Here is a 144,179-nt window from a genome sequence, read left to right on the forward strand (position 1 = left end):
GTCAGCGGTGGTGGGCGTGAGTTGGAATCGAACTGGGGTCGCTCAAGCAGCTTAATGACTGTTTGTACAAAGAACATATAAAGAATCGATTATAATAACCAGGCAAGAGTCCACATTATAGACTGCCAGTACACGCACTCAGCTTCATAAGCAGGCTAGAGTGTACATGATAGAGTGGCAGTACGCTCACCGAGCTTAATAAGCAGGCTACAGTGTACATGATAGACTGGCAGTACGCTCACCCAGCTTAATGAGTATTTGTACAGTGAACATTAAAGTAATCGATTGTTGGCGCGTTGGGTTTAAAAGTAATATTAATAGCACACATTGTGGTGGGGGTGTAGTGAAGAGTAGGAAAAACTTTGATGAATTTACCTCAGAGTGGCGTGGTGGGTGTCGAGGCCTAGTAGCGTGCAAAGCCTGCGGCCTCGCCTAAAATTGTCGGCTTGGAAAAGGCAGGGTACGGGTGGCGTTCCTTCCCCCCCCCCCCCTAGCGCTCCAACAATACTGTGTAATGGATATTATTTAATTAAATACGGAGCTTATGAAAGTGGCGAAGGCGTGGCTAGCCGTTGGCAGGGGCAACCGCCGTCCAATGAAACTGCAGCCCTTGGCGAAGGCGTGGCTAGCCGTTGCCAGGTCCAATGAAAGCGGCGAAGGCGTGGCTAGCCGTTGCCAGGGGCAACCGCCGTCCAATGAAAGTGCGTATGGGCCAAAGTCCACACACACACACAGACAGACAGACATGAACGATTTTATATATATAGATAGCCCTGTGAGCCATTCGGCTCTTGAATCGCGTGCAGCGGCAACAAACAAAAACATGAACAAGAAAACATCTTAAAGTGACGACGCGCAAACAGAAAAATCCAGGGAAAAAACAGCAAACTCACGGCCACCGAACGAGATGAGCACCACAGGCCCCTTAACGCAGCGTCACTCGGTGTTGTCACGGTCGCACAGGAGGCCGGAGTCGGTGGCACGTGAGCGGGTCACCCATCGGGACAAACGCGGCTTGAAACTAAAGCCCCCCCCCCTCCCCCCAGGTCCCCGTGTGTTTGTTGAGCGGAAGAGCCCGAGGAGTCAAAGTTTTTGATGCGTCCGTGCGCGCGCGCGCGTGCATACAGAAGAGAATGAACTGGGACACTTTTTGTTGTTATTGCCAGTATCAACGTATGAAAAAATAAGAATGTTTTTACCAGAGTGTGTGATTTTTGTTTGCATTCTGACCACAAGTATTGTGGTTAATGCAGACGTGATTCCTTGTAAAAAAAAGTTTCAGTTTTGTTGCCAGAAAAAGGGGGAAAAAATCTATTCTCATATTTTGGATCTGGCAAAGGAGGTCTCATGATGTAGATGCTCACCCCGAGCCCTCATTACTCTGATCGTGCATTGTCTTTGAGCTGTTCGCCTTTTGGCGTCCTCTGGTCTGACACTGGTGAGACTCGGCCTTAAAGAAGGCTGTCTCTGGTGTAGGCCAATCAGTTTCAAAGACAATGCACACATATTACAGTGTAACAAAAACATATTTTTGTTCGTGGGTAGTAAGTGTTATTTTCTAATTGCTAATGCCTCAAAAGTATAGAAAATGGATATTATTCCCCACAAAAACCTCGCTGAGGCTCTTGATTATTTGTTACGGATATTTGGTCAATACTTTGAATGCGTTGTTTTACAACAAATAAAAACTTCACGTGAGTGTAAATCAGAGTGCCCGGAAAAAACCCTCGCATGCAAGGAAGGTAACACGCAAACAGGTTCCCGAACTCTCTTGCTGGACTGCGGTCCCGTGGATTCCTTCTCTCTGTGTCTCTGTGTCTCTCTCTCTGTCTCTCTCTCTGTGTTTCTCTGTGTCTCTCTCTGTGTCTCTCTCTGTGTCTCTCTCTGTGTCTCTCTCTGTGTCTCTCTCTGTGTCTCTCTCTGTGTCTCCCTGTGTGTTTCTCTGTGTCTCTCTCTGTGTCTCTCTCTGTGTCTCCCTGTGTCTCTCTCTATGTCTCTCTCTGTGTCTCTCTCTGTGTCTCTCTCTGTGTCTCTCTCTGTGTCTCTCTCTGTGTCTCTGTGTCTCTCTCTGTGTCTCTCTCTGTGTCTCTCTGTGTCTCTCTCTGTGTCTCTCTGTGTCTCTGTGTCTCTCTGTGTCTCTCTCTGTGTCTCTCTGTGTCTCTCTGTGTCTCTCTCTGCGTCTCTCTGTGTCTCTCTCTGTCTCTCTCTGTGTCTCTCTCTCTCTGTGTCTCTCTCTCTGTGTCTCTCTCTGTGTCTCTGTGTCTCTCTCTGTGTCTCTGTGTCTCTCTCTGTGTCTCTCTGTGTCTCTCTGTGTCTCTCTGTGTCTCTCTCTGTGTCTCTCTGTGTCTCTCTGTGTTTCTCTGTGTCTCTCGGTGTGTCTCTCTGTATGTCTCTCTGTGTGTCTCTCGGTGTCTCTCTGTGTGTGTCTCTCTGTGTGTGTCTCTCTGTGTGTGTCTCTCTGTGTCTCTCTCTCTGTGTCTCTCTGTGTCTCTCTCTGTGTCTCTCTGTGTCTCTCTCTGTGTCTGTGTCTCTCTCTGTGTCTCTGTGTCTCTCTGTGTGTCTCTCTGTGTCTCTCTGTGTGTGTCTCTCTGTGTCTCTCTCTGTGTCTCTCTCTGTGTCTCTCTGTGTCTCTCTGTGTCTCTCTGTGTGTGTCTCTCTGTGTCTCTCTCTGTGTCTCTGTGTGAGTGTCTCTCTGTGTGTGTCTCTGTGTGTGTGTCTCTCTGTGTCTCTCTGTGTCTCTCTGTGTGTGTGTCTCTGTGTCCCTGTGTCTCTCTCTCTGTGTCTCTCTCTCTCTGTGTCTCTCTGTGTCTCTGTGTCTCTCTGTGTCTCTGCACGATCCACCAACCTTTGCCTTCAAAGCCCTCGATCGTAGGCGTGCACCAACCCACGCCCAGGAGGTTCAGAATCATAATATTAAATTATCGTGGAGCAATCCGATGAGCTATGAAGCTCTTTTTTCACAGATTTCCAGTAGGGGCAGATAAGAACATCACAACAACAAACACTACAACAATACGATAGTATTTTTTTATTTAAAGCTTTCGTGACTGCAGGGATTCATATTATTGTTTTTTTCGGTAAAGTCACGTAGAAGGGAAATAATAAAATAAGAAAAATTTACAATTAAATTCTCACGACGTTTCGACTGCAACACAAGCAATCATCATCAGGTGCGAAATCCACAGCAAGAAAATAAAAAAATGTCGTGAGAATATTATTGTTTTCAATGTTTATTATTTTATTATTTCCCTTCTACGTGACTTTACCGGAAAGAACCAAGAATATGAACACGATAGTAGTAGTGCAAAATACAAGAAAGGTAAACAAATCACCCAGACACAAACAAATATAAACTCAACCATCCCCATCCTACCTGGCAAAGCCCACCGAGGTATTAACTTATTTTTCAAAATCGACCTGGCCACAAATGATAGCTCAACAAAGTGGCTCATCATTTGGGTAATTAATGCAGCAAAATAGTCGAAGCAGATGTTTCTACGTGTGGAAGGAAAACCCGGAGAAAAAATATCCATGCGACCACAGGGAGAGAGACACGCAAACTCCAAATATATAACAGGCGTCAGGGTCGGGATCGAACTCCGGCCTGAATACCAGGCGAGGAAGATAATAACATCACGCCACCGTGATGTTATTGTATACGACTCCAAATTGCATCATCAATTCCTAAGCTTCGGAAAGGCAGCAAAACAACAGCAAAAAACAGTCCCAGACCACACCAACAACACACGGAATGGCTGTCCACGTGGCACGACTCCGATGCCGTGTCATTCTAAAATCAGAAGTGACCAATCAACTGCTGGACGAAGTCCTCGGCATGTGGACGCCGTCACTCACGCTCCACGCAATGGCCCGCTACAGCCTGCTCCTGCGAATTCGCTCGTCCCGTCACTCCGTCTCCATGGCGGACGTCCTCCCGTGGCTCGCTCACTCCACTGGGAAGCCGTTGCAACAGAGCGCTCACAGATGCCAATCATCGGATTGTTTTTGCCGAAATGGAATTTCCACGCGATTGGCCACTTGGTTGAGCTAATCGTTTGTGGCCAGGTCGCTTTTGCAAAACAAGAAGATGATAGCTCAGGAGGCCTTTACCTGGTCAAATAAAAGTGTAGTTTTATTTATACATATATGTAGCGATTTGCTTACTTTCATATACGTTGCACTCCTATCGTGCTGTTGTTATTGTGTTTGTTGTTGTAACTTTCTCACCCCATGCCCCGACTGGACATCTGTGACACAAGAGCTTTACAGCTCATCGGATTCCTCCTGCAGTCTAAATAAAGATTCTGATTATGAGGAGCAGAGTGGATGGTAATCAAGACCCCCTCCCCCCCTCCTCTTGCTGTTCTGTAGCCGTCAACACGACGACGCTGCGATGCACGATCCGATTCCCTTTCTCCCTCCCCGTGTCTCTCGGTGCGAGTGTCAGGGAGGGACTCTCCACGCTTCTTGGTGCACTCTTTGCGCAGCAATCAGCAGCAGCAGCAGCAGAAATCAGTAGCAGCAAGCAGAAATCAGTAGCAGCAATCAGTATCAGCAATCAGTATCAGCAATCAGTAGCCGCAATCAGCAATCAGTAGCAGCAATCAGCAATCAGTAGTAGCAATCAGCAGTAGCACTCAGCAGTAGCAAGCAGCAATCAGCAGTAGCAATCAGCAATCAGTAGCAGTAGCAATCAACAGTAGCAAGCAGTAGCAGCAGTAGCAGCAATCAGCAGCAGCAATCAGCAATCAGTAGCAGCAATCAGCAATCAGGAGTAGCAATCAGCAATCAGCAGCAGCAATCAGCAATCAGTAGCAGCAATCAGTAGCAGCAATCAGCAATAGCAGCAAGCAGCAATCAGCAATCAGCAGGTAAGTCCCGCCGACTGACGTGCCGATTCGCCAAATGCAATTGCGCTCAACGCGCTCCCGTCCCGCGCGTGTTCGGTCTTCACGTGCGGCGGTGACGTCACCTGCAACCCAGAGCGTAGAGAGTGCAGTACAACGATGGGTTTTGTTGGGGACGTTGCCGACGATGACGAATTTTTTTTTTTTTGTGGGGGGAAATGTCGCTTCATGTGTGTTCTATGTGCGTGGAACTTCTTTAGCGCCGTACGTAGCCAACCGTGCTAACCGGAGGTGTCCATCTCTTGGTTGTGTTCCACCCTCGGTAGATGGTCGCCACGCTCCGCTCTGTTTCCCAGCCGTGTCCCTCCTGACGAGGTATTTGTCGAGCCACGCAAACACATTCCTGCGAAGGGAGCTGGTAGGAACGTTGGGTTGCTCGGTCAATGGCCTGCAGGGTCAACGGCGGCGTGGTGTATTCCGCAAATATGCCCGACTGTGAGGGCGGGCACAAGCCGGCGTGAGTCGGTTAAACGTTGAGTTTTATAAGGGCACCACGGGGTGACCAGCCCCTCCCCACTCAGCCCCTCCCCACCCAGCCCCTCCCCTCCCTCCCCACCCAGCCCCTCGCCTCCCTCCCCACCCAGCCCCTCTCTGCACAACGGACGGATGGACACAATCATCTCCTGTGGGCTGATGTAACCAGGAGGTTCCTACCAGTCACATATCATCTCGGCATTGTACGATGTTAAATTGCGAGATTACGTGTACAAGAATGTGAAGAAGGTGGGAATAGCAGAGGAGGAATTGGTTCTCTTCTCGAATTGATAAACATTTTTGTTAAATAAAGTTTGTCTTTGTCTTGAATTAAAACTTTCGCGACTTCAGGAAATAATATCCTTTGGTTCTTTCTTTGGTTCTTTCGGTAAGGTCACCGTCTACATTATAGACTGCCAGTACACTCACTCCGATTAAGAACCAGGCTAAATTCTACATTAATGTTTTTTTAGTTTTTCAATATTTTTTATTTTATTTGTATCATTTTTTATTCACTTGATTTTTAAAAATAATTTTTCTATCTACGTGACTTTACCGAAAGAACTAAAGAATTTTGTCTTTGTCATTGACAATCTCCCACCACCCTACCGAGCCTCTGCCGTCACCCCTCCGAGCGTGGTGAAGTATAGTCAAGTAACCCTCTCGTTTGGCCAGCGGGTTGACCAAAGCGGAGCTGCGAGCGTGCCGTAGATTACCAACGAGGGCGGATGGCTCTGAGATCCGAGGAATAGCTAAACGTAGCCCCGGGGTGACCATAAAAATCTCATCACATTTGTCATTAACGCTGCCTCGTGACAGAACAAAAAAATAAAATAAATATATAATAAAACAGGCTCAACGTATGGTGTGCATCGTCCTGCTCATACGAGAGTCTCTTGCACAGCCACGCGAGGCATCTCCGGTGCCCAGCGGCCCTCTCGTGCCACAGCTGCCTGCCCCGTGTCTACACACACGGGGCCCCAGACGTCCCAAACGCAGCGGGTGGCCCTCCTACAGGACAAGCGTTGACACTCAGCGAGGCTTCCCGAGGTGAATTGCGACTTTCATTTTTAATAATGCTTTCATTTTATACAGCAGCGTCATTCATGCCAACGGCATCCCACCAACCGCTGTACATTAGTTATATATACGGATCAAGTCCCATGTACACGATTGGCTAGGCACAGCATGAAAGCAGCCCAACACACACGCAAAGACAAAGATCCCCCGTATAGCCTTAACAGACTGTAGGGGCAAGTGTTATGAAGGCCGTAACGGTACACGAGGGGGTGGGTGGCCAGCATCACGCCCGACCGCCTTTGTCTCCCCAGAGGCGATGTTTACACAGCGCACCAGGTACTCATTTCAGGCTGAGTCGACCTAGGAGAGGACCAGGAGCGGTTCAGATAATCGTCACTGGTGTTGGCCGTGAGCGGGAATCGAACCCGGGTTGCCGGGTTCGTAGCGCAGCACGCTGACCACTACACCACACACCGAGTAAAATATAACCTACTTCTTAGTTCTTTCGGTAAAGTCACGTAGAAGGGAAGTAATACAATAATAAAAACAAAACATAATAAAATAATTCTCACGACGTTTCGGCCACAACGCAAGCAGCCGTCCTCAGGTGAAACCAGGTCAGCTGCTTGCGTTATGGTCGAAACGTCGTGAGAATTATTTTATTATGTTTTGTTTTTATTATTTTATTACTTCCCTTCTACGTGACTTTACCGAAAGAACCAAGAAGATGAATCCCTGCAGTCACGAAAGCTTTAAATCGAAAATAAAACCTACTACTACTGATACCAAGCACAATCTAAAATGAACAAACAAATTAAGTAATGGCAACAAAACGAAAAGCACAAACAGCAAAAACGTTATAACGACAACTAAGTCCATTCGGTCTACACATCCCAATGTTGTTGTTATGACTACTACGACAACTACTACTACCCGGGTTTACGTGTGGGGTGGGGGTGCATTTTTGAAAAGTGAGACGGCGGATATCAAGAACGACGTAGATGTGCCACGATAGAGGTTTTTTTGGGTGAGATCGCGTAAATATATAAATGTGTCGTTAAACCCGCCACCACCCGACACAGACAACTAGTAAGGGTTGTCACGTGAACAGAACGTGGCCAATTCGTCACTAGTACAGCACTAACCGGTGTGTTGGAGAGCAAAGCCACAACATTTACAATCCAATATTCTTTGGGTCTTTCGGTAAAGCCACGTAGATAGAAAAAAAAAATATTACAACGTTTCGATCGCAACACAAGCAATCGTCATCAGGTGAAAAAATAAAAATATAACCATATTTTTTTCCACTTTTTTCCACCTGATGACGATTGTGATCGAAACGTCGTGATGTTTATAGTATTTTTCTATCTACGTGGCTTTAGCGAAAGACCCAAAGAATATGAATTCCTGCTGTGACGAAAGCTTTAAGTCAAGATTTACAATCTGAGTACGACGTTTCGCCAGTAATTACAACTAGCTTTATCAGGCGTCAGACAGATTTGCGGAGAAGTGCTGCGTGGAAGCGAATCATCAAACTGGAAATAAAACATTATTTAAATGCACCCCATTAAAGGACATCATACTTCAATAGGGATTAGCGTTGGTACGGCTATTTTAATACGCACAATGGACAGGAAGTACAAGATCAAAGGGCTCGCATAATGCGCATGCATAATGCACGTTGACTCATTAATCCCCCCCCGCCCCCTCCACTTTACGCAAGAGCGCAGAAGCGTGGTCACCACATCTACGCCTCTATATAAGGAGCGAAACAGGTGGACTTCTCCACAAATCTGTCTGTCGCCTGATGAAGCTGGTTGTAATTACTGGCGAAACGTCGTACTAAGATTGTAAATATTGTGGCTTGGCTCTCCAACACACCGGTGTGCTGTACTAATATACTACACTATACACTACACTATACACTACACTATACACTACATTCCACACTCGTGCTGTGCTAGTCACGAATTGGCCACGTTCTGTTCACGTGACAACCCTTACTGGTTGGCTGTGTCGGGTGGTGGCGGGTTTTTACGACACATTTATATATTTACTCAATCTAACCCAAACCCCCCCCCCCCCTCTATTATGGATGATATTGGTCGCGAAAGCCTCCTCCTAACCACGTGTTAAACTGACGTCGACGTGGATCAAAGCGAATGACGCAGCGGACACTGCCAGAGCCGGAAGTGCCGCGGGTTGAGTCGACGCCAAGTCGAGGTCGCGGTGGTGGCGTCAATCGCGAAGGTGGCGACGTAAAACGGGGGGGGGGAAGACGTAAAGCGGGGTAGTGCAGTGCTGCTCTCTTCCGCAGAGACGTCGTGGCGAACGTGTGAATACGAGGCCAAGAATGCCGTCTGGAGGGGCCTCTCTCTCCAGTGGGATGCCCCTTCCGCCAACAAGGTCCCTGGCTCAGCAATTGCGGGGCCGCGCCTTCACCACATGACGATCGCTTTGAGAGTCGCGCGGTACATTGCGACTCAATTGTCATTTTTAAAGCAGATTGGCTGGCTGGCTGGCGGGTGGCCGGGCGGGCGGCCCGGTGACGTCACCGCGCACAAGCTGCCCGATGACGTCACCCGGCATGGCAAAGCGTCAACTTGGGAACGTAGAAGGTGCAGTACAACGATGGATTTTGTTGGGTGACGTTGCCGACGACGACGATGATGACGATGATGATAAATGTTTGGGGGGCAATGTCGCTTCATGTACGTACGTGTGTTGAACTTCTTTCGCACCGCACGCGGCCAACCGTGCACAACTCGGAGGAGCGAAAAGCCTTCCGGCCTCCAACAAAGCGACGAAAAATCTCCAGTCCTGCAGCGAAGAGCGCCCGCGTGGGATCCGAGCGAGAGAGGGAGTCCTAATTTATGTTGTTTACCTCTGCTGTGAATGAGAATTTTTTTTTTTGCCAAGCTGCAGCGTGGGCTGCCAACCCGTTCTAAGCGGCGCACGTAATTCTCTTCACCTGCGAGATGGTGTCATTCGTCATCGACATCTCACGGGCTGCTGCGACCGAGCAGTCCGCTCATTTCTCCCCGTTAGGGCTGCGATCTTAAGGATGGCGCGGCGGCTCTAACGGAGACATTTTACCGCTGACCATTACGGGGGAGCGTTGTCAAAAGAGCGTGGGGTGAGAGCGCAAAAAACGGCACGACAAAAGGTGATAAACGCCGATAATAATGCGTCCGACACAGCGGGGCGGGATAGTGTCCACACACCGACACTGTTCATGTGCTACACGCCTGAGGGTTTGTGCGCGTGTGTGTGTGTGCGACAGGCCCACTCTAATCGTCTACAGCATCCCACGTCAGAGAATGAGGAGGCTTACCGCAGCCTTCGCTCGGAGGTTTGGAGAGCCGTGAGGTGCTGCAAGGATGGGTGGTGGTCACGGGTTGCTGAGGAGAAGGAGTCTGCCTCAATGGTACGCGATCACAAATCCCTTTTTAACTCCATCAAAAAAGTAACCTGCAGCGCCACACCTATTACCATCATCAGGGGAAAGAACGGTGATCCAATCTCCGACCCCCAAGTACAGGTTTGTAGATTTGCTGAACATTTCTGTGAGGTCCTGGGGGAACGGAAATCCCTCAGCCTGGAAAACATCATGGGACAAAGTGGGGATGACCCTGCTGAGGCTGCGATGCCTCAAATATTGGAGGAGGAAGTCACCCCCTGTGAGTGGCTGGCTGAGGTGCCGTCTGTTGAGGAAGTACTGAAGGCGATCCAGAGTCTGAGACCAGGAAAGTCACCAAGCAGAGATGATCTCCCAAGCGTTATGCTGAGGAAGGGTGGCGTTTGTGCGCAGACTGCCCTACATGACATCATAACAACATTCTGGGCCATTGGATGGGTTCCGCAGGATTGGAAGGATGCCCTGGTGGTCCCCCTTTTTAAGAAGGGGGACCGCACAGACTGTAACAACTACAGAGGCATCTCACTCCTCAGTGTGCCGGGAAAGGTCCTGGCAAGAATTATTCAACATTTCCTTGCTAGGCACGCTGAGGAGAGGCTTGCGGAGCCCCAATGCGGTTTCAGGAAAGGGCGGTCCTGCACAGATGCCATATTTTCTGTCCGTCTGCTACAGCAGAGGTGTAGGGAATTCCAACAAAACCTACATCTCTGCTTTATTGACCCGGTCAAGGCCTATGATACCATCAGTAGGCCTGGGCTCTGGGTTGATCTTCATGCTTTCGGAGTCCCTGACCCTTTGCTAACGCTCATTAAGGACCTTCATGATGGTGAGCAGGCCCGGGTAATACTATGTTGCCAGGTGTCAGAGCCATTTCCTGTACACCTTGGGGTGTGACAGTGATGTCCTCTGGCTCCCACATTATTTAACATCTATTTTGACCACGTAGTTCGTGAAGCCTTCAATAGCTGTATCGGAGGAATTTCCATTTGGTGCAGATTTAATTGGAGGCTGATCGATGCCCGGGTGCGGTCAAGGGATGACTCCCTATTGCTCAACCACGTTATGTATGCCGATGATCTGGTAATTGCTGCTCACTCAGAGGAAGAGTTGGAGGCACTGCTGCTGAACCTGGAGCTAGCCACCAAGAGGTGGGGCTTTACCATCAGCCCCACCAAAACTAAGCACCTGCCTGGGTATTTTGTACCATCGGACACTCCACCCCCATAACTCCCAATTGGTGATAGGGCAGTTGTGGAGAGAGTGGAGAGTTTCCCATACCTTGGCAGTGTGCTCATGACCGGCTCTGGTTTAGCAGCAGATGTATCACTCCGGATCATTCGAGCAGCATTATCTTTTCATCGGTTGCGTAACGCTGTGTGGAAGCTACCTGGTCTATCACTCCGCACGAAGCTTCAGGTCTTCTCGGCCACGGTCATTCCCTCCCTTCTCTATGCTTGCGAAACGTGGACCCCCGTAATGGAACATCTTCACCGGTGAGAAACATTTCGGCTGGCCTGCCTACGATCCATTCTGGGTTTAACCAGGCTGGATTGTGTGAGGAGCTCACAAATCCTTGAAATATGTGGACAAAGTCCCATCGGTGAGCTCCTCCGGCAGGCAAGGCTGCGTTGGCTGGGTCATGTAGCCCGCATGTCCAGCCACCGTATGCCTAAACAGCTTTTGTTCGGCTGGATCGATGGGGCTAAACGAACGCGGCACGGGCTAGAGAAGAGATGGAGTGATGTGGTACAGGAGGACGTGGAGCTGAGTGGACATGCAGATTACTGGTACCAGCGGTGTCAAGATCGGCCTCTGTGGAGGAGGCTCGTGAAGGATGCTACGGGGCAGTTAGAGGCAGTCGCCCTCCAGCAACAACGGAGGGTGTAGGAGCGACGCTCACAACAACGAGCGGAGCGCCGGGTGGATAAAGCACAGAAAGTTGGCACAGTAGGGGGCACAGGTGGTACATCAGCCAGTCGTCTCAGTCAGTCAACCCGTGGCACCTGGGTCTGCCCCGTGACCTCCAGCCAGCGGGCGTTCGACACTTTACGTGACCTCAAGTTGCACATTGCCTGGCACAAGCGTCGTGGTGACGTCACTGCCACTTAGTGGTTAATGGCGGTTGTTGTTGTTGTGTGTGTGTTAGGGAGCGGTGTTGTAGTGGTTAGCGCTACGCTGCGCTACGAACTCGGCGACCCAAGTTCGATTCCCACTCACGGCCAACAACACCACGTCGCGATTATCTGAACCACTCCCGGGCCTCCCCTAGTTCGACTCAGCCTCAAATGAGTACCTGGTGCGGTTTGTAAATATCGCCACTGGGGAGACAAAGGCGGCCACACAACTCCTCGCATAACGTTCCGGCCTTCATAGGTGCTCGTTAACAGCACTTGTCCTTACAGTCTGTTAGGTTTATAGGGGGATCTTTGTCTTTGTGTGTGGAGAGCGGTAGTGCAACGATTAGCGCTCTGCGCTACGAACTCGGCGACCCGAGTTTGATTCTGGCTCACGACTAACACCAGTGACGATTATCTGAACCGGTACTGGGCCTCTTCTAGGTCGACTCAGCCTCAAATGAGTATCTGGCGCATTGTGTAACCGTCGCGACTGGGGAGACAAAGGCGGCGGGAGTAGTGCCGCTCCGGCCTGCATAAGTTCTCGCTAACAGCACTTGCCCAACCAGTCTAGTAAGGTCAATCTTAATTTTGGAGCTTTCGTGACTGCAGGAATTATTCTTTGGTTCTTTCGGTAAAGTCGCGTATGAAGATAAAATAATAAATTAAATAATAGCATACTACGACGTTTCGATTGCAACACAAGCAATCATCATCAGGTATAAAAGAAATAGCAACAAAAATCTAACCAGAAAACCATAGACAGACATATAAGCAGACAGATATCACAAAGATACACAGAGAGAGAACACGTATCGGCACAAAGAGAGAGGTCGTCTCTGTGACGGGGCCTTATATGTCTGGCTATAGTTTTCTGGTTAGAGTTTTGTTGCTATTTCTTTTATACCTGATGATGATTGCTTGTGTTACATTCGAAACGTCGTAGTATGCTATTATTTAATTTATTCTTTTATCTTCATACGTGACTTTACCGAAAGAACCAAAGAATAGTCTGGTAAGGCTACACGGGGGATCTTTGTTTTTGTGCTCGTGTATTACAAGGGGGGTGGGACGGACAGCGGTTATGAGCATGCTGCTATACAAGCCCCGTGACGTAAATTACAGGGCTTGTAACCTACGTCACAATCTTGTGACGTATGAGATGGAGTCATCTGTTTGGATGTCTCGCAGAGTGTCGCATCCTTTGCTGGGAGACAGTGGCCCACAGAGCGACCTCCGGGACGCCTTCAGATGACCTCTGCCAGTGACCTAGGCTTCATTGGCTATGGGCATTATTTGTGTAGGGGGAGCGGTGGTGCAATGGCTAGCGCAGCACATTGCAATTCTGGTGGACCCAGGTCAATTCCTAGTCGGTCGTGGCTAGTGTGAGTGGCAAGCGAAATTTAATATGGTTCAGGGTGCATCCATTCACCAAACTCTCAGTAACCATAATGGTGAAGTATAGGCCAACGATTCCAATGACGGGTATATTATGGGGAGGCATTCATCAAGCAGTGGAGTGAAATTAAGCACTATTCTTTTATTTTTTATTTTAGCAGGTAAGGCCCACTGAGCTATATAACTGGCCAAGTTTAAATTTATCGCAGCTAAATACTCTAAACGCGTAATGTTGATTCTAAATGTTGATGGGAAAAACCGGAGGACCTGGAGAAAAATCAACGTCACCACGGGGATCGAGAGAGACATGGAAACTCCAAATATATAGGGCATCAGGGTCAGGGTCAAACCCACGACCTCCGGCATACCAGGCGAGGGAGTTAACATCTCACCACCGTGCTGGTGCGCCTAACATTCATGGATTTGGCCAAACATCTCGATGCAGGAACCTTCTGCTCACGTCTGAACAGAAGTGTGTTGGTTTTCTGCGGTTGGGCTGTAAATCTCACGGACGTGTTCCTGGATAATCGAGAGAGGAAGGATCTGCTCGGCTCAGTCGCTGGAGAAGCTCTCCCACTACCTGGAGCGAAACGTTGGACATCGTGCACAACAACACGTGGTACAAACAACACGTGGTACAAACAACACGTGGTACAAACAACACGTGGTACAAACAACACGTGGTACAAACAACACGTGGTATAAAGATCACGTGGTACAAACAACACGTGGTACAAACAACACGTGGTATAAAGATCACGTGGTACAAACAACACGTGGTACAAACAAACAACACGTGGTATAAAGATCACGTGGTACAAACAACACGTGGTACAAACAACACGTGGTACAAACAACACGTGGTACAAACAACACGTGGTACAAACAACACGTGGTATAAAGATCACGTGGTACAAACAACACGTGGTACAAACAACACGTGGTATAAAGATCACGTGGTACAAACAACACGTGGTACAAACAAACAACACGTGGTATAAAGATCACGTGGTACAAACAACACGTGGTAAAAACAAACAACACGTGGTATAAAGATCACGTGGTACAAACAACACGTGGTACAAACAACACGTGGTACAAACAACACGTGGTATAAAGATCACGTGGTACAAACGACACGTGGTACAAACAAACAACACGTGGTATAAAGATCACGTGGTACAAACGACACACGGTATAAACAACACGCGGTATAAAGATCACGTGGTATAAAGATCACGTGGTACAAACAACACGTGGTACAAACAACACGCGGTCCAAACAACACGTGGTACAAACAACACGCGGTATAAACAACACGTGGTACAAACAACACGTGGTACAAACAACACGTGGTACAAACAACACGTGGTACAAACAACACGTGGTATAAACAACACGCAGTATAAAGATCACGTGGTATAAACAACACGCGGTATAAAGATCACGTGGTACAAACAACACCTGGTACAAACAACACGTGGTACAAACAACACGTGGTACAAACAACACGTGGTACAAACAACACGTGGTACAAACAACACGTGGTACAAACAACACGTGGTACAAACAACACGTGGTACAAACAACACGTGGTACAAACAACACGTGGTACAAACAACACGTGGTACAAACAACACGTGGTACAAACAACACGTGGTACAAACAACACGTGGTACAAACAACACGTGGTACAAACAACACGTGGTACAAACAACACGTGGTACAAACAACACGTGGTATAAACAACACGTGGTACAAACAACACGTGGTACAAACAACACCTGGTACAAACAACACGTGGTACAAACAACACGTGGTATAAACAACACGTGGTATAAACAACACGTGGTATAAACAACACGTGGTACAAACAACACGTGGTACAAACAACACCTGGTACAAACAACACGTGGTACAAACAACACGTGGTATAAACAACACGTGGTACAAACAACACGTGGTACAAACAACACCTGGTACAAACAACACGTGGTACAAACAACACGTGGTACAAACAACACGTGGTACAAACAACACGTGGTACAAACAACACGTGGTATAAACAACACGTGGTACAAACAACACGTGGTACAAACAACGTGGTACAAACAAACAACACGTGGTATAAAGATCACGTGGTACAAACGACACACGGTATAAACAACACGTGGTATAAAGATCACGTGGTACAAACAACACGTGGTGCAAACAACACGTGGTACAAACAACACGTGGTATAAAGATCACGTGGTACAAACAACACGCGATTCGGCCCGAAAAAAACATCGTGCATTTAGTCTCATTGCGGCCGTCATAGATACATAAAGGGCATTATTATTATTATTTACGTAATTCACTCTCCCAGAGTAACTATGATCCACTTACGCTCGATTGTAAAATAAACAAGAGAGGCGCAATGGGCTCTCGTGCGGATAAATAAAATACATTAATTGATCGTGCATAATTATAACGTGTAACATCACGTTTAATTACACACACACACACCACACACACAGACGCTGGCAATGTACACAGCACAAAGGGGATAGCCCGGGAATTATTTAGCTTCGGAAAAACGGAGCCAGTAGCGATGAGAACCTGAGTTTAATACTGGTAGGAACCTCCTGGTTACACCAGCCCACAGGGGATTATTGTGTCCGTCGTGCAGGGAGGGGCTGGGTGGGGAGAGAGAGGCTGGGTGAGGAAGGGAGGGTGGGGAGGGGCTGGGTGGGGAGGGGCTGGGTGGGGAGGGGCTGGGTGGGGAGGGTGGGGCTGGGTGGGGAGGGGCTGGGTGGGGAGAGTGGGGCTGGGTGGGGCTGGGTGGGGGGTGGGAGGGGTGTGGCTGGGTGATGAGGGGCTGGTCACCCCGTGGTGCCCTTATGAAACTCAACGTTTAACCTACTCACGCCGGCTTGTGCCCGCCCTCACAGTCGGCCATTGTTGCGGAATACACCACGCCGCCGTTGACCCTGGCCATTGACCCTGGCATTGACCGAGCAACCCAACGTTCCTATCAGCTCCCTCCGCAGGAATGTGTTTCCAGGTTTTAGCTGCACGCAGTTAAACCGGCTGCTCCGGTCGAGTGAGCTTGATGGTCCCAGTCCGATCAACAAAATTAATTTTCACGAGCAACAAGAAACATCACGGGAAAATGTGCGGTTTCCACTTCATTCGACGAGTTGCTTGCGGGAGGTTTAAAAATAAACCGCACGCAAGGAACGCACCTGGGCCTTGCACCTGCACCTGCACCTTGCATCTGCACCTTGCACCTGCGCCTTGCACCTGCGCGGCCTCACGCAGAAGAGCAGCTTCAACTCGAGGATAATCAGAGGATGGGGTGGTGGTGGTCGGTGAGGATGGGGTGGTGGTGGAAAACAAAAAATAAAAAAAAGATTATTCTCAATTTATTTTTATTTTTTATTTTATTTTACTCTTTTTTTTGCTTTTATTATTTTCTATTTTATTTTAGTTTTAATAATTTTTTTTTACATTTTATTCTTTTTATTTTATATTTTGGGGTTTCTACCAACTTGACTTTACCGACAGAACCAAAAAATATTAATTCCTGCAGTCACGAAAGTTTTAAGTCAAAATTTAGGGGTGGTGGTGTTGAGAGGTTGGGGTGGTGGTGAAGATGAGGTGGTGGTGAATATGGGGCGGTGGTGGTGAGGATGAAGCGGTTGTGGTGAGCGGTGAGAGTGGTTGGTTCAAGGGTGAGGGTGGCGTTACATCTTGGGGTAGGCTTAGGTTGAGTGAACTGCAGCTGAATAACACTGAAGCCACCTTTTTACTGGACGTAGCGAAAAGGGACAACATATATTTAAACACAATTACAAAGTAATGGGAAAGTGATATTGCCATAATTGTCTTCTTGTGAAATTCATCATCGTATCGTGAGAATTATATAGATACCGCGGCTACCCATCACAGATGCGGAACACTCATTAATATATCGTGCAACCGATCCCTCTCAAACTGTATTTTTTAATCAAGCCGCGAAAAAATTCTGCGTAAGATTTGTTATATTTTCTCATCTAAAATAAATCCGATTTTCTTGCTATATTTATAAATTTTCCCCAGCATACAAATCGCAACTCTAAACCGCCAAGACACGGCTTATACCGGTTGCCAGAATGGGAAAAGATTTACGGCCGCGTTTTATTGATGGGTTTATTTGACTATAATAAGAAACAATCAGTTCACAAATTGAGTTTATGGATTTTTGGCACAGAGCGGTGGGGGAGAGGAATGGCAAAAATGGTATCACTTTGGAAATGGTATCACTTTGGAAATGGTATCACTTTGAAAATGGTATCACTTTGGAAATGGTATCACTTTGGAAATGGTATCACTTTGGAAATGGTATCATTTAAAAATGGTATCACTTTGGAAATGGTATCACTTTGAAAATGGTATCACTTTGGAAATGGTATCACTTTGAAAATGGTATCACTTTCGAAATGGTATCATTTAAAAATGGTATCACTTTAAAATAGAATCGCTTTATAAAAATTGTATCACTTTCAAAATGGTATCGCTTTAAAAATTACATCGCTTTGAAAATGGTATGACTTTAAAAATGGTATCACTTTAAAAATGGGAATACTTTAAACATTATATCACATTAAAAATAATATAACTTTCAAAATGAAATCATTCGGAAAATGGTATCACTTTCAAAATGATATCACTATGAAAATGGTATCAATTTCAAAATGATATCACTATGAAAATGGTATCAATTTCAAACGCAGTCGTGAAGGCCAGGATCGAACCCACGACCTCCTCTATACCTCAAAAGTGATAACCTACCAACACGCACTGACCAGCGTGGTGAAGTATGGTCAAATACTCCCACCCCCCTGCCCATGACTGCCACATCACAGGGAGGTATTTACCCGGCAGTGGATTAACAAAGGGATGGGAATTAGTCATTCATAGCAATGTGGATTCCAAGCAGGTTGTTAAGCAATGTGGTACTTTGTACTTATGGCATCCAAAATGTTTTTCTACTAAGTTTTACCAATAAATTCCGCGCTAAGACATGTTTTATGCCAGCATTTAAAAAAAAAAACCCAGATATTATTTACGTAAGAACGTCCCGAAAGAAATATATGAAAACCTATTTTGCACGGTAGATTTAGTTCCTAATTTTACTTGGATTTGACCTTTCAAGTTGTGCCAAGGACATGAATGTGAACAGTTCTGCTGTGAAATTAGTTTTTTTTTTAAACAGATTTCAGTGACGCCTCGCACCTGGTGCCATGTGTTTTTGTCCGTGTCTGTGTGTCCGTCGGCGTGTGTCCATGCGTGTGTCCGACCGTCTGAAGACACTTCAGTTATTTTTACGAAAGCTACAAACCCACAGGCACAATAATGTATGCACACGTACCAAACAGCTCGCCAATACCAATGGGCAGATATGTCATATTGTTTCGGCAAGATTGGATTTTTATTGAAACGCAACGTTTAGGGAGGTTGCCGGGCGGCTCATGGGGTAGAGCGGTGAGGTTTGGGTTTGAATTCAAGGAAGCCGCCTGAGATTAAACTGGGTTCTCGAGTGTAGGAAGGTGATGGACTCAATTGCTGCATGAAAAGCCACCTCATTCAATGTGGCTCTGCACTTAATTTTGATAAAATTCCAGCTCTGAGAAAAAAACAACGAAACATACGCAGCAGACTGTCTTGACATGAACATGATGTACGTACGTTGACATTGTTTCGCACCGTACGTAGCCGACCACATTCATCGGAGGTACGGGGGAAGGACAATAAACTAAACACAAAACGCAGCTCAGTATATTTAAATATGCAGAGCGGGGATTTTCGTGGTAGCTCTGTGAAATCCACTTCTGCGGGGTGATCTTGTAATGATTGCGCTGCTATTCGAGAGGTCCGAACGGTCACTTGATGTCGTCACGTACCTCCTCCTCGAGCACATGGTGGTGTAGCCATGAACAACATCAGGACATCAACAGGCCCGTGCTCACATCTCCCTCATGAATGGAACAAACACTAAAGACACATATTCTTGGTTCTTTCGGTAAAGTCACGTAGAAAGGAAATAATAAAACAAATGATCAATTCTGTGAGGAATTTTTATTGTTTTATATTTATATTATTGTATTATTTCTCTTCTACGTGACTTTACCGAAAGAACCAAGAATACGAATCCCTGCAGTCACGAAGGCTTTAAATAAAAACTAAAGACACAAGCAAACGGTAGTGCGACTTAGCCACGCAACCCAAACTATGGACCACTTAGTAAACCTAGATTTGAAGTTTTCGTGACTGCAAGGATTCATATGCTTGGGTTTTTTTCGGTAAAGTCACGTAGGTATTGTTTACCCACGTGACTTTACCGAAAAAACTATTTTTTACCTACGTGACTTTACCGAAAAAACCCAAGAATATGAATCCTTGCAGTCACGAAAGCTTCAAATCTAGAATTAATACCCCCTACGGGGAGGAATTCCACCTATCTGTTAGAGTTTTTAACAGACAACGAGACATGAAGTCACAGCTTCTCGAGACGCTGGCCTTCCACCTGAAGACGGAGGCTTGTGTTGCCTCCGAAACGTCGTGATTTTTTTTTATTTAAATTTTTTACCTACGTGACTTTACCGAAAAAACCCAAGCATACTTAGTAAACCGCTGGAGTCTGCGCTCCCACAACAGAGGGGGAACAGCAAAACGACGCGAACTCTCTCCCCTGAAGTCCTCTCTTGGTTGTCAGACCTCGACATTGCTCCTGAACATATTGCTGCCGACAGACACAATTGTAGAATAGAGTAGAATCTCGGGACATGACAGCCACGATGATAATTATTCTTGGACCCATGCGATAAGAGGAGAGTTAGATATACATTTTAACACCAAATCCAGGCAAGCAGCATTATGGATAAAAAAAACTTTTAGCTGTGAGTCCATAATCGGCTGTAAGTCCGTAATCCCCGTCCTTGTCATTGTGAATCTTTATATAAGCTAAATACACATTTGGGATTAAAATCACTTCCAAGGGAGTTCTAGGAACCGAGCAGTGATTGATCAGTTCCACATTTAGTCGTGGTAGTAGTAAAAATAATGATGATTTGTTTTTTGGCAGAGTGCCTGTTATGACTAGGAATCTCAGAGCGCTTTACACACAACATCGTTGGTCCCCTATTAGGTCCTCCGGGGTAAATTAAATAAGCACCACTTTGGGGGAATTCAACAATTGGGTGGCTTGCGGAATCACTGGCCCTCAACATAGGAATGTGCAATTTACACAAACGTCTCAAGGTCACTGGATGAGGGACACCCCATGCCTTGCGGTAAAAGGAGATCAATTGCCCATAGTACACCACGTTTAAGTTCAAGTTTATTTATTAGGTACAGCCCTGTGAGCCATTCGGCTCTTGAATCGGGTGCAAACGCAACAAACAAAAAACAAAAACATGAACAAGAATGCATCTTAAAGTGACTATGTGCAGACAAAAAATCCAAGAAAAGACAGCAAAATATTGCAGGAAAAGCACCGTACACCAACGCTGTGTGCAAAAATCCCAGTGGGATGCAAGTCAAACAACAACAACAATCACAAGACAACTTAGATTAAGGCCATCAGTCTAACTCTGTACTACAACAAACAAACATGGCCAAACCAAAAAACGTACGAGCACAGTGCAGCCATGGCAGCATAGAAGTACAGGACAACAATGGATATTGCTGCAACGCCCTCTACCGTACAACAAGCAGACATGCAGCTGCTTAGGCCACAACCCGTGGCGCGCAGTGATCGCCCATTCAATCACGATTCAGGATCAACGCTTGCGTAGATTCCGAGATCTGCGGCGCATTACAGCCTATGTGGCCATGGACAAGCGCCAGGGGGTTCATTTCAGCAGGAGCCGTTTGGGGTCTGAATTCCAGAATGTATTTGTTTTTAGCCCTGGGCACTATTTTATTAACGCTGAAGTTTTGTCAACTATAGATGAGTTGTTTTTTTGTTTTACAGAGAGGATGGGTTGTCACATAAACGTGGCAAAATATTTGCCGGCAGGGAAAAAAAACGAGTTTGACATCGAGCGGCATTATCGAGATTGCGCCCCAAACGCTGCATCACACCGCATTCGATGCGATCGCGCGCGTCACGAACGCACCTTTAAAAAACGACAATTCCGAAGGTATAGATTTATCCCCCACCCCCCGCCACCCCTCCCTATAAATGTTATTTGCCAACCATAAACCGAACTACGCACGGACAAAATACTTCTACCAGGCCAGGAGAAAGCTTTCCCTGCGATCTTAAAAAGGATTCATACTCTTAGTTCGTTCGGTAAAGTCAAAAGAAATAAAAATAAAAATAAAACAATAAAAATCACGACGTTTCGGAGGCAACACAAGCTTCCGTCTTCAGGTGCAACCGTCCTTGCAGTCACGAAAGCTTCAAATCTAGAATTAATACCCTCTACGGGGAGGAATTTCACCTATCTGTTAGAATTTTTAACAGACAACGAGACAAGAAGTCACAGCTTCTCGACAGATATTTTGCTGTGACGGTTTCACCTGAAGACGGAAGCTTGTGTTGCCTCCGGAACGTCGTGATTTTTATTGTTTTATTTTTATTAATTTTAATTTCATTTTTTACCTACGTGACTTTACCGAAAGAACTAAGAGTATGAATCCTTGCAGTCACGAAAGCTTCAAATCTAGACTTAAAAAGGATGCCGATGCCTCGGGACGTGAGCGTTGTCCAGATGCGCGCTCCGACAGTAACGGAATGACGACAGCACGTGCCGCTTTGTGATGTCACAGCGTGGAGAGCCATCAACACACGACGCAAATCGGGATTTGTAAAGCGTCGAAATGTGGTGATCGCAAAACCAAGATAGAAGTTGACCTGACAACGCCTGCAGAGCTATGGAGGTGCTCAAAGAGAACAGTGTGGTTTGGTTTTATTAAAAAAAAGAAACGTAACTACAGAACCTTCTCTTCTTGGTTCTTTCGGTAAAGTCACGTAGAATGGAAATAATAAAATAATAAAAATAAAACATAATAAAATAATATAATATAATTTTATTTTATTAAAAATAAAACATAATAAAATTATATTATTATATTTTATTATATATGATATAATAATTCTATTATATATTATATAATAATATTATATTATATAATAAAAATATATTATTTAATTGTATTATGTTTTATTTTTATTATTTTATTATTTCCATTCTACGTGACTTTACCGAAAGAACCAAGAAAATGAATCCCTGCAGTCACGAAAGCTTTAAATCGATACAGAACTTCCCTTACACCCAATACACTGCCAGACTATTGTTTCGTCTCGTTGTGTGAAGTCATTGTGTGCCGATCTGAGCCTGGAGGATGGGTGAGATGAAGGGCGCTGATTCGCGTGTCGAGGTGCCGTCTTCCATGCCAGGGTTTGGTGGTACATGTTGTTTATGTCGTTTATTGTGAAATTTCGGTCGCAGTTCCTATGATCACTGTTACATTGCTTTTATGGCTTTCTTTTGGTGATTTAGAAAAGTTTTTTTGGTTTGCCCATGTGTGTTTGTTGTAGTACGGAGTTAGACTGATGGCTTTAATCTAAGTTGTCTTGTGGTTGTTGTTGTTTTTGATTTAAAGCTTTCGTGACTGTAGGGATTCATATTCTTGGTTCTTTCGGTAAAGTCACGTAGAAGGGAAATAATAAAATAATATTAAAAAATATATATCTTTCTATTTTATTATTTCCCTTCTACGTGACTTTACCGAAAGAACCAATAATAATATGTTGTTGTTGTTGTTTGACTTGCATCCCACTGGGATTTTTGCACACAGCGTTGGTGTACGGTGCTTTTTCTGGAAGATTTTGCTCTTTTTTCCTGGATTTTTCTGTTTGCGCTTAGTCACATAGTCACATTAAGATGTTTTCTTGTTCATGTTTTTTTTTTTATTGCGGTTGCACCCGATTCAAGAGCCGAATGGCTCACAGGGCTATACCTAATAAATGAAACTGAAAAACTGAAACCGTTGTGCCTCAACCTGTAGCGGCACCTTCCTGATTAAGAGTATCGAGTCTCGGTATGAACACTCGTTAATTGACCGATAACACCTGCACATACAGAGGACCACAGAGCTTGGAGGAGAGGTGGGGGAGGGATTGTCATCCCCGTTCACCACGCGACTGCTGCTGCCTTTCTCGCTCGTCTGTGCTTCCTCCTCCTCACAACTTAAAGTCGTTCAGCCCCAAGTTAAACTGCATTATTACTGCATTATTAACATGATTATTACTTCATAGCACACTTGCCATATAAGACAAGGTCATCTTTGATGTGTTCAAGAGTTATTATGCTCAGTTACCCGTCAATCTTGCAGACAGGCTGGCCCCAACGGTAGAGCGAGCGGCTTGAAATCAGAAGGTCAAATCATGAAAGGGGGTTGACTCAGCGCATCATCCGTCAAGGGTCACTAAAATAAGTATCTGTTTGTGGGGGAAGTCAATGCCGGTTGTGCCGTGGATAGCCCCGCCACCTCTTTCGCTGCTGGATGAGTTGGGCCTGTGCAGAGGCGACAACTACCGGCGCATTGCACGTTCGAGCAAAAAATCACTTTGACTCTTCCTCGGTCTATGACTGGACGTGGGGTGTGACAAGCCACACCCTGCTTATAACGTACGAACAAAAACATATCGTAGCATCTGTGTCTCGTGTCGAACCGTGGTGTGAACGTGCGACACCGCCGCTGCAAGACTCGATGTAGATCTGCAGCTCTCCCCTGCGCTCCTCCTTGTCTCTGTCAGACGTTTAATTGTATTCATATTTTTCGATTTAAAGCTTTCGTGACTGCAGGGATTCATCTTCTTGGTTCTTTCGGTAAAGTCACGTAGAAGGGAAGTAATAAAATAATAATGTTTTATTTTTATTATTTTATTACTTCCCTTCTACGTGACTTTACCGAAAGAACCAAGAATACGTATTCATATTCTTAGGTTTTTTTCGGTAAAGTCACGTAGGTAAAAAAATTAAAATTAATAAAAGTAAAATAAACCGGTTCGACTTTTCATTCGCGGTGGCTGCCGCATAAAACAGCGGTGGCACGCGCAGGGTTGAAACGGGTTTTAAAAAGCAATCTGAATCTATCAAAACGAAACCTGTTTTTGTTTTTTGCGGCTCGTATTTATCACGACGAATTAAAAATGGATGAATGTTTGTTAATCGTATTATATTTGTTTTCTCCTCCACCTCCTCCTCCACCACGCCTCGCACGGCAGCGCCGCGCCCCATCGCTCTGCAGAAACCACGGTGGCATGGCCTGAAACTTCCTGACATGACACACGCACAGTCGCTGATTTGATGATGCGCGAACCGCGGGCAAGCGGTCGTTCAGGCCTCCTTCATGTGATCTGAATCCAATTTTTCGTCTCTCTTTCTCGCTCTTCTTTGTTTTGAGGTTTTACACTCAAAGAGGTGAACGAACGAGACCAACGGGAAGTCCGTGGAAATAGGTGGGAAGATGATTTTGTGGGAGGTCTTTGGGGAATACACGGTAGGCGAGGATCTCCAGATGGGGGCAGAGAGCAGATGGGGAGAGAAAGAATCAGAGTATATTTATTTATCCTGTAGGAGGAATCTGATGAGCTATGAAGCTCAAAAAAACGCCACTTAATAAGTATAACCCGTAAAAACAAAGTTTTTCACTATAAATCCTTTATATGCGTGGCGGCTAGAGTCCTCTCGTCCTCTGGCTTGAGATGGCTGCCACCTATGGGTCAGATGATTGTCTGCCAGTATTAAGCAATTGGTAATTAAATATTTAATTTGTTTTCCCTAAACAGTGTAAAATTTTGGAAAAAAAATTTCACGAACATTAATTGTCTCGCACAACGAGTCTGTGTGCAAAATGTCAGCTCGATTGGATCACGGGAAGTGGGTTAAAAGACGACCGAAAGATTTGCACGGTCGTAAGCAAGCAAGCAAGCACGCAAGCACGCAAGCAAGCGAACTTAATATAAAGAATTTAAAAAAAAACATTCTTGCCGTGGTTTTCACACCTGATGATGATTGCTTGTGTTGCAATCGAAACGTCGTGATAATTTTATTGTTTTATTTTTATTATTTTATTATTTCCCTTCTACGTGACTTTACCGAAAGAACCAATAATAGTAATACTAAATCATGATAAATAATAATGTAAAAATAAATTATCATATAATAAATGAGAATATAATAATGAAAAATTACGTAATATTATAAATAGCAATAATTAAATTATAAATAGTAATAATAAATCATGATAAATAATAATATATGAATAAATGATCCAGTAGGGGCGGGTCAGCGAGTTACATCAACAAACGAGATAAAAAGAATACGATACAAGACCAAGATAGAGAAAAGATAAGGGGCCGTCCATAAATGACGTCACGCGATTTTGGACGATTTTGACCCCCTCCCCTCATCACAAAAAGTCAGAGCCCCCTCCCATCAAATATGACGTCACAAAGCTCTGCCCCCCCCCCCCCAAAAAAAAAATATGCTTTAAATCGCTTTAAACTATTGTCATTGTAGTGCGTATTTAATGTGGTGCTGCACTCTGATGTTGTAGGAGAAACATGTATTAAAAAGTCTATTTAATTAAGTAGAACGTGTTGTCTATATTTATTTAAAATGGCGCATTTTGATGTGACGTCACATTTCTCAACCCCCCCCTCCCTCGTCACACATCGTCACAAATGTCTGACCATCCCCCCCCCCCCCAGGTGCGTGACGTCATTTATGGACGGCCCCGAAGCAAGTCTATACAAAATAAATATAAACTAAATATGTACAAATTGCACAGGTACATACATTCTTGCTGAGTTGTCAACACCATATGCAAGCTTAGGGCATGGCAGCAACACAACAACAACAACAGCCCCAGACGACACCAAGACACCACAGCCCCAGTGCCGGATAATACGACAAATCGCTAACCTGAAACGCCCAGTGGTTCATAAAAGTTGAAGGCGGTATAGTACTATAGTAATAGAGCAAGTGCAGAATCACTAAACCGGAATTGATAGCTTGAAAGCGTTTAGCGCGGGACCCTTGCAAGTGTGGAGCCCGTAGCTGCTACTTGTGTAGTAGCTGCTACTTGTGTAGTAGCTGCTACTTGTGTAGTAGCTGCTACTTGTGTAGTAGCTGCTACTTGTGTAGTTGTATCTACGAGGATCGTCCGGCACTGCACAGCCCCTCAATGAAGGCGCACATTGTGATTGAAGCGAGGCGTGGAGTGATCGTGTTTCACAGGGGTGGAAGATGCCTGCGCTGCTGCCTCGACGAATTGATGAATGGGGGTCATTCACTGCCACAATTCGAAATACAGTACACCGATCTGTTATTTCTTCATTGTGGTAGCGCCTCTAGTAAAGCAGAGTGAGTTTAGTTTAACACGTAGACTTTCGCGACCAACATTTATCCACAACTCTGGCCGTCCGCCTGATGGTGCTCGTTGTAATTGCTGGCGAAGCGTCGAATTGTCAATGTTGTGGGTTTTACTCTCCGACGCGCAGCCGGTGGTGCTGAGCTAGTAACTAATTGGCACGCTTTGTTCACGTGACAAAGCTTACTAATTGACCGTGTCACCTGGTGGCGGGTTTAACGACACATTTGCGTATTTACGCGATCTAACCCAAACAACTCTGTTATGGATAGTACGTACACAGCACTAGCCGTACACCTGCGGATGTGGGCCTCTCTTTACTCTGCTGGTCGTGGGTTTGCTTTGTATCCACACTTCACCACGCTGGTGAAGCATACTCGCTGAGCTGTTACTCATCATGGGTAGGAATCACTGTCGGGTCCCTGGTGCTGCACGAGCGACTGTTAATTGGCAAACATCGATTCTTACACACACGATTCACTGCAAGACCCACAAGCTTTAAGCATCAATAGGAATCAATGAATCAATGCATCACTCCAGCCTCTGTGTTCTACCGTCTTACACACTGCGTGGAGATTGAAAGCAATGATGATGATGACGACGACGACGTGCTTGAGATGATTGATGATGGTCACGCCTTATGTTCTGTTTCCTTCACATAATATGGACTCCCCCCCCCCCCCCCCAGCTTCCCGTGCTGTTGACTCCCTGCCTCGAATCTGGATCCTTCCAATTATCTTCTGCTTTGACTGACTATCTCTTCTCTCGTGTGTATTCATTTACTACAACTGTTAATTATCAAAGGTCGTTTTTTTACGCACGCGATTCAATGCAAGACTCACAAGCTTTACATAAATTCTTACACGCGATTATATAGATAGTTTTTTGTGTATATATTATCATTTATATGACACTCATATGACACGATTTTTTTCATCTTGAGATGCATTTGTAGGTGCTCTGTAAATCTAAATCGTATTGTCTTGTTACGGTGAGTGGGTGCGTTTTGAATGATGATGATACCGCTTCAGATGATCGAGATTGAAAATGAATTTCTTCATAATAGATTTTTGTGTTTAGTCAGCTATCCTTCCCCGGCACCTTCGATTAGGACGGTTGTCTATGTACGGTGCGAAAGAAGTTCAACATGCATACACGATGATGATGATGATGATGTGAAGGTAATGTTTTAAACCGTGATGATGATAACGACAACAATGACAATTTAAGGATGCATTTGGCCAAGGCCACGGCCAGCGTGCACGCGACACTCCCAGCAGAAATCACAATCCCGGAACGAGGTCGCATGAAGAGAGAAACAAACAAACCGTGGCAAGAAAAAAAACCACGAGCGGCATTTACCCCACGCCGAGCAGTGGCGCGGTCAGACGTGAGCAGCATGCAGTGCTCGAAGCAACGGGGCAGTAGGGGGAGGGGTGAGAGGGTCTGGCTCAGGGCAGTGGTTCAGACCAGGCCAAGGGAATATCAACCGCCAGAGGTCCCTTTCTCATCTCAATTATGAAGAGCGGCCAGACCCAATTTACAAAGGACTGGAAACGATCCACGCTGTGGCAGTTGGTGGTGTCACGCTGTGAGCAGTTGGCGGTGGCACGCTGTGGCAGTTGGTGGTGGCACGCTATGGCAGTTGGTGGTGGCACGCTATGGCAGTTGGTGGTGGCACACTGTGGCAGTTGGTGGTGGCACGCTGTGGCAGTTGGTGGTGGCACGCTGTGGCAGTTGGTGGTGGCACGCTGTGGCAGTTGGTGGTGGCATGCTGTGGCAGTTGGTGGTGGCACGCTGTGGCAGTTGGTGGTGGCACGCTATGGCAGTTGGTGGTGTCACGTTGTGGCAGTTGGTGGTGTAACGCTATAGCAGTTGGTGGTGTCACACTGTGGCAGTTGGTGGTGTAACGCTGTGGCAGTTGGTAGTGTCACACTGTGGCAGTTGGTGATTGCACGCTATGGTAGTTAGTGGTGGCACGCTGTGGCAGTTGGTTGTGGCATGTTATGGCAATTGGTGGTGTCACACTATGGCAGTTGGTGGTGTCACGGTAGGCAGTTGGTGGTGTCACACTGTGGCGGTTGGTGGTGTCACACTGTGGCAGTTGGTGGTGGCACACTGTGGCAGTTGGAGGTGGTACGCAGTGGCAGTTGGTGGTGTCACACTGTGGCAGTTGGTGGTGGCACGCTGTGGCAGTTGGTGGTGTCACACTGTGGCAGTTGGTGGTGTCACGGTGGGGAGTTGGTGGTGTCACGGTGGGCAGTTGGTGGTGTCACGGTGGGGTGCCTTAAGCAGTCAGCTGAGGCAGCCTCACTCGATTTCAACGAGGTAATTACCTAGTGGTGCTCAAGGCAGTTTGAGAGAAATGTCGCCGGACGTTGGTGTTGAATTCCATCGTGAACATTCTTGAGGAGGAGGAAGGGCTTTGTTGTTATGAATTTGATCGGTTTATCGATATGTATAAATCATATTAATACTTTATTTGTAAAGGTGATAATCTCGTTGGGTGGTGGAGGGTTCATGACGATAATTTTGGTATAAAACCCCTGCCACGTGGGCCTAACCCCCAAAACAAACGTGGATCAAAACAGAGCTAGTCCTGGATTTCGCGCATGAGACCGCGAGACTGAATATGAATGCGGTTTTTGAGTGGGGAAGTATGGGTGCAAGAAGCCGGGGATGATATTAATATTCAGTGACACCACAAACAATTCGGACAATTGGACGCAACTGGGAAGAGTATCTCATGCAACGTTCTTGAGTGAATGTGCCGTGTTATGGAATGGAAGGCCATGATCGCTGACGAATTTGAGAAAGGACACGGCTCACGGAGAGAGAGTGATGGAGGGTCCTCGTATCCACGCTCGGGGCGATGCACTATCCCACAATGCCCTGCGCTGCTCCAAAGGCATCCATTGCACGCAAGTCAACTCAACATCTGCACCCCATTAATTTTCAGAGTTGCACATTTCAATAAATAAATGCACATGTCATCAAAATGTTCATAATCTGAATGGGAAATGTACCTTCCGTACTGCTCATGCAGATCGATGGCGTTCGAGTCTCGCTTTTAAATTAATAAAAAATATTTCCTCTTGGAATTCAGTTGGTGGTCAGGGTGTTTTAATTTAAACAATTATAGCGTGGCTGGGCACTAGGACATGAGGAACATTGATGAGCTTTTAAGTTTTAAAATATGTAATTTAAATGATTTATAATAGTAAATATGTTGTTTGTTTCTTAACTGTGAACGTCAAATTAATTATTCATAGTTGTAATGTAAGGTTATAAACACTGTGCTGCTCTTCCAGTTGCCTGCGTGAAAAGGAGTGGGCTGAATTATGCCCAATCCTAGCCAGCTGGCTAAACAAACTTCATAAACTAAATTAACATAGAGACTCATAGATATAGAGACTCTTACATATACATATAGACTAATAGAGATACCTAGATACTCATATCGATAAATAGAGACTTCATAGAGATAAGTAGAGACTCATACATATAAGTAGAGGCTTATAGAGATACATCGAGACTCAAAGAGATAAGTAAAAATTGGGTGAAAGTGGGCTAAGTTTTCCCCAATCCTGGCCAGCTGGTAAAAAAATTAAGAAGAAAATATTTGGTAATTGGGCTGCACCCATCAACCCGCTACCCTTCAACCCCAGATTTAAACTCAAGATCTCAGTGGTGGCAGCTCAAGAATAATAATAATTTACAATTGTAAGGGGCATTTCATCCGATACGAGCTAAAAGTCTCTGATCCATGAGACCTATCCACCTCGTGTTCACTTTTAACTTTAAATAGAAATTGCCCCGCTGAGTAATTTCCTGCGTTTTTCACCTCCTTCCAATTCTACAGGCTGGGGACAGAGAGAGATTATTTCTATTTAAATGTAATAATTACAATATTCGTCAGCAGACTACAAAACCAAAGTATGAATCTACACACGAACAAGCTATAAAGCTATAATTACGCATTCGTTACTTGTGGTGGTCTATGAGGTGTAGTGGCGGTGCAGATGGTTAGCGTGGTGCGCCATGAACCCAAGTTCAATTCCCGGCCACGACTAACATCAGTGGCTGAAGCGTGATAACCAAACCGTGTCTTGTGTCCCCCCACCCCCCCTGCGTCACCAACCGGCAAAGCCATTCGTGGTGAAGTATAGCGAAACGACACTTGATTTATTTAAAGAAGGGCTGAAAGTAATCCATCACGAAATCATTGCATCTCAGGCTCCCGCATTTTAATTGTACGGCCAAAGTTTTCAGGATAGAGCCATTCGCCCCCCCCCCGCCCCCCACCAAACTGTCTTCCGCGAATCCCGTTCATCTCGAACTTCCGTGACAAGTCGGTGCCGTTGATCAATGGGCGGGGAGGGATCGAGCGTAAGTGCGCGGGAGCTTAGGGGGCCCCATTCATGAAAGATGCTCCCTTCCCCACACCATTTTTTTGTGTTAAGTCAAAATCCGTCTATAGCCCCGGCCGCCGTCGTCCGAGTCGGTTTGACACCGCCCTGACAAATGGATGAGCGCCGCGTTTGACGTTCAACTCTGTCACCGTGCCTCTCCCCACAGCAGCAGCAGCAGCACTGTCCCAAATTAAGACGGAATTAGATTAGACGCACGCGCGCACGCCACAAAGACAAAGATTCCCCGGATAGTCTTTAACAGAGTGTTGGGGCAGGTGCTGTTGGCGAGCAGCACCTATGATAGGCCGGCACGACACGCGATGTGGTGGGCGGCCAGCACCACGCCCGGCCGCCTTTGTCTCCCTAGTGGCAATGTTTACTACACACAGCGCCAGGTACTCATTTGAGGCTGAGTCGACCTAGGGGAAGCCCAAGACCGGTTCAGATAATCGTCACCGGTGTTGGCCGTGAGAGGCACTCGAACTCGCAGAGTTTGTAGCGCAGCGCGCGAACCGCTACCCTACCGCTCCCCACTACGCACACACATGTATATACAAAGGCAAAGATCCCCCATATAGCCTTCACCAGACATTTGGGGCAAGTGCTGTTAGCGAACACCGTATGTAGGCCGACAAGGTTCACACCACGCCTGGCTGCATTTATCTCCCCAGAGCCGATGTTTAAATACTTGAAAAGGCACACATTTAAAGCTGAGTCGACCTAGGGGAGGCCCAGCACCGGTTTAGATATCCATCAACGATGATGGTTTGTAGAGCAGTGCGCTAACCGCTGCGCCTCCACTCCCCAAATTTGATTAGAAGCACACGCACTCACTATTGTGTGTATGTACACACACCTACCCATCTACGTGCGTGCGTACAGATACATACAGATGCACATGTACACATAAAATATCCATGCACATATATATACATTACATATACATGACACACACAATGATACAATGCACACAGACACACGTATGCACACACTAATATACAAATACACATAGACTCACATACACAAATGAACAAAGATAAAGACAAAGATCCCCCGTGTAGCCTTAACAGACTGTAGGGGCAAGTGCTGTTAGCGAGGACATATGAAGGCCGGAACGGTACACGAGGGGGTGGGTGGCCAGCACCACGCCCGACCGCCTTTGTCTCCCCAGTGGTGATGTTTACACACCGCACCAGGTACTCAGTTGAGGCTGAGTCGACCTAGATGAGGCCCGGGACCGGTTCAGATAATCGTCACTGGTGTTGGCTGTGAGCGGGAATCGAAACCGTGTCGCCGGGTTAACACACACATATACAAAAACAAAGATCCCCATATAGCCATGAACCGTTGGAGCAAGTGTTGTTAGCAAGCACCTATTAAGAACTGCAGGAGGTTAAATGTCCGTGTGTCTTCTTGCTTAATTAGCGTGGTTCTCATATCAGCTCGCATCATTGAGCCATTGGTGGTAAAATCCACATTGTAATGGTTGGGGGCCAGTGAGTCTACAGAACAGCCGCGGTGAGCGTCACGGAGAGAAGCACTTAAATGGAAATCGAATCCCAACAAAAGGCGAGAGACGCTCTGCGTTAAAAGGCAGCGAACATAATTATGAATGTGAAACTCTGGCATGACGTGAACTTTAACGAGCGGCTGACACCCAAGGGACATTCAAGCTAATTCAGCGAGAAAAGAAGCGAAATAATGAAAAGGTCTCAAAAATGTTCGTGTAAAAAAAAGAAAACCCAGCCCAACCCTCTCTTTCCCTCTCCCTGCCCCGATCCAAAATCAGAATCTTTATTTATCCTGGAGAAATCCGATGAGCTATGAAGTTCTTCGTTCATCACCATCATCAGCCAAGGTCAATCCACGCTCACCATCTCATTTTCCCCTGTGTAGAGCAAACAGCGCTTGCCCCATAATATAGGTTACGAATAATATTGGTCGCGAAAGGCTACGTGTTAAATTAGCGCTTGCCCCAACCGCCAGGGTTGGGCCAAGCGCTGTTGGCGAGTGGCACCTATGAAGGCCGGCACGGCACACGAGGAGCGTGGGTGTCCAGCACCAGCTGTTTCGTGCCAGTTCCATTCCTTGGCTGCCACTCTGTAATTAGTCTCAACCCGTCCGCCATGGTCTCCTCGAAGCGATTTGTTCTTGTAAAATCCACTCGCTTTTCTCAACAATCTGAATGTTATTAACCTGTGTCATGTTCTCTAACAATAAGTGTTCCTAAATATCTGCCTCTCAATATAATATCCCAGCATGTATCCCTCCATGTATTTTTGCACAGTTTTTTTATTCCATATTTTTAATGTATATATATATTTTGCTAATGACCATGTTTCTCTCCAGACGCCAGGAGGGTTTACCAAGTGTCCTGGGCTTCCCATGAGTTCTATTTTTGCGGTAACCATCTTGGAAAATCTGTACATTTCCCTCGGGTTCATTTATATATATATAACAAAACACCACCCCGGTTATTGTCAGTTACATGATAATTATAATAATAACAACAATAATACGTAGGCCACTCAAGACGATGCATTGACACGCAGTTCTCTCTTCCGCGGGCTTGCTTTGGCCAGCTCTTCTTTTTATTCTTCCCAGCAATTGTCCCTGGGGGTATTATTATGTTTTAGTCCGCCCCACTCCCCTCCACCACCCCGTGGCTCAGAGGTGGAATCCGAAGCCACATGGCGAGTCACGAGCTGCCCGCGCTGTTGATTACGCGAGGCCCCTTCAGCACGCCGATTCGATTTCCCCAGCGAGCCACTCGACTCGGATTGGCCATGGGGGGGGGGGGGAGGGTCAGTCGGGGCGAAGGGCGACAAATCCGTGACTTAGCAACCGCTGTCAGTCCACTGCTGGATGACGGTCTCATCCAGCAGTGGAATGGCACGAACAATATTTCTCCACAGCATGCCTCGTGGCTGTAAACGAATGCAGTACAATACATGAATTAATTGCTGTACATCGGTGGATTAGAAGTGCGGCTTTGGGTGAAGGCCTCCATAGGCAATGTGGGTCACATAGGGGTTGTTTGATCATACTTCACCATGCCGGTCTGTATGGGCTTGTGAAGGCGGCGCGCAGATGTTTGACAGCACAGTACACAGCCACTGCCTCCGGCCCACAACTCAGCCCCAAAGCGAGCCTATAGCACCTGTTATGCACACGGAGGGCGCCCATCCAAGCATTGTCCAGGCTCTATTCGGCTTAGCTTCCGAGACCAGGCGTGATCGGACGCCAGTCACGTGATGTTTTCTCACAGGCAATAAAGACACACACGTGGGATGTCATTGTTTTTGGGGAGGAAATGATCATACTGCGCATGGAATAAGACGAGGAGAACATTTTAAATCCGCCCTTGCGATGCCACAATCCATTGTAATGCAACGAATTCATAACTATATTCTGGTAGACGGCTTTGCACAGCGGCATCGCATTCTCCAGATTATAAAACACAGCGCCTTTTTCTTTAAGCGTCACCCAGGTTTCGCGGTGCGTCTAACTATCCGAAGCATCTCGTAGTCCGGAGAATGTGACAGGCGCGTGTTGAAACACGGCATGTCCAGCATTCGTGTCTTACACTGCTTTTCGTGTTTAGTCTGTTGTCCATCCCCCGCGCAATTCGATTAGCACGGTTGGCTACGTACGGTGCGAAATAAGTTCAACGTTTTCTTGGTTCTTTCGGTAAAGTCACGTAGAAGGGAAGTAATAAAATCATGAAAATAAAACATAATAAAATAATTCTCACGACGTTTCGGCCACAACGCAAGCAGCCGTCCTCAGGTGAAGACCAGGTCTGTCGGGGAGACAGCGACAGACCTGGTCTTCACCTGAGGACGGCTGCTTGCGTTGTGGCCGAAACGTCGTGAGAATTATTTTATCTGTCGGGGAGACAGCGACAGACCTGGTCTTCACCTGAGGACGGCTGCTTGCGTTGTGGCCGAAACGTCGTGAGAATTATTTTATTATGTTTTATTTTTATTATTTTATTATCTCCCTTCTACGTGACTTTACCGAAAGAACCAAGAAGATGAATCCCTGCAGTCACGAAAGCTTTACATCGAAGTTCAACGTTGCGTACGTGCCTCCTCCTCGTTGTCTCTCTGTGCATAAAAACGTCAATCGCCTTCACCGTCCGGGTGCTGATAAAAAGGCAACGTCAGTAGCTCCGAGTACGTCCCGGAACCGTGGTGATTTTATTCACGAACATTTAGCCCTCATTACGTATCCGTCACAATAACAGTCGTAATTGGTTGGCGTAGCTTGGCCCAAACGAACAGCCAATTCATTCACACAACCAATGGCTACGCACATATTGAACGTGACGGAAATGTTCAGCCAATATTGTGGAAATTCCCGAATGCTGTTTTGTAACGAGTAATTTCGATCCGATTACCAATTACTCTTCGGCAGGGGTAATAGCTTACGTAATCTCTTACACCAATTTCCCAGAGTGCTGTTTGCGTTACGATATTTTAATGATTTTACATGTTAATGCGTTTGCTTCACTGTGCAGTGTTTAAAATCAAAAGTAATCATGCCATGCTTAAGCGAGTGCATTGCAATATCATACTTACAGATGATGATGATGACTAAACGAGCGACGATTGATGCATTTTTGGGAGAACAAGAACGTTACAATTTGGCACAACCTTAGTTGAGGCTATACTTATAATAAGAACAATAGAAGAGGCAAAATATAATAATTTTAGCCCCACGAAAATGACATCCCAGAGGTTGATTGGCTTCACTCTGAAGGCAGAATCAGCATAAAGTAATACTGGTAGGAACCTCCTGGTTACACCAGCCCACAGGGGATTATTATGTCCGTCCGTCGTGCAGGGAGGGGCTGGGTGGGGAGGGAGGGGCTGGGTGGGAAGGGGAGGGTGAGGAGGGGTTGGGTGGGGGAGGTGTGGCTGGGTCGGGAGGGGAGGGTGGGGAGGGGCTGGGTGGGGAGGGGCTGGGTGGGGAGGGTGGGGCTGGGTGGGGGGTCGGAGGGGTGGGGCTGGGTGGGGAGGGACTGGTCACCCCGTGGTGCCCTTATAAAACTCAACGTTTAACCTACTCACGCCGGCTTGTGCCCGTCCTCACAGTCGGCCATATTTGCGGAATACACCACGCCGCCGTTGACCCTGGCCATTGACCGAGCGACCCGACGTTCCTACCAGCTCCCTCCGCAGGAGGAATGTGTTCCGGTGCTCTATGCCTCAATATACGTGAACTCCGTGAGCAGTGAACCAAGTAACATGCCTCCCGTGGCACGTGATTATCTATTTATTCTAGATTTGAAGCTTTCGTGACTGCAAGAATTCATACTCTTAGGTTTTTTCGGTAAAGTCACGTAGGTAAAAAAAGAATAATAAGAATAAATAATAAATATTTTATTTATTTTTATTATTTATTCTCTATTTATTATTTCTGTGCCAGCATCTTTACAGTCGCATCATCATTGCCATAGGTCAATATCGATCCACTGCTGGATGAAAGCCCGCAAGGGGCCGTCCTTAAATGACGTCACGCACCTAGGGGGGGGGGGGGTCAGACATTTGTGACGATGCGTGACGAGGGGGGGGGGTTGAGAAATATGACGTCACATCAAATGCGCAACTTTAAATGAATATAGACAACATATTCTACTTAATTAAATACGCACTACAATGACAATAGTTTTAGTTTAAAGCGATTTGAAGCATTTTATTTTCAAAATAGAAATATGGTTTTGGGGGGGGGGCAGAGCTTTGTGACGTCATATTTGAGGGGGGGCGGTCTGACTTTTTGCGACGCCGTGTGACGAGGGGGGGGGGGGGGTAAAAAATCGTCCATAATCGCGTGACGTCATTTATGGACGGCCCCAAAGGCCCCGCGCTGCTGCGAACCTTCTCGCTCCGTCACGCCGCAGGTGGGCGTAGATGCGAACTGCCTCGCCTGGTGCACACGAGGTCGTGGGTTCGTTTCCGACCCCTGACGATGCCCTGCCATGTTTGTAGTTTGCGTGCCTCGCTCTCCGCGGTGGCGTGGATCTACCCTCCGGGTTCCTCCGCTTTCTTTCTCCTCCACATTCATAACGAACGTCACGCGTTCAGAGTATCTGGCTGCTATAACTTGCCGCACACGATGAGCCACTTCGTTGCGCTATCATACGTGGCCGGGTCGCATCTGAAAAGGAGCTATTAACTGGGCCTTACCTGTTCAAATGAAATAAAAAAACATTGTCTAGTTTTAGTTTAGCTTTGCACGTGAGCCTCTATCATCGCTCTATCTCCGCGGTGGCGAGCCTCTATGGTGTGATCCGTCCTTTGGCCGGCATTCCATCGCCCGGCTTGGCCATTCTGCTATCACCCCCTCCCAGAGATGCGTCCTTCTAAACAAACCAACTCACGTCTATACCATGGGAACCTCATTTGCCAGTTAAAATATGATAATTGGTTTTTTACCCTTCTATCTGGCAACAAAACTGTCACCTTTTTACAAGAGCCTAGTCTCACATGGGTTGGACCAGATGACGCCTAAAGGTGCCTTTTGGCGTCATCTGAGGAAAGCTGTCTCGGGTGTGGACCAATCAACTTCAAGGACAGTGCACATTATCAAAGTTATTTTTTTGTTTGCATTATGATTGCAGGTATTGTGGTCTATGCAAACATGACTCCTTGTAAAAAGGTGTCAGTTTTGTTGCCAGATAAAAGGGTCAAAAAACAATTATCAACTCACGTCTCTTAACGCAGTGCGACGGGCCTCTGAGTTGGATGTGGTCCCTGATCCACGTGGTTTTGTCTCTTTGCCTCTAAATGCGATTCCAAGCATGCAACCTATTCACGCTTCTCTGCGCACTTTGCAGCTTTTGTTCAATTCCAACGTCCCCATGTATGATCTGTGCGTCACGCTGGGCAATGCGCTGATTATATACCTTCCTTAGTCACACGGGGACGTTACTTTTCATGATAACATTCTATTATATTTTTTGTGAAAGGCACTCCAATCTGCTCTCGTTATATATTTGTTTATGCAAACAACACGAACAAGGAAAATGTAATTGCAAAAGGGTCAAGGCGCAGCCCTGCAATTGCTCGCTCACGCCACTGCCGGCGGAAGGTCCTCCGCGAGAGGGAGCTCTCGAGATCCGAGGGTATTTTTTTTATTTCTGCTCTTCCAGGCTGGCCAGACGTCTCGGTAGAGGTGGCAGTAACCACACTTGACCGCACCACCGGTGACCTGCCGATGGACTCGCTGTGGTGTAACTCATTCACACCGCCGGGTGGAGAGGGGTGGTGGTGGTGGTGGTGGAGGGTCGTCGGGGATTTAAGAAATTGGGTGCTGTTGAATTTCGATTTAAAGCTTTCGTGACTGCAGGGATTCATCTTCTTGGTTCTTTCGGTAAAGTCACGTATAAGGAAAATAATAAAATAATAAAAATAAAACATAATAAAATACAATTCTGTTCTTCACCTGAGGACGGCTGCTTGCGTTGTGGCCGAAACGTCGCGAGAATTGTATTTTATTATGTTTTATTTATATTATTTTATTATTTCCCTTCTACGTGACTTTACCGAAAGAACCAAGCAGATGGGTGCCGTTGTTTCAACTTGCCACGCCGGGAGATCGAAGCGGCGACCTCTGGATCACAAGTCCAGTATGCCAACCGTTTCAGTGTGACAGCATCCTGGTTTTTAAAATAATGGTTCTAATAAAGTCTGGGGGAAAAAGCCACTAAAAAAAAACAACTAATCCATAAAGCAGGACTCTCGTGAAAACGAATATTAGACTCAGTGAGGCTTTCCTGGATAAATGAAAGACACGAGTAATATGAAAGTCATAAAAAAAAAAGCAGGACTCTCGTGAAAACGAATATTAGACTCAGTGAGGCTTTCCTGGATAAATGAAAGACACGAGTAATATGAAAGTCATAAAAAAAAACCAACGATTAGAACGGCTAAATACATGTTTGATGCTTTTAGACGTTTATTTGTGTGTTGTCTAGCCGCTGATGCGTATCCAATTGAGAGTGTATATGTGTATTTGCTGAGTGCGTGTACATATGTGAGAATGAATGCGTGTATGTGTGTGTGTGTGGGACGCGGTAGTCTAGTAGTTAGCATGCTGCGCTACCCGAGATCGATTCCCACTCACAGCCACCAACACCGGTGACGATTATCTGAACTGGGTCTCCCCTAGGTCGACTCAGACTTAAATGTGTACCTGGTGCTGTGTGTATACATCGCCACGAGGGAGACAAAGGCGGCCAGGCGTGGATGTGCCGTGCCGGTCATCATAGGAGCTCGTGAACAGCACTTGCCCAAACAGTCTGTGCAATGCTAGACGGGGGGACCTTTGCGTGCGGAAGAGCGTGCATGCGCGTGCGAGAGTAGATGTGTACGCGAGCGTGCATGCGCGTGCGACTGTGCACGCGTTCGTGTCAATTTGAGTGCGTGCGAGTACGTGCAAGGGCGTTCCTCTACGTGCGTGTGCGCGTGTGTGCGCGTGTGTGCGTGCGTGTGTGCGTGAGGATGGGCAAAAACCCAGCGGTTGCCATAGCTACAGGAGCTGGCAGCGAATGTGGGGGGGGAGGGGGACGAGAGGATGGAAGGGAGAGATTTACAGAAAAGCCACATTGAGAGAGAGAGAGACGCGCAGCCACAGAGACGCTGCTCACAGGGAGCAGGGGAGGCAGAGAGAGAGAGAGAGAGCTCGCCAGAGAGACGGGAGGAAGGGAGGGAGGGAGGGGAGAATCACTCGAGACGAGACAGAGGACATCGGAGGAGCCAGAGGGTAAACTGCAGGCAGGGAAGAGATCGCGAGGAGACGCGGGTGGGGCGAGCGAGCGAGCGAGCTGGAGGGCGGGCGGGCGCGGTTCTGTGAGCGAGGCCGATCGAAAGCAGCATGAACCTCGAATGCCCATGGACATGCGCACAGGTCGGTCCTGGCGTTGACTTCAGTTCCGCCGGCTTTGTGCGAACGCACGGCACGAGCGAGCGTGTGCACGAGTGAGTGAACGCGAGGGAGAAGACGAAGGGAGAAGAGGAGGAAGGAGGAAGGAGGAGGAGGTGGAGTACACGAAGAATATATTTTTAAGGGAAATTCGATTCGTGCAGTTTTGCTCGTTTTTTTTTGTCATTCCTCGGGAAGAATCCGCGATGCCGCGCGCGTCAAAGGAGGGCAGAGGGTTCGAGGTGTCGTCTGGCGCGGCTCCCCTGCCCGTGCGCTCGTGAAGAGGAGCCTCCCCGCCGGAGTTTGGGGGACCTGACGCCGGGCATCTCACGCGACAGGTAACACGCCCGACACAAAGACACAGATCCCCCGTGAAGCCATTAACAGAGTGTTGGGGCAAGTGCAGTAACGATGCTGGCAGGCACGGCACGCGACGGGGTGGGTGGTCAGCTCCACGCCCGGCCGCCTTTGTCTCCCCAGTGGCGATGTTCTTACGCAACGCAAAAGGTACTCATTTGAGGCTGAGTCGACCTAGAGGAGGACCAGGACCGGTTCAGATAATCGTCAGTGGTGTTGGCCGTGAGCCGGAATCGAACTCGGGTCGCCAGGTTTGCAGCGCAGCGCGCTAACCGCTTCGCCACCGCTCCCACACACACGCAAGGACACACGCACTGACACACGCACTGACACACGCACTGACACACGCACTGACACATGCACTCACGCATACACGCACTCACGAATGCACAAGCAAGCACACGTTTTCACACATACACATGCAAACATGTGCACACACACACGTACATGTACTCAGGCCATGAACATATATGCACTCACAAGGTCACATAAATGCAATGGACAAACGTACACACTCACTCAGGCTGTTGGGGCAAGGGCTGTTAGCGAGCACTTGTGATGGTCAGCACGCCACGCGTACATACACACACACACAAACATGCAGACACATACAATAACGTGTACGCACACGGACGGGTACGCACAAATACGTGCATACGTACACATGCCCCTGCAGATGCACACATACATACGTACACACGTACACACACACACGCGTGTACACAGATGAACACAGCGGACAGCAAGCATGTACTCATGGATACTTGTTTGAACGATAAACTCACGCGCACACACGACCGCACGTACATACACACGCGAACTCACGCATATACTTGCACGTACACAAATGCACTCGTACATTCACACGGACTAAGACAAAGATCCCCCGTATAGCCTTCGACAACAGACTGTTGGGGCAAGTGCTGTTAGTGAGCACCTATGAAGGCCGGCACTGTGCAAACATGGGTGGGTGGTCAGCACCACGCCCGGCCGCCTTTGTATCTCCAGGTGCTTATGTTTACACCAGGTACTCATTTAAGGCTAAGGCAACCTAGGGGAGGCGAAAGTCCGGTTCCAATATTCGCCACTGTTATTGGTCATGAACGCAGTGGACTGATTCCAAAGAACACAGGATGACTAACCACTATCCTACCGCTCACCACATACTCACACACACAAACATATATACAACAACAACAACACCTCTACATATTAATTAATAACACTGCCTTAAAATTAAAAAAATAAATAGAAATAGGCTACGTTTCGGGAAATGACCCCTTTCATCCGTGGCCTGACATGCGAGTTTATTTATTTGAAGGCCACGGTGTTATTGACGAATGCCAAGACTGTCAACAGAGCAGCAGCAGCAGCATTACCAAATAGTGCGTTCACTCACACGTATACAAAGACAAAGAACCCCCGTATATAGCCTCAACAGACTGTTGGGGCAAGTGCTGTTAGCGTTCAGCGATGAAGGCCGGCACGGCACAAGAAGGGCGTGTGGGTGGCCACCACCGTTCCCAACCGTGCTTATCTCCTCAATGCTGCACCGATGTTTAAAACCCGTACAGAGTACTCATTTAAGGCTGAGTCGACCTAGGGGAGGCCCGGTACCGGTTCAGATATTTGTCACCGACGTTGGCCAAGCGCAGTGCGCTAACCAGTACGCCACCGCTCCCCCCGCCCCACTGCAGAAAGACAAAGATCCCCCGTGTAGCCTTAACATGCGGTTGGAGCAAGTGCTGTTAGCGAGCACCTATAAAGGCCGGCAACACGCCCGGTCGCCTTTGTCTTCCGATTGGCGATGTTTTTGTACCCCACCAGGTTCTCAATTGAGGCTGAGTCGACCTAGGGGAGGCCCAGCACCCGTCTAAATAATCGACACACGTGTACAGAGACACACACACGTGAACACGCGGACCCTGCAAGTGTGTTAACGCTGAAGCGTAGAGACATTGCGATTACGCGGCGCGAATGACCGTGCGTGTGTTTGATACGAGCAGCTGTTGCAGTGTGTAAGCATCAGCGCTGGGGAGACAAAGGCGGTCGGGCGTGGTGCTAGCCACCCACCCCCCTCGTGTACCGTCCCGGCTCTTTCAAAGCTGCTCCGCTAACAGCACTTGCCCCAACAGTCCGTTGAGGCTACACGGGTGGATCTTTGTCTTTGTTGTGCACATGCGTGCTCACTCACGGCAGACACACCGCTCCCCCAATGGCACACGAACGAGACAATCACTATCACAGCCGCGCCGAGCCATCCATTCACGGGCGCTGGTAATGACTGCACACGCGGGCGCGCGCATGCACGCGCGCTCTTGGGAGATAAAAGCTGATAGGCCATTGTAAGTCGTATTAGCTAGTATCAATGCAGAATTGGCATTGACTTTGTGTGTGCTGTTGTGTTGCGTACACGTGCATTCATGGTACGCGCGTGTATACCGTTGATGTCTGGTGTGGTTTTGTGCATTTATAGTCATATAAATGGAATTAAGATGATGATTATTAAGTTGATGTTAATGATGATGATTATTATAATATTAATTATGATAGCAATGATGGTGCCATAACGATGATGAGTATTATTCATGTGATCACGAATTCATAATTACGACGAAGATGACATCATGAAGACAACAATGACGATCAGGATTACGATGATGGCGGTGACGCAAACGACGATGATCGTGAACAATTTAATGCTGGTAACGAGACAGCGATGGTGATGAATGCGAGGATGCTCGTGGTGATGCCAATGACGATACATGCGACGATACAAATGATGGCAACGATGAAGGCAGCGACGATTTATAGCGACGATGACGACGACGTTGATGCAACGGCACCGATTTGCTGATAAGAGATCCCCTTCAATCCAATGAACCATCATCTCAGTTTCAACCACGGGAGAGAAAAAAATACCACGAAGCAAATTGGGCTCCTCTTTATATCCATTCCCATTGTTAAAAGCGGCACAAATATGCTCGACTGTGGCGTTTCACAGTAAATGGAGCCACTGCGCTCTTAATAATTCAAGACTCTAAATGCATTCATTTTTTCCTGACACGGGGGAGATTGATTTGGGATTGTGGTGGTGGTGGTGGTGTGTGGCGGTGGTCGACTGCCTTTTGTAATTGGATTATCGAACACGGGGTTGGTGGCTGTGTTTTATTTCACGATGTATTGATGGACAGGGGGAAATAGAAGTAAGCGGTGGTGTTGGGTCTAGGGATGGAAACGGCGCCCTCACTGCAGAAGGGAAGGACGGGGCGATGAAATCGGCTCGCGTTGCATGCGCCAGGCGGAGCATTTGCATGGCAGGATCGTGAGAAATGATGGCAAAGGGCTTTCGGGTAGACGCTCATCCAGCAGTGGATTAATAATGGCTGATGAAATTACCCAAGCACGCATGAGTACGTGGCCTTGAATAAATGTCGTCTCGTTGTTACGTATCGACAGCTGTGCGATCCACTTCCCACACCCCCCCCCCCCCCATCGGACTTGCCATTTGAAACTTTCACGGAAAATCTTGCATCATTGTCAGCGTTGCCATCTATTATTCTCGTTCTGTAAGAGCAGAGATCGGTGTTTGGAATGAGCAATGCGAACTACCTTGCGATGCACGTGTGTATGCAGCACGATCATAAATGCTGGCGAGCCACGGTTACGGTGTTCACGTATAGTAGTAGTGGCATTATTGTGTCCATGTGCATTGGCGGAACGGTGGTGCAGCGGTAAGCGCGCGGCGCTATAAACAGGCAAATACCTCAGTTCGATTCCCAACCAGGAATGATGACAGTGAGCCTAATCCTAACCCAACCTTCACCAACCAGCTAAAGGCCAGCGTGGTGAAGTATGGTCAAACAATCCCTTGATCCGGCTGTGAATTGGCGAATGGGAGCTGTACATTACAAGACAAGACTCCCCCGTGTAGCCTTTAAGAGGATGTTGAAGTGCGGTTAGCAAGCACATACAAAGGTCACGCGGGGCTAACGGCCGCCTTTGTCTCCCCAGTACTGATGTTTACACACTGCACGAGGTACACATTTGAGGCTGAGTCGACCTAGGGGAGGACCAGCACCGATTACAATATTATTCTGTTAATGGCAGTGGGCGGGGATTGAACTGAGGTCGTCAGGTTTGTAGCACAGTGCGCTCAACACTGCACTACCACTCCCCACTACACAATACCATACATATTACATACAGCGCACACGTGTGCAGTATGAGTATGTGTATTGTGTCGACAAGGATGTGAGTGTGTGTGTCTTGGTGCGCTACGGACCCGGCAACCCGAGTTCGATTCCCGCTCGCGGCCACCAACAGCAGTGACGACTATCTGAACCGGTCCCGGGCCTCCCCTAGGTTGACTCAGCCTCAAATGATTACCTGGTGCGGTGTGTAAGTCGCCACTAGGGAGACAAAGGCGGCCGGGCGTGTTGCTGACCACCCAACCCCTCGTGTGCCGTACCGACCTTCATAGTTGCTCGCTAACAGCACTTGCCCCCAAGTCTGTTAAGGCTATACGGGAGATCTTTGTTTGTTTTGTTTGTGTACACTGCATCACGACACCGGGGGGAGCGCTCGTGTAGTGGTTTAGCGCACTGTCGCCACGGACCCAGCCACCCGAATTCGTCTTCTGGTGCGTTGTGCAAACATCGCCATGAGGGAGACAAAGGCGGCCGGGCGTGGTTCTGGCCGTACCACCCCCTCGTGTGCCGTAGGGACTTGCTCCCAACATCCTTAGACATCACGACTCTTGTCTTTCTAGCGGTGCCCAGCGAACACTCTGCCAAGTTATATACTTTCTATAAAAACTCTACGCATATCTCTAATTGTTTTCATTATGAAGGGCACATTACTTTAGTGCATAATAATAGCGTTAATAATTGCTTACCTGACAGGAGAAAATGAAATGATTAGCTCAGATTTGAGGTGAGTGCTCACATCATCGTCAAACAAGACTGCCGTAATCGCATTCTTATCATCATCGCATTAAAATATAATCATCTTCGGTAGCAGTAGCTGTGAACTATCCCAAGGCCGTAATTATAATATATATATTGGGGGGGGGACACCCCCCCCCCCAATATTCAAATATGCAAAAAATGTCCGCCCCCCCAAATATATTGCTATAAAATAATTTCTGTGTATATGAGTGTGGTTATGGTTGTACTTTATTAATCCCTAATCTCTGCCATTACATACAATGAAACAAGAAAAGGTGAAAAGGAAAAAACAGAGCAATGTAATACAATACACTATTAGACATTATTGTAAAAAATAAATATAAAGTCCATCCTATGTGTTAGTGAATTTTTTATATTTTATGCAGGAAATTCGTTTTCAAATTTAGATTTTTTTTCTGGGGGGGGGGACCCCAAACCCCTGGAAGATTTGATCCCCCCCAATGTTGACTCCATGGCTACGGCCTTGATCTCTCCACTGCTGGATGAATGCTTCAGAACGTCGTCTGTTTGTCGGGATTCCACCGTCCGTCTCACTCCTGCGGGCTGACTCACCGATTCATTCCACTCACCGATTCATTCCACTCACCGATTCATTCCGCCTCCACGTGTTGCTCCCGTCGGGGGAAGTCTCCCTCGTGTGGCTCACATTCCGTCACCGGCCTCGTCCCTCCTCTACGATAGTCGCTGCCCAAACCCACGTCTCTTAAAATAACACGGGAGGGTATTTAATTGAAATTTGATTGCAGATATGAGGGCGTACAAACGGTAAATTGAACCTTCTCGGATCGGCCGATGACAGTTATTATAACAATCAGTGGTAATGGCCTATCGATTAAAACACGTCTGCGTTATATAATTATTATCATCACCATAATTTAAAACGTATCATCGTCTCAGACTAAAAAAATACCCTCGTAATATCGCTATAATATTGTGCACTTAAATAAAATGCATCATCCTCAACAACACATCGTCATCATCATCATAGCTCAAATCACACCTCCACAATTTCATTATCATCTAGGTCTAAACCACATCTCTCCAATATCACCATCATAATCATGATCCGAAACACGCAGACGCATCGTCAATTATTTTAAACACATCATCATCATCTTAAAACACCACCATTTCAAAGCACAAAGCCACATTTTCATTATCACCACGAAACCCACATTTACAGCACACATCCACACCGCTACTGCCCATTGAACAGCACACGCTGAACAGAGCAGGGACAAAGATCCCCCCGATAGCCTTCAGGCTATACGGGGGAGGGGAAGGGGGCCCTGCACAGAGGCCGATCTTTGGTCACCGCTGGCACCAGCCATCGGAAAGTCCACTCAGCCCCATTATCCTCCTGTGCCACGTCAGTCCCCTGAGTCGCTCGCATAGGCGAGTGGAGGGGGGGGGTGTGTTTGGCGGTGTACGATGTTTCGGAGCAAACTGAGTGACCGTCGATCAGCCGCGAGTCGGCAGAGTGAGCAGTGGCCGTGAGCGCGCGCGTGGCGCCGTGTCCCAGACCCGTTGTTTGCTGGTTCTGTCCTCTCGCTCCTAATCCCCATGATGTGTTTCTATCTCTCCCTCTCTCCCTCTCTCTCTCACCGTCAGCGAGGCCCTATGGGTTAAGCCATCGGAGGCGTATGGAGATTTCGGCTTGTTCATTCGCAGGTAAGGCTCGTCGCGGTTGGGCTGTGTGTGTGTCTGTCTGTGTGTGTCTGTGTGTCTGTCTGTGTGTGTGTCTCTGTATGTGTCTGTCTGTGTGTCTGTCTATGTGTGTCTGTGTGTGTGTGTCTGTCTGTGTGTGTGTGTGTGTCTGTGTGTGTCTGTGTGTCTGTCTGTGTGTGTCTGTCGGGCGTGGTGCTGGCCACCCACCCCCTCGTGTACCGTTGTGGCCTTCATAGGTGCTCGCTAACAGCACTTGCCCCTACAGTCTATTAAGGCTATACGGGGATCTTTGTCTTTATCTTGTGTCTGTCTGTGTGTTGTGGGGAGCGGTAGTGTAGCGGTTAGCGCGCTGCACTACGAACTTGGCGACCCGGGTTCGATTCCCGCTCACGGCAAACACCAGTGACGATTATCTGAACTGGTCCTGGGCCGCCCCTAGGTTGACTCAGCCTCAAATGAGTACCTGATGCGGTGTGTAAACATCGCCGCTAGGAAGACAAAGGCGGTCGGGCGTGGTGCTGGCCACCCACCCCCTCGTGTGCCATTCCGGCCTTCATAGGTGCTCGCTAACAGCACTTGCCCCTACAGTCTGTTAAGGCTATATGGGGGATCTTTGTCTGGGTGTGTCTCTGTGTGCGTGTGTGAATGGGGAGCGGTGGTGTAGCGGTCAGCGCGCCGCGCTACCAACACAGCCGCCCGAATTCGATTCCCGCTCACGGCCAACACCGGTGACGATAATCTGAACTGGTCCTGGGCCGCCCCTAGGTCGACTCAGTCTCAAATGAGTACCTGGTGCGGTGTGTAAACATCGCCACTAAAAAGACAAAGGCGGCCGGGCGTGATGTTGGCCACCCACCCCCTCGTCTGCTGTGCTGGCCTTCATTAGATGCTTGCTAGCAGCACTTGCTCCAACAGTCTGTTAAGGCTATACGGGGGATCTTTGTCTTTGTTTGTTGATATTGATGATAATGGTAACAGTGTCGGTGGAAGCACAGCGGTCACAGGGGGACACGTCATACTCGCTGACACCACTCACATCCTCAACGGCGCGCACAGACATACACACACACAGACAGACATACACACAGACATACAGACATACACACAGACACACACACAGACATACACACATACACACAGACACCTTGCTTTAGCACTCCCCTTGCGTTCCGCACGCACAGCAGACTGTGACTTACAGTGAGTGCCGCGCACAAAGACAAAGCTCCCCCGTATAACCTTCAACAGGCCGTTGGAGCAAGTGCTGTTGGCTAGCACCAGCGAAGGCCGGCACGGCACACTACTACGACTCAAGTGCAGCATTATTGCCACACACTGGCAATTGTATATTACTGAGTCATATATTATTATAGTACCATATATGTGTTTTTTTATAATGATGATTATATGACAATGTTATATTGCAACACTTAATATGCATTATTGTTAAATCTAGTTTAGATTTGTAAAGCAAATATATTCAGTGGTAGTCTAAATGCCATAATCGAGGTTTTTTTCGGGGTTTGTGTGCGAGTTCGTCTGAATTACTTGATGGTATTCTCGTGTTGCCCTCGTCAAATCGACAATGTGCCTTCTTGCGTCTCGATGTCTGACCTGTCGGCTACTACTGCTCGTGACGTCCACGATAACAGCTGTAACCATGATCGTCACAATCCGCGTTAGTGTCACCACAATATGTGACGACGGCTGCTGGTACCACACCACTGCTGCCACCACCACCACAATCACTCGCGCAATGCTCGCGTTTGTCGTGACTACCAATAGCCTCGTAAACATGGAACGTTGGGCCAACATCTTCTTGGTTCTTTCGGTAAAGTCACGTAGAAGGGAAATAATAAAATAATAAGCAAATTATTAAAATATTATTTTATTATTTCCCTTCTACGTGACTTTACCGAAAGAACCAAGAAGATGAATCCCTGCAGTCACGAAAGCTGTAAATCAAAAACCACAACAACCACAAGACAACTTAGATTAAAGCCATCAGTCTAACTCCGTACTAATAAAATACAATTCTCACGACGTTTCGGCCACAACGCAAGCAGCCGTCCTCAGGTGAAGAACAGATCTGTCGGAAAGACAGCGTCTGAATGTTGGGCCAACAGTTTCAACCAAATGCCAACGTCGGCCGAACGTTGCATGCTTCCTTGGAGCATACCACCAGTGTCATCCCTGCCATGATCACTACGACGATTACCACCATCAGCGCACCACCGCCATCACGAACACGATCACCTCCATTCTGGATTTGAAGTTTTCGCGACTGCAAGGGATCCATACTCTTTGGTTCTTTCGGTAAAGTCAACGTAGGCATAAAATATAAAATAAATTAAATCACGACGTTTCGGGCGCAACCCCAGCATCCGTCATCAGGTGGGACAAACTACAGCAGCAATAAATAATTGTTTCTTGAAACGTCGTGATTTAATTTATTTTATATTTCATGCCTACGTGGACTTTACCGAAAGAACCAAAGAGTACGATCACCTTCAACAACGTTGTCAGATAAATACCATGCGTGTTGTTCATCATGAGTACCCTGTAAGAGGCTTCGGGCACATTTTATCGACAAATATCTTTACACTGCATGGGAGTCAAACTTCTTGGTTCACTGATGATGATGGAGGGGTCGTGCATTTGTAAGGGTTTGTCATGAGAAGTTTTGAGAAGTCACGTGTCTTTGTTTTGACGGGTTGAGATCCCAAGAGAACCCAACAGGGGGATTCTCATTTTGCAACACTGACTAGAGGGTCACCAAAATGATAAAAGCAAAGCAATGAAAGTCAGGCATCCGTGCAGTGACCGAGGAAGCAAATATAATGAAAGCAATGTGGAACATTAGACTGGCCATAATATCCTGTGAAAAACATAAATCGGCCTCTGGGCCATACTGTTTGGTGGCTCACACTAATAAAGTATGTTTTCAGATGTTGCTACTTATACCCAATACCCAGAGACGCGACTATACGCGTGCCAAAATGTCACAATTCTATGAGCCCGTCCAGAACATCATTAATATCTACACCACTCCCTGCATCGGCAGTGTTCTATATGTACGCGATCCCATCTTGATGGCCACTGTAGCTATGGCAATATTAGCAATGACATATTGCTCCTGCTGCTGCCGGCTATTTAAAGATTTTGAGGGCCGACTGCAGACGGTACTGCAGAAGGTACAATAAATACCCAATCATCCAGCGTGTCCCCGATCTTTTCAAAAGTTAAACACAAATTGGGCCTGCATGCTGTTCTTGGATGGGCCAAAATGTATCGCGTAACAGGTGCTGTAGGCTGCCTTGCAGCCGCACACACACAGTGTGTGTGCAGGAGAGTGCAGTGCAGCGAACTCCACTGTTGCAGTGGACTATGATGCTCCCATGCCTTTGCTCGCTGCGTTCACCAACACGCAGTGACCAGCGTGTTGGTGCAGTTTGGTCAAACAAAGCCTACCACCTGCCTGGCATGGAGGAGGCCTTCGTCCAGTAGGTACTTTTACACGAGGCTGAACGTTACACACATTTATATAGATGTGATATATAAGAAAATAATTAACCCGTAAAAACAAAGTTTTTCACTATAAATCCTTTATATGCGTGGCGGCTAGAGTCCTCTCGTCCTCTGGCTTGAGATGGCTGCCACCTATGGGTCAGATGATTGCCTGCCACCATTAAGCAATTGGTAATTAAATATATATATTTTTTCCTAAAAAGTGTAAAGTTATGGAAAAAAAATTCACGAAAATACATTGTCACGCACAACGAGTCTGTGTGCAAAATGTCAGCTCGATTGGATAACAGGAAGTGGGTTAAAAAACGACCGAAAGATTTGCACGGTTGTAAGCGCGCAAGCAAGTGAACTTAATATAAAGGATTTAAAAATATATTTGGTTGTGTAAAAACATATACCACGTGACGAACAGTGAGCAGTTGCCGTGGGAGGATATATTCCTTTGTTCACATTTTTTTAGAGGTTGATGTGATTTTAAAATTAAAAACTAATAATACTTATTAATGATCGTCTACAACCCCTTGTCAATGCAATGTTGTATGAAGGCCTCTCCCATGCATTTCAATCCCTTGCGCATACTTCACTACGCTGGCCATAGTGGGTTGGTGAAAGGAGTGACGCCCACGACTGGTTAAATTATTACTCGCCTCTGATGCTAGCCGAGGCCCGGAATTGAACTTATCATTTACAGTTTTACAGCAAGGCTCGCTAACCACTGCACCACCGCTCCAACACCTCACAAACCACTGTGCGTATTCATTTATAAGAGTAACGTGTTCCGGTGTAGATTCATACTTTGGGTTTTGTAGTCTGCCGACGATGAATATAATGATCGCATTTAAAAATGAATTCTCTCATATATTGCTTTAATTCTGCAGAAGAGAAATTTTCATCTTTATTTCAAAGTACAGAGGTGGACTGCGTTCAGATATGTGGCCTGGAACTAAACTTAGGTCATCCGGATCGTCGGGCAGGGCACTAACCAGTGCTACCAATTCCCCACTTAATATTCTAATTTGCATGTTGATGATTTCGATTTAAAGCTTTCGTGACTGCAGGGATTCATCTTCTTGGTTCTTTCGGTAAAGTCACGTAGAATGGAAATATGAGACACTGTCTTTCTGACAGACCTGTTCTTCACCTGAGGACGGCTGCTTGCGTTGTGGCCGAAACGTCGTGAGAATATTTAATGTTTTATTTTTATTATTTTATTATTTCCATTCTACGTGACTTTACCGAAAAAACCAAGAAGATGTTCATGATTGTTTACCCAGCGGAGTCTCAATATTCTTCCTAAGGAGGGTCCTGCCAAGTTTTCCCTGTTCGCAGCCAGTGATGATGATGGTGATGCTGCATTGTGTAATCCCAACGGAGTAAATTCTCGCTGATTTTTCAGCATCGGGATGTGTTGTCGAACAACATTTGCATGGGGGGTGGGGAGTGTGGGGAGTGTGGGGGGATTATCGTAGTTATGGAAGGAAAACGGAGAACCCAGAGACATTCCATGTCGAACAGGCATGGGCTGAGAACACACAAACTCCACACACACACAATGCACCCAAGTCGAGAATCGAACTCGGACCCTTCTCTCCGTTCAGGCACGCGTGTCATCACCGCATGTCGTCTCCCTGCCACGTGGTTTGAGGCGGATGGGAACGAGGGAGGTGTTTGGGACCTCGTGCGCGTTACCAATCCATTACGCTGCGCCCTTCCGATAAGTCGCTTAAATCAAATTTAAACAGACGTTACCGATAATCTTACTGCAACGTACACTTACCCCCCCCAAAGAAACGTTTATTTCTCACGGTTGTAAATACGTCGCAAATAAAGAGGCAACACTAAAACGCGGTTCCTCTTCGCAATTAAAATTCGTTTTTTCTTCGTATTCTTCTTCCCCGCCGACAGGAGCATGTGATTAACTCACGTGACCAACTCACGATCGTTTGTTTGTTTAACACGTGATCAACTCACGTGATCAACTCACAATCGTTTGTTTGTTTGTTTGACACGTGATCAACTCACGATCGTTTGTTTAACACGCAGCAGGAGGCTTTCGCGACGAATATTATCCATAATGCAGGTTATTTTTGGCTTAGATCGCGCAACTAGTGAGGTTTGTCACGTAAATAGAACACGCAAAGTCGTTGCGAGGACAGCACACCGGTTGTGTGTTGGAGAGTAAACCCATAACAACAATAACAACCTCCATTATGGCTTATTATCGTTCACCGTCACTAATTGACGTATTTGGGCAGCGTGCACACGCGTGCGGGCGCGACTGTTGTGTGTGCGACTGGCTGTCACATTAATGCGCTCAGAGCGATTGAACGTGCCGAGCTGAACCCATGCGGACATAAATAAATATATATTTCAAGACACAAATCGCCCAGAGGCGGCCGACGATGAAAACTCCCCCCCCCGCCCCCCACAAATAACACAAGACGACACGATCAATACAGCCGCACGGAGTCGTCATCGGCGTCTTCGTAATCCCGGTACAAAAAGATTTGAGCGGTACAATTGTTGTTGTATTCCCGCTCCAATAAATGAGATGCGCGTTTCGTGTAAGTCGAGTCCGATGAATGTCACGAATGAATCTTCCAAGGGAAAGGAGGCAGAGTTAAGAGGTTGTATATTTAGTGCGTGGGTCACTAATGTATCTGAGAAGGTCAGGGAGGTCGACTTAGATGGTTTGGGATTGTGGTCAGAAGAGACAAAGAGGAGGCAATTAGAAGGGCTGTGGAGATTAGAGACCCACAGACTCACACAGTGACCCATAGACGCACGTGGAGACCCACAGACTCACACAGTGATCCATAGACTCACGTGGAGACTCATAGACTCACACAGTGACCCACAGACTCATGTAGAGACCCATAGACTCGCACAGTAATCCACTCACACAGTGACCCAGAGACTCACGGACTCACACAGTGATCCAGAGACTCACGTGGTGACCCATAGACTCACACAGTGATCCATAGACTCAAGTAGAGACCCATATTCACATCGAGACCCAGAGACCCACACAGAGACCCACAGACTCATGTAGAGACCCATAGACTCGCACAGTAATCCACTCACACAGTGACCCACAGACTCACGAACTCACACAGTAATCCAGAGACTCACGTGGAGACCCATAGACTCACACAGTGACCCACAGACTCACGTAGAGACCCATAATCACATCAAGACCCAGAGACCCACACAGAGACCCACAGAGTCATGTAGAGACCCATTGACTCGCACAGTAATCCACTCACATAGTGACCCACAGACTCACGTACTCCTACAGACCCAGAGATGAGAAGGGCTATGGAGACGCTGTGCGTGCAGGGCAGATGGGGTAGAGGGAGACTGGGGTGGGGAGATGGGAGGATGCGCTGAGGTGAGCTATGAGGACAGCCAGTGCATGTGAGTAGAGATCAGCTACGGAATAGAAGCACAAGCAGAGAGATAATCAGAGCCACCAACCCCATGCCATCGTGGGAGTTGTGGCTGAGAAGAAGATGCATTGGCGAATAGTAATTTCTTTAATGTGGTATTTTGTGTGTGTGTGTGCATAATGAATACTGCAGAGATATAAACACAATAAAAAATAGAAACAATTGAGGTGGCAATCCACTGCTAGATGGGAGATGTTCTTGCTCCGTAGTTCACCATACTCGTCAGCGCGGATGGGCGAAAGGGGTTTCCCCAAAACCGGTTCAGATTTCACTCGACACAGACGAGTAGCCCTGGCCAGGAATGGCATTCGGGTAGCCAAGTTCACAGCGCAGAGCATTGAGCCTCTATGCTACGCCTCCCCTCTCCCGATAGAGAAAGAGTAGACACCACTGCAGTCAGATCTTGGAGACGTAGCAGAGTTGAGCCTGGATGTTGCGTGCCTGGTTGGTCACCATACTCAACAGGTGTTATAGGCTGCGGGGTTACTGTGGTGCGCAACAGAGGACAGCGTAGCAAAAGACAGCTGTTGTACTGTACTAGCCTCCGACGTCTATGCTCCCCGCTGTTTAGCAACCCACGCCGACCCAGCGTGGTGAAGTATGACCAAAGACACCAGCACGAGCTGCGAGAGCACGGGGAGGCCCTCATCCAGCAGTGGATTGACGAAGGGGGCTGCGCGTTCACTCGGAGAGCAATTTGTGAGCGAACATGTTTCCGAGTCGCCGGAAGCAGGACTCGAGCAGGCACCTGACCGGTGGCCACAGCCAAAAGGCGAAGGGGTATCCTGGACGTGGTGCGTCCGGGGTGGAAAAATGCGCTGTGGGTTGCCGACGGAAATCGTCTGAACCTCCGCAATTACGTGCGTTGCGATGCGGTAACGGACACGTAAGTTCGTACCGCCGTCTCGGAATGCACACGGTGTTCTCAGGCCCCTGAGATGAATTTAGAAGTTGCGTAAGATGCTGTATATATTTTTATGTTGGCGTTGGGTGGGCGGCGGGGGAAGGAAGTCAATGACAAGAACAGTTTCGCGAACCCGATTGGGAATTCGCAAGGCTACTGCCGGGTCATTCAAAAATAATCTGAACGAACGGGAAACCTTTGCTCCCCCTTTTTCTGTTTCCCCCCACCCCGAGTCTCTCTCTCTCCGTTCACGAACCGAGCGGTTTTCGGAGCCCGCCTACGAAGGCCGAGGAGCAGCGAGGTGCCCTCGCTTGAGACGCACCGTGTCAATCACGATGCGAGCAGGTGTGGGGCAAGGTACGACTAGCCACTGCGACCGCTGCACTATCATCACCATTGTCGCCATCATCGTCGTCGGCATCGTCACCACCTATCAATGTCCAGCAGGGCTACCGCTGCCGGCAGCTGTCGTGCACGCGACTTGCACGGACGCGCGAACGCGGCAAGAACTTGCAGCGGTACCGCGGTCGCCGCTTGCTGTTGCAAGAGGTTCACGGTTCGAATCGAGAGGCCTCCCTGGTTAATAGCGCGGTGTTGGTATTAAACGTACAAAAAAATACAAATTCGCCGCCTGCAACCATGGTGGACGTTAGAGATCGCGTGGCGTCATTCGCAAGAGTGGGCCATTGTCTAATTGGGTAGAACATCCAGATCGCAACATCGTCCCCGACTGTGCAACTGTTGCAGACGACTAACACCCGTCTGTAAAACATGGTGACTATGAGAATGGCACGAATATCAAATATACGTGTGATTTGTTTCCATGAGCGTGATACCACTAAAGCCCGACCATCATCTCCGTATTCGCCACTTTAAACGCCACCACCGCCATCGATGTATACCATCACCACCACACTATCGCCACTACCGACCGTACCCAGCAAATTCCCCACACGGATTTTGAACAACTATTTAGTTAAGACTTATTTTTCTCCTCTAAATTTGGACTATTCAAAAATAACGTCCACGGACGAAAAGCCTCCGCCCTGTTCCCCGAGTCTCTCTCCCCTCCACCGTGTGCCCCGAGTCTCCCTCCGCCCTGTTCCCAGTCTCTCGCCCTCTGTTCCCCGAGTTTCCATCCCCCCTATTCCCGAGTCTCTCTCTTCCCTGTTCCCCGAGACTCCCTCCACCACGTGCCCCGAATCTCCCCTCCGCCCTATTCCCCCGAGTATTTTCCGCCCCGTTCCCCGAGTCTCTCTCTCTCTGCCCTGTTCCCCAGGTCTCTCTCTCTCTCTGTCTGTCTGTTCACGGCTGAGCGCTTGGCACAGAGAGCCCCGCAGCATCCCAGAAAACACTCCGGATGGCATATATAATCTCACTCGAGTTCACATCACAACGTGTGCCATTTTCACCTGTCTCGCCCAACTTTGTACCCTAAAGCAGAGAGCCGGAAACTATTTTAAGGGCACCGATATTTTTTTGTTTCCCGTATTTAACAAGCTTACTGGAGTATGAGAAACGCGAAATGTTACGGGGCCAGTGGAAATGCATTTTAAGTTATTTTCAGCGCCGCTTGCCTCGACGCGTCGTGGAAACTAAATTTCGACCTCTGCGGCCTCGGAATTTGTGGAAAATGTAAATTGGCATCCGCGCACCAGCGCCAGGGCCATCATCCCCATAGGTCAAATCAGCAGCAAATTGAACAGCGGGAACTGCCGCGAGCTGGAACGCCCGCGACGGCACAAGACCGCTGGGACATCGCTCGTCGCAGGCGCGGCCAGCTGGAAATGAAAGTACGCGCGTGTGTTAAACTTAGTTCTCACCGTACGCAGCCAACCGCGCTAATCGAAGGTGCGCGCGGTGTGGGGGTTGGGGGGGGGGACAGCAAACGAAGCGCAAAAAGCGGTTCTGAAGGAACGAGTTTTCAATCTAGATGTAAAAGTGCATGGCTCCAGTGGCTTCCTATAATCAGACACCCGGCACACCACACCCAGGATACATCCCGCTATGGCTGTGGCTGTTAGTCAGGTGCCCCACTTACCTTGGAACCTGGAGAATATGTAGGTAAGGAAATGAGGCCCCTTTCCAAGCAACAGCGCCGCTGTTTTCAGAGACGGGTAAGCTCTGTACGTGGTGCCACGTTGAACTTTTTTCTCACCGTACATAGCCAATCTCCAAGAGGAAACGTCACCAGATGCATGGGAGGTGGGGGGGGCCCTTAGAGGCATCGGGGTCCTGTCCTTTATCCTCTTTGTATAAAGCATTTTGGGCGTTTTATTTAATATATATCTTTATTCCATTGCTTACGATTTTTTTTATTCGGCGTAACCAGATTAATATCACTCTGGCTTACATCACTCCGGGCTTATTGCAACAAGGTAATGTGACATCGAGGGCAAGTGCTGCCACCAGCAATTTAAGGGGCCCGGTCTCCTCGGCTCGCGGGGGCCCGCCGCTCCCAAGGGGGACGCTGCCAGGGGACAGGAGGCGGGACACATTGGGGCTTGGCGATTACAAGCTGGAGATTGACGCAGAGCAAACCAGAACGACAAAGAATCTCCTCTCCCCCGCCTCCCCGCCGCCTCCCCGCCGCCACCACCACGCGCCTATTGAGATACACAGACTGATGGAGCATTAGTGCTGTCAATGATAATGAATACAGATTCGCAGCCATCTGCCAATCCGCTGCTCGATGCGAAGCCCGAGCCATTCCCGAACCCCACCCCGACCACGCGCACAATGAATTATTTCCTCTCGATGACAGAACGCAACCCTGCTGTTTACAGATCTGTCAAAACGTCTGGAGGTGAAGAAATTTAGATTAAAAAACACTCAACCTTGAGTCAATAATTCGGGTTTTTCCCCCATCAATCCGCTGCAGGACGAATGCCTGGCTGTGCCATTTCGGTCACGGGGGTTTGCCTGGCCATACTTCAACACGCTGGTCAGCGCGGATTGCTGAGATTACGTTTGCACCGATGGCGTTTGTAGCTGGGAATCGAACTCGGGTCCCCACGGGCTTTTAGAGCAGTGGGATAACCCCGCTCACCACACACACACACGTGCATAGACACGTGACTTTATAACGCGTGTGCGCAGACACGTGACTTTATAACGCGTGTGCGCAGACACGTGACTTTATAACGCGTGTGCGCAGACACGTGACCTTATAGCGCGACTGCGCAGACACGTGACTTTATAACGCAGTGTGCGCAGACACGTGACTTTATAACGCGTGTGCGCAGACACGTGACTTTATAACGCGACTGTGCGGACACGTGACTTTATAACACGTGTGCGCAGACACGTGACTTTATAACGCGTGTGCGCAGACACGTGACTTTATAACGTGTGTGCGCAGACACGTGACTTTATAACGCGTGTGCGCAGACACGTGACCTTATAACGCGACTGCGCAGACACGTAACTTTATAACGCGTGTGCGCAGACACGTGACTTTATAACGCGTGTGCGCAGACACGTGACCTTATAACGCGACTGCGCAGACACGTGACTTTATAACGCGTGTGCGCAGACACGTGACTTTATAACGCGTGTGCGCAGACACGTGACTTTATAACGCGTGTGCGCAGACACGTGACTTTATAATGCGACTGCGCAGACACGTGACTTTATAACGCGACTGTGCAGACACGTGACTTTATAACGCGTGTGCGCAGACACGTGACTTTATAACGCGTGTGCGCAGACACGTGACTTTATAACGCGTGTGCGCAGACACGTGACTTTATAACGCGTGTACGCAGACACGTGACTTTATAACGCGTGTGCGCAGACACGTGACTTTATAACGCGACTGTGCGGACACGTGACTTTATAACACGTGTGCGCAGACACGTGACTTTATAACGTGTGTGCGCAGACACGTGACTTTATAACGCGACTGCGCAGACACGTGACTTTATAACGCGACTGTGCAGACACGTGACTTTATAACGCGTGTGCGCAGACACGTGACTTTATAACGCGTGTGCGCAGACACATGACTTTATAACGCGTGTGCGCAGACACGTGACTTTATAACGCGTGTGCGCAGACACGTGACCTTATAACGCGTGTGCGCAGACACGTGACTTTATAACGCGTGTGCGCAGACACGTGACTTTATAACGCGTGTGCGCAGACACGTGACCTTATAACGCGTGTGCGCAGACACGTGACTTTATAACGCGTGTGCGCAGACACGTGACCTTATAACGCGACTGCGCAGACACGTGCCTTTATAACGCGACTGCGCAGACACGTGACTTTATAACGCGACTGCGCAGACACGTGACTTTATAACGCGTGTGCGCAGACACGTGACCTTATAACGCGACTGCGCAGACACGTGACTTTATAACGCGACTGCGCAGACACGTGACTTTATAACGCGTGTGCGCAGACACGTGACTTTATAACGCATGTGCGCAGACACGTGACTTTATAACGCGACTTGCGCAGACACGTGACTTTATAACGCGTGTGTGCAGACACGTGACTTTATAACGCGACTTGCGCAGACACCTGACTTTATAACGCGACTGCGCAGACACGTGACTTTATAACGCGTGTGCGCAGACACGTGACTTCATAACGCGACTTGCGCAGACACGTGACTTTATAACGCGTGTGTGCAGACACGTGACCTTATAACGCGACTTGCGCAGACACGTGACTTTATAACGCGTGTGTGCAGACACGTGACCTTATAACGCGACTGCGCAGACACGTGACTTTATAACGCGACTGCGCAGACACGTGACTTTATAACGCGTGTGCGCAGACACGTGACCTTATAACGCGACTGCGCAGACACGTGACTTTATAACGCGTGTGCGCAGACACGTGACTTTATAACGCGTGTGCGCAGACACGTGACTTTATAACGCGACTTGCGCAGACACGTGACTTAATAACGCGACTGCGCAGACACGTGACTTTATAACGCGACTTGCGCGGACACGTGACTTTATAACGCGTGTGTGCAGACACGTGACCTTATAACGCGACTTGCGCAGACACGTGACTTTATAACGCGTGTGTGCAGACACGTGACCTTATAACGCGACTGCGCAGACACGTGACTTTATAACGCGACTGCGCAGACACGTGACCTTATAACGCGACTGCGCAGACACGTGACTTTATAACGCGTGTGCGCAGACACGTGACTTTATAACGCGACTTGCGCAGACACGTGACTTTATAACGCGTGTGCGCAGACACGTTACTTTATAACGTGACTTGCGCAGACACGTGACTTTATAATGCGTGTGTGCAGACACGTGACCTTATAACGCGACTTGCGCAGACACGTGACTTTATAACGCGTGTGCGCAGACACGTGACTTTATAACGCGTGTGCGCAGACACGTGACTTTATAACGCGTGTGCGCAGACACGTGACCTTATAACGCGACTGCGCAGACACATGACTTTATAACGTGACTGCGCAGACACGTGACTTCACGCGTGTGCGTCGCGTCACCCGTGATGCGTCTGCAGACTAGCGCGTGCGACGCCTTCACTCGACATCCAATCGGCGCTCTCCTTGACACCCGGAGCGCTCACCCATTTCCCTTTTCAATTTGTATCAGCAAAGCGCCTCTCACTTCCGTGCCCGTGGCGTTCTCTGTAACAACAACAACAACAAAAACACACAACAGCAGCGAGCGCAACAACTCATCGGGATACATCCAGTGTTTCGCAATGGCTTATGGACAAAAATAGATTCCCCCCGTATAGCCTGTAACAGACTGTTGGGGCAAGTGCTGTTAGCGAGCACCTATTAAGGCCAGAACGGCACACGAGGTGGTTGTGGTTCGTGTCGCAGCGCGTTAACCGCTACACTACCGCACGTGCAGCCTCGAATGTGTGTGTAAACATCTTCTTGGTTCTTTCGGTAAAGTCACGTAGAATTGAAATAATAAAATACTAAAAATAAAACATAATAAAATAATATAATAACATAATATTATATAATAATATAATAATAATGTGTAAACATCGCCAATGGGGAGACAACGGTGGCCGGGCGTGGTGCTGGCCACCCCCTCCCCTCCCCTCGTGTGACCTTCATCGGTGCTACTCGCGAACAGCACTTGCCCCAACAGTTTGTCGAGGCTATATGTGGGATCTTTGTCTTTGTTCGCGTACAAAGGTAGTGCAGTGGTTCGCGTACCGCTCTACAAAAACCCAGTGGCCACAGTTCTGTTCCCAACATCGGTGACGGATGTGTGAACCGGTCACACGGCCTCCTCTAGGTCGACTCGGTATGAAACGCGAGCAGCTGGTGCGTTGTGCAAACATTGCCACCAGCGAGACAAGGGAGGCGAGCTGCCATGTCCCTGCACAATTGAAACCCTATTACACGCTGTCTGTTGTTGTCGTTGTTGCATCCTCAAATCTTGTAACTCAATTTTAACCCACTTCCCAATGTGGTATCGACTGCAAACTTGGTATACTTATGTCATACTGATGACAATACTATATTCTATCATAAAAAATAAACATATTTTCAAACATTTTTTTTATATGTTATGTTTCGGCTTGACTCCAATTGGCCACGGCCCCTTGCGTTATTTCAAGCTTCGGGGCCACTTCCTTGAGTGGTGGAGTTCTTCCATTACTAGTACGTTACATTTCATAAAAGCGTGTTTTTTAAAAGTTGTTTTAAATATTACTTATTTTATACCTACGTGACTTTACCGAAAGAACCAAAGAGTATGGATTCCTGCAGTCACGAAAGCTTCAACTCAAAATGAAAGCCCTCTTCTTCTCCGTGGGCGAGAGTCCAGGACCGAACCCAGCGACCCGAGTTTGATTTTCAGCCACATTGTACCAGCGGATACCAATTGTACTCACGATATGATTCCCACTATTTGCAAAGGTAATTATTCTTAATTAAAACACACACACACACATAGTAAACACACGTAATTACACGTGTACACACACACACACGCGCACACTTTACATCGATAACCTACAGTGTGCATTTATTGCGGCGAATTTCACACCTATTCAAATTACATGAATAAACAATAATTAAGCGCTGGACACCGCAGGTTCATGGGACGTTGGAACAACACGAGATAAATGTTGGGATAACGTTCGTACAACGTTGAGTTCAACGGTTCCAACCACATGCCAACGTTGGCCTAGCGTCGGCATGTTTAATGGGATGCAACCCGAAGCTGTGCACCAGAATATCACGCAAGCGAAGTGGGTCTCGGCTGAAGCTTCAACTATCTCAATAATAATAATGCTACATCCTCGGAGACAACAAATTCCGCCCCCCCCCCCCAAAAAAAAATCGATAGAAAGGAACGCTCGCTTCACAAAAAGTTCACTACTAGGATTGACCGATAGCGGATACGACAACAAAAATGGACTGCACATGATGATGGTGAGGAGGAGGAGGACCCTCCCCACCTGTCCGGGCAAAGTGAATCATCACCACCGCCACCACCACTACTGCCGAGGCCCACGTGGCTCGTACCGCCACCACCTCCTCGCCCCTCCCCCCCCTCAGCCCCTTCCCCACCTCCTCCTCGCCCCTCCCACCTCCTCTTCAGCCCCCCGGCACCGCTGTCAGGCCCCGCGGGGTCTCCTGGCACTCTGCTAGGGGGAAGGGGGGAGGGGTCATCCTTCACAAAGGGAGGGGGGTGGGGCCTGCAGGAATGATAATACAAAATATTATAATTTACATTTTGTAAAGTGGCGCATTTCACCCGTGGACCCAACCAATGCGCCACCACCGCCGTGTACGGAAGGCAGCGGGGAGATAAGCAGAACCTGCGGGGGGTAAACGGCCGCTACTCGCCAGGGGCGGGGGTAAAGGCCAATTTAAAGGAGGTGAGTTTCAAAGACGTCATTTAAATAGGCAGCTAACGACCCCCTGATCGTCGTATTAGCAAAGAATTCCAAGGCTTGTGAGCAGCAGCAGCAGTGGCACAATCCCGATGGCCCCCAGGTACAGGAGGAGCCTTGACTTCGGAGTAGTTAGACGGCCATCCAGAGACCTCGTTGGAGAGTCAACGCAGACGGATCGTGCTGATGGGGAAATGGCTTCGGGTCGACACGCACGCTCATCACACCGAGCGGGTGCTTGGGGTTGATAGATGGGGTCAAAGGTTCAATGGTACATATGTACGCATGTAGATATATAATGGGACATTTATAAGCGACACAAAAAAATCCCGCTTCGCCTGTTTAGGCTGTTTGGGGCAAGTGATGCTATTGAGCACATGGGGTGGTCGGCACAGCGCGCCCGGCCGCCTTTGTATCCGCAGGGCTCGCTCTGACACCGTGCCACGTACTCTTTCTTTTGAGGTCAAGTTGATCTCGGGAAAGCAGAGAGGAAGCAATGCGGTGGTTTGATGAGCAACGGGGGATCGGTTCGTGATAGCACTCGCCACTGATGTTAACCGTGGCTGGGAGTCGAACTCAGGATGGCCGAGTTGAAAGTTGCAGTGCGCCAACCTCTGTTCCACCGCTCTTCCGTCGGCCCGACTCTATGTTGCAGAATAAGACATTTGAAGTTATATCAAATGACATCAGTGTGTGAGTATCGGTCTACGTTTGTCATTTTAGTTCCTACACACCGATTAGAGCAACGCCAATCTAGGGCTAGGTTCTTACAATGCCTCACGTGAAAATACATATTCAACATTTCACGCAAACGATATCATTCATTCGGCACTCAACGATCAATTATTTTGTTCAACTTGCCAATAATTCACACGTGGCGTCAGTGTGGTCACCCAAATCACGCCCGTGCGTAGTGTCTCGTGAGAGTAATCGATATCAAAACGAGGCGATTAGAGGGTTGGTTTGTGTTTAATGTTGTCGACAAGCTCCCCCTGCCTGCCTTCACACCACCGCGTAAATCTGCACAACAATGTGCGCTTACACTCTACCACAGGACGACCTCCTGGTCCCCACACTCACACCTGAGCCTACGTGTTCCCGAACACCCACACGCACGCACGCACGGACCCCCTTAAAGGCACGTTCAGCCTCAGATGGCGTTTACCACCCACGTGCTGGGCCACATTCACAAGGAACCGACTTCCAGGTGAAGTTGACGCCGCGCTTCGTGAGCCACCACCTGCCCGACACCGTCGCCCGAGGAGATGCTGGCTCCTCTCCACGATGGGATTGGCGTCAGAACGCAGCCCTCCCTGCGCTCCTCTGCCCGTCCCCGCTCCCCACCGGGTGTCCTGAGCTGGAAGAGCGAATGGTTTTCTCGGAGCGCTCCCGTTCCCTGCTGGCTTGGAGCTCGAGAGCATAGATGGCTGGGGTCTTCCTACATTCGCCATCTGCTCTACTCTGGTGGTGTGGTCCTTATTTATTGGAAGTCAGCCACACTTATGGTGAGTGACATCTTGTTTGCTGCAGGTGTTTAGAAATTTCAATCACCCGCTGTCCCGATTACCTGTGGACCCCCCACCCTCCGTCGTATTCTCCCTTGTCACTTAAACGTACCGCATGACAGTCAGAGTCCGGAGCGAGCCCACGACTTCCTGCACACCAGGCGAGGTAGTTAACACGCCGTGGCTTCGATGCCAACCCCCGACGTCCCGTGCCACCATCGGCTATGCACCGTGCCAGGGCAGCCCCCTCCCCGCCACGTCACCCCCCCCCCCTTATTTTTTTCACGAATCCACATCTCAGTTGTCTCAGGATATCAACTCGGGTGAGGCGGGGACGCGCACGGCTATGCCACCCCAACCTCGCGCCGACCGCTGGCTCAGGCAAACAAAACACCCCATAGCACGCCCACCGGCTGTGGTGTCCTCGCTGGAGGAGCACGCGATCACCGGCTGATGGAAGCGAATTTGGCCGTGGCTTTGGCATGGGTGGCGCCCGCGATGGCTTGAGCCCTCGGCGTGGGGAAATAACACCGAAGAACGCGCACGCACGCGCGCGCGTGGGCAGACACAGACGCAGTTCGCAAAGATCCCATGTCGGAGCCGAGCCTTTGGATTACTTCATCAATTACTCTCCCGATTATCGGTCCAATTACTCGACGGATATCATAGAGCTACCTCTGAGGCCCCGTCACGTGATCTCTGGTCTATAACAGTGGCAGGCAGCAGTTTACCACCCACACTGCCGTGGCGAGTAATGTTCATCGCGTGGCAGTCAAACAGATCATTAATTTTCAGAGCTGGAATTTAGACGAATTAAGTAATTATATTTTCTGGAATTTTTTTTGTGGTGGCATTTATTGGTGACCGTGCTGGAACCATCAACTCAATACCATTGAGAACCTGGAATAATCACAACTCAGTCTGTGAGTCTGTACGCCCCTATGGAAGTCTATGGGTCTCTATGAACCTGATGACGAAGGCTTGTGTTTCATTTTTTACCTAAGTGACTTTACCGAAAAAACTAAGAGTATGAATCCTTGCAGTCACGAAAGCTTCAAATCTAGAATGGATTCAAATCCTGGATCTCACAAGTGCCGTCTCAGCGTCCTGACCTCTGAGCCGCCCCGGGCAGCTTCAGAAAATGTCCAAAATATAATGTTTCTGAAGAAAACAAGTCGAGTGAAATCTCCGGGGATGCCTTTGCTTGCTGTGAAAGAAGAAAAGTTAAAGGATGTTTTTGTTATTCATTATCAAGGTCAACGAGGCACATTGAAGGGTTGCAGCGAGATGCATTCCCAGAATCCTTTGCGTCCCCAGTGGCACACCACGTTTGCTGCGTCGACCACAAAGTAGCGGCGACTCAATTTAGGCAGAGCTGACGCGGAGAGGGGACCACCACGTTCTTGCGAAACATGCGCTTAGAGCATTTCAAGTTCAAGTTCAAGTTAATTTATTGGGTATAGCCCTGTGAGCCATTCGGCTCTTGAACCGGGTGCAACCGCAACAAACAAAAAACATCTTAAAGTGAATATGTGACTAAGTGCAAACAGAAAATCCAAGAAAAAACAGCAAAATATTGCAGAAAAAGCACCGTACACCAACACTGTCTGCAAAAATCCCAGTGGGATGCAAGTCAAACAACCAACAACAACCACAAGACAACTTAGATTAAGGCCATCAGTCCTAACGCTGTACTACAACAAACAAACATGGCTAAACCAATACACTTTTTGAAATCACCAAAATAAAGCCATGAAAGCAATGAAACAGTGATTTAGTTGCTATGTGTGTCCACGTGATGAGCCACTTCTTTGAGTTTTCATTTGTGGCCAGGTCGCTTCTGATAAAAGAGCTACGAGGCTACGTTGTGCCTTACCTGTTAAAATATAAAAATAGTTTTAGTTGAATTCCCGAGTGCAACAAAAATGCCACCGCTCCCTAACAATGTTTACACACCACACGGGTACTCATTTGAGGCTGAGTCGACCTAGGGGAGTCCCAGGACTTTTTCAGATAACCGTCACAGGTGTTGGCCATGAGCTTGAATCGAACGCGGGTCGCCAGGGTTGTAGCGCAGTGCGCTAACCTCCGCGCCATCGCTCCCCGTATAGCTCCCCATCACACACGCACACACGTACAGGCATCATGCATATGCACGCACAAAGACGAATTAATAGGCTGGGTCACGAATGCATCACAAATAAAATGACAATAATACATTATGCATGATCGGTGATGCTTTCGAATTGATTTAAAGACAAAGATCAAGGCAGAGCCCTCTGAAGCAAAGTGCTCTTAGCGTTAACCTTTTAAAGCTGACGTGGCACAAAAGGGGAGATGGCACCACGCCCAGCCACCTTTGTCTCCCCAGTGGCTTTGTAAACACACCACCGGGTACTTATTTGAGGCTGAGTCGAGCTAGAGGAGACCCAGGCCTGGTTAAGATATCACTCGTCACTGATGTTAGCCGTTGTCGGGAACTGAGCTCAGGTCTCAAGGTTCACAATTAATTCTAGATTTGAAGCTGTCGTGACTGCAAGGATTCATACTCTTAGTTTTTTCGGTAAAGTCACGTAGGTAAAAAAAAATGAAATTTAAATTAATAAAAATAAAATAATAAAAATCACGACGTTGTATCAAGTTACTTGATACAGCAAATCTGGCTGTGACGGTCCCACCTGATGACGGAGACTTGTGTTGCCTCCGAAACGTCGTGATTTTTATTATTTTATTTTTATTAATTTTAATTTCATTTTTTTTACCTACGTGACTTTATCGAAAAAACTAAGAGTATGTTCACAATTAAGTACGGTAATCGCTGCAGGGCCTCTCCCACATTATTAAAAACACACATAATCTTGAAGAAAAAGAGTTAGGTTACATGGTTTAGCGACTTAGAAATTAACGTTGTTCTAAAGACAACGATATAAACGACATAGACTACTTGGGCAGGTGCTGTTAGGGAGAAATTACGAGGGTGTGTTGGGGCTGAGTTAACCTAGGGGAGGCATAGGCCAGGATCTGATACAACTCAACGCTAATGCAGGCGCAGTGTACGAGCCACTGCGCCACGCGCACACGTGATGATGAAATGCATGCAAGACAAAGATCCCCCGTATAGCATTAGAGATCATTTTTGAGGCAAGTGCAATTAGCGAGCACCTATGAACGCCGGCACGCCACACGATGGGGATGGGCGACCAGCACCACGCCCGGCCGCCTTTGTCTCCCCAGTGGCGATGTTCGCACATCGCACCAGGAACTCATTTGAGGCTGAGTTGACATAGGGGAGGCCCAGGACCGGTTCAGATAATCGCCACGGGTGTTGGGGGCCGCGAGCGGGAATCGAACTCGGGTCACCGGGTTCGTAGCGCAAGTGCACTTAACCGCTACACATCCACTCCCACTTTGAACACAAAGACACACACACACACACTGGAGTGTATAGCATCATGTTTCAATTGCTCACCCTGCACTCACGCCACCTAAAAACCAACCGAGCGAAGGACCGATATCAATCACACGGCACGGCCCAGCTCGGGGAATCAATCCATCGATCGGGTTGATTGATACCTACAAGAGAATCATGGGGAGTGCGCAAGAATGACGGAGGCAAGAGACGATGGTGATGATGATGATGATGTCGAAGGCAGGCAGGCAGGCAGGAAAATTCCCTGGCACTCGTTTTGTGACGTGCACGTGGACGGCACCGTGGATTATTTGGATTATTTGGGTGCTAAAAATGTCCACGTGTTAAGCCATTTCGTTGGGCGATCATTTGTGGCCAAGTCGCTTCTGAAAAAAAGCTCATAGCTCAGTGCGCCTTACGTGATCAAATAACAGTGGTCAAAATTTTTTTTTTTCTGGCCTGGACTTCTGATTCCAAATCTGATCTCAGATTTGCTCTATCACATCTCATTTTTATGCTATCGGCATACCCCATTTTCATTAATTTTACACAAAATTAACTCTGTCACATATGATTGCAAGTTGTTGCGAGTCAGTGACTGCTTTAGTGTTAAAATATGGTGCTGTATTTTTAAGATAGTGTGTTTATAATATCATTTTATGTAGATAACCACATTTAATTAATATTTTCTTCTGCAGTTTTTATTGAAAATGCAATATTTGATATCTCAAAATTACCTTAAAACCGTTGGAATACCTTATGCCAGAAAAAGCGTGTTGACCAGTGTTATTTTAGATTAGTTTTATTTGTATTTTTTAGTAATGTGCTTACCATTGCTATATTTTGCACTCCCATTGTGTTTTTTTATTGTTTATTGTTGGAACGTTCTGACCCCGTGCCCCGACTGGACAACTGCTTAGAAAGAGCTTCATAGCTCATCGGATTCCTCCAAGTAGAAATACTTTGACTTCTGATTCTGAAACTGCGGATGAAGACAAGCAAACAGACAAAATCGCAATAGATGTGCCATTCACACGTCTGATCACCGATGTTTCGGTTTAATAGGATGAACGCGCAGGCTGAGTGAGTGTGCGAGTGCTCTGTCTTGTGCGGCGTTTGCTGGATTGACTTTGCAGGAGAAACCAAAGGGGTGAGATCTGAAAATCTCTCCTGGAAAATGTGCAAAGTGACAGACGCACGCACGACCCTAGAAAACAAATCTCCACTGAGTTTCAGGGAGTGAATCTCGCAAATTCAATTGGTGCTAAAATGACAATGTTCTGCTTTAGGTGTGAATATTTTTGTTTTAATCAATGGATTTATGTAAATAATAGACATTTGACAAGACGAAGATAGATGTTGCATAAGACGAAGATATATGTTGCAAAGCACAGGTGTGAAGTGCATACAGAATTCAAATGAGCGGGATGGGGAAGATTAAAAACGTACTTAGAAATTCGAGTGTGGTTTTCGAAAGCTTTCAGATAATAAATAAGCACATTGCAACTAAAATGCTAATAAACTAAATTAATTGCCGAAAGCCCGTGCCACTTTGTAGCGAAAATGAAATTTACGTTTGTAGAGTACTTACTTTTTCACTCGGGTGCGAACATTTTCCCTTGGCTGGGCCTATTAGGCGTTTGAGAATAAATCTGTGAATTCAAAAAGGAAGACGGTGCACGTTGAGTCGGCGTATGTTTAGTTAGTGTACGTTGAGTTGTTGTACGTTTAGTTGGTGAACGTTGAGTTGGTGAACGTTGAGTTGGTGAACGTTGAGTTGGTGAACGTTGAGTTGGTGAACGTTGAGTCGGTGAACGTTGAGTTGGTGAACGTTGAGTTGGTGAACGTTTAGTTGGTGAACGTTGAGTCGGTGAACGTTGAGATGGTGAACGTTGAGTTCGTGTACGTTGAGTTGGTGAACGTTGAGTTGGTGAACGTTGAGTCGGTGAAAGTTGAGTTGGTGAACGTTGAGTTGGTGAACGTTGAGTTGGTGAACGTTGAGTTGGTGAACGTTGAGTCGGTGTACGTTGAGTCGGTGAACGTTGAGTTGGTGAACGTTGAGTTGGTGAACGTTGAGTTGGTGAACGTTGAGTCGGTGAACGTTGAGTTGGTGAACGTTGAGTCGGTGAACGTTGAGTCGGTGTACGTTGAGTTGGTGAACGTTGAGTTGGTGAACGTTGAGTTCGTGTACGTTGAGTTGGTGAACGTTGAGTTGGTGAACGTTGAGTCGGTGAACGTTGAGTCGGTGAACGTTGAGTCGGTGAACGTTGAGTTGGTGAACGTTGAGTTGGTGAACGTTGAGTTGGTGAATATTGAGTTGGTGAACGTTTAGTCGGTGAACGTTGAGTCGGTGTACGTTTAGTTGGTAAACGTTGAATTGGTGAACGTTCAGTTGTTGTACGTTGAGTCGATGCACGTTGAGTCGATGCACCTGCCCACCAATGGTCGAATCCAATCTCCATCCCACAGACTTAAGCCCACAATGTACTGCATGACTGACAAGCAATTTCTCTTGTGGAGCTTTATCTGTCACTGAAAGGCCATTTCGGTGACGTTGAATGGGACGGAAATATGTGGATAGGAACCCAGCGCTGCGTTACTGTGTTCTTCATATTACGAGACGCATTTCTTCCCTGGTTTTCTTTTGTAAGCGAACATTTTGGGTGCGTTCCATGACCCGGTAGGTGTGTGTATTCATGTGCTTGACGGCGATTAAATATCGGGGGGGGGGGGCACAGCTGGTGCATCTGCCAGTCATCTCAGTTGGTCAACCAATGGCACCTGGGTCTGTCCCATGGCCTCCTGTCAGCGGGCCTTCGGTCCTTCACGTGGCTTCAAAGTGCACCTAGCCTGGCACAGGCGCCGTGGTAACGTCAACGCCACTTAGTGGTGGACGGCGGTTGTTGTTGTTGTTGTTGCTGTTCTCGCTACTTAGTCAACTCAGCCTCAAATGAGTACCTGGTGCGGTACGTGAACATCGCCACAATGGAGACACAAGCGGCTGGGCTGAGTGTTGGCCACTCCCCACCCCCTCGCGTGCTGTGCCGGCCTTCATAGGTGCTCGTTAACAGCACTTGCCCCAACAGTCTGTCAAGGCTGTACGGGGAATATTTGTATTTGGTGATAAGCGGTTGAGTCGCGGTTTGCGCACTCAACTACAAACCCGGCGACCCGAGTTTGATTCCCGCTCAAGGCCGACACCAGTGACGTTCATCTGAACCGGTCCTGGGCCTCCCCTAGGTCGACTCAGCCTCAATTTGGTGGTCACTAGCAGCACATGCCCCAACAACCTATTGAAGGCTATATAGGGGGCTGTCACCAGATCGATATATCGTGACACGGGACACAAGCTCGGGGTGTGCGGCTTATTTTCAAGAGCGTCTTTAAATACAGAGAATGCGGTAGATCAAGGACCACGAGGGCGCAGCTAAAATGAGAATTCCGTCCCGCAATAACAATTATGAGCGCACATGCCCTGCTAAGAGTTTGTACCATCGTCTGATTAAATCTGATTTAATTCACTTTTGTTTTATTACTCCATTACAATTTATCGCACACTGCTGCCGAGTTAAGCAGCCTCATTGGACATGTGCCCTCACCCACACATTTGTTTTCACTCTCACGGTGTTAAAATTACAAACAAGCCCATTATATTCTTGATTTTTTCGGTAAAGTCACGTAGAAGGGAAATGATAAAATAATATATTGTTTTATCAATATTATTTTACTATTTTCCTTCTACGGGACTTTACCGAAAGAACCAAGAATATGAATCCCTGCAGTCACGAAAGCTTTAAATCAAAAGCCCATTATATTTACATTTCTAGAATCATGTATCTCTCTGCTGGTGGGGATGGTCCAAATCACTCGGGGACACGTCCGACTTCGAGTCAGGCTTTGTGATCTAAGCTAAGCAGTCTCGAGTCGGGAGAGTGCTTGGAGGGGCGATCACCATACCTGGGACAATTTAGTTATCGGTTTTTGGTTGGAAGCGGTCAGAAACGGTTTCGACATAACTCGCCACTTCAGTACGGAGTTTGAATATGGCGTCGCAGTGGCGAGATGTTAACTACCTCGCCTGGTATACTGAAGGTTGTAGGTTCGATCCGTGACCCTGACACATGTATAGTTGGAGTTTGAATGTCTCTCTCCCCGTCGTGGTGTGGATATTACTGCGGGTCCTCTGGGTTTCATAACCAAAACTTGTTGAATAGTAACTGGCCACTGATGTTAGCAGTTGCTTTGGGAGTTGAACCCAGAATTTTTCAGGTCACCGGATGTTGTAATGCAGTGCGCTAACCGCTGCGCCACCGCTTCTCCGCAGCGAAGCATGAAACGCGATGGTGAATGGGCCCGCATACCACATGGCCACACACACACACACCCTTCACGCTACGAGAGACACATTATCATTTTTACAGCTATCTATGACACATTCGTTCGCTTTTGGGCCATGAAATATGCAAGTCGGGAAGATAGCCGGCAAAGTAACAGAGCTTTTCTTTTTGATTGCGCGAGAAGCCAAAAGTGTTAATGCGTTCATGCACACACACACACACTCATTCATGCACACACACACACTCATTCATGCACACACACACACACTCATTCATGCACACACACACACTCATTCATGCACACACACACACACTTATTCATGCACACACACACACTCATTCATGCACACACACACACTCATTCATGCACACACACACACACATTCATGCACACACACACACTCATTCATGCACACACACACACTCATTCATGCACACACTCACACTCATTCATGCACACACACACACTCATTCATGCACACACCACACTCATTCATGCACACACACAACACATTCATGCACACACACACACATTCATGCACACACACACTCATTCATGCACACACACACTCATTCATGCACACACACACACACTCATTCATGCACACACTCACACACCACTCATTCATGCACACACTCACACACACACTCATTCATGCACACACACACACACTCATTCATGCACACACACACTCATTCATGCACACACACACACTCATTCATGCACACACTCACACACACTCATTCATGCACACACACACATTCATGCACTCATTCATGCACACACACACACACGCATTCATGCACACACACACACACACTCATTCATGCACACACACACACACACTCATTCATGCACACACACACACACACTCATTCATGCACACACACACACACTCATTCATGCACACACACACACTCATTCATGCACACACACACACACTCATTCATGCACACACTCATTCATGCACACACACACACTCATTCATGCACACACACACTCATTCATGCACACACACACTCATTCATGCACACACTCACACACACACTCATTCATGCACACACACACACACTCATTCATGCACACACACACACACTCATTCATGCACACACATTCATGCACACACACACTCATTCATGCACACACACACTCATTCATGCACACACACACACACACTCATTCATGCACACACACACACATTCATGCACACACACACACTCATTCATGCACACACACACTCATTCATGCACACACACACATTCATGCACACACACTCATTCACGCACACCCACACACACTCATTCATGCACACACAAAGATAAAGATCCCCCATTTAGCCTTAACAGACTGTAGGGGCAAGTGCTGATAGCGAGCACCTATGAAGGCCGGCACAGAACACACGAGGGGGTGGGTGGCCAACACTACGCCCAACCACCTTTGTCTCCCCAGTGGCGATGTTTACACACAGCACCAGGTACTCATTTGAGACTGAGTCGACCTAGGGGAGGCCCGGGACCGGTTCAGATGATCGTCACTGGTGTTGGCCGTGAGCGGGAATCGAACCCGGGTCGCCAGGTTCATAGCGCAGCGCGCTAACAGCTACACTACGGCTCCCCATTTACACACAAACACACACGTGCATTCACACACAGGCATGCATACACGTTGAAAACAACCCACACACATGATCATGGATACGCACACTCACAAAACCTTCATATTTATATCGCGTTGCCTCCTTATCACTCTTGTCACCTTACTGCCATGGTTACAATAGCCATGAACGTTCATTGTTAATCCCTCCATATCCATGTTGAGGCCTCAATCGACTGCACTGCTGTCATTGTGAGTGTGGTGTTGTGCGGATCACAACGCCACACTCACCACTCACTCACCACACTGCAGACTACAACACCACACTCACCACTCACTCACCACACTCACCACTCACTCACCACACTGCAGACTACAACACCACACTCACCACTCACTCACCACACTGCAGACTACAACACCACACTCACCACTCACTCACCACACTGCAGACCTCAACACCACACTCACCACTCACTCACCACACTCAACACTCACTCACCACACTCACCACTCACTCACCACACTGCAGGCCTCAACACCACACTCACCACTCACTCACCACACTCACCACTCACCACACTACAGACCTCAACACCACACTCACCACTCACTCACCACACAGCAGACCACAACACCACACTCACCACTCACTCACCACACTGCAGACTACAACACCACACTCACCACTCACTCACCACACGGCAACCACAACACCACACTCACCACTCACTCACCACACTGCAGACTACAACACCACACTCACCACTCACTCACCACACTGCAGACTACAACACCACACTCACCACTCACTCACCACACTCACCACTCACTCACCACACTCACCACTCACTCACCACACTGCAAACTACAACACCACACTCACCACTCACTCACCACACTGCAGACTACAACACCACACTCACCACTCACTCACCACACTGCAGACTACAACACCACACTCACCACTCACTCACCACACTGCAGACCTCAACACCACACTCACCACTCACTCACCACTCACTCACTACACTCACCACTCACTCACCACTCACTCACTACACTGTAGACTACAACACCACACTCACCACTCACCACTCACTCACCACTCACTCACTACTCACCACACTCACCACACTCACCACTCACTCACCACTCACTCACTACTCACCACACTCACCACTCTCACCACTCACTCACCACACTGCAGATCACAACACCACACTCACCACTCACCACTCACTCACCACTCACTCACTACTCACCACACTCACCACACTCACCACTCACTCACCACACTGCAGATCACAACACCACACTCACCACTCACCACTCACTCACCACTCACTCACTACTCACCACACTCACCACACTCACCACTCACTCACTACTCACCACACTCACCACTCTCACCACACTCACCACACTCACCACTCACCACACTCACCACTCACCACACTCACCACTCTCACCACACTCACCACACTCACCACTCACCACACTCACCACACTCACCACACTCACCACACTCACCACTCACCACACTCACCACACTCACCACTCACCACACTCACCACACTCACCACACTCACCACTCACCACACTCACCACACTCACCACACTCACCACTCTCACCACACTCACCACTCACCACACTCACCACACTCACCACACTCACCACTCACCACACTCACCACACTCACCACTCACCACACTCACCACACTCACCACACTCACCACACTCACCACTTACCACACGATGTTTTTGCTTCTTCCCTCACGCTGCTCCGCTTCGGAATTCGACTCGCCTTGTCTCTCTGTTTTTTGCCAGTTCGTATAACCTACAACTCAATTCAATAAAACGCGTCCCACTCTTATCTGTTACACTTTCTAAAGTGCTGTTTGTAGCTGGCCGCTTGGCGTGTTTGGCCTTTTGGGGTCCGACTGTGCTCAGCAGCTGTGAGAATGGAAACGATGAAAAAACAACGAGTGATTGCTCTCAAACCATCGATTGTCAGTTTCATGTCAGGAGGCCTCGGTCTGCTCTCGAATTCTCAGAATTGTCAAATCCACCGCAAGCATTGATCACGATCATCGATATTCCTGTCCCGTCGAGCACACCGTTTTAAAAAAATGATTCACATGAGTGTATAAAATCAGGAGCAATCAAAAACAGAAGTGGCAGAATGAAGTGCCCGTTGTTTCATCGACAATGAGCGGCTATGGCTTTGCCTCATCCGGAATGTTAAACGATCAAGTGCAGTGGGTTGCGAATTAGACCCGGGCATGGGGGACGCAATCAATGATAATTTTCAACAAATATGTGGACGTCTCAGTAGTTTATTTATTTGATTCACTTCCGGTCCACATGGAACATTGCACGACGAAATATTAAAGCCGCTCAATTTCACGCTCACCCAAAAATTCCAAAGACAAACATCAACACGATCAAGGATGAACTCGTGAATCGTTCACAGGCCGCTGTCAGTCGAATAGTGGATGAAGGCCTCTCACCGTGCCGCTTCAGTCGTGGCGGTTGCTTTACCATACTTCGCCACGATACACGCGGGTTGGTGCAGGGAGGGGGAAAGGCATGAGACCCACGGTCAAGTTCAATGCGCCGTGAGCTAACCACAAGCACCACCGCTCCACACACAAATATCAACCATATAGAGACTGCGAGCACCTATTATTGCTTTAATGGTGCAAGAAAGGGGTTGTGTGGACGGCATCATGCCCGGACCTTGTGCTTATGTTTACACATCATATTTAAGGCTGAATCTACCTAGAGGAGGTCCACAACAACTTGCGATACGAATTGTCTTTGTCTCCATCTTGGCGAAGTTCACACACCGGGTACTCAATTTGAGGCTGAGTCGACCTCGGGGAGGCCCAGGACCGGTTCAGACAATCGTCGCCGATGTTGGTGGCCGTGAGCGGGAATTGAACCCGGGTGGCCAGGTTCGTAGCGCAGTGTGCTAACTGCTGCACCTCGACTCCCCACACAAATCATTTGCAAAGCATAACAACCGTCAGTGTAGGCAACGTTCATTTAACGGCACGTGGCTAAATGCATCTTGACTGGTAAGTAAAGGATTTACTCTTTGGTTCTTTCGGTAAAGTGACGTATAACGATAAAATAATAAATTAAATACTAGCATACTTAGAAATGTAATGTTATGTTATCCGACTCTCTGTTGTATTACATTACATTTCTAAGTATACTAGATTTGTATTTCTATTTCATTTATACCTGATGATGATTGCTTGTGTTGCAATCGAAACGTCGTATGCTAGTATTTAATTTATTATTTTCTCTTTATACGTCACTTTACCGAAAGAACCAAAGAGTAATTCATGCAGTCACGAAAGCTCCAAATGAAGTTTGAAGTAAAGGATTTGTCAATGGATTTCAATCGGCATTTATGCCAGCAAAAAAGTGCTTAATTGCTTACTCGCAGTGTCAGGTGACGCTCGGATTCGCTCACACGGCACGAGTTTCGCCCGTCTCTGAAGTCGTTTATTCACCCCGTTAATTAATGATCACTTCAAATAATACCACGAGGATCATTGATACGAGTCTGGTCCTAAACAGTTGTTTAACGTGTGTAGAGTTTCCACTTGAGTGAGCTCATTCACTGAATACCAAATTTAATTGAAAATAGTTAACAAGATATTTATTTTTACGTAACAGGTTGTGGTTTTTGTGCCAGGCTTTCGATATCGAGGGGTGCATTATCTACACCGTACTTCTTTGCACACTTTTCAGCTTATCATCCTTTGGAAATGCCATACAAACACAAGCCTACATCTTACACACACGCGGTCATTGCACCATTGCACCTCGAGTTAAAACAAATATATCACCGACCAATGTTGAGTTACAAAAAAAAAAATCTCGGTATTTGCCTAAAGGAGATCATCGCTTTTGACAGAGTGAAAATGTCGGAGCGAATTAAGCGCCACGCCATCTATTGCGCGGTGGTTAAACTTACGATTCTCGGTCCGAACAGGCAACTGGACATACGGACAGGTTTGTTCATATCTCTGAAAGTTCGTAAGTCGAGTGTTCGTATGTAGAGGAGTCCCTCTATTCCGAGTGTATGTGATGTGTGTTGAACATATTTCGCACCGTGCTAATCGGAGGTGCTGGGGATGGACAACAAACTAAACACAAAAAGCGGTTCCAAGGAAATTAGTTTACAATCGAGATTTAATCGACGCTCCAGTGGCTTCCTAATATCGGAAGGAAGAGCGTTCCAGACGGCCGCAGTAGCGCATCTGAAAGCGCCACGCGATGCGGTGACCGCCGCCTTTGTTCGACGGCGAGCAGCCAAAAGCCGCTGCTACTACTGCAGCGATGTTGAGAGGGGCTTGCGTGATGGTGGTTTATGCTCTTTTACGATATCAGCAAGGCATCGTGGTTCATTTGTGGCGAGCACTTTGTCTGTGCGTAACGAGTGCGACCTTCATAATGCGGCTCGGCGAGCACTGGACGGACACGGTCGCATCTTGCGGTAGCCGTCACGACACGTGGTGCCAGGGAATGTTGAACGACGTTGCCGTTTTGTCATCTGTTTTTTTGCCAGACGTTTCGGAGAACAGTGAGTTGCAGCGACTTTGTTGAGCTGCAAAAACTCACTATCATTGCACTCAGTGATGTCACTTTCTTAACGTGGGATGGAGGATGGGGTTGGGGGCTTATCGCAGACCCCTACTTTTTAAATCCTTTATATTAAGTTCGCGTGCTTGCTTGCTTGCTTAGGACCGTGCAAATCTTTCGGTCGTTTTTTAACCCACTTCCCGTGATCCAATCGAGCTGACATTTTCCACACAGACTCGTTGTGTGTGACAATTCATCTTCGTGAAATTTTTTTCCCAAAATTTTACACTGTTTAGGGAAAATTAATTAAATATTTAATTACCAATTGCTTAATACTGGCAGACAATCATCTGACCCATAGATTGCAGCCATCTCAAGCCAGAGGACGAGAGAACTCTAGCCGCCACGCATATAAAGGATTTAGAGTGAAAAACTTTGTTTTTACGGGTTTACTTGTTATTATTACATCCTGTGTCACACATGCAGGCGCACGTGTCACGCGGTGGGGGGTGACACTTTGGCGTTTCATATTCGCATCAGCTATGTGCGTTGCGCGCGAGGCTAATGCCCGCAGCCGTAGGCGGAGCGCGGAGCGTCGTAAAATTGCCCGAAATTCATGAAGTCGAAGCCATCCCCAAAATTGGCATCCCAGGATTGAGCTTTGCAGTAATGAAGTGCCGTTGAGTGTATGCACGGCTAACATGCGTGCGCATTGCGGATTGTGTTTAAAGTGAGATTATATAATCATACTTTTAGTTTTTTCGAAATTAATGATGACGGAGACTTGTGTTGCCTCCGAAACGTCGTGATTTATTATTTTTAAATTTTTTATTAATTAAAATTAAAAAATTTACCTACGTGACTTACCGAAAAAACGAAGAGTATGAATCCTTGTAGTCACGAAAGCTTCAAATCTAGAAATAATATATATTGTTTTTCTCTTTAGCGTGGACAATGAGCGCATGCAGACAAGGCTGCCATCCAGCGAAATCCACGCGAATCTTTATTCTGTTAATTGGCGTCGAACACGCTGCGGTAAATAAACATCTTCCCATTAAGATGCGGCGACACTGTGGCACAATGCGATGTTTATTTCCGCTGCTCTCCGCTGTGAGTAATCACTAAGTGGCGGGTTGAGACCCAGCCCGGCGTGAATGGAGGGGGACAGGGTGACTCAAAGAATTAGCGGAATACAAATCAACACGGTACAGTTTTGGTGGTTTTCGGTGGTTAGCCTACATCAGAGTCATTATTTACACTGGAGGAATCCAATGAGGTATCAAGCAATGTTCCACAGATCGCCAGTAGAGGCCGGGTCAGAACGTTACAACAACAACAAAACACGATGGGAGTGCAAAGTTTAAGAAAAGTTAACAAAAAAAACTATTTTTTTATTTCACCAGGTAAAGCCCACTGAGCTATACAGCTTATTTTCAGAAACGACCTGGCCACAAATGATAGCTCACGCAAGTGGCTCATCACGTGGACATTGATAGCAGCCGAATAGTCCGAACGCACGTTGATCCGAAGTGTGGTGGGGAAACATCTGGACGACCCGGAGACAAATCCACGCAACCACGGTGGAGAACACGCAAACAGACAAAACAAACAGGCGTCAGGGTCGGGATCCAACCCCCGACCTCTTGCACACCAGGCGAGGAAGACATCATCACGGCGCTGTGGGGTCACTTAAACAAATACAAAAGAAAGTCTATAAGTACGAAATAAAATCAGCCATTTCATTTCCTTCGTAACTCTACTCAATAGCAGGCAATTTAAAGCGGCTAGGTCGACATTTATACGATATTCAATATATTTATTTAAGCAGGTAAAGACCCACTGTGGTATTTAGTTCTCTTGTCAGAGACAACCTGGCCACAGATGATAGCTCTTCAAAGCAGCTGATAGCATCATCATAATCGCAATCACACGTGGGGATTTATAGTGGCAGCCAAATAATCTTAACGCATGTTGTTTCTAAATGTGGAGGGTAAAACGAAAGGGCTCAAATAAAAATCCACGCGACATGTTATGCATGCATGTTGAACTTCCTTTGCACCGTACGTATTCCGTAACATTCCAAACACAAAAAGCAGTTAATGCAAACTCCAAGTATACGGTACAGGCACCAGGGTTGGGATCGAACCCACGGCTTCCTGCCCACCGGGTGAGGGAGATAACATCCTTCAGCCTGCACTCGTCGTTCCGTTGCGAGAGGGTTTCTCACCATTTACAGATTTGATTCAGGAGTCAGATGAATCGACGATCCGGTGCCGATTCACCTCAGTGTGCTGTCTAGGCAGTGTTGTGCTGTCTTTGTGAACCATGGGTCATATAATAATAATAATGAATGTAATCTATTTTTATAGTCGATACAGAGCTAAAGCATCCGACCAAATACTCCGATCTCATCAGACCTTGGATGCTAAGCAGGTTTGAGACTGCAGAGTTGTTAACGTTTTTTGGCGACTGCCCAGCGTAAAGCAGATGCGATAGGCTGCTGCGGGGCTACATTGTCGGTGCATACAAATCCATCGTTGTGCTGTACTCATATGCTCCCTCGTGTATGCTCCCCTACTTTCGTCAACCGACCGGCGAGGTGAAGTATGGTCAAAGAACGCCCACGGCGATCTGCGGGTTCGTGGGGAGGCCCTCATCCAGCAGTGGATTGAACAAAGGGGCTGTGCGTGTACATGAAAAGCAACACACGTGGCGTAGCATTTCGGGCAACTGTTTGTTTAAAGCCCCGATCATCGTAGCAGAGGAGATGGGCCACCGGCAAAAAGATCACCGATTGTGGACGTCTTCCGCTGCGAGGCGGTGTCACAGACAATCGTGTTGGCAGCCTCTGTGAAAAGGCACCGCGGTTACGAGATGCTAACTCCCTCGCCTGGTATGCAGGCGTACGTAGGCTCAATGACGACCCCGACACCTGTTGTATATTTGGAGTTTGCGTGTCTCTCTCCCCGTGGTCGCGCGGATTTTTCTCCGGGCCCTCCGGTTTTCCCCTCCACATTTGGAATCAACGTCACGCGTTTCGAGCATTTGGCTGCTTTAGATGTCCACACGAGACGACACGCCACTTCGTTGAGCTATGATTTGTGGCCAGGTCGCTTCTCAAAACGAAGCTATATATCTCAGTGAGCCTTGCCCGGCAAAATAGAATAAGAATATCATGGGACCTCCTTTGCCAGTACCAAAATATAAGAATAGGGTTTTCCCCTTTTTTCTGGCTACAGAACTGAAATCTTTTTACGAGGAATCGTGTCTTAATTAACCACAATACTTGTGGTCAGAATGCAAACAAAAAACATACTCTGATAATAGAGGCATTATATTATTGAACGCCTTTTGGTGTCCTCTGGTCTAACAGCGTTTGAGACGAGGCTCAAAAGAAAGCTGTCTCTGGTGTGGACCAATCAGTTTCAAGGACAATGCATAAATTATCAGAGTGTGTTTTTGTTTGCATTCTGACCACAACTATTGTGGTTAACGCAGACACGATTCCTTGTAAAAAGGTTTCAGTTTTGTTGCCAGAAAAAAGGGGAAAAAGCCTATTCTCATAAAATAAAAATAGTTTTAAATAGTTTCGTTCATTCGTGATTGCGTACCAATGCCACGGACGCAGTGTCACCATGTCTCGGGACATGTCCCGTCCTCTCTCTGGATTCCAACACGTCTGTGCGTGTGTCTGTGCGTGTGTCTGTGTATGTCTGTGCGTGTGTCTGTGCGTGTGTCTGTGCGTGTGTCTGTGTGTTTCTTGCAGCCTTTCTGACATTCCTGTACCAAGAAGTTTACGTGGGATGGGCATCCGGCCTTAACCAAACCATCGGTGAGTCCAGTCTCTCGGTCTGGGGTTTCTTTCTTTAACCAAAGCTCTCATTATTATTGCACGGTAATGCGTGACACCGTGTTCGGCAGCGGTGCATTACGTCTCGTGATTGCAGGCGGGCGCCGGTTAAAATGTTCTCCCATCTCCTCACTTCCACAATCCTCGCATATCGCCCAGCGCACCCTCCCGTACCCCCACCCCGGTCTGCCTCTACTCCTTCTGCACCCGTAGCGGTTCTCAGCTATGGGTCTGTGTGTCAATTACCCGGTCTCTCTCTCTCTCCGTGAGTCTACGAGTCTCTGTTTGAATCGATGGGTTTCTGGGTCAATCTTCGGACCTCTGTTTGAGTCTACGGGTCTCTAATCTCCATAGCCCTCCTCACGATCTCCTCTTCGTCTCTTCACACCACAGACCCATTTCTAAATTGAAAACTCATTTCTTGAGAGCTGATTTTTGGTGTTTAGGTTATTGTCCTTCCCCCGCATCTCCGATTAGTACGATTGGCCTTCCTGAGTCTCTCAAGTGCATTAGTGACCCCCGATACATTTCTAGCTTTTGTTTTTCATTCTGCCTCCTTTCCCTTCGAGATATTCCCAACATTCCCATCGCCGCCCCTTCAAGCGCCGTCTCTTCTCCTCTTCCCCCTTACTCGCTCGCTCGCTCCCCGCGTGCCGGCGAGTCCGGCCACGGGGAAACCAAAGCCCCCGTGAACATGAGGAGGGGGGGGGGGGGGCTATGCGCCGTTATAGGAAATTGTACAAGGCCCCCCACCATTAAATGTCTTGCGCCTGGGTACATGCCAGCCACATTCCATCACGCTGGGAGGGATTACCTTGGTAAAACAAAAAATTGGCAGGCGTATGGAATGTGGATTAAGCTGCAGACGCCGGTGACGAAGACTCAAACATAAAAAAATACATTTGACTCCATCGAAATGTTCGGCAAAGTTGAAATAGGGCAGAGGGGCCTTGCAGCAACGTGCGTTGTTGTCCACGCACTTTGCCTGCTTGCCTTCGTCAATCCGCATTGACCATCGTCAAGCAAAGCGCAACAAAAATCGACACAAATAAAACGATTTTTTTTATTTTACCAGGTAAGGCCCACTGAGCTATCAGCTTCTTTTTCATAAGCGATCTGGCCACAACATGATAGCTCAACGAAGTGGCTTATCGCGTGGACATTTATAGCAGCGAAACACTCTAAACCGGTGTTCTTCATTGCAAATCCCGCGGGATACTGCGTGGACACAGACGCACTCCATCATCGTGATGTCAACCCCCAATGGTTTCAAATGTGTGGAGGGTGGAGGCCCTCACACCGATCATGTCTTATCGGCGAAAGTAGCGCCCCGCCCCTGAAAATTAGTGAACAACACTGCTCTATTATGGGACCTCCTTTGCCAGTACCAAAATATACTAATAGGGTTTTTCCCCTTTTTTCTGGTAACAAAACTGTCATCTGGTCGAATACCATATGAGACTAGGCTCTAAAGAAAGCTGTCTCTGGTGTGGACCAATCAGTTTCAAAGACAATGCATAAATTATCAGACTATTGTTTTTTGTTTGCATGTGACTGCAAGTATTGTGGTTAATGTAAGCATGATTCCTTGCACTGTGATAATTTATGCATTGTCTTTGAAATTGATTGGTCCACACCAGAGACAGCTTTCTTTAGAGCCTAGTCTCATGTGGTGTTCCACCAGATGACAGTTTTGTTGCCAGAAAAAGGGAATAAATCCTATTAGTAATAACACTGCTCTAAACTCATGTTTCTATCATCTCCACCCCGCTCCCTGCAACGCCCGCTCCCTGCACCCCCCCCCCCCACAACCCACGTGCCCCCCTCCCCACCGTGTGAACGTCAGACTCGCGGGACGAGGAGGAGGAGTGTGGTCAGGATGAGCTGCGCTGTCGCGACGGCCACTGCATCATCGAGGAGCTGCAGTGTCTGCTCGCGCGCGAGTGCGGCTGGGACCTGCCCCTCGTCTGCTCGCGTGAGTGTGGGTCACAGCACAGATGTTAACTACCTCGCCTGGTATGCAGGAGGTTGTGGGTTCGATCCCGACCCTGACGCCTGCTGTATATTTGAAATTTGCGGTGTCTCTCTCTCATCATCATCATCATCACGGTGGCTAGGAGATGTTAACTACCTCGCCTGGTATGCAGGAGGTCGTGGGTTCGACCTCAACCCTGACGCCTGCTGTGTATTTGAAGTTTGCGGTGTCTCTCTCTCTCTTATCATCATCACGGTGGCTAGGAGATGTTAACTACCCCACCTGGTATACAGGAGATTGTGGGTTCGATCCCGACCCTGACGCCTGCTGTGTATTTGAAGTTTGCAGTGTCTCTCTCTCATCATCATCACGGTGGCTAGGAGATGTTAATTACCTCGCCTGGAATACAGGAGGTTGTGGCTTTGATCCCAACCCTGACGCCTGCTGTGTATTTCCTTCCACATTTAGAAATATGCACTTAGATGATTTGGCTGCTATAAATGTCGGCGTTATATTAATACTACCTCGCTTGGTATACAGGAGGTCGTGGGTTCGATCCAGACCCTGACCCCTGTATATTTCCCTCCACATTTAGAAACACGCATTTAGAGTATTTGGCTGCTATAAATGTCGGCGTGATATTAATTATACCTCGCCTGGTATACAGGAGGGTCGTAGGTTCAATACAGACCCAGACGCCTGCTGCTGTATATTTGGAGTTTGCGTGTCTCTCTCTCCGTGGTCGCGTGGTTCCTCCGCATTTAGAATCAACATCACGCGTTCAGATTGTTCGGCTGCCATACGTTTCCACGCGATAAGCCCGGTTCGTCTGGCTATCATTTGTGACGGACAGGTCGCTTTTGAAAACGAGCTACGTAGCTTAGTGGGCCCCTCCCTACCGTGTAAAACAAGTACAAAAATAGTTCAGTTTTAGTTTTGTCAAACTCCCTTCCAATGGCCACACCCCGTGGCTCACAAGGAGAACGGCGACCCAGCGAAGCGAGGACTAATCTCCATCTGTTCCATCGGTAGGGGGGGAGTTGCTTCCTTGGACGCGTGCGTTTTTGCCCGGGTGCTCCGGTTTCCTCCCGCGCGCTTACGAACGGCCGTGAATTGACTGAAAGCTTTGCGACCTATACACGCGCCTCCGCGTGCAGGGACGCGTGCGGTGGTGTGAGATGCTGTCTGCGTGAATGACGGTGTATGATCAACGAACTGTTTGCCGATGCTGCCGCTGCTCCGTTGGCAATGTTGCACAATCAACACAAACAAACGCAACTCGTCTCCTTGGTTCTTTCGGTAAAGTCACGTAGAAGGGAAATAATAAAATAATAAAAATTAAACATAATAAAATTATTTTAAAAGGATAAAACGATATAATTATTTTATTATGTTTTAAATAATAAAAATAAAACATAATAAAAAAAAATTTAAAAGGATAAAATAATTGTATTATGTTTTATTTTCATTATTTTATTATTTCCCTTCTACGTGACTTTACCGAAAGAACCAAGAAGATGAATCCCTGCACTCACGAAAGCTTTAAATCGAAATTTAAACGCAACTCGTTCGTTGATAAGAACACCGCGTGGCCTTACAAGTAAAAACATAACTTGAGGAACGTTTTGGGCATCACCATCAACACCATCACCATCACCACCACCATCCCCACCACCACCACCACCACCGCCTAACCCTTGCATAAGAACGCCGATGACCGCGCCTTGTCGGACGCTCGCGCAGAGGTGGTGGCGGCGTCCAACCACAGCGAGTCAACGGCGCCGGGGTTCAGCACCGCGGGGTTCGGCGCCGGGGGGATGAGCGCGGGCGGCGCTGCGGTGGCGGTGGACGGCATCGGGGTCGGGGGTGCGGGCGGCGCGGGCGAGAGCGCCAGCCTGCTCGTGTCCCCGCTCGTCGTGGCCGGCATGGTCATCGGCCTCGTGCTGCTGCTGTCGTGCGTTACCATCGTCGCCGGGAGCCTCAAGAAGGACAGCCGCTCCACGGCGCGCGGCTCGCAGCTCGGGTCGCTGCCCACCGCAGGTGCCGCCCCCCCCCCCAGACCCGCATCCCCCAGACCCGCACCCCCACCCCCCAGACCCGCACCCCCCAGACCCGCACCCCACCCCATCTCCGCACACCCACCACCCATCCCCGCATCCCCGCACCACCCCCATCCCTGCTACCCCGCCACTTATGTCCCCGCCTTGCGCTCTGGAGGATTTTAACTTTGGGCCGAAATGTCGGACCGCGTTCGACTCTCCGTGGCTTGGAGATGCTAACTACATCGCCTGGTATACAGGAGGTCGTGGGTTCAATCCTGACCCTTACACCTGCTGTATATTTGGAGTTTGCGGTGTCTCTCTTTCTCTCTCTCATCATCAACACGGTGGCTGGGAGATGTTAACTCCCTCGCCTGGTACACAGGAGGTCGTGGTTCGATTCTGACCCTGACGCCTGCTGCTGTATATTTGGAGATTGCGATGTCTCTCTCTCATCATCATCACGGTGGCTAGGAGATGTTAACTACATCGCCTGGTACACAGGAGGTCGTGGGTTCGATCCTGACCCTGACGCCTGCTGCTGTATATTTGGAGATTGCGTGTACCTCTCTCTAAGGTCACGTGGATTTCTCTTCAGGTCCTCGGTGTTTTTCCTCCACATTTAGAATCAACATCGCGCGTTTGGAGTATTTGGGTGCCATGCATTTACACGTGATAAGCCAATTCTTTGAGCTGTCATATGTTACCAGGTCGCTTCTGAAAACAAACTACAGCTGTATAGCTCAGTGGGCCTTACCTGGAAAAAATAAACAAATAAATAGATACATACATAACTAAATAAATAAATTTCTATTTCATAGTTTCGTATAGTTTCATCCCGATCCTGAAACGAGACTGCGCTATAAAAAAAAAACAGCTGGCGGTGTTTGCCCCATGCCGTGCCGGTTATAGTGGAGAGAACGCGACCCGTTCCAGACGCGAGCCGAGTGCAGCGCTCAGAGCAATGGGTGGGCGCGTTCTGGCTCAGGGATGGTGGTTCAGACCTCAGGCGAATGTCAAATGCTCGAGGTACATTATACAGGTCCCTCTGGGTTAGATCGCGTAAAGCCACAACATTTACAGTCCACACAAATCTCCACAATTCTGGCTGTCGCCTGATGAAGCTGGTTGTGATTACTGGCGAAACGTCGTAATCAGTTTGTTAAAGTTGTGGCTTGGCTCTCCACCTGGCAATACCGGATGAGCACACGCACGCAGAGAGAGCCGGGGTCGGCACGGCAAGCTGACGAATCGTCATCGTTGCCAATCGATCAATCGGTGGTCCTTTACAATTTAAGTGTCAGCTTTGTCGGTGGCGTGATGATCCACCAAGCGAGACGATGCATGCAGGCAGTGCCGGATTATGCTCGTAGCACAAGTAGCTACTACATATGTAGCTACTACATATCTACTACATGTACTACATATGTAGTAGCTACACATGTAGTAGCTACTACACGTGTAGTAGCAGCTAAGCGTGTAGTAGCTACACGCGTAGTAGCTACATGTGTAGTAGCTACATATGTAGTAGCTACGGGCCCCGCACTTTCAAGGGCCCCGCGCTAAATTCTTTCAAGCTTATCGATTTCGGTTCAGTGATTCTGCACTTGCTCTATTACTATAGTACTATACTGCCTTCAACTTTTACGAACGACTGGGTGTTTAAGGTTAGCGATTTGTCGTATTATCTTGCCTGTGTAGCAACTGAAAAACATACAATCACTTTACCGTGCAAATTAAAAATGTGTGTTTTAATATTTACGTGTTTTTTTATTTTATTTAAGGCCCCTTTATCTTCTTGTTCCCGTGGAATTTTGTGGATTTTTTTTTTCACCAGAGAGATGACAGCCCATGTCTAACAGTGAGTCGACTGACGCAAGGGGCTTCACACATTTCTGTCTCGTGCAATTACTGTGAGCCATTCCTTAAGGGTGCCTTATACATCTAAATTAATATTATCAATGCAACACCATCGCGGCGTACCCTGCAATCCATGGCAGCTGTCTCCGGTCCGGCTTGCCCACCACGTGGATCATCGCAACGCAAGACCCCGAGAGACGGCATCGGCTTGCAGAAGCCTTCATCCAGCAGCGGATTGAACATGACCGCGGCCGGCGAATAAGCGGACGTTCACGCGTGACCGAGTGACCGTGTGCGTGACCGCGCGTGTGTGACCTCGCGTGACCTGGTGACCGTGTGTGTGTGTGACCGCGAGTGACCGAGTGATCTCGCGTGACCGCGCGCGGCCGCTGTCGCCGTGTGTGGCGGAGCAGGGCAGGACGGCTTCTCGTACAGCGGCTCCCACGGCGACCTGAGTCTGTCACGCATGGAGAGATACTCGACGGCGATGGCGTACGAGATGTGCGACGAGACCGTGTCGCGCCTGAACCTCACTTTCCTGGACGCGCCGCCACGGTACGCGCACGCACAAAGACAAAGGTTCCGCACGCCCCCCCACCCCAACCCACCCCACCCCCCAACACGTCCACTGGATAGCCTTAACAGGCTGGTGGGGAAAGTGCCGCTAGCGAGCGTCACCGATGAAGCCCGTCGGAGGCCGTCGGACTGCGAGAAGGGCTGCGTGCGGAACGAGAGAGAGAGAGCGAGAGAGTGAGCGAGAGGTGGGGGTTTACATGAAGCAACGTTTAAAAAAAAATTACGAAATGATGAACGAAGCAAAGTGCCGACTACACCGAGCATCTTCTTGTTTCAACTGATCGTAAAAAACGAAATAAAAAAAAAATGAAGAGCGGCCCGGCGCACGGATAAGAGAGGCGTCATCGGCTTGGCGAGGGCGATCTCGCTGGGGATCTTTGCAAGCGGTGGTCGTGAACGAGCGCGGAGGGCGTGAGCTGGAAGCGGGACGATTACCCCGCATGCATTATGCACGGCCAAGGGAGGAGAGCGTCGATACAGCGACGGGAGTATGAGAAAGAAAAAAAACACTAAACTGAGCGATTTTTAAAGCGGTGGAAAATGCGGTCGTTTATTTACGGCTAAATTTAAATGAAGTGCTGGATGAAGGTCGCCCCGGCACTCTTGTGTTGTCGGTCACGAGGGAGCGTTGTTGTTGTTGTTGTTTTTGGTTTTGTTGTTGTGAACATACTTAACCGTGCTGGTCAACGCACGCTGGTCAAGGTGAAACACCTGGGTAGCGTCACATTGCTGACATGCGGGGGGGAGGGGGGGTTACGTAACACCTCAGGGGGGGGGGGGCACGGCACAGTCAATGCTTCGCTCACTCCATCCTTGATGAAGGTGGCGGGGGTGAGCCTGGAGCAGGCGGGGCGGGGGGGTTCAGCCCCCCCTCCCCCCACTCCCTCTCTCTCCCCACTCCCTCCCCCACTCCCTCACCCCACTCCCTCCCTCCCCCCACTCCCTCCCTCCCCCCACTCCCTCCCCCCACTCCCTCACCCCACTCCCTCCATCCCTCCCTCCCCCCACTCTCTCCCCCCACTCTTTCCCCCACTCCCTCCTCCCACTCCCTCCCTCCCCCCTACTCCCTCCCCCCACTCCCTCCCCCACTCCCTCCCTCCCGCCCACGCTCTAAGACGCCGCTGATTCTATGGGGCGTGACGGTCACAGCGAGCGCAGTCGACGCGCGTAACAAAAAAAAAACCTCCTAGATTTGAGACGTCCGAGGGTGGAGGTGGGAGGGAAGTGGGTTGGGAGGTTACATGAAGCCAAGTTTTTAAATTTTAAATAAAAGAATTACGAAATGATGAACGAAGCAAAGTGCCGAATACATCGAGCATTTTCTTGTTTCCACTGATCGCAAAAAAAGGGAGGTGGGTGGGATATGGGTGAGAGGTGGGTGGGAGGTGGGTGGGAAGTGAGTGGAGATGGGTGAGAGGTTAGTGGAAGGTGGGTGGGAGGTGGGTGAGAGGTGAGTGGGAGATGGGTGGGAGGTCGGGGGTGGGGGCCTGACATTACGACGAGGCAGAGAAAGGCGGCGGCGGTGGTGGTGGTGTTGGATGAGGTCACCAATCCGACAGCGTTCGTCTGCGGCGCTCTCTCGCCGTGGCTCAGCTGGCGGCGGCGTGCGAGCTGCATGCTAATGCGGCTCGCGCGCCTCCCACCGCCCACGAGCCACGCCGCCGTGGCCCCTCGCCACCGCCGGCGTCGTCGCCGCATCTGCATGAAGGAGAAACGGCAGAGGAATGGTGGTGGGTGGGTGGTTGAGGGTGGGTGACTGTGATGGTGGGTGGGTGTGTGTGGGTGGGTGCGCTTATTCGCAGGTCCAATTATCTCTGTTTTCGTTGAGAGCGACGTTCGTCCGAATTTCATTGGGGGGAGAGAGGCAATGGATTTGGAGAGCCTTGCCACGCAGCCCCGAGCGCGACAGATCCCACAAGCTGCTCAGCTCCACGTCCTGAGCCTGCCCAGCGCTCGGACGGACGGGCGGGCGGTGACACGCAGCACGATCGGAACAAAGAGCGGCAGCTGAGCCATCTGTTGTACAGTACTGCACCGCGCTGCTATGCTCCCACACTTGTTCAAGGCTGAGCAGCGAGGCGTCGTGGGCTCGAGTCGCGCCGTGCGGTGCCTTCTCATGGTCACCGCAGATCGCTCACGCGGGAGACCTTGTTGTTGTTGATATTGTTGTTGTTATTATTCTTGTTATTAATGATATTGTTGTTTCGATTTAAAGCTTTCGTGACTGCAGGGATTCATCTTCTTGGTTCTTTCGGTAAAGTCACGTAGAAGGGAAATAATAAAATAATAAAAATAAAACATAATAAAATTCAATTCTCACGACGTTTCGGCCACAACGCAAGCAGCCGTCCTCAGGTGAAGAACAGGTCTGTCGGAAAAACAGCGTCTGAACTGTATTTTTTTGTTTTATTTGTATTATTTTATTATTTCCCTTCTTCGTGACTTTACCGAAAGAACCAAGAAGGTTGTTGTTGTTATTGTTGTTATTATTGTTATTGTGATTATTGCTATTTTTGTTGTTATTGTTGCTATTTTTGTTGCTATTATTATTTTTGTCATCCTTGTTCCTATTCCTCCTGCGGTGAGTGTGACGCGCGATCTGCGCTAACCGTGGCGGCGAGGACGCAAGATTGTCCCCGTCCGTTACCCCGCGTCTTCGGCCACCGCCCTGGGCGAGCCGTCAAGGCCCCCGTGGGTCGCTCGTCTGAGACGCGGAGCGAGGCCGCGATGGTGGAGCGGTGGCGCGGTGGGTTTGGCGCATTGTTGCCACAAACCCGGCGCACCGAGTTCGATTCCCGGCCATGGCAAGCGCCGGTGGCAAGTGACATCTGAGACCTTTCCCTGGGAGCGCGAACACCCTTCACAAACCTGCACTTGCAAATGTGGTGAAGTATGGTAAAACGATTCCCCAATGACCAAAAAGTGTAGGGAAGCCTTCATGCAGCGCTGTATCGATAAAGGGTTGTAGGGTTATTATAAATGTTACCATGACCATGAAAAGTTTCACGAAACAATTCCCAATTCACAATACGAAGGAGGCATCATCATCCCCACATCATCATCACCACATCATCATCACCACATCATCATCACCACATCATCATCACCACATCACCATCACATCATCATCACCACATCATCACCACCACATCATCATCACCACATCATCATCACCACATCATCATTACCACATCATCATCACCACATCATCACCACATCATCATCCCCACATCATCACCACCACATCATCATCACCACATCATCATCACCACATCATCATCACCACATCATCATCACCACATCATCACCACATCATCATCACCACATCATCATCACCACATCATCACCACCACATCATCATCACCACATCATCACCACATCATCATCACCACATCATCATCACCACATCATCATCACCACATCAACATCATCACCACATCATCATCACCACATCATCATCACCACATCATCATCACCACCTCATCATCACCACATCATCATTACCACATCATCATCACCACATCGTCACCACATCATCCCCACATCATCACCACCACATCATCATCACCACATCATCATCACCACATCATCATCACCACATCATCATCACCACATCATCATCACCACATCATCACCACCACATCATCATCACCACATCATCACCACATCATCATCACCACATCATCATCACCACATCATCATCACCACATCAACATCATCACCACATCATCATCACCACATCATCATCACCACATCATCATCACCACCTCATCATCACCACATCATCATTACCACATCATCATCACCACATCATCACCACATCATCCCCACATCATCACCACCACATCATCATCACCACATCATCATCACCACATCATCATCACCACATTATCATCACCACATCATCATCACCACTTCATCATCACAGCGATGCACTACGCCGCTACTCAAGACGCAATCATTTGGCAAAACCAACTCAGTGTAGAACTACAGCCGTTGCTCCGTACATCAACATCAGCCGCACAATGAAGGAGAAAAAGAAGAAGACGATGATCATGATTTTGTTTACACGAGACGCAGATCGCAGATGGGTGGATCGCCGCAACGCCGGGCGGCGAGAGATGCTGGAGGCGCGGAGAGACAACTTAGACAGCGGAGGACTGACAGAGGAGCTGTCGCGACCCTTACGCTTTGTGAACAATCAGGGCAGCCCTGAGAGCTCATAGCAAGTAGAGGACACATTGTGGGGGGCCGCTAGTCCATGGTGGCACGGGGGGGGCTACAGTGGGCGAGCAGCACCTAGCCGCATGAAACTCCAACAGGTTATTTGCTGGCGGTCAGAAAGCCACTTTGTGGAGCCCTTCAGTGATGTGCATCAATTCCCTCCAGTCTATGAACTAACTAACTAACTTTGTATTTTACCAGGCAAGACTCACTGAGCGAAAGAGCTCTTTTTCAGAAAGCGACCTGGACCACATATCATAGCCGAACCAAGTGGATTATTATTATCATCACGTGGAAATGTATAGCAGCCAAATGCTCTAAGACGCCCGTTGATTCTAAGTGTGGAGTGAAAAACCGAGAGGACTCGGACAAAAATCCTCGCGACCACGGGGAGAACATTTGGTGCAGAACCGAATTTAAGGTGTTGGGATATTTCTTTTGTGTGTGTGTGCGGTCATTCGGTGGTGTCTGGGCTGAGACGAGAAATCTCGCCACGTCTGAGATGCCACGTTCAGTAAAAGGCGGCTGCCTGGATTTCATTTTGGGGCCCCGGGGACGCCTCCGAGGCACGCTACGGCCTCTGAGCCACCGTTCCACCTCCCCGTATCCCACCGCTCAACTCCCGAGTGATCACAAAGTGACGTCAAGGCATTAGAGTGTTGGGCACATCTGGAGGCGCGTTACTAAGCGTCGTATGCTCACAATGCACGCGTGGAATCGTGTGCGTGAGAATAATGATTGTTGAATGTATGCAAATTATATGCAAATTGAACTAATGCGTGTGTTCCTCTTTCTGTGTCTCTGTGCATTTCCAAGCATTGCGTCTCTCCATGAAGCATGGCAGCATGGAGAGATGTCAAGCTTGGAATCGCGTTGTGAGAAAGAACGAGGAACACGTGGATAAGATAACGCTCGTGTGTTCATGACCGATCCACCGTTTTACTTGCAGCTCATGTTAGCCGTGCGTGGGAATCGAACTCGAGTTTCTGCGTGCATAGAGCAGCACGCGAACCACTGCGTCGCTGCTCCACATTTTCAAAATCACCAACACACAGAGGTGGGAAATTGTAAAACGTCACTAATTTTCATTCAACGTGGATAAACATTTTTTTATTTTATTTCGGGGTAAAATTTCCGTTCAATTGCTTGTGCACACACGCGCGCGTTTTCAGTGCTTTCTTTGTTGGCTGTTTGCTTCGTGAATGGAGGAAGCCTTCGAGAGTTTTCCGTGTCACAGCAGGTGAGAGATTAATACAATTTTCACTTTGGAATAGGACAGCAAAGCAGTTTGCGTGGCCTCCCCTTGACGGGCATTCGTGCTCGGTGTTAATTCCGAATTTACCGTCCAAAGTGGCGTTTAAAAACAAAATCAAATATATTCGCGTGCGACGGAGCGTTTGAAAATGGTGATAAAATTGCGTCAAAGCGTGCATCCCGCTCGTACTAATAGATGTTTATTGACTCAAAATTATTCATGCGTTTTTACTCAGTCAACAACAATTCAACAAATGTGGCTACAATCACGTAAATGCCCAGCCCGTCTGTGCAGCCAACATCGATTGCTGACTGGGGCAAGTGCTATTAGCGAGCCTGAACAGGTGACAGAGAGAGCCTGGGCAGGTGAACGCCCGAACGGGTAAGAGCTTGAACAGGAGAACACCTGGACAGGTGAGAGCCTTGACCTTCTTGCTTTAAGGTGGAGGGTAATTGGCTGCTACTGCTGCTACTTGTGTGCAGTGGGGGGGGGGGAGTTCCGGATGATCGGTGTAGCCACGGAAAAGCTATAGCCCAGTCAAACGTCCCGGGTGTGTACCTATAAACAGAACGGAGTGTTGTGGCTAGACAAACACATTAATACAAATCTGTTTTCCCAAGCTTATTATTGCAGTTGTGCCATCGGCATCGTTGCCCAATGATGCAGTGCCCATTTGGGACTCTCGCGAGCCAATGCATCACCCCATGACAGGGAAGGGCCTGTGGAAGGTGATATCAAAGAACTACTTCTGAGATCCCTGCAACTGAAAGTTTGTATCCGCAACGACGGAGACTGTACTTTCCTTACATGCCCTGGTATAGAGAAATGTTCATCACGTGGCAGTCAAACCCATATATTGAATTCTCAGCAGTGCTGAAATTTTGCCAAATTCAAGTGGACGGAAAGACGTTCGATGTGACGGGCTTCATTTTTGTCGTTGCAACGTGCTTTAGTGACCGGGCTGACACCATCTACTCGCCACGCACGACAACCCGCTTTACTGACGGGCGGCTGAGTCCTGGCCTCAAAAAACCAAGAATTCTTAATTTAGCCAAGTAAAGTTGCCGAGCCGACTTTGAATTGTGTTTCGATGCAGTCAGCGGTGACCGGGGCTGACATCCATCAACTCGCTGCACTTTGGCAAGCCGTTATTACTCATGGTCGGCTGAATCCTGGACTCGAACCAGGCATCTCGGCGGTGCCGGCTCAACGCTCCGACCTCCATAAGCCTCCCGGTCACCTCCCAAAAATAGCGAGCTCGATTTTATTTTTTATTCACTTTCTTTTGTGTGTGTTCCAGCTCGTGTCCGCCGCCCGCATTCATGCATTCACAGCACCGCCGTCTTTTCCCTTACATAACCATCGCACCGAGGGAACGACCCCCCCCCCCCCCCCGTCGTTTTAACTCCGCACGACATTTATAGGATAATCCATGACGCTGTCGACATGTGTTTAAATATCGCGCTCCCCAAGGCAACGCTGGGGGGGTGGGGAGAGGGGGGTGGGAGAGGGGGTGGGGGGAAAGAGAGGGGGGGGGGTACAGAGAGGGGGGGGGGGGAGAGGGGGGGTGGGGAGAGGGGGTGGGGGGAAAGAGGGGGGTGGGAAGAGGGGGGTGGGGAGAGGGGGTGGGGTGGGGAGAGAGGAGAGGGGTGGGAGGGGTGGGAGGGGGGTGGGGAGAGGGGGGGTCTCGATTCCAGCAGCACTCCCGCACAGTCGCCGGAAGTCACCGCATTGCCTGATCGACGACCTCAGTTGACCCCCCGAAGGACGTGGCGATCAAAAAGTACCGACGAGGGATGATTAAATGCGATCGATGAAGCCCTTCCCTCTCCCTCTGTCTCTGTGTGTGTCTCTCTCTGTCTCTCTGTCTCTGTGTGCCTCTGTCTCTGTGTGTCTCTCTGTGTCTCTCTCTGTCTCTGTGTATCTCTGTCTCTGTGTGTGTCTCTCTCTGTCTCTGTGTCTATCTCTCTCTGTCTCTCTGTCTCTGTGTGTCTCTCTCTGTCTCTGTGTGTGTCTCTCTGTCTCTGTGTGTGTCTCTCTCTGTCTCTGTGTCTATCTCTCTCTGTCTCTCTGTCTCTGTGTGTCTCTCTCTGTCTCTGTGTGTGTCTCTCTGTCTCTGTGTGTGTCTCTCTGTCTCTGTGTGTCTCTCTCTGTCTCTGTGTGTGTCTCTCTGTCTCTGTGTGTGTCTCTCTCTGTCTCTCTGTGTCTCTCTGTCTCCTTCACTCTCGGTGTCTCTCCCTGCCTCTTTCTCTGTCTCTCCGTATCTCTGTCTCTCTCTGTCTCTCTGTGTCTGTGTTCAAAATGAAACGTCACGTTCGGACAGATAGACAGACGTGCCTCTCAGTGCTCTGACCGGATCGCAGCCCACGCCGCGTGCTTTGCGAGCGGAATGCCGAACGGGATCTGTTGCCTAACCCACGGTGGTTCCCGCTGAGATGCTGGGTTCGAGTCCGGATTTAGGTCTCAGTGCGTGTCAGATTTTTGATGGTTTCATGATGAAGCTGGTTGTAATTACCGGCGAAACGTCGTACTCAGTTTGTAAATGTTGTGGCTTGGCTCTCCAACACACCGGTTAGTGCTGTACTCGTGACGAATTGGCCACATTCTGTTTACGTGACAACCCTTACTAGTTGGCTGTGTCGTGTGGTGGCGGGTTTTAACGACACATTTATATATTTACGCGATCTAACCCCCCAAAAAACTCTATTATGGATCAATTTGAGTTTGTACTTAATTTTAAAATAAAAGATACAAATTCGATTTGGTTCCCATGTTACAAATATATTTGCAGGATGTATATATACATTTCACGAGTACTCCAACGTGGAGAAATAGTTTGGAATGTCAAATTAAATCTGTTGCGTGAGCCCACACTATTGTACAGCGAACAGTGCCACTTACCGTGTGTCTGACAACAGCCCGGGAGGATGATGGCACGTGACAACGTCTCGACTCTTGGGTCATCACGACATTTCAGAAGCCCTGCCAACACAAGGTGGCAGGGATTCCAATTGTTTTCTTCATTCTCTAAACCCTGAATTAAATGAATATACAACATTCTTTTAAAGCAAAACTAGCGTGGCAGGGATTCCCATTGTTTTCTTCATTCTCTAAACCCTGAATTAAATTAATTCACAACATTCTTTAAAAGCAAAACTAGCGTGGCAGGGATTCCAATAGTTTTTTTCATTCTCTAAACCCTGAATTAAATGAATGCACAACATTATTTAAAAGCTTCCAATTGTTTTTTCTTCATTCTCTAAACCCTGAATCAAATGAATGTACAACATTTTTTAAAAGCTAAACTAGCGTGGCATGACTTCCAATTGTTTTTTTTCATTCTCTAAACCTTGAATGAAATGAATGCAGAACAATCTTTAAAAAGTAAAACTAGCGTTATAGATGTGGTTTTTTTTTGGTGCAGTCATTGTTGACGATCCTGATAAAATCGCTTAGATCTACAGCCCGTAAAGCAAGTTTAAGCACGAGGATGCCGCATTGTACAATATCCCCCATTGCAGGTTGAACCATACAACATAGGTCCAATCATCCATGAATTCGCTCAATCATTCATTCAGTTTCCATTCACCCTGGTTTTTAAGAGATTGCCAATCGACGTTCAGTCAGCCAAGCAGGACTGACGTCAAACACGGAGCACAGTCAGATCACACAGCCGTGAACAGAAATTTATAGAAGCACTATCTATCACGAATAAAACACAGGGCGCACGTAAACCACTTTGGAAGCAATGCGTCGAAGGGCTACATTTGTGATACCAGCGCAGAGGAGGAGGAGGAGAATAAATACAAACATTTTCCAAGCTTCACACATATCCACAATTTGGTGGCAATTTCTCTTTACAAATCGGATTTTCGTAAAAAATTGAATAAAAGCCCCCCCCCCATCCCCGAACATTTTTTCCATGTTTTTTTTACACCCACGGAATGGGGGACAGCGGGGGGGGGGGTGAGAGAGATTCGTCTCCCGTTTTTCCTTTGCGATAAAGCAAAGTTCAACTCATCTTCTGGTTCTTTCGGTAAAGTCACGTAGCATTGAAATAATAAAAAAAATTAAACATAATAAAATCATTCTCACGACGTTTCGGCCACAACGCAAGTAGCCGTCCTCAGGTGAAGAACAGATCTGTCGAGGAAAGTGTCTGTCTCCTCGTGACTTTACCGAAAGAACCAAGAAGATGAATCCCTGCAGTCACGAAAGCTTTAAATCGAAAAGTTCAACTCCGCAAGATAGTAGCAGTAGACCCATTAATCGGCTTCTCTCGCATGCCCCCCCCCCCCACACCCTCTCTGCCCCCCCCCAAGCGAAGTCGGCTCGCGTCAACGCGGCCGCGCCGGAGATGCAGCGCAGTCGACCAGCAGCGCGCCGAGCACTCGCCGCTTGGACGCTCGAACCTGATGGCACGGAGCGAGCCACCAGTCTCAGCCCCCCCCTACCCCTACGCCTACCCCCCCCCCCCCAACCCGGAGTAGCTCAGAGGGGTCCCGGAATTTATGATTCTAACAACAAACTTAAAATGGCGGGGGGGAGTTCGTCTAATGGCGTCTTCACGTGGTATCGTTATAATAATAAACAAAGGAATAGGGGGCCGTCCGTAAATGACGTCACGTACCGGGGGTGGGGGGGGGTCAGACATTTGGGACGATGCGTGACGAGGGGGGGGGGGGTTGAGAAATGTGACGTCACATCAAGATGTGCAACTTTTTTAAATACAGAATTGTTATAACAACACTAATTGTTATAACAACACTAATTGTTATAACAACTAATTGTTATAACAACACTCCTACAACATCAGAGTGCAGCGCCACATTAAATACACACTACAATGACAATAGTTTAAAGCCATTTGAAGCATGTTTTATTTTCAAAATGGAAATATGGTTCTGGGGGGGGGGGGGCAGAGCTTTGTGACGTCATATTTGAGGGGGGGGTCTGACTTTTTGTGACGCCGTGTGACGAGGGGGGGGGGTCAAAAATCGTCCAAAATCGCGTGACGTCATTTATGGTCTCATTTAGATTGATATGGCGCCTTAATCCAAGGTGTTTGTGGTTTAGACGAAGGAGAGTGGGGCTGTTATGAGAACCAGCGGAGAGGCTAACGAGGGGTATGGGTGGTGATAGGGGTTGGGGTAGTGATAGGGGTTGGGGTAGTGATAGGGGTAGTGATAGGGGTTGGGGTAGTGATATGGGTTGGGGTAGTGATAGCGGTTGGGGTAGTGATAGGGGTTGGGGTAGTGATAGCGGTTGGGGTAGTGATAGCGTTTGGGGTAGTGATAGGGGTTGGGGTAGTGATATGGGTTGGGGTAGTGATAGGGGTTGGGGTAGTGATAGCGGTTGGGGTAGTGATAGGGGTTGGGGTAGTGATATGGGTTGGGGTAGTGATAGGGGTTGGGGTAGTGATAGTGGTTGGGGTAGTGATAGGGGTTGGGGTAGTGATAGGGGTTGGGGTAGTGATAGGGGTTGGGGTAGTGATAGCGGTTGGGGTAGTGATAGGGGTTGGGGTAGTGATAGGGGTAGTGATCGGCACAGGTACCGGTTGAGATAATCGTCACCGGCGTTTTTGGCCGCTCCCGAGAGCACACGCACGCAGCCCGACAGACAGACAGGCAGACGCGTCTTCCCACGTGGAGCGCGGTGACATTACGAGTCCATCGAAACGCTCGGCGGCCAACAGAAAAAAAAACAAAAGCTGCGTCTCATTCCGCTAAGCCGCATCAACACGTGGGATAATCAGAAGAGAATTGTCCACGATACTCTGCTGCAGTTCGCCGGTTCCGGGGTCATTACCTAGGCCTCCGTCCAAGACGTCAGGCCGCTCGGCGCCACGGCAAACCGCCTCCCACTGTATTCTTAGGTTTTTTCGGTAAAGTCACGTAGGTAAAAAAATAAAAATTAATAAAAGTTAAATTTAGATTTAAAGCTTTCGTGACTGCAGGGATTCATCTTTTTGGTTCTTTCGGTAAAGTCACGTAGAATGGAAATAATAAAATAATTAAAATATAACATAATAAATATAATATCATATTATTTTATTATGTTTTATTATTATTTTATTATTTCCATTCTACGTGACGTAGCATGGAAATAATAAAATAATAAAAATAAAACATAATAAATATAATATAACATTATTTTATTATTTCCATTCTACGTGACTTTACCGAAAGAACCAATAAGATAATAAAAGTAAAATAAAATAAAAATCACGACGTTTCGGAGGCAACACAAGCATTCCGTCTTCAGGTGGAATCGTCACAGCACGACAGCTGTATTTTTACCTACGTGACTTTACCGAAAACACGTAAGAATACGCCTCCAACTGCTCTAAACGGGCGGCTTCAATAAAGGTCGTCGGCGCGTGGCTCTCCAAGCGACGTGGCCTACTCGATGGGGCCCTTCCGTTGGCACTCGGGGTCAGAGAAGACGCGGGCCTGACGAGCGTTGCCAGTTAGAATTTGGCGGATGAGCGTTTTTGCCATCTTCTATCTTTTGATTTTAATTTTAAATAGCTGCTTTTTTTGGGAACAAAAAAAATACTAAAATTGATTCGATGTTTTTTTGGTTCCTTTGGTCGTGTGTCGCGGTGTTTGATTTATTTATTTTAATGCTTTAATGCGGAGTTGGGGAGGAAGGTTCGTGTTTAAATTTTAATGAAGGCCGTCGGGGTTGTTCTAACCGAAGTTAGCGATCAATTGTTCGGTCTAAAAGCCCAAAGTAGATTTGTTTATTCGCAAGCCTATGTTTTATGGTTATTCAGTGTCACGATTTCACATTATTCACCGGCTGGATGACGCACACAAGCTACCCACCATTATCGTTGCGAACTTTAATCTCATATTTTCAGCGATGACGTGTGGTCAAACAAGCCTCGGGATGGAGAGGCGTTCGGTCGTGGATTGAGAAAGAGCCATAAATTATGTTATTATTACATTTGAGAACATTGGTTTGACTTTACATATGCAATGTGTACGTCGCAGGATACATTGCATTGAACGAGGTCCGGACAACGAGATGGAGCGATGAGATCGGTTCGATGCGCAGGATCGCGGAAAATGTTAAAGAGGCCTTCATCCAGCAGTGGATCGACCATGGCTAATAATAATAATGATGATGGTGCCCATTCACTCCTTCGGCCAAAGTGCTTTGCATAAGGAACGCTGCAAGGCACGAGAAACCGGAGTTACTCTATCGATCATTGTGTCCTGACTTCAAAGCCTCTCTCGGCTCCATTTAAATCTGAATTGTAAACAACAGCTCCGTCAAGGTCCAGCCAGCATTCGACGTGGGAGAATGTCGCGTTCAATGTCTCCACCATTGCACAGCTTGTTTGCACCACCACCATCATCATCATCGACAATCTTAACGGTGCTAACGTGAAACTGCGGAGGATCATGGTTCCACAATGGTGGAGCAAACACTCTCCCTTGGGTTTGTTCGTCTCAGGTTACAAAGACAAAGACCCCCCGTATAGCCTTGACATACTTTTGGGGCAAGTGGTGTTAGCGAGCACCTACGAAGGCCGGCACGGCACACGAGGGGGTGGGTGGCCAGCACCACGCCCGGCCCGCCCTTGTCTCCATACTGGCGATCATTACACAAACGCACCAGGTCCTCATTTGAGGCTGAGTCGACCTCGGGGAGGCCCGGAACCGGTTCTAATAATCGTCACCGGTGTTAGTGGCCGTGGGCGGGAATCAAACTCGGGTCGCCGGGTTCGTAGTGCAACGCGCTGACCGCTACACTACCACTCTTCCTCGGTTATCCTGGTCTCAAGTGACGAACCAAGACACGTGATGTCACTGAACAAGTTGAATGCGATGGCTGTGTCTGGTGCAAGGCTGCCTTGCACTAGAGACGGCCACTTGACATGCGGCTTACACAGCCCCCTCCTCCATGGAGAGACGCTGCGGGACCTGCGATCCAGAGGTCGTCCCGGCTCGATTCGATCTCCGGGCGCGGCAGTCGAAACGACGCTGCGGGTTTCTTAATTTCCACGCCTCACCACCACCACCACGGCGTCCCATCCAGCACGACTGCAGAAAGTCGATCGGCAGTGGCGTAAGAAAGCCGTTGCAGGTCTGCGCCTGTACCTTTTACACGAGCCCACCTTAGTCCCCACCCACTCTGGGTCGTCTCCGCTAGTTCCGAAACGGGCATTGGTGGAATGGGTGAAACTTATATAACGTCAACAATAGCGGCCGTCATCTCACAAAAACCAAATGGAGGAATGTTAGCCAACATTTATCATCAGAATCTTCATTTCGACTGGAGGAATCGGATGAGCTATGAAGCTCTTTTTGCACAGATGTCCAGGATACATTTGGTCCCTGGAGTGCAATCGGAGAATGTGCAGCAAAGTCGTAATTATAATAAATATTGGGGGGGACACATCCCCCCCAATATTTAAATATGCTCACAATGCCCCCCCCCCCCCAATATATTTCTATAAAATAGATTTCTGTTTATATGATTGTGGTTATGGTTGTATTTTATTAATCCCTAATCTCTGTCGTTACATACAATGAAACAAGAAATGGTAAAAAAGAAGAAAAAAGCAGAGCAGTGTAATACAATACACTCTTAGACAAAGAAAAAAAAAGTCCATCCTATGTGTTAGTGAATTTTTTAAATATTTTAGGCAGGAAATTCGTTTTCAAATTTAGATTTTTTTTTCTGGGGGGGGGGACCCCCAGACCCCCTGGAAGATTTGGTCCCCCCCAATGTCGACTCCATGGCTACGGCCTTGATGTGCAGTAAATTGTAGAAATATTTTGGGTGGGGGGGAAAAAAAGTAAGAAGAATCAACATGAGAGAAAACAATCTTCCGGAGAGGAATTATCCAGTGAAAGAGTGAACGTGTTATGATTGTGGTTAAAAAGTACGACATTGACTTGTCATGAGAATGATGGTGCTGGTGGTAGATGGTGGCGGTGGTGATGAACAGGTGAATTATCACAGGCAGTTACGATGATGAAGATTGATACCGATGACTCTAATTACTATCAAAAGAAACAACACCCCGCGACTAAAAATCCGATTAATAATTGATGGTGATATGACCCAAACATCAATAATGAATCGCTCATGTATTATTCTCGCCATCAATCAATCGATCGCCTGCGCCCACTTGCAATGTGACACCCCCGCCACGAAGCGAGAGAGAGGTAAACTCCCTCACCTGGTTCGCAGGAGGTTCCATGGGTTCGATCCCGACTCCGATGTCTGTATATTTGCAGTTTGCGTGTCTCTCTCTCTCCCTGTGGTCGCGTGGATTTTTCTCCAGGTCCTCCGGTTTTTCCCTCCACATTTAGAATCAACGTCGCGCATTTTGAGTCTTTGACTGCTGTACATTTCCATGCGATAAGCCGCTCCGTTTGTGCTGCTATCATTTGTGGCCAAGGTCGCTTCTGAAAAAGAGCTCCATAGCTCGCTGCGTCTTGCCTGGTAAAACTAAAACGAGTTCGTAAGCTAGCCCTTTTCAACACCCTGAAACACCGCGACCCGAACAAAGTTCCAGGCGTCTCGAGGGTTCGACCCCGGTACAAACCGCGTCGAACCAAAGCCGCCTCCAACCTGCAATCGTGCACCGTCAATCTCTCACGCAGGTACGAGGACTGCATCAGACCCAGCGCGCTCATCCTGCCCATCCCCTCCGATGCGCCGCCCCCCTACTCGCTCACCGACCCCTGCTGGGACAGCGGCCTCGACGTGGGCCTCTACCCCGGCTCGGCGGGAGGACCCCGCGGCTCCGGCCACGATCTCTCCTCGGAACAATCGGCGCTGGCTCCGGGCGCGGCCACCGCGGCCCAGCTCCCGATCCGCGTGTTTGCCGCCGACGCCGGCGGCCCCTTCGGCGGCGAGGCCGTGCCCGTCTTCGTGTCGCGCTCGGGCGAGCGGCTGTGGCCCCTGCGCGTGGTGGACGAGCACGGAGTCGTCCGCATGAGCGTCTCGTTCGTCGCCGCGCTGCCTCCCCCTGCTCCTCCCGCTCCTCCGGCCGCCGCCGCCGCCGCCGCCGCTGCGTCCGCTCGACTCCCTCTTCTGCAGCCACCGCCCGCGTCGCCGACGGTGTCCTCGGTGGCGCTGTCGCTCGCGTCGGTGGAGCGGCGGCACGAGGAGGCCACGGTGGCCGGGACGAGTCCGAGCCAACAGCGCGGCGCTCTGCGCGACCACGACGACGACGGCGGTGGCGGCGGTGGCGGTGGCGGCGGCGGTGGCGGTGGCGGTGGTGCTGGACAACAAGAACAGCCGCAGTCGACGTCCGATAGCCGCGCGGAACCGTCGCCGTCCCGCTCGCTGGTGCTGGAGCAGCTGGTGCCGCCCGCGTACGTGGACGCCCCGACCTACGCCAGCATGCCGCGGGGCACCTTCTGCATCCTCAAGGACACGGAGAACGAGTACGAGACCATCCCGCAGGTCATCAGCTGAGCCGACCTCTGTGCCCTCGGCCTTCCTCATGTACCCACGAGACGCCTTTCTTCTCATCCGTTTCTTGGAGACGCGCAGCATCGAGCAAAGTGGAGCCGAATTGAGCGTCTCACGGTTTGCATCGTAACTCAATTGATCGATGAATGACAGGCTGCTGCTGCAGCCGCTTGCCCTGAGTGTAACGACGCCGCCTATTGTGGGAATGCGTTTTCAATGAACATCGTGCAATGGATCAGAAGACGCGTGGGCTCCACGCTCGATGGCTTTCAAGGTGACGCAAGGCCGAACTCCGCTCTGCTTATTGACCAGGCTGGAGGCAGGACGGCTTCGTGGAAAGGCGTGCTGCGATGTGCTTAATCGAACCGTGGCGAAGATCTTACAGGACACGTGACTTTGCGCGCGTGTGTGCGTGGGTGAAACCAACAATTGTTATCGCGACGCAATTTTGCGAGTCTTTTGTGGGGTTTAGCGAAGATTTTCGTTTGCTCACGCCAAGACCCGAGATGGAAGCCAACGCCAACGTGTTCACTGCTGCTGTCTATTTTCTGGACATACTCTGTGGGCGGTGAATTCATTTCCATTGGGCAAAATGTCCCCGGTAATTTCAGAGCTTACCGAAGTCGCTCGTGGCTTTTTGTTGGTGGGGTAAGTGGGGGAGGAATACATTGTTGGCCGATGAACGCGAACCGAGTCTGGCCAAGCGTGGCAGAATGGACCCTGCGGAGTTCCGTTGCTTTATGTTTTTTTTGTTTGTTGCAGAGAGAACGTTTCGAGCACACGGGGAGCAGGAGCCCCGACTGAACGTACGGTCTCAAGAAAACATTCGCGCGTGCGTCCGTGTCGCGCGCATCAAACGGCCCTTTTGTGGGATCTTCAGCGCGCAACCCCCTTGTCCACTCGCCGCTGTTTTGCGTTGTAATTGAAGCCTGTCGATTTTTGAAAGGCCCCGTACAAACCAATTATCATTTTTCGTTTGCTTTCTGAGCAAGCGAGATGCTATACGCGGATCCTTCTCACTGTGCAAATTCTTATCGGTTTATTTTTGTTAAGACAATATCGTATCGCTTTTTTTCAATGTACAGTTCGATGCAGTTGCTCGTTAACGGAACTGTTTAGCATTTCGATGATGTGCCGTACCCCGTGCGTGTCTTCCGTCCTGTTTGTCATCGTCGTCGTCGTCATATTTTGGCCATAGATATTGGTACCCTTACACTCACTCACGTCGTCGGGGCTTAATTTTTCAAGGAATATTTTCCGAGGTCACTCACAGCTCCCCCCCCCCTACTCCCAGCCAGGACCACTTCCCACAAACCCATCCGTGAAACGCAGCGGTCACGCCTTCGGCTTTACAAGTAGCGCGACCAACAAAACGCACACATCGTGTACGACTGAAACATGACGATTGGTAGAGAAAAAGCGACGAGTTATGCGGCTGACGGCTGGGGACACGTTGGTGAGTTGGGGTGGGGAGGGGACGGGAGAGTGCTTTCAATGAGCTCAGCCGCCGACAGCTCCGGCTATGGTGGCGAGATGTTAACTACCTCGCCTGGTATACAGGAGGTCGTGGGTTCGACCCCGACCCTGACGCCTGCTGTATATTTGGAGTTTGCGTGTCTCTCTCCCCGTGGTCGTGTACATTTTTCTCCAGGTCCCTCCGGTTTAATCCCTCCACGTGTAGAATAATCAACATCACGCGTTTGGAGTATTCGGCTGCTCTAAATTTCCACACGACATGATACGCCCACTTCGTTGAGCTATCATTTGTGGCCAGGTCGCTTCTTAAAAAGAAACAAAAGAATCGTTTTAGAAATCAAGCCCCGAGTAAAATTCGAACGTGTTGAACGATCAGTGCCATGCCGAAAGAGAAGCACTGCCCGTCGATGTTCAGAGTCTTCTGCGGTCTTCTGGGACGAGGCTTCGTTGGCAGGTGTGAGTCTTTCTCAGGTGTTACCTCCAGCCTTTACCCAAGTCAACGCTTTGCCGGCAGATTTACCCCGGGGCTTGGGTTTCACCCGTGTCACCCGCTTCCTGTTGCATCGGTCTATCAGCAACATTCAGAGAGAGCACGTGAATCGCGAAGATTTCTCGCTGCCCAACCCAATTCCGTCGATTCTTGGGAACGTGCATTATTGGCTCAGCAATCGGAAGGTAGATTTTAAAGAAGAAAAAAGTGTCGTCGTTTTTCTCGCCGGAACGGCGTATCGAGTGCAAGGCTGAAACTTCACACGTGGGCGAAACGAAACCCAGTTTGCTTAGATGTTTTGTTGTTGTTGTAACTTATATATGTACGGAGGGCGGCGTGCATGTGCGTACATCTAGGGTGGTACAGCGTCGTTTCAGAGCAAGAAGAACAACCAAGGCCCCGGGTTTCATTCAGGACTTTCACTTCTCCACGACGGCGATCTCATCTCCACACTCATCTCCGTTTGGCGGCGACGATGAGCCAGTCCGGGGCTAAAATCAATGAGAAATTCCACATTCCTATGGTCGAGACCAGCCTATCAGGAGCCCACCCCACTGTATCGCGGTGAGAGGTCCGTATTTTTGTCGCGTCACGTGAGCAACGTTTCGAGAGGCATGGCAATTGCAGGCGTTTTGCAAATTCACAGGTAGCCACTGGCGTCCCTTGAAGCTTTGAGTTGTTGCACCACAACACGCACAGTCCCCGTCCTGTCGATCCCCTGCTGGGCATGAGGGCCTCCCCCACGCCGTGTGAGTTGCCGGTTGACCATTGGCCCGTGAGTGGCGGAGACGGGGGCTGTAGCAGCCGACTCGGCCCAAGAGAGTTGAAGAAAAAGAAGTAATATTAAAAAAAAAAATTTTTTAAACACGCTTTCATCAAATGTACCGTACGAGTAATGGCAGAACTCCACGACTCCAGGAAGTGGCCCCGAAGCTTGCCATAACGTAAGGGGCCGTGGTGATTTACAGCCAACGTTAGTTGAGCGTGGACAATTAGACCCAAGCCGAAACATAACATTAAAAAAGAATGTTTTTTAAAATTATATTTTTTCATTTTTAATGATATAATATAGTATTGTCATCAGTATGACATACGTATATCAAGTTTTGCAGTCGATACCACATTGGGAAATTGGTTAAATTTGAGTTACAGGATTTGAGGATACGACAACAACAAAGTGAGTTAATACAAAGCGTGTAATTATAATGTTTAAAAATATTTATTTGATTTTTTATTATTATAGAATATAGTATTGTCATCAGTATGACATAAGTATAACAAGTGGGAAGTGGGTTAAAATTGAGTAACACGATTTGAGGATACAACAACAGACAGAGTGAGTTAATAAAAAGGTTGTAAAAATAAAAAAGGGGTTTAACAAAAAGACAATATTGGCATCAACAGCGGCAGCAGCGGCAGCAGCAGCGACACGAATCTTGCCGAGTGCCCCCCCCCCCTGGCCGATGCTTCCACTCAAGGGCCGGGCATCTCATCCCACCGGCCCACAGGGATCCATACTCTTTGGTTCTTTCGGTAAAGTCACGCGGGTATAAAATAAAATAAATCACGACGTTTCGGGCGCAACACAAGCGTCCGTCACCAGGTGTGGAAGCGGCTTGTCTGCTCTCCGCGTTCGCGACGGACAGCCGAAGGGTAAAGTAGACGATTTATTTGCTCATACTTCACCACCGTGGTCAATACGGATTAGTGAAGGCGCGGAGCAAAATCCAACGATTTTGGATTTTTGCCGCACTGCCTTTTGCAGCCTCACAGCAGCCTATGGCAGCTGTCATGCACGGCAGGCGCCCAAGCGAACGTGAGCCAGGACCAACCCCTGCTGAGCCTCCCGGGATGTGACGAGAGCGAGGGCATCGCACGTGGCTTTGGCGAGACGGCGCCGTTTGTCACGTGACAGGGGGGGTGTGCGGAACCTCGTGAAATAAATCAATCCTATCCCACCTAGATCACTTATTTAACATTTTAAATGCCACGTGTGTGTGTGTGTAAAATTATACAGGTACTGTTTACGTGCATATATATCTTTGTACAATCGATACGGCTCTCGCCAGCGTCAATGGAAGGAGAGCTTTGCACGTCTGAGTTGGTGCCACGGTGGCGAGATGTTAACTCCATCGCCTGGTATGCAGGAGGTCGTGGGTACGATCCCGGCCCAAACGCCTGCATATTTTTAGAGTTTGCAGTGTCTCCCCGTGGTGGCGTGGATTTTTCTCCGGGTCCTCCGGTTTTCCCCTCCACATTTCGGATCAACATCGCGCGTTATCAGTATTTGGCTGCTGTAAATGTCCACACGACGACGAGCCGCTTCGGTGAACTATCATTCGTGGCCAGGTCACTTCTAAAAAAGAGCTACATAGCTGAGGAGGTACAATAATAATAGTTGATTTAATTGTCACTTATTTAAAGCGGCATTATTTTCGCATCTCTGATTAGCACGGTTGGCTACGTGAGGTGCGAAACCAGTTCAACATACACATGGGCATTATTATCACAAAGCAAAGATTCAGTGCTGACAACATTCGGATTCTAAATGGTGATCAGCACCTGTAATTGCGGAATTTGCTGTTGAGTCAGCCTTTCCTGGGTCAAGGGGCTCGGAGCAGGTCCTGATTGGCCAGGACCGTGTATAAATTGAGGCTGGCGAAGCAGGAAGCGGTTTGGGTCTGAGAAGAGTACTACACGAAAAGAGGTGAAAGCGCCAGCTCATGGTTTCCAACCTTGCTGGGATGACGCCCGGATCCCCTCCCCCCCACCACCTCCACCCCTTCTAGAATACTAATACACAACGATCCCGTGCCCACATCTATAGCAGCGTGTTAGCAAGGCGTTTGTTAGTATGGCATTTGCTAGAACGTCGTTTGTTCGTAAGTCATTTGTTATTAAGGCGTCGTGTATTGGTGTGTTGTGTTGCCGCATTGAGACGCTGAATTTCCCCCTCCGCACACATTCGGAATTCCCACTGCACGGAGTCCATGCCGCAGCATGTATCCCCCCCCCCCCCCGGGAGAGGGTTGCTCATCATTGCTTTATACCTGGATCTCAATACATACCAACCTGGATCTCAATACATACCAACCTGGATCTCAATACATACCGACTGTGTGTACACACACGTACACAAAGACAAAGATCCCCCGTGTCACCTTAATTGACTGTTGGGGCAAGTGCTGTTAGTGAGCACCTATGAAGGCTGGCACGGCACACGAGGGGGTGGGTGGCCAGCACCACGCACGGTCGCCTTTGTCTCCCCAGTGGCGATGTTTACACACCGCACCAGGTACTCATTTGAGGTCACTGGTGTTTGCGGTGAACGGGAATCGATCTCGGGTCGCCGGGTTCATAGCGCAGCGCGCTAACCGCTACGCCACCGCTCCACACACGCACACACGTATACAGACGTACATACACACACGTACACACGAAGGGGTGATCAAAATGTTTCGGGTGACAAGCACACCGTTGGGTGCTTTTTTTTTTCAACTTTGTCAACGCAGACATCAAATCAACTTCTCTGAAAAGAACTCACGAGACCTCGGGGGCCTTTCAAGAGCATTCGGGGAGTGAAAGTGTCAAGGTGGCTGCTTCACGAAATTCCCGATGGTCACGCCCGAGACGCTCGGTTCAAATCTGGGCAGCGACCGCGATCAAACCCGGGGTTTTGGGTTCCCGCTGCTGCTTCTGCTGCTGTTTGCGTGCCCTGTGTGCTGCCGAACACAACGGAAGCACATCGGGGGGTAGAGGGGTGGGTCTCAGTGGTGGTGAGAGAGTCAATATTCTCGGCTCGATCACCGATGACTTAGATTGGCTTCTTTCAATTGTTCGTCATAACATGAAAACATGAATAAGTAAACCCGTAAAAACAAAGTTTTTCACTATAAATCCTTTATATGCGTGGCTGCTAGAGTCCTCTCGTCCTCTGGCTTGAGATGGCTGCCACCTATGGGTCAGATGATTGTCTGCCAGCATTAAGCAATTGGTAATTAAATATTTAATTTGTTTTCCCTAAACAGTGTAAAATTTTGGAAGAAAAAAAATCACGAAAATTAATTGTCACGCACAACGAGTCTGTGTGCAAAATGTCAGCTCGATTGGATCACGGGAAGTGGGTTAAAAAACGACCGAAAAATTTGCACGGTCGTAAGCAAGCAAGCACGCAAGCAAGCAAGCAAGCGAACTTAATATAAAGGATTTAAAAAAACGTGCTTCGGTTTGCCTCGTGACGAAGGCCTCAACTGCAGGTCACGCGGGAAGTTGCGAGCTCCACCTAGTGGTGCATGAGAGGCAATCGAGTGTAAGGGGCCTCAGAAGTAGCTCTGCGATGACATCTTCCCCGGGCTGTTATTTCACACGGGCTGGTGGTCGTGGTGGTGGTTGTGGTGGTGGTGATGTTTCGCTGCTGTCTGCGATAGTTTCCGATGGTGAAAGTAAAATGTTTTCGCTCGTGACGTCGTGATGCCGTTGGCGAGAGTGGTGACGGATGCCGAGCGGCAGCGCGTTCACCGTTCGTTGCAGAAGTTATGGGTTGGTGCCCGGCGGCTGCCCTGGTTAATACTGTGCGAATTTTAAATATGTAAAAAAACAAGATGCGCCATCTACGTTACAGCGGACGTTACAAAAATCCGTGACATCGTTGTAAAAAAAATCAAAACTAGTAGGCCGTGTCTGCTGGTGGTATCATGGTCCACATTTGACAGATTAGCCATAACATACCAAATTTGATAATAATAATAATAATAAACTACAAAGCAACGCCGCCCCCTTCTGGCATACTATACCCGCCTGTGAAAGGTAGCGTCTTCGCGATAGCCGTGCGCTACGAGCATGTCGCGAATACCAAATGTGCCAATGGCACATAACTGGAATGCAATTAGCAGAACGGGCAAAGGACGGACGTCGTTCCGTGGCTGGAAACTCCGATCTCCTCCCCTCCCCTCCTCCTCCTCCTAGCTCTGCATTGCTTTGAGCACCCCTGCTCCGCAGTGCGGGCACACGCGAGGCGGTGGCGGCAGTGTTCCGCTCGCGCGCGCGTGCACAGGCGCGCGTGATACCCGCGCTGAGTGCGAATGTTGCCATCCGATGGACAATCCGGCATGCGACCGTCACAGCTGTTCCCCTCCGGGGGGACATTACGGATTCATGAGCTGCTGCTGCTGCAGTGAGCGTCGAGCTCGCTTGCAATGCCACGACCCCAGCCATTTTTTTTTGGAACGTGCACTTTATCTAGAAATGTTTGACTGGCTCACTTTGGGCGATTCGGGTTAAATTGTTTATATTCTCATCGGATTTGTCTGCACACTCCCCCCCCCCCCCCCCCCCCCCCCGTTTGAGATGCGTCGAGAAACGGTAAAACTCGTATGCATGTGTACAGAACAAGAATAATAATAATATATCCGAAAAGACGGACAGAGGTCCCGTCCTCGACCCAACAATCTGTGCAGCAGCTCCCTCTGGGCACGAGTGCTGTTAGCAAGCACTCATTGAACGTCTGGCACGGCACGATAGGATTGTATCGGCCAGCATAGCACCGTACTCAGAGCTCTGGCCAACTCCTCCCCCCGCCCCCCCCCCCCCCCCCCACGATTGATAATGACGCAGCTCACCAATAATTCTTAAGGCTGAGTTAACCTAGAGGAGACCCCGTCGAGGTTACTTACCAGTTGCCAAATGACGCCGCAGGCGATGTCAAACCATGGAAACCGGCTTCCTTGCGAGATCACAATGCCGTGCGGCTCGTATGAAATGTTGCATCGATGTAAAGATTACTCGTTAAACAAAAAATCACGAAAAAACGAGATACGATTTCCATTTTAAATGATCGGGGAAGGCGGTCAGAAGCGCACGCCGTTGCGCTGTAGACACGGGGACATGCATTCACGTCCGATGGGCAGTGATATCGCATCAGCACCTCCGATTATCACGGCTGGCTACGTACGGTGCGAAGGAAGTTCATCGTACATGCATACAGCGGCAGCTTTTGTTCGGGTGGAGGGAGAATGAAAAAAAAACAACAATAACACAAGCAAAATGCAAGGATCTTGAAATGTTGCAGCAATGTATTGGTGGAGCCGTCCCAGTGTTGGAGGTCGTGAGGTCGTGGTGTGTGCGCGTCCGTGTTTAGTCCGCGTGTTCGTTTTTAATCGGATACGGCCGCTGCCTCGTGATGTTCATAGTCGTAGAAGAATGATCGTTTGGATGTCCCGTGCTCGTCGTTTTATCCTCCCTACCGTCCACATCCTCCACACCGCCGCGCTCTCAAACCCCCTTCCATCACCCACCCCCCTGTTCCACACTCCTCCTACCCAGCCGCCACGAACCACAAAGCCCGCTCCCCTACCTCGCCCGACCCCGCCAACCTCCCATCTCATCCCCCCCTCCCCCCAATCTCCGGAGAGAAACACAAATTCAAACGATGGTTCTCATTTCTTCTCCCCACTGTTTGGATATTAAAAAGACCACTGTGATGACCCTTGTGCCACGCGTCTGCTGCTATAAGTAGCCTCGGTTAATGTTAACGATCCCCGCGCGCGGTGGTAATGGTCCATACGCCTCGAACCTATTTGACTTTGAGCGCAATTACCACACCCCCACCCCCCCCCGGCTCCCACCTACCGGTTTCGTAGATGTTGTGCGTAATGGATTCACGCGACCCTTGCAGCCACCGAAGGCCGCTACACTCACCGCTCTCTGTCGAAACGATGGCAATTGAACGGTTGAAACGAATTGCCACCGTGAATCGCGACGATTTCTCCAAGCGTCAACGCCAGCGTCGAGCTCGGAGCAGACGAATGTTAATGGTAAGCGGGTCGGTGAAAGTTAAAGGCGCGGCCCTGCAACTGCTCAGGCTGCTGCTGGCGGGATGGCCTCCACTGGCCCTGGAAGGGGAGAGCTTCAGACTGCCCCCCCCCCCATCCTCGAGACGGAATGTTTGGCACCTCGCGTTACACGCCGGCCAGACTGTCTCGACAGAGGCGAAAGTAACCCGCGCGTCCGATGAGCACGCTTGGCTACGTACGGTGCAAGAGAAGTTTAACACACATGCATACCCACAATTTATTCCGCGACTATTTTAAATCTCGATCGAGGACTCGTTTCTCTCGAACTGCCCTTTGCGTTTCGTTTGTTGTCCCCCCCCCCCGCACCTCCGATGAACACAGCTGCCTACGTGCGGTGCGAAAGAAGTTCAACATGGATACAGCTGAGATGGTGTGCCATCATCTATACCGCTCGGGTGGACAGAGGCGGCCGTCGGGGTTGTGGGGGCGCGGGGTGATTTAAGGAACCTGCCCCATTGTTTCAGCTGCTGCGCCGCGAGCTCGAATCGATCCGGCGATCTGTGGGTCGCAATTGCAGCGTTCCTCGACGAGATGAAAGATGGGAAACGAGACGCAAATATCCACACGTAAACAACAAGAAACACAAGACGAAGATCCCCCGTGTAGCCTTGACAGACTGTTGGGGCAAGTGCTGTTTGCGAGTAGCACCTATGAAGGTGGGCACAGCACACGAAGGGGTTGGGTGGCCAGCATCACGCCTGGCCACCTTTGCTTCCCTAGTGGCGATGTTTACACACGGCACCAGGTAGTCATTTGAGGCCGAGTCGACATAGGGGAGGTCCAGGACCGGTTCAGATAATCGCCACTGGATTTGGTTGGCCGTGAGCGGGAATCGAACTCAGGTGGCTGGCCTCGTAAGCGCAGCGTGCTAACCGCTACACCACCGCTCCCCGGACACAAAGATTCAAAGATTCCCCCATATAGCCTTAACAGACTGTAGGAGCAAGTGCTGTTAGCGAGCACCTATGAAGGCCGGAACGGCACACGAGGGGGTGGGTGGCCAGCACCACGCCCGACCGCCTTTGTCTCCCCAGTGGCGATTTTTACACACCACACCAGGTACACATTTTAGGCTGAGTCGACCTAGGGGAGGCCCGGTACCGGTTCAGATAATTGTCACTGGTGTTGGCCGTGAGCGGGAATCGAACCCGTGTCGCCGGGTTCATAGCGCAGCGCGCTAACCGCTACACCACCGCTCCCCCGACACACACACACAGACGCACACACACACAGACAATAGTAATCGCAACGCAATGGCACCACGCGGTGTTGACTGTGAATCCGCAACGCTCGATGGAGAGAGAGAGAAGGTCGCGCGGCGCGCACCAACATTCGCCTAAGCCGTGCGGCGCATTCTAATGATCACTCACGCCCGCCCCACCGTGGGCCACAGCGAGATGTATTGTTATATTATTATTATTAATTATCTTCCGGTCACGGATTGTGGAGACATGGGGACGAGGAAGGGTGTGGGGGGCGGGGGAGAGATGAAACGCGCAGAATTTGCTTTTGCTGCTTCATCGAGTTTATGGAACAAACCGACTGGGTCGGGAGAGCAAACTGATCGATACATTCGTGGATTGATTGTTTTTAATTGAACGCAGTTGTTGGCGCACTGCGCCATGAACCCTGGCGAGTGAAACCCGCACCGCTCCTGGGCCTCAAAGTCCCCACGCCCCCCATCCACCAATTCTCTGAGCAACCAGCGCGAACCGGGGCGGTGAAGTATGGTCAAACAACTGCCCATGACCGACGCGACATTGGTAGAGGCCTGAAATCCAGCAGCGGATTGACAAAGGACGCCAAAACAACAGCCGGCACACAACGGGTAACTTCCACCACGGCGAGAGAGTGAGAATCGATAGCGACACGAGTGAGGCCTTCATCAAGCAGTGGAGAGGTAATGGCTGATGATGATGCAAGTGATACACTTGTTTACCTACGACTGCTTTTCTAGAGGGCCCTACCGAATGTGTGCTCGCAGTCGTGGGCAATGTTTGCTGCTGCCGTGGTTTGCAATCCCAAGTTTGAAATATAACAAAGTTAATTACTAAATCGTTTTTTTTTTTAAATTTGTAAATTACTTAATTTACTTTCTAATATTTCGAATTTTGCAAATTAGAACCTGGCACACGATGCCAATGGCGTCTCTAATCAGAGGGCACGTAGACTATGTATTACGGCCAATTAGACCCGCAGCATTAACCAGCGCGGCTGCAGGAGTCCAACCGTGGACTTCTACAACGAGCGGCGACCGCGCTACGGCTGGGACGTCTCGTGGCATCACCAGTTGGGTGAAATCTAAACACAGACATGGAGAGAAAATAAACCCAGGTTCATACACGTGCAAAAACACACACATTCGCAGGAATTAACCGGATAAAAGGTGCAACGTTTGACAGCAGAAACCAGAATTATTTTTTTCAAGATAATTTGTTAATGAGACGATGCAGAGAGCACAACGTTCATTCACAATTCAAGCGGAGAACTCCGCAGTTGGCTGCGACGAGGAACGTCGTCGGTGGCGCGCGCCGCGTCTCCGTTGCGAAGCGGAGACAGGGAAATAAACAACGCGAGATTTGGTCTCCACCGCCCCCCAGACTCCCCCCCCTCCCCCTGCGGAGTGAAAACGCTTAACTCGCAATGTCTCATCTTGGCGAAGGAGGGACACGGACCCAGTGGAACGATTTGATTTGGAGGGAGCGGGGGGAGCGATAGCGCTACGCTGCGCTACGAAACTGGCCGCCCGGGTTCGATGTCCGCTCACGGCCACCAACAACAGCAGCAGCAGTGACGATGATCTGAGCCGTTGCTCAGCCTCAAATGCTTTACCTGGTGCGGTGTTTTAAACATCGCCACTCGCCGCATGTGTGGTGTGCTGGCCACCCACACCCTGGTGTGCCCTGCCGGCCTTAAATCGGTCCTCGCTAACGGCACTTGCCCCCAAAGTCTGTTAAAGCTATACGGGGGGTCTTTGTCTTTGGTGGTGGTGGTGGTGTTGGATGGCGAAAGGGCGCGTTACTTAAGCCGCGTTCCCTCCCACGCGCTCGTCTCGTCGCCTCCTCCATAGCCCGCCGAACGGCCACACCACCCCGACTATGACAAAGTCGAAGAGGGGTTGGTGGTGGTGGTGGTGGGGGTGGTGGTGGTGGGGGTGGTGGTGGTGGGGGTGGTGGGGGTGGGGGTGGTGGGGGTCGTGGGGGTGGTGGTGGTGGTGGTGGGGGTGGTGGGGGTTGTGGTGGGGGTGGTGGTGGTGGGGGTGGTGGTGGTGGGGGTGGTGGTGGTGGTGGTGGGGGTGGTGGGGGTGGTGGTGGTGGGGGTGGTGGTGTTGGGGGTGGTGGTGATGGTGGTGGGGGTGGTGGTGTTGGGGGTGGTGGTGGGAGTGGTGGTGGTGGGGGTGGTGGGGACATCTCGTTAGCCTGGCGGACCGGCGCCTTCACGTCGAGCACTGCCCTTTGTGGAGTACCTTTTAGAAGGAGGAGGTGGGGGGTGTGGGGGGGAGAAGGGGAGGGAGGAGGAGGTGGGTGTGTGGGGGGGGGGAGAAGGGGAGGGAGGAGGAGGCGGGGGTGTGTGGGGGGGAGGGAGGAGGAGGATGGAGGACGAATGGGGGCTAAATCTCGCTCGCATCAAAAAAAATGGTTTGCGAGGTGCGCTCCCTGCGGCAGCCTGGCAACGCATCTGCCGACATTGGGTCCAATTAAACGCCGTGGCCCTGACGCACTCGGCCATCAGTCACGGCGCCCAAACACGACAGCGCCCCCGCCTCCCTCCCCTCCCTCCCTCCTCCAGCATCCACCAGCACCAGCACGCCCCCCCTGCCTGATCCTGCCTCCACTCAACCCCCTGTTGTTCTCTCGTCCGAATGTGGGAGTAGAGAAAAAAAGACAAACGCGGACACGGTGAGAGACGAATGGGCCGCTCTGTGTCGGCACAGCACGCTGCTCGGGAGCGAGTAGGTGTGTGCGTGTGTGTGTCTGTGTGTGTGTGTCTGTGTGTGTGTCTGTGTGTGCGTATGTTCGTGTGTGTCTGTGTGTGCGTGTGTGTGTGTCTGTGTGTGTGTGTCTGTGTGTGCGTGTGTGTGTGTGTCTGTGCGTGTGTCGGTGCGTGCGCGTGTGTGTCGGTGTGTGCGCGGTAGTGTAGCGGTTAGCACGCTGCGCTATGAACCCAGCGATTCCCACTCACGGAAAACACCAGTGACGATTATCTGAACCGGTACTAGGCCTCCCCTAGGTCGACTCAGTCTCAAATGATTACCTGGAGCGATGTATAAACATCGCCACTAGGGATAGAAAGTCGGCCGGGCGTGGTGCTGGCCACCCACCCCCTCGTGTGCCGTTCCGGCTTTCATAGCTGCTCGCTAACAGCACTTGCCCCTATGGTCTGTTAAGGTTATACGGGAGATCTTTGTATTTGTGTGCACCTACCATCCATCCTGGGTTTAACCTGCAGGCTGGATTGTGTGAGGAGCTCACAAATCCTTGAAAGATTTGGACAAAGTCCCATCGGTGAGCTCCTCCGGCAGGCAAGGCTGCGTTGGCTGGGTCGTGTAGCCCGCATGCCGAGCCACCGCTTGCCCAAGCAGCTTCTGTTTGGCCGCATCGAGGGAGAATGTTAGAGCTGAGTGGACGCTACTGGGCAGTTGGAGGCAGTCGCCCTCCATCAACAACAGGGCAGAGGAGCGACGCTCACAACAACGAGCGGAGCGCCGGGTGGAAAAAGCACAGCAGTTGGCACAGTCGTGGGCACAGGTGGTGCATCGGCCAGTCATCTCAGTCAGTCCACCCGTGGCACCTGGGTCTGCCCCGTGACCTCCTGGCAGCAGGCGGTCGACACTTCACGTGGCCTCAACGTGCACATAGCCTGGCACAGGTTCCGTGGTGGCGTTGTTGTTGTGTGTGTGTGCGTCCGTATGTGTGTGTGTGTCCCCCGAGGAGCAGTAGTGTAGCGGTTATCGCACTGTGCTATAAACTTTGAGTGAATGCTCCGCATGAATGTCCACGCTTCGGGAGTCCACGGCTCATTATTAATCGGCACGGAGACTGGCCCGGCAGTGGTTCACGCGCTCCGCTATGAACCTGGTGGCCCGAGTTTGAATCCCAGCCACAGCTAACATATCAGCAATTGTCCACACTGATGTGTATGACTAACTAAACTATTCAATATGTTTTTTTACCAGGTAAGGCCCACTGAGCTATGTAGCTAATTTTCAGAAGCAACCTGGCCGAAAATGATAGCTTCATGAAGTGGCTTATCGCGTGGAAATGTATAGCAGCCAAAAACTGCAAACGCGTGTTTCTCAATGTAGAGAGAACCCCCGTTAAAGTCTAGCAACCCTCCACCCCCATCACTAGCATGGAGTGGGGGGAGGGGTCTTCATTCATTGGTGGATTGGGAATGGCGATGCACAGCGTTTGCAAACAAAAAGTAATTTTGACCATCCACTGCTGGATAGAGGCGGTTGTAATCCGCTTTTTATTTCCCCTTGAATGTCGACCGGATGGATTAGCAGCACTATAAAAGTTGTGTGTTGTTTATTGGTGTTATTGGTGTCGTCAAGAAGCTCATTACGAAATCGGCCGTGCGTCACCGCGAGTTGGAAACGCAGCATCATTTATATCGACCTCGTAATTGATGAGGATACGGAACGAAGCTATAGACTCCGCTGCTAAAATAATAACGGGATGTAGTAGATCTGCTTCTGATACCTTAAAATTCTGCTACTGGTGGTGGACGCGAAAAGATTCAACACAGAGCAACACAATGTTGTGTTTTCCAAATAATCTCATCTTTCTGCTTTCCCTTTTTTACGTCATATAATACAATCAGAAAATGCTTTACCCCTTTTTTGGCAAAAATAAAGCAGGCAATGAAATAATAAAAATAAAACATAATAAAATAATTATATTATTATACTATTATATTATTATATTATTTATTATGTTTTATTTTTATTATTTTATTATTTCCATTCTGCGTGACTTTACCGAAAGAAACAAGAAGATGAATCCCTGCAGTCACGAAAGCTTTAAATCGAAAAATAAAGCAGGCGTTAAGATGTTCGAACACCAAATCGACACCCGTGTCACAAGGCGTCAAGGTCTGCGCACTCGCTTCACGCGTGCGCTTGACATGAAACATGCCGGCAAAAATATGCGTCGACAATGTGCGAGTTTGTCTTTGAAACTCAGTGGCCCACGCCAGAGACGGCTGCCTTCGTGGCCTGGTCTCTCTCCCCGTGCGAGAGACCAAAGCACGGCCAAAGGTGAGCGGCACAATGGCATTGCAAACGCCCAGGCATGGATAGTTCAGTGTTCACGTTGCCATTGCACTGTGTGTTGTCTTCTTGGTGTGGTCTGGGACTTGTTGTTGTTGTTTTTGCTGCCTTGCCTAAGCTTGATGAATCGGACTTAAATAATGATTAATCTACATCATTAGACCTCCTTTGCCAGTACCAAAATATAATAATAGGGTTTTTCCTTTTTTTTCTGGCAACAAAACTGAAACCTTTTTACAAGGATTCATGTCTGCATTAACCACAATGATTACAGTCAAAATGCAACATAGTATGTTTGTGTTTGCATTTTGACTGCAAGTATTGTGGTTAATGCAGACAGGAATCCTCGTAAAATGGTTTCAGTTTTATTGCCAGAAAAAATGGGAAAAACCCTATTATTATTAATTATTAATCTATTTATTATCGCTTCATGTTTAGCGACTTTACCATTTCCTCTATGCTGCACTCCGATCGGGTTTGTTGTATTGTTTGTTTGTTGTTGCAACTTGCTGACCCGCCCCATACCGGACATCTGTGAAAAAGAGCTTCATAGCTCATCGGATTCCTCCTGCGGTTTAATTATTCTGATTCCGATAAGCGGATTAAAAATTTTAACGCCGCTAATTTTGCCAGAAAGGATAAAGCCGTTTCTAAATTTTATTTTTCTATCATCCTAAAACGGCAAAAAATAAAATGGTCCCGTAGATCATCCATTGTACTGCTCGGCATCAGGGCTCGCGTAAAACGCAAAGTGAGTAACCAACCATAACCCCAACAACAGCAGCAACAACAACAAGGAAAAGCACGACTTTGGTGACGCTCTGCAGTGGCTCACTCACGCCACCCCCAGCGCCTCGACCAGAGCTGGCCGCTTACCCCACCACCACCACACGCGACTCTGCCGATGGACTTCCAACTATTGTTGTTTGATTTTATTTTTTGCCAGGGTAAGGCCCCCGCTAAGCTGTAGAGGTTTTATTTCAGAAGCTACCTGGCTGCAAATGATGGCTCAACGAAGTGGCCTATCACGTGCCAATGTATAGCAGCCAAATCCTCTAAACGCGTGATGTTGATTCTCAATGCGGAAGGGAAAAAAAACCACGCGACCACTGGGAGAGAGACACGCAAACTCGAAATATACAGCAGGCGTCAGGGCCGGGATCGAACCCACGACCTCCTGCACATCAGGCGAGGGAGTTAACATCTCGCCACCGCGGCGGTCGGACGAAGGGAAAGGGGGTTCAGGGATTTATGTTGCCTATTGTTTCCAACTGCAGCGCCTGGAGATCGGAGTGAACACGCGAGGCGACCGCTGGATTGTATCCCCGGCGTGAACGAATGGGAACACCACCACACGCAGGATCGCGAGTGGTGGGGTAAAGTGTCGGGTAATTCCCACCTCTTCCAAGACATCTGTCCGAGTGTGTACGAGTGGGCCAATCACTGTCATCAGGAGGGCTCCCCTATGGGCTGTGGCATGAGCAAGCACCTGCAGCAGGGCTGCACTGTGACCTTCACTGCAGGATTGTGGGGAAGCGTGGTTGTCATGGGCTGTAGGAGGAGGAGAGATGAATTAGCCTGACAAGTACAATTCGGTTTGACCGTTCATTACCGTTCCATCTCAGGGACGTATCCAATTAATGGCCATCATTTCCTTTGTGTTGCTCTGCTATGTCGCATCTTCTGACGTAGGATCACCGGCGCAGCTGAAACGGGCAAGGAGCGGAACGCAATTAGCACTCAGCTCTGCAGGTTGCGGGTTTTATTTTTTTTGGTTTTAACCAATTGACTGGCATTTTTGTTAATGCGTAACAGCGTGCCCCCCACCCCTTCAGTTACAGTGGATGTCGACAGCTTCGACTCACGATGGGCACACACACAGAGAGCCGCCAGTCGCCAATTAGTGGCGGCGACACCTCGCCCTTCTCGTTGGTGAGAGAGAGACACCTTTGAAGAGGTGGGATTACCCGCACTTTACCTCTCACCGCGCGCCGCCTGCAACACCGACTCGCTGACACTACTGGATGCACAGAAGCGATGAGCAGAGGACGTGCCTTGGGTACACGGCGATTCGGGGTGACCGCCCCAGGCCCCGCGCTTTCGAGAGGGAGGGGGGGCGGGTGCGCGATTTGACGCCATGGTTTCAGATGTCATATTTCGGGTTTGGTTTGAAGGCGTCAGAGGACCCACACCGTAGGATGTTCTCTCTGGGCCCCCCGCACCCCCCCCCCCCTATGAACGACCGTGGCGGTGTGCGTGGCTTGGGTGGTTTAAAAAAAAAAACTTTCCAAGTTGTTTCAAACACCACGCCGGGAGATGGAATCGAACCTGCGACTCCTCTGGACCGCAAGTCCAGTGCGATGGCCGCTACGCCACGGCAACAATTAGATTGTTTCGGCAGGTATTTATGGGTTTTTTTTTGTGCAGTGACTAAGTTGAAACCATATAATCACTTCACTTGAGAACCCAGTTTAATCACGGCTGGATGTGTTTGCTGGCTGAGTGCGTGCGTTCTCAATCGCAATGTCTACAAGGTTTATAGCGGTCACATGACAAAAGTGCAATAATGACAACATTAAAAATAAGAGAGCGGTAATGAAAACCGATGGCTTGTCAAGATTGCGGATATCTCCTCTCCGACTCCAGCATTGTGCCATTATTTAAAACGAAGAGGCTGGTTCTGCGGAGTGCTATATTTCAAGCCTCATTTTCTACCCAATTGGTTTATTTGTATAAATAAACCATTAGTAAAAGAAAAATCACCGCAACCACAACTGAAGTCATTCCAAGCCATTATTTTGTTGTCAGTCGACGGTAATAAACAGAAGCAACACGTACAAAAGAAAAACGTTAATGGAACATTTCTAATAGACTTCTGCACCGACCATACATTTCCTAAAGTGCTACGGTAATTATTTGAAATTTTTTGCCCACAATGTTGGGAAAAACGTGTATTACTATTCTTGCGTCTTTCGGTAAAGTCACATAGATAGGTTCAAAGAAAATAATAAAAAATAACAGATTATTTTCTTTGAACCTATCTACACGACTTTACCGAAAGACCCAAGCATATGAATTCCTGCAGTCACGACAGCTTTAAGTCAAGATTTAACGTGTATTCATATTTATTTTAGTGTTATTTGCGAGATGCCAGCGTTGGCATTTCAGTTTGAATTAAGAGGCGTTTTAGATGCCTACTGGGTAAGCCACATTTTATAATAATGATGAAAAAGTTCAGCTGTGTTGAGCTGGTGGTCTCGGCAAGGCTGACAGTACTGCACATGCAATGTGGTAGTCACATGACAAGCATGCAGGGCATGGAGAGATGTTAACTACCTCGCCTATTCTACAGGAGGTTGTGGGTTCGATCCCGACCCTGACAATGCCTGTATATTTGGAGTTTGCGTCTCTCTCTCTCTCTGCCCGTTGTCGCGTGGAATTTTCTCCAGGTCCTCCGGTTTTCCCCTTCACATTTAGAATTAACATCACGCGTTTAGAGTATTTGGCTGCTATAAATGTCCACGTGAAAAGCCACTTCGTTGAGCTATCGTTTGTGGCGAGGCCGCTTTTGAAAAATAAGTAAATTGCTCAGCAAGCCTTACCTGATAAAATAATAACTAGTTTAGTCTTTTTTGTGATTCGTTTACCTTTTCTATACTTTGCACTCCTATCGTGTTTGTATCGTTTGTTGTTGTCACATTCTTGCCCGGCCCCTATTGGACATCTCTGAAAAAGAGCTTCATAGCTCATCGGATTCCTCCGGGATGAACAAAGATTCTGATGATTTTGATGGCAGCACTCAAACGTGGGGGATGGCGACAGCTTGGGAGATGGCATTCATCCAGCAGTGGATTTATCTTGACCGATGACGATATTGTTAACCACTAAAGACGGCACGAATGAAATTTAGAGCGGATTTAAATGTCTGTAAAAAATTGCTAACCACGCACGCGTCTCCGTCGAGAGGAATTAAATATCGATGTATGTATTTACCTGCTAAAGCCTCTGTTAAAGGCTACAAGGCAGAATAATAATAATTATTACATGGCATCAACAAACCTACAAATAGGCAAAGACAATGGTGCCCCGTATAGCTCTAACAGGCTGTTAGGGCCAAGTGCTGTCAGCGATAAGGGGCCGTCCATATATGACATCACGCACCTAGGGGGGGGGGGGGGTCAGACATTTGTGACGATGTGTGACGAGGGGGGGGGGGGGGTGAGAAATGTGACGTCACATCAAAATGCGCAACTTTAAATCAATATAGACAACACGTTCTACTTAATTAAATAGACTTTTTAATAAATGTTTTCTCCTACAACATCAGAGTGCAGCGCCACATTAAATACGCACTACAATGACAATAGTTTAAAGCGATTTGAAGCATGTCTTGTTTTTTTTTGGGGGGGGGGGGGCAGAGCTTTGTGACGTCATATTTGAGGGGGGGGTCTGACTTTTTGTGACGCCGTGTGACGAAGGGGGGGGGGGGGGTAAAACATCGTCCAAGATCGCGTGACGTCATTTATGGACGGTCCCTAAGGCACACATTGTGTCAGATGTTTTACCTCAATACCTCTCTTGTTGAGTGCCAGACCAGAGGTTTAACTCGAGATCAAAAAATGCCAGGCAGAGGTTTTATCTCTAAACCTCTCAAGCCAGACCAGAGGTTTAACTCGAGATTTAAAAATGCCAAAGCAGAGGTTTTATTTCTAAACCTCTCATGGCAGACCAGAGGTTTACACGGAAGTTCTCTATTGCCAGACCAGAGGTTTTACCTCCAGATTTCAAATGCCAGATCAGAGGTTTTACCTCTGGATCCATAACACCATACCAGAATTTTATTTTCTTTGAACCTATCTACGTGACTTTACCGAAATACCCAAATAATATGAATTCCTGAAGTCACGAAATCTTTAAGTCAAGATTTTACCATACCAGAGGTTCTACCTCTTGATCTTTCATGCCAGACCAGAGGCTTTACCTCTAAACCTCTCATGCCAGACTAGAGGTTTTTACCTCTAAACCTCTCATGCCAGACTAGAGGTTTTTACCTATAAACCTCTCATGCCAGACTAGAGGTTTTTACCTCTAAACCTCTCATGCCAGACCATAGGTTTTTACCTCTAAACCTCTCATGCCAGACTAGAGGTTTTTACCTATAAACCTCTCATGCCAGACTAGAGGTTTTTACCTCTAAACCTCTCATGCCAGACCATAGGTTTTTACCTCTAAACATCTCATGCCAGACTAGAGGTTTTTACCTCTAAACCTCTCATGGCAGACCAGAGGTTTTTACCTATAAACTTCTCATGCCAGACCAGAGGTTTTTACCTATGAACCTCTCATGCCAGACTAGAGGTTTTTACCTCTAAACCTCTCATGCCAGACCAGAGGTTTTTACCTCTAAACCTCTCATGCCAGACCAGAGGTTTTTACCTATAAACCTCTCATGCCAGACCAGAGGCTTTACCTATAAACCTCTCATGCCAGACCAGAGGTTTTACCTATAAACCTCTCATGCCAGACCAGAGGTTTTTACCTATAAACCTCTCATGCCAGACCAGAGGTTTTTACCTATAAACCTCTCATGCCAGACTAGAGGTTTTTACCTATAAACCTCTCATGCCAGACCAGAGGTTTTTACCTCTAAACCTCTCATGCCAGACCAGAGGTTTTTACCTCTAAACCTCTCATGCCAGACCAGAGGTTTTTACCTATAAACCTCCCATGCCAGACCAGAGGTTTTTACCTCTAAACCTCTCATGCCAGACCAGAGGTTTTTACCTCTAAACCTATCATGCCAGACCAGAGGTTTTTACCTCGATATCGCTCGGATCAGCCAATCGCAGTCAGCAAACATTCGCGAGATGAGACGCGCGTCACTGCGTGTCTCTGAGCACAGCGATGCTGGAAGCATTTCGTTTGGCGGTCTACTGCAGAACAGAGGTTTTACCTCTAGTTTTACCTCTGCAACCGGTTGCACAACCGTCTGAAATGTGAAACCTCCCCGTTGCGAAGTCGCTGCAAGAGAGAATGCCACTTGAACCCGACTCTCATTGCGTGACCTTTAATTGTGTGTTTGTCGCCGATGTTTGTTGTTGTTGTGTTGTCCGTCTCTCGTTTTACACCCGTCTCCAATGTCGTTCATTCTCTGCTCTCTCATCCTCGTCCGCCGCTTGTTTCGGTCAGAGTCAAAGGGATTCGTCGAAAATTACAAATGAAATCGGAGCGCGTGTTCGTGAGAAATGCGAAGACGCAGCACGGCGGCTCGGGTCCTATAACGCGAAGAGACGCGATTGAGGGATGCGAAGTTCTAGATTTGAAGCTTTCGTGACTGTCAAGGATTCATACGCTTAGGTTTTTTTCGGTAAAGTTACGTAGGTAAAATAATAATAAAATTTTTTTAAAATAACTCAATTAAATCACATAATAAAATAATAATAAATGAAAATAACTCAATGAAATCAATTGAGTTATTTTAATTTCTTTTTATTTTATTATTATTATTTTACCTACGTGACTTTATAAGAAAAAACCTAAGAATAGGGATGCGAGGCTTCGAGCCGAGATTCACGACACACACGGGCCGAGCGCGCCTCCACGCACAACGCAAAACAAACGAGTCCACAATTGCTCTAACATGGTCATTCAAAATAAACGTTTTTGGGTTAGATCACGTTTTTTATAAATGTGTCGTAACCCTCCACCACTCGACACGGGCAATCGGTAAAAAAAGGTGCCACGTTGACAAAAGACAGATATTCTTGATTCTTTCAGTAAAGTCACGTAGAAGGGAAATAATAAAATAAGACCGCAACACAAGCAATCATCATCAGGTGTGAAATCCACAGCAAGAAAATTTGAAATTTTCAAATTTGTTGTTGTTTTATATTTATATTATTTTATTATTTCCCTTCTACGTGACTTTACCGAAAGAACCAAGAATATGAATCCCTGCAGTCACGAAAGCTTTAAATCAAAAAGACAAATAGTGCAGTCACGAAAGCTTTAAATCGAAATAGTTCACTACTTTAGCCCAACGGTGTGTTGAAAAGTGAATCCACACCATTTTCAATTTTTGAGTAGTACGACGTTTCGCTGGTAATGACATCCAGCAGCATCGGGCAATGATCATTCAAACTTGTCCATGTAATTGACAGAGCAGTGGATTGTCTATTGATGACGACCATGAAGACGACGGTAGCTTGGTTGCGTTGAGCTTGTTTGGCCGATTTGGATGGCAGACACTGAACAGATTAATCGTCTGAAATGTGTAATTACTCACCCAGCGCATGGCGCTAATCAGCATACGCATTTGTATTTCCATAATAGAGATGTATTTTGGGGCTATAGAGTAAATGTAAATGTGTCGTTAAACCCGCCACTACCCGGCATCGCCAATTAGTAAGGTTTGTCGCGTAAACAACACGTGCCAATTCGCTACTAGTACAGCACACTCATTGGCTGTGTCGGGTAGTGGTGGGTTTAACGACACATTCATATTTACGCGGTCTAACCCCAAAATAAATCTCTATTATGGATAAGATTGGTGGCGACAGCGTGTACCACGTGCTCAGCTTTAAGTGGACAAAGGGCCGGGGGGTCGGTGGTGCATGATTGCGCACCATTTTTTCACCTGCCGCACCTGGAGATCGCAACTAACTGGTGCCACGTGGAATTCTATTGCGCCATTACAATCACGGCATCGTCCGGCGATGATGAATAACCACTTTTTTTAAAGCACGCATTTTTATATATATAAAACCTTTTAACAAAAATATCACATACAATACCAATTTATCCTTGCGATGTATACTCTTAGGTTTTTTTCGGTGAAGTCACTTGATACAGCAAGCGTGCTGTGACGGTTCCACCTGAAGACGGAAGCTTGTGTTGCCTCCAAAACGTCGTGATTTTAATTACATTTTTTATTTTACTTTTATTAATTTTATTTTTATTTTTTACCTACGTGACTTAATCTGTCTTTTGTCAACGTGACACCTTTTTTACTGATTTCCCGTGTCCGGTGGTGGAGGGTTACGACACATTTATAAATAACGCGATCTAACCCAAAAACGTTTATTTTGAATGATCATGTTAGAGCAATTGTCGAGTCGTTTGTTTTGCGTTGTGCGTGGAAGCGCGCTCGGCCCGTGTGTGTCGTGAATCTCGGCTCGAAGCTTCACATCCCTATTCTTAGGTTTTTTCTTAAAAAGTCACGTATGTAAAAAAATAATAATAACCCAATTGATTTAATGGAGTTATTTTCATGTATTATTATTTTATTATGTGATTTAATTGAGTTATTTTCATTTTATTTTATTATTATTATTTTACCTACGTAACTTTACCGAAACAACATAAGAGTATGAATCCTTGCAGTCACGAAAGCTTCAAATCTAGAATTACCCTGCGATGCATTTATTTTTGCAGCGCCCACCCGACCTCCTGACCCCTTGCTACAAAGGTAAATAGGGTTGTGCTCAGCGTTCGCTTTGGCGGCTCTGCTTGAGAATGTCCGTCACAAGGAAAGCGCCGTGACTGCTCCATCATCTATTTCTAGATTTGAAGCTTTCGTGACTGCAAGGATTCATACTCTTAGGTTGTTTCGGTAAAGTCACGTAGGTAAAAAAATAAAATAAAAATTAATAAAAGTAATAATAGAAATAAAATAAAATAATAAGTCACGACGTTTCGGAGGCAACACAAGTCTCCGTCATCAGGTGGGACTGTCACAGCTAGATTTACTGTATCAAGTGAAGCAAAAATTTTCAAAATACAAGTTGTTAAATACAAGTTAAGGGGAGAGGAGGGGGGAGGAGCTTATCTGAGTGTGGTAGCCAATGAATGGAACGTATGGGGGGGGGGGGGGCTAAAAGAGAACAACAGGTCACATGCTAAAGGTGCACATGATGCTAGAAGAGAACGACAATGCGCATGTTGTTTTTTACCTACGTGACTTTACCGAAAAAACCTAACCGTATGCTCCATCATCGTCTTTTACATGGGCGCCGCCTGTTTGGTGGCAAGCGAATGGAGCCGTGATTTGTAACCCCAGCGGGGAAGGGGGAGCGACATCTTGTGGCACACTCTGTCCTGAACAAAAGGCCACCGATGGGTTTTACGCGAACCAGAGGAAGCACCGGGGTTTTGAGTCACCAGTGGCGGTGGAGATGCGAGTGGGTGTGTTGTTGTTGTTGTGTGTATGTTGTGTGTGTTGTTGTTGTGTGTGTATGTGGTGTGTTTGTGGGCGATAGTGTAAGCGGTTAGTGCGCTGCGCTACAAAACCGGGCACCCGAGATCGATTCCCGGTCACGGCCAACACCATTGCCGAATGTCTGAACCGGTCCTGAGCCTCCCCTAGGTCGACTCGGCCTCAAATAAATACCTGTAAAAACATTGCCACGAGGGAGACAAAGGCGACTGGGCGTGGTGCTGGCCAGTAGATTGACAATAGGCTGTACACGTTCAGTACATCTCTGTACTTTTTTGTACAGGCCAGACCTCGCCGAGTCTGCAACTACGATGGCGAGTCGATTTGACGGGGCCATGTCGCTCCCGTGCAATGTGGCAGGAAGCCGGAGTAGCCGGAGAAGGCGCGCGCGAGCGAGGGGATGGCTCGTTGACACTCACAATGTGGATTTAAAGCTTTTGTGACTGCAGGGATTCATCTTCTTGGTTCTTTCGGTAAAGTCACGTAGAAGGGAAATAATAAATTAATAAAAAATCTAAATAATAAAATAATTCTCGCGACGTTTTCGGCCACAACGCAAGCAGCCGTCCTCAGGTGAAGAACAGGTCTGTCGGGAAGATAGCGTCATATTATTTCCCTTCTACGTGACTTTACCGAAAGAAACAAGAAGACTCACAATGTGGGTCGTACGAGCACGGCGCTGACCGCCACGGCCTTCACGAGGAGAGATGGGCACCCTCGAGGCCAGGAGTCTGCAATTCAAAATAACAAGAAGAAGAGATTTTTTTTTTTACGAATTCAGTCCCCAAAAAAAAAACACTCGGTATTTCACAATTCGGTTGTCCTCAATAAATAACGGATTCACGAAGCGGCGGTCCTTAAAGAACCGCACGCGGCTCCGGAGCCGCGGGTTGCCGAGCCCTGCTATCGACCACAATTAAATAATGCAAAATACTGTTCACAAATTAATTCAGTAATCTTCTTGGTACTTTTGGTAAAGTCACGTAGAAGGGAAATAATAAAATAATAAAATTAAAACATAATATAAATACAATTCTCACGACGTGTCGGCCACAACGGCTGCTTGCTGCTTGCGTTGTGGCCGAAACGTCGTGAGAATTGTATTTTATTATGTTTTATTTTTATTATTTTATAAACATTTTAATAAAACACAATAAAATACAATTCTCACGACGTTTCGGCCACAACGGCTGCTTGCTGCTTGCGTTGTGGCCCGAAACGTCGTAAGAATTGTATTTTATAATGTTTTATTTTTATTATTTTATTATTTCCCTTCTACTTGACTTTACCGAAAGAACCAAGAAGATGAATGAATCTCTGCAGTCACGAAAGCTTTAAATCGAAATTTAATTCAGTAATGTTTGAAAGCAGGCTGTGGAGTGGTGGCGCTGCATTTAGTACACTGCACTCTGCACCAGGATATTTAAACTTAACTATATATTTTTTATTTTTCCAGGTAAAGCCCACTGAACTATATAGCTCTTTTCAGGAGCGATCTGGTCAAGAATGTTATCCCGATGAAGTGCCTTGTGTGGAAATATATAGCAGCCAAATACACTAAGCACGTGTTGATTCTAAATGTAGAGCGGAAACTGGAGAATCCGGAGAAAATCCACGCCACCACGGGGAGAACATGCAGACTCCAAATATACAGCAGGCGTCAGAGCCGGGATTAAACCCACAACCTCCTGTATACCAGGCGAGGGAGTTAACATCTCCTAATCACCGTGATGATGATGATGAGAGAGAGACACCGCAATTTCCAAATATACAGCAAGCGTCAGGACCTAGATCAAACCCACGACCTCCTGCATACCAGGGGAGGGAGTTAACATCTCCTAGCCACCGTGATGATGATGATAAGAGAGAGACACCGCAATCTCCAAATATACAGCAGGCGTCAGGACCGGGATCAAACCCACAACCTCCTGTATACCAGGCGAGGGAGTTAACATCTCCTAGTCACCGTGATGATGATGACGAGAGAGAGAGAGACGCCGCAATCTCCAAAAATACAGCAGGCGTCAGGACCGGGATCAAACCCACGACCTCCTGTATACCAGGGGAGGGAGTTACCATCTCCAAGCTTGAGCTTGGGCCACGGCTAACATCAGTTGGTGAGTCATTTCTGAATCGGTCCTGGCTTCATCTGCATCCTCCACCAATCCACACTGGCTAGCATGGTGAAGTATGGTCTAACAACCCACCCCACGACTGGTCTGTATGTTGAACTCCTTTAGCACCGTACACAGCCAACCGTGCTAATCGGAGGCGCGGGATAAATTAATCCTGGTTGGCTTCATCCGGTAGTGGACCGTAAATGATTGTGATCCATCACAAACCTTCCCTTGTGTAAAACAACTGCATCTGCTTACGTACAAGGAGGAGATGGAGCAATTAATCCGCCTGGTTTTTGCAGGTGCTGAAGTTGATGATTGCATCGCAGTATCGTGAGCTCGGCGGCCTGGGGGGGAGCCTTCATCCAGCAGTGGGTTGACCATGTCAGCTGCTGCCTCTGCTGCAGGACATGGTTAAATAATACAAGTGCATTACCGTTAATGTGAGCGACGGCATTGCTCTCTTATATGTGCTTACATATGAAGTATTGGAATTGACGGCAGGAACTTCTTGACGGGTAACACACTTTTATTAAATCTTTACGTTCACAATACAACGTGTGGTCTCCTTTCTTCCGACAACACACTCCACTAATCTCGTGTAAACTCTATGCCTCTGGCTACACACGCTACACTTGACTCGTGTAGACCCTATGCCTCTGGCTACACACAATACACTCGACTCGTGTAGACCCTATGCCTCTGGCTACACACTACACTCGACTCGTGTAGACCCTACGCCCCTGGCTACACACAATGCATTCGGCTCGTGTAGACCTTATGCCTCTGGCTACACACTACACTTGCCTCTGGGTTACACAGAGTCCCGGTCCCGTTAGGACAGCGGGACTAGGTACCGCAGGGCCCTAGGTCTTCATCCCCGTCTTCATTCTTCGCTGGTTACATACTGCTCTTACGCCTGTGTGCATCCCCTCTTATAGCCCCTGCTCACGAGAGACGGAGCTGATCCGGACGTCGACGTGAGCATCGTTCCCTAGTGGACCAATCACGACGCACTCTCTCTACGATCCGTTTTCCCCAGCGCGTGTTAACACTCCTCTACCAATCACACCGCGCTGCCACCCGATCACTCCCTCTCAGCGCGTCACGGGCCCACAGCCAATCAGTACCCCGTAACCCACGACCCCGCGCTGACCCCTGATCCTCCACCGTCAGCGCGCGTCACCACCTACACAGCCAATCATTACGCGCTGGCATACGATCCCTAATCCCAGCGCGTATCACCTCTACACATAGATACAAAAACGACGATTCCCCTACAGCCTTGACAAACTGTTGGGGCAAGTGCTGCGAGCGAGCATCTATGAAGGCCGGCACGGCGCACGAGGGGGTGGGTGGCTAGCACCACGCCCGGCCGCCTTTGTCTCTCTTGTGGCGGCGATGTTTACACACCGCACCAGGTACTCGTTTTAAAGCCGAGTCGTCCTAAGGGACGTCCCGGACCGGTTCAGATAATCGTCACTGGTGTTGGTGACCGTGAGCGGGAATCGAACTCGGATCGCCGGTTTTATAGCACGGCGCGCTAACCGCTGCGCCTCCAATCCCCAGGATACACACGCAGCATGCACACGCGCACACACACGAGAAAGCGACTGTCCGTGGGAACACGCGAGGCATACTGATGAGATGAATGGTAATTGGTGGCCCGTCGCGTTGTTTCGTTGTTGCGTGTGAAGAATCATCGTGTGTGTGAAAAATCATCATGTGTGTGAAGAATCATCGCCAGTTCACGGAACGAATGCTGCCAGTCGACAACCTCAAACCGTGCAACCGCATTAATGACACTATGAGACATCTCCTTTACCAGTGGCAAAATATAGTAGTAGGTTTTTACCCTTTAAACTGGTACAAAACTGACACTTTTATACAAGGCATCATGTTTGTACGCCTTTTGGTGTCATCTGGTCCAACACCAATGGAGACTAGGCTCTAAGGAAAGCTGTCTCGGGTGTGGACCAATCAACTTCAAGGACAGTGCATATTATTATCATTATCAGAGTTGTTTCTTTTTGTTTGCATTTAGACTACTTGTGTTGTGGTTATTGCAAACATGATGCCTTGTATAAAGGTGTCAGTTTTGTACCAGTTTAAAGGGTAAAAACCTACTACAGTACCGCATTAATGACGCCAACGCCCCACTCCCATCATCCGCCCGAGACCGTTTCGCATACTCGCAGGGCGAGCGCGGGTCTGTCTGTGCGAATCTGTGGTTCGGTCTGTGCGAGTCTGTGAGTCTCTCTGTGTGAGTCTATGGGTCTCTATACGACTCTATGGGTCTTTCTGTGTGAGCTCATGGGTTTCTCTGTGCGGCTATTGCGGGTCTATACGAGTCTGTGGTTCGATCTGTGCGAGTCCGTGAGTCTCTCTGTGTGAGTCTATGGGTCTCTATACGAGTCTGTGGGTCTCTGTGTGTGAATTGTTGTCTTATCGCTGCGTGAGTCTATGGGTCTCTATACGACTCTATGGGTCTCTCTGTGTGAGTCTATGGGTCTCTATACGACCCTATGGGTCTCTCTGTGTGAGTCTATGGGTCTCTATACGACTCTATGGGTCTCTCTGTGTGAGTCTATGGGTCTCTATACGACTCTATGGGTCTCTCTGTGTGAGTCTATGGGTCTCGATACGACTCTATGGGTCTCTCTGTGTGAGTCTATGGGTCTCTATACGACTCTATGGGTCTCTCTGTGTGAGTCTATGGGTCTCAATACGACTCTATGGGTCTCTCTGTGTGAGCTCATGGGTTTCTCTGTGTGCGGGTCTGTTCGAGTCTGTGGTTCGGTCTGTGCTAGTCCATGAGTCTCTCTGTGTGAGTTTATGGGTCTCTATACGAGTCTGTAGGTCTCTGTGTGTGATTCTTTGTCTTATCTCTGTATGAGTCTTTGGGTCTGTCTGTGCAAGTCTGTGGACCTATCTGTGCGAGTCTATGGGTCTCTGTGTGCGAGTCTATGGATCTCTGCGTGTGCGTCAATTCATCACCATGAGGCACATTACTCTTGTAACCGCCACTACCTGGCTCACCAAACGTCCACGTGAACAACGTCAGAATCGTCGCTGATCAAACTCCCCGCGGCATGTAACACGAGGAGGTGTTAGGGCGGCAGCGGCCTAACGAGCAGCGTGGGGGGCCGATGAGATGCCCCCCCCCCCCCTTGACAACAACGGTGTAGAAGGACAGAGACGTATTTAAAACGCGGTTAAAATTCATTTTCGTTAAAATGTTTTTCATTTACGTTCCACGTTTTAATTTTAATTTAATTCTAGCAGCAGCGTTTGGCTTCCAAAAATTGCGCAGATCAAAGATTGGGGCCCCCGACTGACCGATTTTTGCACCCCCTGAGCTGATAATGTCGTCACTACGTCACTGATAATGTAGTTACTACATCACTGATAATGTAGTCACTACGCCACTGATAATGTAGTTACTACGCCACTGATAATGTAGTTACTACACCACTGATAATGTAGTTACTACACCACTGAGAATGTAGTCACTACGCCACTGATAATGTCACTAGGCCACTGATAATGTAGTTACTACATCACTGATAATGTAGTCACTACGCCACTGATAATGTAGTTACTACGCCACTGATAATGTAGTTACTACATCACTGATAATGTAGTTACTACACCACTGATAATGTAGTTACTACACCACTGATAATGTAGTTACTACGACACTGATGATGTAGTTACTACGCCACTGATAATGTAGTCACAACGCCACTGATAGTGTAGTTACTACATCACTGATAATGTAGCTACTACGCCACTGATAATGTAGTCACTACGCCACTGATAATGTAGTCATTACGCCACTGATAATGTAGTCACTAGACCATTGATGTCGTTACTACGCCACTGATAATGTAGTCACTACGCCACTGAAAATGTAGTTACTACGCCACTGATAATGTAGTTACTACACCACTGAGAATGTAGTTACTACGCCACTGATAATGTAGTCACTAGACCACTGATAATGTAGTTACTACACCACTGATAATGTCGTCACTACGCCACTGATAATGTAGTTACTACACCACTGATAATGTAGTCACTACACCACTGATAATGTAGTTACTACACCACTGATAATGTAGTCACTACACCACTGATAATGTAGTCACTACGCCACTGATAATGTAGTTACTACACCACTGATAATGGAGTTACTACGCCACTGATAATGTAGTCACTACACCACTGATAATGTAGTCACTACGCCACTGATAATGTAGTTACTACGCCACTGATAATGTAGTTACTACATCACTGATAACGTAGTTACTACGCCACTGATAATGTAGTCGCTACACCACTGATGATGTAGTTACTACACCACTGATAATGTAGTCACTACACCACTGATAATGTAGTCACTACGCCACTGATAATGTAGTTACTACGCCACTGATAATGTAGTTACTACGCCACTGATAATGTAGTTACTACGCCACTGATAATGTAGTTACTACACCACTGATAATGTCATCACTACGCCACTGATAATGTAGTCACTACGCCACTGATAATGTAGTTACTACACCACTGATAATGTAGTTACTACACCACTGATAATGTAGTTACTACACCACTGGTATTGTAGTTACTACACCACTGATAATGTAGTTACTACACCACTGATAATGTAGCTACTACGCCACTGAAAATGTAGTTACTACGCCACTGATAATGTAGTTACTACGCCACTGATAATGTAGTTACTACACCACTGATAATGTAGTTACTACACCACTGATAATGTAGTTGACTACACTACTGATAATGTAGTTACTACACCACCGATAATGTAGTTACTACACCACTTATAATGTAGTTACTACACCACTGATAATGTAGTTACTACGCCACTGATAATGTAGTTACTACACCACTGATAATGTAGTCACTACACCACTGATAATGTACAGTGAGGGAAATAGTATTTGATCCCCTGCTGATTTTGTACGTTTGCCCACTGACAAATACATTATCAGTCTATAATTTTAATGGTAGGTTTATTTGAACAGTGAGAGACAGAATAACAACAACAAAATCCAGAAAAACGCACGTCAAAAATGTTATAAATTGATTTGCATTTTAATGAGGGAAATAAGTAGTTGACCCCCTCTCAATCAAAAAGATTTCTGGCTCCCAGGTGTCTTTTATACAGGTCACGAGCTGAGATTAGGAGCCATATAGTCCCGCCAGTGTGGCCTGGGCCAGCCCCGGGGTCTTCACCCAGTGGGACGTTGCTGCTGCTGCCCGGTAGAATTCCAGGGTGCGTCTACCGGGGGGCATCCTTGCCAGGTGCCTCAACCACCTCAACTGGCTCTTCTCGATCCAGAGGAGCAGTAGCTCGACTCTGAGGCTCTCCCGGTTTACCGAGCTCCTCACCCAATCACGGAGAGGGAGCCCAGAAAACCCTATAAAGAAACCTCATTTCGGCCACTTGTACCCGCGATCTCATCCTTTTGGTCAATACCCAAAGCTCGTGACCATAGGTGAGGCTGGGAACGTAGATTGATCTGTAAACCGCGAGCTTTGTTCGAGAACTCAGCTCCCGCTTCACCACCACAGAACGATACAGCGCCCGCAACACTGCGGACACTGCACCGATCCGCCGGCCGATCTCCCGCTCCCACTTACGATCACTCGCGAAAGAGAGCCCCAGGTACTTAAACTCCTCCACTAAGGGCAGCTGTTCCCCCCTCACCTGGAGAGCACAATCCACCGTCTCCCGGGAGTGAACCTTGACCTCAGATTTGGAGGTGCTGATCCTCATCCCAGCCGCTTGACACTCGGCATCAAACCGCTCGAGTGCCCGCTGGAGATCACAGACTGACGAGGGAAAGAGGACAACGTCATCTGCAAGAAGCAGCGATGCCACCGCTATGCTCCCGTGCTGGATACTCTCCATACCTCGGCTGCGCCTTGATATCCTGTCCATGAAAATCACAAACGGGACCGGAGACAATACGCAGCCTTGGCGAAGTGAACAACCTCGATTTGACACCAAGAATACGGACACATCTCTCTCACTTCGGGATTAGAGGGACCAGATAGCACACAAAAGCGGCACTGCTACATCATACTCCCGCAGCACCTCGCACAAAACATTGCAGGGAACACGGTCTTATGCTTTATCCAAGTCTACAAAGCAGAGGTAGACTGGAGAAGCATACTCCCATGACCTCGCCAATATCCGTGAGAGGGAAAAAAGCTGCTCCATTGTTCCACGACCCTGACGGAATCCAAATTGTTCCTGCTGAATCGGAGTCTCGACCACCGGGCGTAGCCTCCTCTCCAGTAGCCTGGCATTGGCTTTACCTGGGATGCTGAGCAGTGAGACCCCTCTGTAGTTGGAGCACACCATTTGGTCCCCTTTCTTAAAAATAGGGACCACAACCCCAGTTTGCCAATCCAGAGGTACTGTAACCCGCCTTCCATGCAACATAGAAAATGTGTAGTAGTAGGGTTTTACCCTTTCAACTGGTACAAAACTGACACCTTTATACAAGGGATCATGTTTGCAATAACCACAACACAAGCAGTCAAAATGCAAGCAAAAATAAACAACTCTGATAATGATTTGCACTGGTCCTTGAAGTTGATTGGTCTACACCCGAGACAGCTTTTCTTAGAGCCTAGTCTCCATTGGTGTTGGACCAGATGATTGCATTTTGACTGCTTGTGTTGTGATTATTGCAAACATGATCCCTTGTATAAAGGTGTCAGTTTTGTACCAGTTGAAAGGGTAAACACCTACTACTATATTTTGCCACTGGTAAAGGAGGTCTCATAGTGTAATTGAAGAGGCGTGTTAACCACAGCACTCCTACACTGTCCAGCGCTTTTAACAACTCTGGGCGAATCTCGTCCACCCCAGCAGCGTTGCCGCTATGATGTACCTCGACCGCCACAGCGACTTCAGCAGCCGTGATGGATCCGACCCCCCCCCCCCCCCCCAGCTGTTTCCAGGGTTGCCTCCGAAGACGAGGGCATATCCACCAGATTGAGGAGCTCCTCAAAGCGTTCCTTCCACCTCTAGACTATCTCCTTAGTTGAGTTCAATGTTACGCCGCCACCCTTACTGAGAACAGCCTGGGCCACGTCCCGTCGACCCCTCTTAAGGCGTCGGATGATTTGCCAGAACTTCTTTGAGGCTGCCCGGTAGTCCCTCTCCATGGCCTCCCCAAACTTCTCCCACGCTCCCGGGGCTTTCGCTTCAGCGACTGCTGCAGCTGCCGCCCTCTTGGCAAGCCAATACCTCTCAATCTTGTCGGGAGACCTTTTTCTGAGCAGAGCTCAGCCTCCTTCTTCAACTTGAGAGCTTCCCTCACCACTGGTGACCACCAGTGGGTCCTAGAGTTGCCACCATGACAGGCTCCAACTGCCTTCAGGCCACAGCTTTTCGCAGCTGCATCAACAATCGAGGTTCTGATCATCATCCACTCGGACTCAATGTCCACGACCTCTCCTGGGGTACAGGAGAAGTTATCCCGGAGGTGGAAGTTTAAATATTTCTGCACGGAGTCTTCTGCCAGACGTTCCCAGAAAAACCCGCACCATTCGTTTGGGCCTTCCACGTCGATCTGGTCGGTGCCCCAAGTGTGGTATCCAACTTATTGCCAGGTGGTGATCATTTGACAGCTCTGCCCCTCTCTTCACCCGAGTGTTAATAACATACGGCCTGAGGTCCGATGATACAACTATAAAGTCGATCATTGACCTTCAGCCCAAGGTGCTGTGGTACTAAATACACTTATGAGCATTCTTGTGTTCGAACACAGTGTTTGTTATTGACATTCCGTGACTAGTGCAGAATTCCAATAACATCTCACCCTTTGGGTTCAGATCAGGGGGGGCATTCCTCCCAATCACACCTCTCCAGGCATCTACATCGTTTCCCACATCAGCATTGAAGTCGCCCAGTAAGATTGTGGAATCGGTAGGCAGCATTCTGTCGTGCACTTACACCCACCGTCCCCAACAAGGCCGAACACTCTGAACTGCTGTTTGGTGCATAATCACAGACAACAGTCAGAGTTTTACTTTCTGAGACACGAAGTCTCATTGAGGCAACCCTCTCATCCACTGGGACAAACTCCAACTGAACAGCACCCAGCCTGGAGCTTGTGAGTATCCCCACACCAGCCCGGGGCCTCTCACCAGGGCTCACTCTGGAATAGGAGAGAGACCACCCCCGATGGAGAAGTTTGGTTCCAGTTCCAACGTTGTGTGTGGAGGTGAGACGGACTACATCTTATCGGTACCTTTCTACCTCTTTCACCAGCTCTGGCTCCTCCCCCCCCAGTGACGTGACATACCACGTCACAACAGCGAGTGTCCATCGCGAAGGTCCAGTCAGTCTGAGACCGTCTCTCTCCCTACCCTACTGGCGTCGCCCCTCGCTCTTCGTCCTGCCGATGTTGGGCCCACAGGACGATTACGAGATGGTGGTCCCTTACTCAATACTCTCACGGATCGGCCCGTAAAGAGCCACACGCGGCTCCGGAGCCGCAGGCTGCTGCCCCTGCCTTAGAATCGCGCTGTGACGGGCGATCAGGGTGCAAGGGGCTGCGTGCCGGAAAATGCCGAGACATGCATTGTGGGAGCGATTCTTCGTCAATGCTTCCACGTTCGATAATCTCTCTCTCACGTGCCTTGACCAACCCGGCACTGACCGCCATGGGAATCCACGTGATCTCCCTTCGTCCAGCAGTGGATTGACTAACGTTCTATACGTGTGCAGACACACACACACATTTATACAGACACACACACACATTTATACAGACACACACACACATTTATACAGACACACACACACATTTATACAAAGACAAAGATAAAAATCCCCCGTATAGCCTTAACAGACTGTAGGGGCAAGTGCTGTTAGCGAGCACACACACATTTATACAGACACCCAGGAGTAGTGTTGTAGGTTAATTCAATGCGGTGTCGCAATGGACAATTAACTCTGACATGCAAATGCCAACTCATTAAAAATGTACCGTCTATACTCTATAGAAACAAACATTAAAGGTTAAATGCTGAAATCCAGTGAGCAGGTAAGTTCCAGATAGAACAAGAATACAATAATTCATATGGCAGTATCTTCAATTTTCGCGTGGAGTGGTGGCGCAGTGGGTTGCGCGCTTAGCCATGAACCCGGGTGATCCGAGTTCGATTCCTGGCCGCGGCTAACAGCACTGTGCAGAAATGGTGAAGTATGGTCAAATAACCCTCACGATAGACAGGCATGGGGTAGGGTGGGGGGTCTTTTACACAGCAGTGGACTGACCGCTGTACAGTCCATCACACCCTCATTGTTATGCAATATTCTTCGCACGCACGAATCTGTCAATATATATTTTTATAAAGTTATTTTTAAACAAAGTCTAGACATGTACTTAAGGGTATAAGCCTCAAGCATACAACAATAGAAAAAATGCTGAAAAGCAAAACTGTGATTTTGTCAGCAGGCACTGTTTTCAAGGTGAGCGCAAAGCAAACTACAGCACGGAACTACTGGGCAAAAAACGAATGCACCCATTGAATACACTGGTCAACACACTTTTTCTGGCATAAGGTATTCCAACAGTGTTAATGTAATTTGGGGTGCTGATTCCAAATCTGGCATCAGTTGTTGTCTATCACATCAGGTTTTTGAGATATCAAATATTGCATTTTCAATAAAAACTGCAGAAGAAAAATATTAAATAAATGTGGATATCTACATAAAATTATATTATAAACACACTATCCTAAAAATACAGCACCATATTTTAACACTAAAGCAGTCACTGACTCGCAACAACTTGCAATCATAAGTGACAGAGTTAATTTCGGGTAAAATCAATGAAAATGGGGTATGCCGATAGCATAAAAATGAGATGTGATAGAGCAAATCTGAGGTCAGATTTGGAATCAGCACCCTGAAATTAGTCTAAAACAGCTGCAAAAGTCCAGGCCAGATTTTTTTTTTGTTGTCCAGAGATATCGTTTCTTTTCACAGTTACTTCATGTTGCGAAGTTTTTTTTTTACTGGAGTTCATGCGCGTCATCGCATCGAAGCCTACTAAATGTCAAACTCATAACACCTCGGTAAGAATTGAGATTCGGCCAAACATCCCAATGTAGCAGGAACCCTCCTGAAACGATATGATTGAGACTCGGTGGTAAGTAAGTTCCATCTCAAGAACTGTATTATTGTTGTTGTTGTGTTACATAATGAGAGGCCTTGTGGTGTAACGGTGAGCGTTGCAATTCAGTGGTCGCCGGCTCGAATCAATCTCCTGGCGTGGCAGGTGAATAAATAGAAAAACACAACTCCTAAATTAATTTCAAAAGATAATTCATGCATCGCACGTGGGTGTCAATCAAAGTCAATTTTAACATTTGTTAAAATAAATTAAATAAACCTTTGTGATTTGTCAAAATAAATGTTTAATATATTAGGGCACCGAGGTGGCTAGGAGATGTTAACTGCCTCGCCTGGTGTGCAGGAGGTCGTGGGTTCGATCGCGACCCTGACGCCTGCTGTATATTTGGAGTTTGCGTGTCTCTCTCTCATCAGCATCATCACGGTGACTAGGAGATGTTAACTCCCTCGCCTGGTATACAGGAGGTCGTGGGTTCGATCGCGACCCTGACGCCTGCTGTTTATTTGGAGTTTGCGTGTCTCTCTCTCATCATCATCATCACGGTGGCTAGGAGATGTTAACTGCCTCGCCTGGTGTGCAGGAGGTCGTGGGTTCGATCGCGACCCTGACGCCTGCTGTATATTTGGAGTTTGCGTGTCTCTCTCTCATCATCATCATCACGGTGGCTAGGAGATGTTAACTGCCTCGCCTGGTGTGCAGGAGGTCGTGGGTTCGATCGCGACCCTGACGCCTGCTGTATATTTGGAGTTTGCGTGTCTCTCTCTCATCAGCATCATCACGGTGACTAGGAGATGTTAACTCCCTTGCCTGGTATACAGGAGGTCGTGGGTTCGATCGCGACCCTGACGCCTGCTGCTGTATATTTGGAGTTTGCGTGTCTCTCTCTCATCATCATCATCACGGTGACTAGGAGATGTTAACTGCCTCGCCTGGTGTGCAGGAGGTCGTGGGTTCGATCGCGACCCTGACGCTTGCTGCTGTATATTTGGAGTTTGCGTGTCTCTCGCTCCCCATGATCGCATAGATTTTTCTCCGGTTCCTCAAGGTTTTCCCAACACATTTTAGAATCAACATCACGCGTTTAAAGTATTTGACTGCTATCAATATTCACGTGATAAGCCACTTCGTTGAGCTATCATTTGTGGCCAGGTCGATTCTGATAAAGACGCTAATAGCTCAGTGGGCTTTACCTGATTAAAAAAATATTTTAGTTAAAATGTTTAGTGATTTGTTTACCGTTTCTATACTTTCCTGTGGTTTGTTGTTGGAACTTTCTGACCCGCCCCTTACTGGACGTTTGTGAAAAATAGCTTTGTCGGATTCCTCCTGTATAAATATAGATTCTGATTCTGATCACGTGTTATCGTTGCCATCTAGCGGCCGCACGTGTAAAGCACTCGGTGTGCAAGAAAACAAAACTCCTCGTGCTAAATAACCAGCCAGATAATTGCGGCATTGTCAATACATTACTCGAGTTACGTACGCAATGCGGAGCAAAACTTACACAATTGACAGCGCTTTGTCAATCCACTGCTGGGATGAGGGGCTCCCCTCGGTGTCTCGCTCATGCGTGTCGTCTTGTGGCCATACTTCACCACACGTGGTCGGTGCGGGTTGATGAAGAGGAGGGGAGGGCAGCCCAGGTTCAGTTCAGAATTCACTCGCCGCTGATGTTAGCCGTGGCAGGGAATCTAACTCGGGTGACCAGTGCGCTCACCACTGATCTCCCCCCTCCCCACCAAGATAAAAAAATAAACAATGTCTTGCTACATAATGGGACCTCCTTTGCCAGTACCAAAATATGATAATAGGGTTTCCCCCTTTTTTCTGGCAACAAAACAGGTGTTAAGATGTTAAAACACCAAACTGAAACATTTAACAAGGAATCATGTCTGCATTAACCACAATACTTGTGGTCAGAATGGAAAAGAAAGTCAATAGTGCATTGTCTTCAAAAGCTTCGTCGGTCTCGTTGGCACCATCTTGTTTGTGATTGTCTGTCGACTTTGTATCGTTTCTCGTGCCACTTCTGTATCGTTTGGAATCCGAGCGTTAATTTCTCACTGATTATATATTGTTTTCTTCTACACTGCACGAAGCAAGGCACGTCATGATAATATCGCACAGCCAGAGCGAGATGTATTCTGGGTGTGGTGTGCCGGGTGTGAAAATATATTTTCATGGGTCACTGACCCAGACAGCCCCGGCTGACATTGAGGCCTGTGTCCACGTGTGTCTGTGTGTGTGCGATATAAAACCGATTGATACGCAGGAGGGAAATGCTCTTAGTCATCATAGAAACACGAGGGTTGGTGACATTTCAGGAGGGCTTCATCCTGCAGCGCGCAGACCATGGCTGATCACAACTCTAAATGTATATTTTGATTATCAAAATGTCCCTACCATTGTCATTAAGGCAATGCGTCTCTTTGCGAGCAACCTGCATGTCGTTTTCAAACGAGCTTCGTGTTGAAAAGTGTCCTCACAATATTTGCAGCAATCGTGTTTACAGATTTCTAATGTGCGCAAAGTGTAAGGTGAATGTCATTACAATAATCAGCGATGATCTAAGTCGGCGCCATGGCTGAGTGGTTCCATCCCAGCAGTCCGCCCTGGTGAACACTGCAGGCGGTGTTTTCATAAAAAAAGACGTGCCATCTGCTTTCAAAATACTACTACGGGTCGTCTGCTTCACAGTAGAGGATACAAAACAATCTTGCAAAACACAGGTGAGGCCATGTGCGCGCTAATCTAGCAGTGGATTGAGACAAGGGCTGGTTATGTACGGTGCAGTGAATCTGTGGTGTTTTCCAGCTGTGCCCTTTAAACAATTATATTCTTTTGTTGAGTGAACTTGTACCGTGACTTGATTTTACTCGTAATTACCTTTAGCTCCACCCTGCCACTTTCTTTGTGAAGTTCTTCATTCAAGCCCTATAAATTAATTTACGTCACTTACAATGATCTGTCGTCAAGAAGCCCGAGATGATGTTTGAGTATTTGCTTGAATCGTGCTCTATTATTCCAGTCTTCATTTCCCCGATCCAATGTGCTCACCATGA

The 144,179-nt window shown here is 48.3% G+C and overlaps 1 protein-coding gene across 1 annotated transcript; it reads left to right on the top strand.

Annotated features, from left to right (window-relative positions):
- The first annotated feature begins 39,894 nt into the window (after window positions 1-39,894).
- Window positions 39,895-112,950, top strand: LOC133354834 (dual specificity protein phosphatase 8-like). The gene is made up of 7 exons (XM_061571985.1): window positions 39,895-40,422; window positions 47,023-47,082; window positions 82,047-82,112; window positions 83,977-84,105; window positions 85,849-86,145; window positions 88,418-88,559; window positions 103,686-112,950. Exons 2-7 carry the CDS (start codon window positions 47,055-47,057, stop codon window positions 104,503-104,505), a joined length of 1,482 nt encoding a protein of 493 aa, XP_061427969.1. The 5' UTR covers window positions 39,895-40,422; window positions 47,023-47,054; the 3' UTR covers window positions 104,506-112,950.
- Window positions 112,951-144,179: the final 31,229 nt, after the last annotated feature.

Source organism: Lethenteron reissneri, chromosome 49, assembly GCF_015708825.2.
Source record: "Lethenteron reissneri isolate LAM-NWPU_2019-01 chromosome 49, ASM1570882v1, whole genome shotgun sequence".
NCBI classification, from domain to species: domain Eukaryota; kingdom Metazoa; phylum Chordata; class Hyperoartia; order Petromyzontiformes; family Petromyzontidae; genus Lethenteron; species Lethenteron reissneri.

What these genes read in the sequence shown, in the direction of transcription:
- LOC133354834 (XM_061571985.1), top strand. Translation starts at nt 47,055, where the DNA reads ATGGAGATTTCGGCTTGTTCATTCGCAG. An exon ending in TTCGGCTTGTTCATTCGCAG is followed by an intron (nt 47,083 to 82,046) that starts GTAAGGCTCGTC and finishes TGTTTCTTGCAG; the next exon opens with CCTTTCTGACATTCCTGTAC. An exon ending in CCTGCCCCTCGTCTGCTCGC is followed by an intron (nt 84,106 to 85,848) that starts GTGAGTGTGGGT and finishes ACGCTCGCGCAG; the next exon opens with AGGTGGTGGCGGCGTCCAAC.